Source organism: Scatophagus argus, chromosome 1, assembly GCF_020382885.2.
Source record: "Scatophagus argus isolate fScaArg1 chromosome 1, fScaArg1.pri, whole genome shotgun sequence".
Taxonomy (NCBI): Eukaryota; Metazoa; Chordata; class Actinopteri; family Scatophagidae; genus Scatophagus; species Scatophagus argus.
This window is the reverse complement of record NC_058493.1, coordinates 25,421,613-25,565,791: the sequence shown is the minus strand read 5'-3', so window position 1 is coordinate 25,565,791 and position 144,179 is coordinate 25,421,613. Positions and strand designations below refer to the sequence as shown.

Here is a 144,179-nt window from a genome sequence, read left to right as displayed (position 1 = left end):
AATCTTGGCAAACTAGAAAGTAAGCTGAATGTCAAGTGGCGAGCAAGTAATTTAATGACATACAAATCACAAATAATAGCAAACAAGACAAAACAATACTGACCTATTGGCTCTGGGAAACACAGCAACATTAATGTTGCCCACCTGTCAAAAACTGAGCAACCCCCTCATCCATCTTCATGCTTCCAACTCCCTAAGGCCTCTTAACTACCGAAAAGCCTCATCCATGTTAATGCAGCTCTTTGCTCCTGCCTGATCTGAAAACTTCTTTTTCGATTTTTGCTCTTCTGACCTTCTCCTCTTCAGCTGTTTCTCAATCATCATTTCTGGACGATGTAGTTAAACATGGCCCAGAGTCACCACTCCTCTCACTTCCACTTCCCCCATTCCCCCCCGACTCTCCTCCCTCACCTTTCCCCAACCTGTGCAGAAGCGTAAATGCTGCCTGTTGCTCATTGGCTGGAATAGTGTTGTGTGGCTAGACCCCTGCCACTTTGTTTGTTTCTCACTGACAGAGCCTGGGCCGTTATTTGGCACACACGGAACGACAGCTAATGGACCATGAGGAGGTATTCACTGAATGTGACAAAAAGAATCCTGGATTAGAATCATCAAGCCCACCTTTAGGGTTTGTCCTACCAACACACCACAGTTGTCCCACCATCCACAATAGCGAGAGGACAATCATTTCAATATTTGTGTTTTCAACACATAGAGAATCTTTAATATGACTTCCCTTCAGGGATAAAAAAAAGGCTGCTGCCTTTTGCTTTGCTCTATCCAAGTAAAACAATTATGGCACTGTCATTTACAGATGATATAAAGGCTTCCATTTATCTGCAGTGAGACTCTCCTCATCTCTTTGTCAGTCAAAGTCAGTATTTTCATGTCTTTCATGTACAACAGGGACACATACTGACACCATATTGGAACAGCTTATTACTGAATTTATAAGAGCTGAGGGAACAAAGGGCTGACAGGACAAATTGAGAAAAAAGCATTTCTTATAACTTTGCAAAATAAAATAAAATAAGATAAAATAAACTTTTTGCAGATAGAGGATGTTTTAGCTCTGCGAATGAGGAGTTTACAGCCGACTGCAAGTCTCCATGGCCTGAAACAGCCAGCCTGAGCTTCTCCTGGTGGGCTTCACTAACTAAGATAAGGATATAATGTTGAAAATGGCTGACTTCCAAGAGATGAGTGGAGTAAGCTCCAAGCCAGAAGATGTGATTTAACGGGTAAGTGTGAAACTCGGGGAGTCACTCACTCTCAAGGCTGCCTCATACTGTTGCACTCAGAGGACAGCAAGGGAAGCTGGAAATAATGCTTTTTGTCATGCGAAGGGGCGCAGACACATTCTGACAATTTGCATGGCATTAAAATTCTTGGGGAAAAACAGATTTGATTTTGGCAAAGCAGATGCATGTTGTGGTACAAAGCTGTTCATGTATCATGTTCCATTTCATCTCTTTCCTGAGAAACCTGGAGCATTTTCATCATTAGATATTTACCCTTGAGCAGTGGTTTTCCCCTGGGGCCCAAAGGCATACTGCAGAAAGATTAAAAAGGACTCTGGAGAGAGGAAACCTCTCTCTAGACTTGTAGGTACACTGCCTCAAAACACAGTAAATCGGACAAACCTGCTGTGTCTGTACTAGAGTTGGACAATAATTATTTTATCATTACCAGAGATGAACAATAGAGAACCAGGTTTGTTTCAGGGGCAGCTCTTACTGTTGATTGCCCATTGTTCCGACAGGCCATTACTCCAAAACCCCAAAGGTCTGAGAAATGTTCAACTTAGGTGTGGCCAAAAAAACTACTATCACGACCTATTTAATTGAAATCACGATGCGTGATTAAGATAGCTTGCTGATTCCATTTTCACAACAGCAGGTGAGTTGCATGTGGAGGAGGCAATCATGGCACAAACCAGGTGCACTTACATGCTTTACAAAACAATGGCAAAAGTAGGCCATTAAGAAAAGTGCATTGACCTGGGTCTATTGTTACGCAAATATTTTTTCTTTTCTCTCTTCGCCTTAGTTGTCATGGTAACAAGAATAGGTTAAGAGGTTAATGTTGTGAAAGGGTGAAAGTTTTGTTAAGTTTAGATTAGGTTTAAGAAAAGACCAGGGATTGGCTTAAAATAAGCACATTAGTTGTGTCAGTTAACTTACATACACAAGTTTATGATATGAGAGAAAGTGAGTTTTTGAGCTTAGCTCAAGTTTCACACTCCTCTCAACCTCTGATGAAAAACTAGTTTTGCTGTATATGTGTTAAGCAAAGTAAGCAACAGATGGAATGCATAATAAGAAATAATTTCAAGTCAACTGTGAATAATTAAAGGTGTTTATGTGAACTTCACACGCAAGCCTCTCTGGTAAAAATAAACCTGGCACATAAAGATGGCGGAGCAGGTGAAAGAGCCGGGGTCACACTCGACTCGCTCGGAGCCCGAACGTGGCGCAGCAGGACGCTATGGGCACTGGTGCACAAAGAACAAAGAGGCAGGCGTTTGTCAGACTGCACGGGGCACTTGTCACGACTGGTGGATGGAAAGGAGATTGCAAACGGGTTCGCTTTAAATTAAGGAGCAGACACTTGGGCTGATTAACAGCGATCATCATCAGGACGCACAGACACGCCACTCCAGCGGAAACATGTCCCGTGAATGCACAATAGGAAGCAGATTTTAGATTTTATTTTCTACAACAATTCAGTTCTGTAAGATGGGAAACAACAATGTGAGATTGTCTCTTCAATCATCTACACAGACGATCTGATCACCCATTGGCACAAGTCTAGTGTGTTCCGTGACTGTCTCTGTTGAACACTGTGTGCATTAAAACTGTTTTCTGCACTGTAAAAAAACAAGATAAATATTTTCTATTGTTTTAGCACCTCAGACTGAGCCTTTGTAAAGCGGCTGCTCTGAGGTCAAAGGGTTTGCTTGTTTTTTGCATTGCGGATGGTTTCTCGCCACTATGGGTCAAATTTCTGTTATCTACAAATCAAAATGGTTGTTTATTTTACGGTTCATGCTTGCTTTGTTTGCAACAAATGCTTCAGTTTTCCAGCCCAGTGCTCACCAAGGAATGAAAAACATGATCACAACATTAAAGACTGAAGGGTCTCCAGGCTCAGTGAGGTAGAGAGACTTTGCGCGAGGGGAGAACCTTGTCTTGTCAGCACTAGTAAAAGTCTGCAGCTTTCTAAGAGTGCAGCGTCAATCATCGTGAGGCACAGCTGACAGGGTCAACTGATCTGTTATGCAGTATGTGCACTTTTCAGGCAGACCCGTGGGATGTGCCAAGGGTAGTTTAAGAAATGCCTTGCTCTTCGCAGGACTACCCATGACCTTCAGATCTCATTGGTGTTTCTATAGGACTCCATATACACACAGCTGGATGGGTGTTTACTTTGTACCTGAAGTAAGGAAAAACAAGTGAGTTGTTTTTGGAAGAGTAACAGTAATTTCATAGTCTTGAATCAAGCAGCAGATCACTGCCAATGAATTTTCTGAGGCAATACACACTGTCATCCTAATACTCATTTCATTTAGTATTCATTAGATGGGCCTTATTGGAAATTCAGTCTTCAAACTGCATGGAAAATAGCACTCATTACGAGTAGTATGTGTGGTCAACTTTCTCAGTTAAACCCAATTAAAACTACTTTGTTTACTGACCGAAAATTCATTCAGATATTTTCCTCTCTACTGTACAACCCAGTTTGTGGGTTTACAGTTACATTTAAGTGGGTCAACAAAAAAAAAAAAAAAAAAAAAAAGAAAAGTTTGAGAACTCAAGTTACCAAAGGCTTAAAGCGACACACAGGCAGAGGAGGAAGGCAAACAGCTTACTCCCCTATCTTTCTCCACTCTCTCCCACACTGGATTAAAGGAAGATAGGGAAGTTGGGCATGGAAATGGAATGATTTATTTAAGACAGGTCGCTCCTCCGGGAGTAAGCACTGTCCCTGGGGATACCCTATTTTCTCTACACTGCTCTCTCTCTCTCTATCTCTTTTCCTCTCACTCATTGCACATGCATCAACATTTTACATATGCATTCCAATAGGAAAGAAGTAATAAAGATGCAATACACTGTACGATGTGGCATGTCATGATGAATGTGTCTGCAGTGTTATTAGTCATTCAGTCTGACTTATTTGCTGTCATCATGATTCATTCCATACAGTCATCCACTGTTCAGGTTTCAGCTCTTTGAGCTTTAGTAGTTTAATGTGCTTCTAATCAACATGAACTTTACATATACACACACATATATACAGATGCTTAATTTGGGCAGATGATTTGGTGACATTCTGTGCAGTCTCTGGGTGTGGCATCATGGAGCCAGAGGGAAGCATTTTTACCCCAGCATGTTTATTTTCTTAGACGCAGATGTTTCTTCTGGATCAGAAAGGGCCACATACCCAGCAACCAGTTATGCAAAGTGTAGCTACGCAATTGTTAACTGGCTCAAATTGGCAGTATCATTTGCATACACACATTTAGCAAATGGCAATATGACATTTTAGTTTGTTTCACTGGGTGTCCAGCAGTTAACCAAATTTCAGGCTTGGACTTTAGGGACAACAGTTATTTTGGTGTTAGACTCATAGTATTGTATCATAAAGCTATGAATCATTTCCATAAAACTGCCATCATCACAATTTCCAGCAGAGAAAAACTACAATTACTGACTCTCCCAACCAGAGTCATAGTTTATGTCCATATCTTTCCAGACTCACAGGTAAGAGAAATTTGATAAAACATATTTTCTGATTCTGGTGAATAATTTTAGAAACTTATATACAGTAATGTTGGACTGTTTTGTGCACAGTATCTGTTACACGTCTGTTGGTCCTGTGAGAGCGACCCCTCCTCTGTTGCTCTTCCAGAGGATTCTTTCTTTTTGCCCATTAAAAGGAATTGTTCCTTATCTGAATCGAGGGTCCAATGATGGAGATTGTTGTTTGCAGTACAGAGTAGAAGTTGACTGATAGTGGATTTTTAAAAGTTGATTTAACAACAAGTTTGGAGCAGGAAAAAGCCAAAAGCTGATTAATCAGGCAACGATTACCTTATGGCCTATATATACATTTAAGTTACCTAGGTCTGATTTTCTCACTAAATCTGAGGGAAAAAATAGGATCTACACAATATGGCGCATTTTGTCTGTAATGTGAGATATCTAATCAGTTCATCCGTGAATCCAGTGGGACATTAGTGCCAGATTTGAAGAAATCCAGTCAATTCTGAGTTCCAGTTCCAGGTGTTCACATAAATGAGACGGATGTACAGAAAACTCAAAAACATAATGCTTCCTGTCACAGCTGTCACCTGCTTGGAGGCCTAACAATTAAAAAGCAGGTTTCAAAAGCTACAGTGGACTTGGACAGTGAAGGAACAGATTTATGAATAGGAAGTCTCTTCTAATGCAGGAAGCAAACCTGCCAAGACAGCCTCTGATACTTAAGTGCTCACATTACAAGAAGAAACACGATATGATATATGAAGAAATGACTGTACACCACACTTCTACAACTATCAGTGTCAATCTCATTCGGTGCCAGACACTCGTACTTCATCACAAACCTCAAACTTTCGGCAACTCAAGTATTCAATACTTGATTTGCCTCACAGTTCCTGCTTCTGAATACTGTACTTCTAGACACTCTGGAGACTTACATTCTTATTTTTATTTAGACACAAATGACCTTTTAGCAGAAGATTCTGGTGAATATGTTACAGTCCCACCAGAAGTGCTGCCTTTGGGATTGTTATCGCTAATTCTTAATTGTATTAGAGATTTTGTGAAAATTGCAGACACAGCTGTTAATTGGTTTATGTCTCATATCTCAGAGATAGGTTGTCCTCAGTCCTCAGCAGTTCTATAAACTCCTTAGCACTATTTATAACTGCAGAGGTCTCATTCCCTCTTCTAGATTATTCTCCGAATACTCACTTGTACTCATTTCGCACTGAATCGTACTCAATAGAAAAACTTGAGAGATTATATCCAACTGTATCCTTTTTTGAAATGTCTCAAATTGACATGCATCAATATGAGTCAACTCCTTCGGCATTTATGTGATCAGTCTCACAGCGGCTGTATTTTGTCCAGCGGTGTCCTATGTTTGGAAAAGTTCTCTCTAAACCTGCATTAACTGATATTTTGGCAACTTTAATGCCACAAGCGTATTATCTATCACCTTACAAGGTTGGTATGACAAACTTTTTAGCAAACGGGGATTTATTTGCACATCCAGAGGATACAGAGCAACGTTAGTATTCATTTAGAGTTTATATTCCTGGACAGTGGTTGAATTTGAGTTATTTTAGCTCTGTTTTGCTCTCCACCGAGTCCTGAGGGAAATGTATGGATCCTCAGCTGCCAAATACTCGTCTGCTAATAGCTAGCTTTGTCTGCTTGCCGTTTTGTGGTGGGCTGATAGAGCTTTTTACACTGAAATCAGCTGCCTGCTGCTGCCTCAGAAGATGCTGATGAGAGCAGTGAGAGTGAACTAAGACAGTAAAGTTGTGAGCCGTAAAACTGAGCTGAAGACAGCCAAACACCGTAGAGCTGAGGGGAACTGTGCAGGCACGGGATAATTATCTGTGGGTTTCTCAGTCTGAGTGACCACCCCTCACTTTATAGATAGATAGATAGATACTATATACTATACTAGTATATAGTATAGTATATATATATATATATATAGTAATTGGATCAAATGTTAATATAAAAATATTGCTTATGGTAGCTTTAAAGATTACAGTGCATTGCAGAAGCCGACTGTGGCCACAGTAAAACTATACTGTAATGGTAAAAAAGATCACCATTATCACTTGAGTGACAGGAGAGGATTTCCCAGGAAACTACTGAACAGTTACATGCCAGAGCCACTGGAGCTGCCAAACTGCAAGACTCAACACGGTAGGATTTAACTGCCAGCAACCTCAGCACTCTCCCATGCACAACATTTCCTTGATTACAATGTTAAACCCAAAGCTTTGCAATAAACAATTACCAAAGCACACAGCGTGCAGACTGCTGGTAGCGTTTTACATGTTGGTTATGTCCTTTTGAAAGATGTCAAGGACAGCCCAGAGGTAAGAAAAACAACACACTCACAAATACAGTAGACCATAAAAAACACAGTCGGGATGCAATGAGAAATGTCTTTTGAACCCTTTCAGATCACTTTCCTGGTTACAATGTGCACATACTGAACAATATCCAGGATACACACCCATCAGCCACAACATTAAAACCACTTACAGGTGAAGTGAATAGCATTAATCATCTGTTTACGATGCAATGTTCTGCTGGGAAACCTTGGGTTCTAGCAGTCAACACACTCCACCCACTGCACAGCAAATACCAAATTCTCCCCACCGTTTTGTACTTCCTGCCCATCCTGTTTTACTCAGCAACATGTCACGATAGAGAGGCTACTCTCAAAACGCTTTTAAAAACAGTGACAGAAAAATGTTGCTTTGTCTCTGCACTTGAAACCTCAGTGTATATTCACCATGTGCAAAAAAAAAAACTTTATTTGAAGCATTTAAATGCAAGGATGACATGTTCTCCCAGCTTCCCAGCACAGCCGCAGCCTTCCATCCTCTAAGCCAGTGAGCAGCTTCGCTGTAGCAGTTGTGCTCAAAGCCTTTTTGTGGCATTTTTTATTGATTCACTTGAAGATTGTTGAGCCTTTCTACTTCACAAGCCTATTTTATACCCTTGCAGAGCATTTGATTCTCACCCTGATTGCAGCCAGACATGGCCCTGCAGGTTCATGCCAGGTCAGACTCTCTGACCTTTCTCAGGAGAACAAATTATATAGACTGTGTTTTATTTTGTTTTCTCTTGAAACAATGTGATGTGCACATCTGTCCCCTAACTCCAACCCTACCGGCACATTCTGTGACATTCAAGGTCTTGTCAGCTACTTCATTATGCATGTCAACACTGCAAAATAGACAGAGACAAAATGAAGATGAAATTAGCACCAGAAGAATTTGCTTTGTCCTTAAAGACAAGGAGATCTGACATATGATGATAATGTTATTATTATGAGTGAGCCCGACAGAGCAAAAATCTGTTACTGCTATAAAATGATTAAAGACTCTGCACGTGACTCACATATGCAGAAGTAGAAATTCTGTTTCAAGCAAATCACATAATAAATTGGCTCAGGCTTGAATTGGGTTTAAACAGAATCCACAAGAGTTCATGCTGATTCAGGTTAGGTTTTTTGGAACAAATCAGAACTCTAACCATCTATGTCCAATTACACCCCCCAAAAGTATGAGTCAACCACAGTGCCCAAAACACAGCTGCTCTCCTAAATCTGCATTAAGCGCAAACCACATCACCATGCAACTGCCTGGCGACCCATTCGAGCTTGCTGACTCATAGCTGCAGAGTCAGTGGGGCTGAAGCAATGAGGAGCACAAACTGTATCACAATGCCAGCTCACACGTGACAGATGACAGCTCATTAGTAGGACTGGGTATGAAATGATTTGATGATACTAGTGCCAGTGTGACATTTGAGCTGCACTACCTATACCATATCTTTTCATATATAACAAAAGAAGTCAAAGCTCTGCAATGTTAAATGTCTTAAAAATAACAGGCAGATCAAATTGCAATTGTGTTTGAATTCATTTAAATATTTTTCATTTTAAATTTGCATTACTGTCATAATTCCAATGTAATCAAGAAACTTTCTGGTTTAAGAACAAGTAAACAAGATGAGGGATTTGACCACAGAATGAAGATTTGGGGGATGGCTGAAGCTTGGCCACCTACAGGCCAACTATTGGCCAACCTGGCTGGTTGTGAAAGCTTTTGTTTGTCTTTTGGACTGTGATGCAGTTTATTTCTGGTGTGAAATCAAATGGAACAAGGAACCAATCAACCAAAAAGATTTTTGATAATTAATTAGTGACTTTAGCATTATTTTTGAATTACTGTTAAATCATCTACTGATCAGGAACGGTTCAGGAAGCGATCATATCGATCTGTAGCCTACAGCTGTTTCTAGGCATTAATAATTATGTAATAATTACATTGATTAAGCATGGCAACACATACACATGTTAGTGTGGGTGTTCTCCCTGAGTAATATTAAAACTGCTGTGCTTGTATCCTCTTTGTGTCCTCCGTGAGCTCATATCCATTAAACAGTGGGTGACTGTGATGTGTGACACAGAGATAAGCCCTGAATCATTACTGTACAACACGTTTTACTCATAACATGCATTCAATTTGCAGTCTTTTTGTTTGTTAAAGAATTTCCCCTCGGGGATAAATAAAAGAATTCTGAATCTGATTCTGAGTCTAATAATACTAATAATGTATATTATTATTTTTTTTAGTGATCTTTTTCACACATCAGAAGCATTAAAGTGCTGCATAAAACCTCTGGATCTGCACACTACGATAACTTGATTAGATTAGCCACATCGAAAAAAATCATAATAAGCTCATTTTTACCAAGACATGGTAAGGTGATATTTTCTGTATTTTGTGTTATACTTGGATTTGACTAATTCCATTTAATTGCCAGTGTAGCAGGTCAGCTGAGCATGCAAAAGTGTATAAATTACCCACTCACAGAAAAACAGCTCCTTAGAAGGTTAACAACACTGCAAGGAAGCGTTAATTAGCTGACCAGATGAAAAATATCATCCTGCTGCAGACCTCACATGGTCAACTTAAGTGACAAAGACACAAGCCAGGAATGTTTGTCAGAGTAGCAGTAAGGGTCAGTGATGATACACACCATCATGCGTGAAGCAGACCTTAACTGATCCTATTGAATTGTGATACACTAACGAAGCATTTATCAAAAACTAGTTACAATTAGGTTTTTGAATTATGAGGGTAATAATTTTGAAAATCATCATTAAGATTTATTAAATCTGTGGGCTCACAAATTGAAATATCATCACCCAAAAAAAAATGGTCATTTCTTCTGTGGTGTTCTCAACTCAGCATATTTTGGAAGATTCTGAACTCCATCTACTGCTGACACATTCTTTACTATCACTGCTCATCCCTCTCCTCATACCTTTTCTGGCCACAGCAGGCAGCAGTTTTCAGTGAAAAACCTGCTCGGCACCTAAAACAGGAGACAGGCTGAGATAGTAACTAGATGGTGTACACAGTGGACCTTTTAGCAGCTAAAGGGCCAGACATTTCCTTCAGAAGCTGGGGGAGACATACATGGACTTACATTCAGCAAGTGGTCAGAAGCATGACTACAAATGTATGCTAATTATGATAACTGTGGATTGTTTAAATGAACAACTGCTAACAAGTCTCAGTGTTTCTGTTAAGAGCAATTGCAATTATTGTAACTAGAAATCATTTTAACAAAACCCTGGTATTGGAGGTTTAAAAATGTCATTAAACATTAATAGTCATTCAGTTGTTCGCTGAGGAAGGTCTGTCAGTAAGACAGAATTTTCTTTCCGCCAACATGATGATGCTGATGTGATGTTTACTGAAAGGAATACAATAGCATTTAATTGTGGGTTTGATACTTCTTATTTGGGCTGTTTTTTCATCCTATCTCATGTAACTAACAGTCCAAGCAGTGAGTAATTAATGCATATGTTTATGCCAGCAGGATCAAGAGTAGATTCTGGTGACTGTTCAACTGCAGGAACAACATCATTCCCCTGCATAAAGAAGAGAAAGAAAGGAACTTTAAGTACGGGCGACAACTGAAAATACAATAAAAAGTCTGAACAATGGCTGGCTGTGCAACTTCAGATTTAGCATGTGTTGTATCCAGTACATGGTAGGTCCAGTGGAAACTGAGAAGGTCAAGCACATCCAGCCGTCTTCACACAACAACACAGCCCCGAAATACACACTCATGGGTAAATACTGTGTGAGAACCATCTGGTCCAAAATAAAATCTAATTTGATGCAATCTCTCGAGTGCCAACCAGTCTTTACAGCAAAGTGCCTGTACAGTGCACACTGAGATTTCTGTTAACATCAAACGTCGTCTTATTCCGTACCACGAGTTCCCTACCACTCGCTGAGTTTCCAATCTTTGCACTCTTACTGCTACGCTAAGTGAGTGCTCCCTCTCCAGGAAAAAAAAAGCCTGTAGGGGGTGTGTGTGAATGTGTGTGTGTGTGTGTGCATTGAGGGTGCATTTGTTTGTGTTGCACATGGGGGAGCATGCTCGCTTTCTAAAAAGACCTCACAGTTGGAATTGTGTGAGGTGAATGTGAGACAAGACCAAGAAATGAACCATAAGCAACCCCAGGGGTATCACTTTTCTTTTCACTGAGCTGTGTGTGGAAAGGAGACAAAATATGAACACCAAATACTGCTTTTGTGAAATGGCAGTGAAGCAGGAGCCCGCTTATATATAATTTATCAAAGCAAAAGAAAAAAAATTCTATAGCATATGTGCAGAATAAATGGGATATCACTATTATGATGCTCAAAGACAACATAGTGTCATGTGCACTGTCGAACCTCATGTCTAGGTAATACAAAAAGCACCACTTTTCCTTTATACATAATGTACAATAATGGAAAAATCCATCCTGAAGCCCATGCAGTTAAAAATAACTATTTTAGTTCTATCTGAACAGGTTGATGTTGGTATGTGGCCTCAAGATGAAATCACAGCAAAATATAATAAAACTAGAATTCCAACGCACTTGAATGTATGCCTCCGTGCACCAGTCAAGTTGCAGTTTACATCCGTGTCAATCCAGATAAAATAAATGCAGTGAAGCAGAAGCAAATAAAATGGCAACTCTCACTCTACTGACATGAACAGTTTTGCACTGAGGAATATGCTGCCTTCATTTAGAGACTGTTTTTACAGAGGAATGATAGAAGAGCTTTATCACATGGTGCAGTGACAATCGCCTGAAGCTAAATTTCAGCAAAACCACTGAGCTTTCGGTGGACGATACTATTAGTGTCTATTAGTGTAAGTTTGATGACTTCCTTGTTCACATGCTTGGCCGGCAATAGGACACAAAGGACACACTAATCTTCAACGCAGCAGCACAGAAGATCTTTATAATCACCACAGTTTCAAGGTGGGCACCCAAGATTAGTGTCACTAGTTCAGTCTCCTATGGTCACAATCTCCCCTTCTGTTCATACATTATGGTGTTAAATTGAGGGCCAGAAAGAGTGTTTTTCCATAACTTTGACATTTTGGATATCAAAGGTCATCACTTTATCATTTTATCCTATTAGAAATTTGTGTGAAAATTTCACAGTTAACTTATGAACTGGCCACAAAACATGTTTTGTGAAGTCACAGTGACGTTTGACCACCAAAGGCCAATTGTTTCTCTCTCCAGGCGTTCCTGAGATATCCTGTTCACAAGAACAGATGTACAGACAACCGAAAACATAATGCCTCCTGCCACGTCTGTCACCTGTATGGAGGCATAGCTTACAACCCAGATATCACATTCACGTTCACTTCATGCCTCTGGCTGAGGCTATCACCAGCACAGCAATATAAAACAGTCATATGGTAAGTTTTGGGATCACACACAAAAAAAATGAGGTGCTTTTTGCACAGCTGCCATTTTTTGCGCAAACACTGAAACAAAATGCAAGGAGAAAATTCACAGAAAAAGAGGCAGAGAGATCATTTATCCACTGACAGTAGCTTCAATAGATCACAATGGAATGCAGCCACTAGACATTTCAGTAAGGGGCCCGACTCTAATCACAGGTTTGCCCCAGCGTTCAAGAACTCACTGGTGAGACATTTATGCTCCTCTACGCCCACCTTTGAATCAAAGTAATAAGTTCATGCCCCCTTCTCCCCAAGTTGTTTAGTCATTTTGGGTGACAAAGGAAATCACAAACTGAAGTTGAAGCATATCTGCCAGGTCGAGGGCAAGCGGGTGTACAACAAAATTAAATCACAATTTTGCATCAAAGCCTTCATCACAAAATAACTCTTGAGCTACATCGAATATCTCCAAGTGATGGTGTCTGTCACAGTTTGTGAGGGCAAATAACAGGCAAATAACTGCAGGGACAATAGTAATTGCAGCTTTGCTAATGGATTAATCAACACTCCTTTTGGGAAGCATTATTGTGAGAAAAGTGATGACAGTCTTGTGAAATAACAACAATAGATTTTATCTGTGTAAATCCTCTAGGAAGCTACAGGAGTCTGAATTACAACAATTAGCACATCGGATCATTACATCAGATCCTACGTGCAAAACTCAATAATGTAGAGGGAAAGAGGAAAAAAGCAAAAACATTTCAAGTAAACCTCAAAAACACCTTGAAAACAACACAGTATTGTTAGAGACAACAATGGTTTCCAGCAAGTACAGTGCATCCGGAAAGTATTCACACCACTTCGCTTTTTCCACATTTTATTATCTTACGGTCTCTCTGACAGAGTGGGAGAAACTTCCCAAAAATAAGTGTGCCAAGCTATAGGCTCATACTCGAAAAGACTTGAGGCTGTAATTGCTGCCAAAGAATTGATCGCAGGGTGTGAATACTTATGTACATGTTATATTTTTGTTTTTTTTATTTTAAATAAATTCGCAAAAAAAATTCAAGCAAACTTATTTCACTTTGTCATTATAAGGTATTTTGTGTAGAATTTTGAGGGAAAAAATGTATTTAATCTATCTATAATAAAAAGTGCAAAAAGCGAAGCGGTGTGAATACTTTCCGAATGCACTGTATCAGCAAATATTGAAAGCCAGCATCTCAGTGCATTCATTTCATGAATGCATGAAAGTCCATGAAAAAACTACAGTTGAAATAAGAATGGACAGAGCACAAAATGATCCTTTATGTACCATAAAGTGAATCCTGAACCGTACAAAACAACAGGTTAGCCCTCACAGTCCACAAAATAAAATTGAATCAAAAATCAGACAAACATGCAGACAGCCTAAATTATTTCTAAACTAGAAGTGTTCTTGAAGGTGAAATGGAAAAAAAAAAAAATAAAAAAAAATCAGCAATAGACTTTTTTCTCATCCCAAGAAATATTTTGAGAAGTCTGCTAAAAGACATTTAAATAATGCCTGACAATCATTAAGATTGAGTATTTCAGTTTGTCATTTTTCCAATCTGGCAAATTCACAAATTGGGAGTAAATAAACATTTGCATATAATTCTTCTCAGGTGGAAAGTTTACAGTTAGTCCAGTGGCGATCTCTTCAAACAGTGCAGAACTTACAACGTCATATTCTTTCAGATCTTTGTTAAAATCATACCACGATTTAATTTTCCTCACAATTTAAAAATTCAAATGATAAACCTCCAGGAACAGTTTGTTTTACACAACCACACAGAGCAAATTAATTAAAACAAAATGAATTACAAAAGTGAATTAGCTTTTTTTCTTATTTTTTCTTATTTAAAGATTAAAGTGACATATTTTGTCATTGGAGGGAACTCACTCCAACGAGGGTTAGGGTTTTGTTCTCTGCATTTAACCCACCCAAGTGACGTGCACACACACACAGCAAACCCGGGGCAGTGGGCGACCGCGTGCAGCGCCCGGGGAGCAGTGGGGGTTAGGTACCTTGCTCAAGGGTACCTCAGCCATGGACACCGGGACGGGGAATCGAACCAGCGATCCACCGGTTACGGGTCCGACACCCTAACCGCTGATCCACGACTGCCCATTATTTGTTAACAGGAAAGGTAACACAACGTCAGTTATATGGAAGGGGTTTGCATATCTCAAAAGCAACAAAGTGCAGATTGAGAGGTTCTGCAGGGGGTTACACTAAGATGACATTCAAAATACTATCTTATCACAAAATACATTCTAAACTAAGCCATGTTTTCACAGTTATGTTATTCTATTTTCAGGCTTCAGTCTTCTTCAGCTTACACTTCAAACTGGCAGAATTATCAGATTATATAGTGTAAAAATTTATATTAATCAATATGGGAAAAAACCTATCACGATCATGTTTTTTTGCCATATTGCCAAGCCCTTTTGGAAAGTAACATTTATTCATATCTCTTTGTCTGGTAAACATTCTTGCAAAACCTGGATGATGCATGAGAGCAGTGTGGCAGCACACAAAGATTGTACACACTTGAACAGAATCTTATGAAAAGCTTGTGAAACATCCTTCCTCACTAAAGTATCTTGCTTTCTTATACAGGCTTTTATTATGCATTTAATCATCTCTTGTATGAGAATGTGTATGCAGTAATGTGCACAAATACAAGGCAGTTTTGTTCTTGTGGATAAGAAACTTGTGATGCTGTTTGCTGTTGCTTCAACAGAGGAAATTAAAGTATACAATCTAATAAAGAATCTACTCAAATGAAGAGAGTGTGCCACCCAGTGCATCTAGTTCATCCTGACACTGTGCTGTCTAGTAAAGACAAGGAGTACTGGCTGGGGAGAACAATTAATTACACCAGGATATTTTTCCAGAGGGAAAAGCTGAAAATAAAGTTTGCTGTGTGAATGACAGCATCTCTAATTTGTTATGACCTATAGGCACAGAACATTTGTAAATTTAGGCTGCATGGACTCTGAGCATTATTATGAATCAGCCTGACTGATCTATTAAACTCTTGATAGCTTTATATACTTTCACCTTTTATTATACATTCATGAGACAAATTTCAAACTGTGTAATGAGGATGAGCAAAATTATGGTATTTCAAGTTGTATCTGGCATTTCTCTCACATGCCCTGAGCATTTTCCACTTAATTAATTACCAATGTATCAAAAATGGCTCCTGCGTGCATTCAAGACAACTGGTAATTGGTCAACTTCAGGCCATAAAAAAAGCAACCATTTACAGTTTTAACTAGCAGAGTGTAAAAAAGCAGTACAACACATTTCATAAATATCCAGGAGAGCTTCATGGGACCACAGTGAGGATCCAGCCTCGCCTAGTAACAAGCTGATGGCCCTCCTTGGCAGTTAAGCTTTAAAGCAAGAAGGTGTAACTTCTTGTTAGTAAACAGTGGCCAGATAATGTGGAGAATAATAGCACTAAGGCTGCAACTAATGATCATTTTCATTATCGATTAATCTGCTGATTCCTCTTACATTAACAACAGCCATGGGTGGCACTGTTTTCAGGCTGAACACCTGCAAAATCTTTACAGACTCCTAGTTATACCAAATTGAACAAAGTTGTTGAGTTCTGAGTTTAACAAGACAAAATTGTGCTATTTTGTTGTTATTTTGTATTTTAAAAGGTTGCAGTCTTGCCTTGTATTAAAAAGGTGATATACATTAAGTCATGCTTCAGCTGAGGAGTTTGTTGTGATTAATACTGTACAGATTTAGCACCATAATTACCATGATATTTTAAATAAAAGGCATTGTTAATGAGGTGGTGAATACAACCACTGCATGCACTGATTAGCTAATATTTCTATGTCAACACATGTAATTTTTCTATAAAGGCTGCATAAATAAGCTTTACAGCGACCAATGGCTGAGATGCAGGTATTTCCGCACTACACTTCATTAAGTGAATGTATGGAAGCATGCTACTTTAGGTGTCAGTGCTATCTCTTCTGGACTTATAATTCACCAAAATGGCATACAGCAAGCACCGTGACAGGGCCATTAAAACTAAATAACATGTAAATGGATTTTACGTGAGTATCAGTGTACAGTGCTGCCAACACGTGCCACTTTAGCTGACTGTGTTCAGTGTGCTGGAACTACACATGCAGGAATGTCTTTCAAATGTAATAGCTGCAGTAGCTCCACACCTCCCTCTAGGGGGCGTGTCACCCAGTTTGGGAATCATTGCCTTAGACCATTGCTAGATTATGATCCATAATTTTATTCTGTCTAGATGACTTGTACATTCCTGCAAACAAATTATAGCCACTGCCGTGCTTCCATAAGAGGAGAAAAAACACACAGTGATACTGACCTAAAGCGCCTATAATTAATCTCAGAAACACTTTGTGCATTTTAACATTTAATCGTTTGTCTTTGTTTTTTCTGTGTTTTTATTTCCCGTAGCTGAAGCACTTGGTAACTTTGTTCAGTGCTTGATGAGGTTAAAGTTTGTGAATGTCATCATTATGTAAGAGATCATTCTGACAACAGTGGTCATAAAGCAAGTTCAGAACTCACTCAATAACATGTATTTACAAAGAAACAACTCATGGAGCACCGAGCAAAACGTGCAGCAGTATGTCACTTGTCACTGCCATTTGAGCAGAGTAATCTGCCATCCATCACTCTGCTGTATTGGTTCATACGTAGCCATTTTAAGTGTCATGCAGCCATTAAAGTTTGCTGGCGCTTATGGACAGTAGGTCACACTAGTTCTAGGGTGTCTGAAAATATTTTTTACCAGAATTATCGATCAGGCGTGGCTCTGATTTCAAAACACATTGTGATGTTGTGGTGTGAACATGAGAGGCGAGAGGGGCGTGCGTGTTATCAGTGGGCAAATATACTCCAAAAGATGTGATAAAAATGAGTTCTGTTGTGAGTCAAGGCTTTGAAAGCAAAATATAGATTTTTGGCACAGAGAAAACAGCCACCTTTGTTGCACTTACTGGCAGTGAGGAAAGTCAAGGGGTCTTCGAAGTCATCAAGTGAGGCTGGTTAAACCTGCACGTTAATGAATTACAGTCACAGGAAATAAACAGCGTGCAAATGGCATGCTTTTCACCTTCATAGCAGTTCCAGGTATATTAATTTGACATATTTTTTTTTGTATGTTAGCATAATGACACTGAAATGAAGGCCACCAGAGAAAAACAAGTGGAGGAATGGAAAGATTATTCAAACTATGATGTTCTCCCATTATGAAATTGTTAGCAAAACAATTTCTATGAGCCTAAAAATATTGTATTCTGAATCATCTGAGTTTGGCCTATAAAGAAATTTGAAGCAATGGCTTCACGAGAAAATTGTTTTTCTGTTTTCAAATTATAATACACTAATTCATGAACTGCACATTGGCATTGCAGATGAGATAATTACCAACATTATTTTCCCACTTGGACCAATAACTACAAAATGGAACTTTGTGTGTGTGTGTGAAAGACAGAGCAGCTTAGCCTATCAGTGTTTGCAGCATCAAGTGAAAAGTTTTCTGCCTAACAAATGATGGCTCTGATGACTTTTCACTAATTGCACAGAGGCTACTCCGGATCTCCACTCGACTACTTGTACAGGCTTTCAGTATCACACTTTATATGCAAGGCCACAGACACAGAGCATCATTAGGACTCATTTGGAGTCAAGGGTCTGACCACCTGACAAATGCAAGTACAGCATCCACTCTTTTTTTTGATCCCGGTTTGGCCTTCACTAACTCCTGAGGAACATATTCAGCTCAAAAGCTGCTAAATGCTTTGTCTGTCTGGCATTCGGTGCCAGGCAGGTCGTATGCAGTGGACTTTATCAAACCTTTACACTGAAAACAGCTGCCCGCTGTTGCTGCTTTTATCACTATGTATTAATTTAAGCATTTTGTCATAACATAGTTCCAGCTGATAATATAATCTTATCCCACAGCCTTATAAATCCCCTGTTAATAAAATAAGTTAAAGCGGAGCTCTGCTGCTGCTCCTGCTGTGCTGGAGGGGTAAACTACCCACTTAATGGCCACTGTAGAATCCTACAGCAGGTATGTTTTACTCAAGACATTAGAATAATCAAGATCTGTATTTAAAAATTAAAAAAAAAAAGAAGAGTCAGGGCAAAACTAATTAATTTTTCTCCCACCACCACAAAATTAAATGAACGCAGCGGGTCAAAAACATTGAGCTAATGATCTTATTATTGCAATTTTCTATTCTCAGGCTTGAAGCACTGAAGCATCTCTGTATTCATGCCCTCGACATGTGGGTCATGCCAATTGTAAATCCACCTATGTCTTCAAATGCAAATTAGTTTGGGTATGTACTTTTCAAAATGATCGTGATACAGTTAATTTGCAGAAATGTGTCGTATTCTGGATCATGGATTTGGCTCAAAGTGATACTAGCTGTCAGAATGATACTTGACTGGTCAGACAAGAGGAGATGATCAAAGTACCAAGCCTTAACACCTTTGGCATCTCTGGTATTGAAATAAGTCTTTAAGACTGAAAGAAATATTTTGATATGTTACTGTATCAATAGAAAGATGTGATTGTTACAGTAGACAGTAGAGGAGTATACTCTCCTACATATGCAATATTACTCACATGCATAGTTTACTTGTCAGGTTTGATTCAATTTATGAACTTAAAGTTAAAGTTATTCCCATTTCTCCTGGCCAAATTACAGCTCTAAATCACACTTCTCTTTTCTGGCAGTCTTGAACCACAGCGATTTCTTTGAATCTGTTTTTAGCAGACTGCATCTATTTCTGTTGGTGAACGTTCTGGCCTTTAGGTGCTTATGCGTAAAATTATCACTGCTGAACCCGCTCTTTGTGGTTATCATCAGACCAACCCAAATTCCCTTAGATATTATTCACACTAAATTCCTCAAAGAGGTTGTAGGGGCTCTGGGCTGCTGCTTGCTCTCTATTGTGCATGGCTTCCTCTCCACTGCTGGCATCCCTGATTATTTGAAAAAGGCAAGTGTTCAGCTTTCTTGCAAAATAAAAAAATAAAATAAAAAAAACAGCTTTGCTTGATCCATGACTCCTTGTCACACATTTTTCAAAGTTACACCTTTTACCTTAAAAGCTTTGGAGAATTTATTACGAAGCAGTATCAGGGGCTGATGGAATGAAATAAGAATTGAAGAGTGACTATTTCACTGGTTTTCCTTTTTCCCTGTCAAGAAGATAAAACAACCGGGTCTGCATTGTAAAATCTGTTTTTCTTTTGTGTTTCAATATGTGTGCCGTCTCCAAGAAATAGCTGATCGTGTCCGTTTCAAAGGGCACGTCACCTTTTGACCACAGAATTCATTGGTTCCTCTGGATCGATTTAAAACCACTAACACCATAGTTACTGGCCTTAAACACAACAAACAAACTAAAAGCTTTTCCTTCAGATTTTGACCCAACAAGGATGTCAAGGATGGAAAAAGATGTTTTTCTGGCTAAACCAGCATATAAAGTTTGTTCAAAATACAATGATAATTCTGCTCTCAATTTGTGTGTACACAAAGTACTCAGTTAATAAGCGTAAACACACTCTTCCCAATAGTAGCACATCAACAACGCTGCTCCCAGTGACTGCATAGTCAAGGACGAATCTTGCTCGCCAAGTCCTGCCTAACCGTTGCTGGGTTCATTGGATTGTCAAAGATCCCCGATCCTCAGATTACTGCGTATCTGCTGATGCCACTACAGATTACAATCTGACAGTTATATTTACCAAAATTAAGGATCTCTCAGCTGGATAAATTACATCGACCAACTTACTGAGTACATTATGTATTAAACCAGGGAATAACAACAACTTGCATGAAATGACATGGGTGTGGTTAAAGTGGTTAGGTAGATTTAAAGACCCCGTGATGTAGAAAATGAAATTATAGGTTATGTGAAAATTAGTGTATCTCTGAGAGAGTGAATGTGCGAACGGTATCTGAGTGAGTTCTTTATAATTTAATCGTCTTTAATCTTGTGTTTCTCTGGAAGTGTTTCATTTGTTTCAACATGATATTTGTTTATAAGCCCTTTAGAATTTCACGTAGCTCAGCAGTAAGTCAGTGAAAAAAATCAGTCCTTTTGTTTTCACACTGATGTGAGAACATAAAAAGCTGAATGAAACAGCAACAGATGGGTGCAAATGGACTTAACAAAAAGACATTATTGTGAGCGTATGGCTATGAGCAACACAGAGTCACTGGTTTTTGAAGTCCGCACTCTCAAAGGTGTTCAATCAAGGGGCCAGAACAAAACAGGACATCTCATCAAAATACGCATTGTGTGGGAGGTGGTCCTTGCTACATGCATGTGGAAGATGTCATATTGTTGTCAGGTTGCAACAAGTAAGTGCCATTCATCTACAAAGTCAGATGAGAAGGTAGAGTGCAAACTAGATAGAAATGACTGGGAGCCATTCAGCGTGACTTAAGCAGCATTTCATTAAACTAGGAAGATCCCCAAGGCTGATTATTGTGTTTTTAGTAGGTTCTACAGACAATTCACAAAATAATGAGGGAATAACACACAGTCATCGTGCCTTCTTAGAAATGTAATTTCCTGAATAATTACTATTATTGTTATTAATTAATTTGCTGATTATATTCTTGATTAATTGTCTAACTGTATTTTCTATAAAATGTCAGCAAACAGTGAATTGGGATTGAGATTTCCAGTACCTCTAGTTGATGTCCTCACACTGCTTGCTGAATGCAACCTGCAGTCCAAAACCCAAATATTTACAATCATATACAACAAAGAAAAGCAGCCAACATCACAATTAACAAGCTGGAACCGGTATATGTTGGGAAAAATAACTGAAACAATTAGTCTATTATCAATTTTCATTCAAAAGTACAATTTATTCATCCATAAAAACATGGAAATTAGCACTCTCACTGTAATCACTGTTTACCAAAATGCAGGAGAGTGTGTTCTGCCCCTTGAGCAGCCACTGGTGCTCCAGATGCCCACTGATGTCAGAAGCCCACCAAAACAGCATCAACAGAACTGAACTGATTAAAAAAATGAATAATCCACTAATTATTTCAGTGATTAGCTGATTAATCGTCTGTTCTACACACACAGCATCTTTTGTCCTGTTTATTCTGACATATTTCATTTGTACAAATCAAATATGTATATATAAAAAGTTGTAATTGTAAATAATATCTAGTGTTATCTTTAATCAAAAATTTAGTGCCTTAAATCCAGCAAATATAATCTAATCCCTGTGGGAAAATGCTGAATAGGGCCAGAGTTAACTGAGGAGGCAGTACCATAGTCATCTGTCTCCCACATGTTGGTGGATTTAAACTCAAATAACATTCACTGCCATTCTCTCCATCCCTACTCAGTGCATCACCATTAGGGTAATGGTGTTCAGCTCATATGCACGCTAAAAAATGGATTTAGGATCCATTAGCTTATTAGGCGCAAAATGACATTATCTCCCCTCAATGTGAACTCCGTAGCAGACATTCAGAGATAAATTATGCCATAGCAAGACCCCCTGATCTGTCAATCAATCCTCTTATCAGTTTGTCTCCCCCAGGGATTGCAATCAGTGCATGCTTTAAACGGGCAAGTGCACTGGCTGATCCATGCAGTGTGTTTGTAGAAGGATTAATCAAAATGAGAGAGATATTTGGAGCATTGGACATGCTCGAACAGAGCTAAAAGCTTTGCAGAGGGCGCATAGACTAAAGATTTTATTTTCTGTCAAGTGCTTGAAAAGTTGAATCTAAACTTGCCAGACGCCAAATCACCAGGTACTGAAGTCTGAAATTACAAAGAATATAAAGAATCTCATGAACCTTGAGTGTAAAAATTATTCAATTACCAATTATCATTAATTATTATTATCAAATATCATTATCAATTAATCTGTTGCATATTTTATTGACTTTATTTTAGTTTTTTTCATCTGTTGACAAAAAATTGAATTTCATTTCATCGGAGTTCATGTATTCAAAGGGTTTAGTTCAGTTCAGTTTCAGTTTAGTTTCCTTCCTGAAATTAAAAAAAGAAAACTGTTAAAATTACACACTGAAACAGAGAAAAGAGAAGCTGGATGCAGTGAACATTTGAGATGTTTGTTTGATAAGTTTTTTGATTGTTCTTGATTACATTTATGTTGATTAACTGATCAATTGATCAACTAATAGTTCCTGCTTTATGTACCCCAGAAAAAACACTGTATATGAATGACTTCCAATTTTTACACCCCATTTAATAAGTTTTATAAGTTTGTTTCTTTCTTCCTTTGTTTTTAATGGCTGCGAACACACTATTTAAATCTTTACATTCTGAATATAGCTAAACTGAAACTTCCAGTGTGGCCTTGGGAGGATGAATTAGTAATGAAATAGTAAGTCTCTCAAGGGTTAGCTGTACTCCAAATTAGAATCTCTTTCCTCCTTGCTTCATTATCGCAACTTTCTCTTTGTGTCTGCTTGGAAGCTAATTAAGGGGCGACAGAGAGAGTGAGAGAACAAGACCCCACTGATGGGGATCAAATGAGAAGGACAGGAATGAGAGAATAGCGGAATAACCAGTCTTCTGATGAACACTGACCGTGCCCTTGATGAATAGCGCCAACGCTTTCCTCAAATGGATGAGAGGCGAGAGAGAGAGACAAGTGCCAGAGACAATCTAGACTTTGTTCTTGCAAAGAAGAGGAGTAAGATGGGCATAGGAAGAACCAAGGGAGAGCAGAATCAGCCGATTTCTCTGGCCTGAGCCTGAATACATGTGCTCCTACCCCTCAACACACACCCAGCACACAACACAAATTAGCTTGCCAGAATTCATTCTTTTTACTCTCTTTAATTCACACTGCTACAATAGGAAGACCTAAACTGCTGCTGTTTCCCAATGTGTACAAGTAATTTAACTTAAATAAGGCCTGTCCAAACTCTTCACGTTAAAGGGTTGTCTGGCTGCAGATTTTTGTTGCTACCAATCAAGAGCAGACATGATTCAACTAACCAACTGCTTTAAGACTGTGATCAGATTAGTCAAGACTGATGTGCTCCTGCTTGTTTGGAATGGAAACATGCAGCAACTTGGCTCTTTATGGAAACGTTTTGGACATGTTTGCTCTAACTAAAAGAATTTGAAGAAATTGTCCTGCGTGCTCTCCTGAGATCTCACATGAACAAAAACTGGACCAATGGATGGATGGATGGACGACTCCAAAACATAATGACTCTGGCCATCCCTGTCAACTGCACAACAACCTCTAAATTCCAAGGTGACGTCTCCAGACGTTTTCTTTTGTCCAATTTACAATTTCTAACAGAACAGAACAGAAGCTAATTCTGCAAGCTGGAATCATGCAGAGAATAAATGTTACATTTAACAAATCAACACGAATAATTAATTGCCAGAAAAGTTTCAATTTTATGTTGACTGATTAATCACTGAATTATCCAACTAAAATTATAAATCAGACAAAAGATACAAATCCTCACATATGCAAAACTGAAAAAAAGCATCTTCGCTTGATAAATATGATGAATAATTATTGTAAAAAATATCAGTGAATCATTTTTGTCTAAAATTTCAGAAAAATCAAATCAATCAGTAAGTATGAAAAATATGATCTCAGTTTTCTAAACCCAAAACTCAACTTTGGCCAGTAGTCATTTATTATCACCTGTCATACTTAAAGACTAGAATAAGGAAAATTTTTATACTTTTAATTGGAAAATCACTTAAATCAGTAATCAGTGAAGTAGCTGATGATTTACTTTGTGTCAACTTACAAATAACTAATAATTTACCAGCTAAACATTCCCATTCTGCATGTTTTGACAGTCAGTTTAACAGCAGAAAACACTGCATGTCCCTTTTTCTCTCTCTACCTACTGGGAGGTCAGTCAATCACTTTGAGTTTTCCTTTAAATCCCTTTTGACAAGTGACCTTGCAAAATGGCTTTTGTCAACATCTCATGCATTGTAATTCATGCTAAATGACACGGCTATGACTGTGCCAGTGCAGCATCATTCAAATTGGTCATCTAATCTAATGCAAAAGTCCACTTTATTAAATAAACCATGTCTCATGCCATGTCTGAATGGAATAAATCCTCTAAAGCAAAAAGAACGTCAGATCATAAGTAGGAAAAGTCTGTTTGAGGACAGAGCTTTAAAAGCACAGGTCTTTAGTCTCCAGTCAGGCCTGTGGGGTGAGGCCACTGAGCATTTACCTTCCACCGGCATGCTGTAAATTTCACGGCATGCTGCTATTTGATTAACATGTAGATGAATGTGCTTGTTGTGTCTACTCATCTAACCATTCTCAGACATTATAAAAACTCAGTCATGCCAAAAGCCCACCAAGTCCATTTTAAAGTCTCCATTCACTCAAGCTTTGGTTTGATAATTGCGGGTGAAGCACATGACAGCACAGAGGTAAAAGGATGCCTGTGCTCCTGGGCTCGCTGTGGCTGACAAGACACAAAGACCGCATACTATTTTCAGGGGAGGGGGGTTAATGGTCACATTTCCATTTCCTCGGTGTAATGTGGAAAGTAGAAAGGATTATTTGTCACCAAGACAGAAAGAGGAAGAGAGACAGGAACAAGAAACAAAGCAGTGGCTTTTGTCCGCCATCACAAATATTCCCTCTTCAGAGACGAACCTGGCAAGCCACACACAGAGTGCTATTTGAATGGCATTACAGTTTGTTTACAGCACTTGTACAATCACACTTTCAATAGATGTTCTTTGGAGGAATTATTCGCATCTCCTTGAAACCAAATTCAACACAAACACACAATCTCTGAAGAATGGACTTCTGTCATGTAGACACAAACAAAGTGGGGTTTTTATGAAGGCAAGACAAGCTACATTCACATGATGCATAAAGCACCATAATGACTGGTAGGAAAACGTGTAAAGTGACGCTTAACACAGACAGACGGACAGACAGACAGACACACAAACAAACACACACACTATTTAAAGAGCTTATGTAATGACACAGCTAATAAAAATAGCAGCTCAGATTTGGGATCACTCTTTCTAGACACATTTCAAACAAAGTTGCAAGACTATTTGGGATCAACAGAATATGTAGCGCACTTTAAAACTGAAATCTAATTACCCCACAGGGAATGTTTTTGTTGAGAGGAAACAAGATGACAAGACAGAATACATGAAGAAACGTAGGGGGCACTCAGAGAGCGCATGTCTCCTCCAAGACCAGTCATCCACTCTGCTATGATATGCAAATGTGCAACCACAACCAATATGTCTGAATATAGTTCCAAACATAATAATTATGTCAAAATATGGTTGTGTGTAGTGTGTAAAGTGTCATCATTCATGACATATGACCCATTGGAAGTCTGTGCAGAAAACCAGTGTGTGCCTGTATTTTTTTTCTTATTAATACTGTAATTATTTTGGCTGTGATGCTGACGTGTTCAGGTGTCAGAGTGTGAATAGTGGACTTGTGGCCCCCGCCAATAACAGCGTGCAGAGTGTGAAGTCAGACTACAGGCTAAAAACAGTGACTGTGATTTGTCTGAATCTCTGAATCTGAACCTTCCTGCAAAGGAGTGCAGAGGTGGTGCTGTGTTTCTTTGTGCTTTAGACACACATAACTGCCATGAAACAATGAGAAAATACATCATTTAGCATCAATAATTATTGAATGACTTTGTTTAACTAATTCACTGCTTTGCTGCCACTGAATTTGTTCCCTCTCTTCACTCACTGTCAAGCTCGCTCTACCACCACTGCTGTCTCAGGCCAACCTGCAATCGAATCCTAGGTAAGGTAAAATAAACATAAACAATAAAACAAGGTAATTGTTTTATTCGCCAATTGATTTTGATCCACTCCAAAACTGAATGGGTTCTTCTTTGGCCCATCCGACGCCCTTCCACCAAGATAGATGAAAATCAGGCCAGATGTTTTTTGTTTTTGTTTTCTGTAATCCTGATGACAAACAGACAAACAAACAAATATAATGTCCTTGGCTGTGGTAAAAATATTGAATAGCATTATCTAAAAAGAATGGTATATTCAAAGTACTGAGAAATTATAAGCGTCAGTGTTAGCACCTGAACTAGTTATCTGACTGACACTATTTGATCGATTTCAAACTCAGTGATATGTTTAAATTATGCAATTTATCTTTGTTACCAAATAGGAGAAAGAAAATAAAAAAGCTGTTGTGCACTTTCTTGCCAAGCAGAGAGCTTGGAAATGTTGTGTGATTCATAGCAGTTTGGCAGGTGGACAACCATCTACTCTGCAGCATATCTTTATGTAACCACTACAGTCACGGAGAGGAGTGTTTGTATTAATGTATATCTGACTGCATCACAGAAAACCCTCTTGGAAAAGACAGCCCTTTTAGGAAAAACAACAGCATTTGTTGTTTGGAAAAGTCCATGACGTCCAGACGTTTGTGCATGTAGCTGTGAGGGGTCAACAAAATGTATTAGCTAACATCTACAGTCAGCATTCTTCCCTTTTCATCTCCACCCCAATCTTCCCCTAGCCGTCCCCAAATACTTATTTTACCCAAAACCAATAATTATCCAATCTTAATCATGTAGTTTTTATGCCTGAACCTTATCTAACCTTAATCAGGGCATTTGGCAGATCACAAAAAGGGTCATATGAATCATTTTGTTCCGATTGTTTGCATCGGCACTGACAAAACACTGATGTCCTGCTGCAAGCGGCATCAGCTCAGAAAACGCTCATATGGGCTGTTTTGCAAGGCAATGACAACAAAGTATTTTCTCATTTTATTTGCAGGACAAATAGACCACAGACTGAGGCCCAAGCGTCCCATTTCCAAATGTTTAAAACTAATCAAAGGGCACTTTGTGAATTGTCGTTTGTCCAGCCAACAAGCTGAGACCACTTTGCTTTGGGTTGCCTGATCAGGTGGTTGCGTTCACAACAACAATCCTCTTAGTGTCGCTGAGGCACACAAACGCCTCTCCCAGACAGCAGTTTGTATCAATGCTACTTTGATTGGAAGAAAAAGCTACTTGGATGACGCAGAGATCAAAATAAAACACTTTGATGGGGAGCATCTGAAGTTGTGTAACAGGATAACCAGGGGGTCTTTTAAACATTAAATCAAATTTCATCAAACAAGTGACAGCTGACATCGACCGAGATGCAGGCATAAACAGGATCTAACACAGGCTTATTTCAAACTGCAAAACAGTGATAACCAAGATTTTTACTATTGAATGTATAATGACCATAATTTATCTGAGAGGGTATGACAGCATCAGTGACTCAACGACTATTTTGCCAGAAGCTTGTGATTTCTGGCTTTTTAAGCTCTATTTTCAACCTGTTATATATACTGAAAATAAAATTACTGATATCAGAGGACGACAAAGATTGTTAAAGTTGCAAAACTAGTGTGAATTTTGTGGAGAAGGAAATAGAGTCGGTAAGCTGCTAGTGGTACATAAAACAAAACACTATAGTGAGGTTAAGAAAGAAATGCAGCTCAGCACTTCAACATGTTCAGGACACTACAATGAGAAAACAGACATTAACATATACTGCTGCTCTCCCAAGACAAAGACAGTAAGAAAAACAAATACATACAATCAAGTCAAGGACAAAGCCAGTGAGTAGCACTCTTGATGCTACTAAGGCAATCAAAGATTGCTGGAGTTGAACTGCAGAAAGTGCATAATGCATAAATAAATAGTCTTATAACTGCGCTGTCATTAAGGCATACGGGGTAAAGTATTTTACTGATACAGCACTGTGTCATCACGTTGAAGCTGTAAAGATTTTCTATTTACAAAGTTGACTGTGCTGAGGTAATGGGAATGTTTGCAATCTATTGCTTCAATTTCTCCTGGGAATCCAAAGACCGAATCTCAGCACACTTAGTATGCACCAGTCACTTTGAGTTGTTGTTGGTAACTATAGCAAACTAATATAAGTTGCCTGCTATTTGCTATAAGATCTATAAGATTATAGCCAAAATGTGGGAAGCAGCCTGGCAGTGCATTAAAGATGTATTTGCTCTCTAATGTAAGAAATATATCACTAGAGAAAGCAGAGTGACTCTTCTGCTCTCTAAACACTGCTGCACTTCTGTTCATTTCTATACATTCTATTAAACAGCGACTGGCTGTACACTCTGCAGGCTGCACAGATTTCTTTTTTTGCTCATACGTGACTCTGATCTGTTTTTTAAATGACAGTGCAAACAGCACAAATCACATGGAATCATCACATTTCAGTTCAGATTTGGTCCTGAATCAGATCTGATTCTGACTCCTGCTGATGTGACGGCTGTAACAGCTACATCAGAACTTTATGCATTGCTTTTCTGAGCACACTCACTTCACTGTTACATCACCATTTGTCCGAGCGCTGGACAAAGCCAAATAGGGAAGATCAGACCACAGACAACTGGGAGAAAGGAAGTTGTAAATTTAATAGGTATACAGCAAGATGCTTCAATTAAATCCCCTTTTTGCCTTCAATCCTCAGCCTGAAAAGCTGATGGACTGTCACCACACTACTGTTACCACAGCAAACAACTCAAGGGACGAATGTCTGCGCTTTCAGCCGCAGTGTGAACGGAGCCTTAGTCTCAGCAGCCACTGACAAATGAGGCTCTTCAGAATGGGGTGTTTCCAGTGGGCTGGACTCAAGGTGATGAAAACATTTGTGAGCTCTTGAATGTTAATTATCAGCAGGTGTCTGTCTGACTGCTCTTTCTGCTGATGTTTTTCTGCGTGTGATCTGTGATCAATCCAGCATATAAAGGTTCTGTACAAGGATACAATGCCTGAAAATGAGCCAGATAACACTGTCAAGTATTTTAAGGCTGACTTTAATTATAATCTGGATATTATGAAACTGTTTTATATTGAATTTAGTGCTCACTGAGCTCTTTCTTGTGTTTTCTTTTATTTACAGTTCACATCATGCAAACAGTGGGAGATTAGTGTGTTTTGAATCTCAGCCTTCACTAAATGAATCCCTGTAACATTAAACACAGTTATTGATGCAGAGCTACTGACACAAGCCCAGCTGTGAAATTTAACCTTTAACTAACACCTCAGCACAGACTCTCCTGTCAGACTTCAGCCTGATGTCTGAGTGGCAGCTCAGCAGTGACTTTTTCCTCTCACATCTCTGCCTGACTGCGACTGACTGACTTTTGTCTGTACTTTCCCACCAGTTAAAAACCCTAGAAGTTTTTTTTTTTCTTCAATCACTGTCACATGCTGATCTGAATCAGAAAGCTACCGAAGCATCTCATCATCAATTTATTCACTAAATGATGCTCTAAACAGTCTGTTCAGTCCTGAGATATGGCACTTCTCTGCCTGTTTTCAGTCAAACCAAATATATTTAATGCATTTTTCAGGACTGGTGGAGTAAAATACTGCTAGAAATGTTGTTTTTAAAATGGAAACACGGCGTTCGGTGTGACAGACGTGACAGACATTTAGAACGTGTCAAACACTACTGCTGTGGATTGCCTTTTCAAAATCGAATTAACTCACTAACATGATTCAGCATCCAGAAACTGTCGCAAAACACATATTTTCTGTGATTTCATCGTGGATGACTACGCATTGTCTTACTGTTTTTGAAATTACTGATATGCTGTTTGTCATACTTATTCAAGCACAAGCCAGCTTTACTTACAACATTTCATTTTTCAGTGAGCCGTGAGGTCATTTGTATCGATGATATTAAAAAAACTACAACTATTAGATGTGGGAAGAGAATGAAAAGACAGCATTTTATCTGACTTCAAATCAATATTTTTTGGAACTCTAAAACATTGTTAAACCTTCTGTTCCTTTAAAAGTAAATTCTTTTTCAGTTTTTTTTTTCTCCACTTGCAAGCCATAGTCCTCGATTGCTCGCCTCTCTCGTCTCATCCAACAAAAAAGAAACTGGCTGATTGCTTTGGGGCGGACAGAGTCCCACAGAGTAGCTCAATTATTGACTTTGCTAAGTCAACCTTTAACGTACAAATCCTGCTCAGACTCTTGTCCTTGCGGTGGCCGAGGGCCCACTGAAGGCACGCATTCAGCTCACAGTCCAGCAGACATTAATTCCTCTCAATCTTCACACTCAATTTAGTCTTGAATGTCCCTGCCAATATGGCTGAGCCTTGGAATTAGAAGTGGTAAATTATACAAATAACCCCTTAATAGCATGCCGTGCCTGAATGAAGTGAACCCGCCAACGTGGCAAGTGAAATGGAAGGGCAAGTCCAATCATGTACGTACATGTGCTCAGTGAGCAGACTGTTGTGGGATAATGAAGACTGGTTCCCATAATAGCCAAGCATCCACACTGTCTATTTGTATGTCATTATTTTACGCTCTTCATCCTCACAAAGCAGAATCAAATGTGTCTGTGGTGATGAAAATCAATTCGGCACTTCTGTTTGACCCCATGACTGTGTCAAGATGCACACAAGTGACGGGAGAAATGTAAAGCATGAGAAAACAGACTTAAGGGAAATATAATGTGGGTCAGGGATACAACATGCAGTCAGTCAGTGCAGACCCTGAGGGGGTTTGAGGGGGTCCCCAGCAAAGCAGAGAATAATTTACCTACAACAAAATTTTAGCACACGGGGGTCTGGAGAGTAATTTGTGTCAGTTTAGGGCTCCTTAATTTAAGAAAAAAAAAGAAGTTTGGGAACCACTGCCATAAGTTTGTGTGATTTTAAGCAACTGTTGCTTCAGCTCACTGTCTTTCAGTTTTGCTAAAGAAGTGTAAAAGATCACATTCATTCATTCTTCGATTTGTATCATTTTTGTCAGGCAGCCAACTCTCATGGATGGGATTTATTTCACAAATAAATTTCTCTCACAAGCTTTGTTTTGTTTAACATCTCTGCACACACTCTTGTTGTTTACTCCCAATTGTTGATACTGTGACTTTTTCCCACTGACTAATTTGTACAGCACTTTGATAAACTCTGGTTGTTGTGCTTTAAAATGTGTTATGTAAAGAAACTTGATTAATCCGATGTGAACAAAGCGTATCGGCTACAGGTGGACGCTGACGTGAAGCTAGAGTTTATGAAATGCTACAAAAGAGCAAAGCAAAGTTGATTTCTGCTTGAATGGGCATAATAAACATGTTTGCATTTCAAAAAACACAAAGACAATAAAAAAATGAAACAAACTATTTGTTCAGCACACAGAGCTGTGTCTCACTGAACCAGATCACAGAGTTAATTCAGTTTTAAAGGGCAATCCACACTGGTAGTGTTTTGTGATGGCTGTCTCACTGACGGGATGGGTACTAAAGAGACCAGACAAGACTCCTTCGTAGCATGTGGACAACACAGACTTGGGAACATGCTAGCGAGTGTGCATCACTGAAAAGGTCCTACCTCCAATGCATATTTCGCCATCTGTGATGCCGTCCTTTTGCTCTTGTTTTCCATTTTCAGAAAGATCAGCAAAGCATCGTGCTCATCGAGGACAGCTGGTGGCGATAATGTTCCACCTGGTTACAATTTACCAATGAAGAGAAGAAGAAGGAGGGAAGAAACACGCTCATAGGACTGTGGGTACACGCAACCGTCCTTGAAAAATCTGCTTCTGGACCGGAACGGACCAGAGTCCTTTGCACAGAGGCCAGTTGATCTGGCCTTGTCCCATCTTCTTCTCCTGTTCAATTTTGTGATTTTAAGTGTTGCATTCTGGCAGCTGCTAGATTTTCAAATGCCCCATTCAAATGTCTATTCTGGCATTGCCATGGCATGTGTGAAAATCTGCCAAAGGGAAATTTACCCCGAAGTAGCTGCATGTGTGAACGGTGAGAATCACTAGTGGTGACTGGACGGTTATCCTGGTAATTTACCGGGAACCATGTGTGAAAGAGGCTTTAGACACACCAGTTACATGCAGAAGATAATTAGAGCCTCTGAACTTATACATATTAAAATCATTCAAATCGAGCTCAGGCTTGTAGCAGGCAATTTCCTCATATTACAGCGATAACGAGCAGATGACCATCAGCGGTCCCAGATGGATATAAGGTTGACAATGAGTGGGGCTGAATAAAGTATGACTCAGCAGTTTAAATGTAATTATGATATGAAGACAGTACTCGCATCTGTTATATAAACCCTTTTTTGAGTTTACATAATTCTATACTGGTTGCTGAATATGAAGTGTGTGAATAAATTATTAATATGACTACATAATAGTTTGTGATAAAAAGCCATTCTGTTTCCCATGAAGTAAACATTAATTATGATAATTGGCTGGAGCCAAGACAACATTTACGGTTACATCCTTGAAGCCAGTGTACAATATTTCTCTCTGTACTCTTCACCCTTTCAAAACAACAGTAGCAACCAGTTTGGAGAAAAATATGCATCAATTGAAATTTTAATTGTCCACATTTCATAACGATATGAATCAACATTTTGTGAGTATTGTAATGCACATGCCAAACAACGAAACAAAACAAAAATAAGTTCTACAACAAGAAATTCCGTAATTAAAACCAGAGCAAATGAAGCAGGTAACTGTGGGCGAGCATTGCAGCTTCATTAACTAACTGACTGATTACACAAACGTATTCATTCGCATTCAACAATAGCACAGAAAAAAAACCTAAAAAAAAAACAACTTACCTTTGTGAAGTGATAAGTAAATCATTGTTGCATGGCACATAATATCCGTGTTTCTAAACGAAAGAAAGAAAATAAAGTTAAATGTGAATCTGATAATGCAAAAGTGCCCATCTTCTCATGACGTCTAACAAATGTATTAAAATGCTGTTACATCCTCTCAAATCAGCACCCAAAGGACAGTATAAAGCAAAATACATTGAATTTTCTGCTCACATAACCTTATTTTCAAGTGAATTAAAATACTAGAAGGGGAACTACTTTTGTTAACAAATCCTCAGGCCTTGAGGCAAAGGTCCCACGTGTTAACATGTACTACGTTGCTTTAGTTTATGCTTTCTTAATGGCCAATCATGTCTGCAAATGCAAATTTAGTATTTTTATGTTTACACAGTGACCTATTGAAGCAGGTTATCCCACAGAACCTCACAGTAAGATAGGCATTCTTAATGAGAAAGGAGATTTTAGCAGTTTTCCTACACTACACTACACTACATTCATCTTGTCAGGATGTGGTGAACTGTAGGTTAGTGTGCTTTCAGCTGTAGTGTGTGTGCTTCCTGTGTCATTTTAGGACACTCAGCAAAATCAACCTTGGAGAAATGGCTTTGATAAAATCAGTATTACTTTTGGCACTTCCCAGCAAGGATGCCCTGACTGCCTCTCTGTGCAGAGTTTGCATGTTCTCCAAGTATTTGCGTGGGTTTCCTTTTCCCACGGGCCAAACACATGCAGGTCAGCAGCTCTAAATTGCCTATAGATGCCAGAGCGGTTGTCTGTCTGTGTTATCCCTGTAACAGACTGCTGACCTGCCCTGGGATAAACTCCAGCAACCTCATGCAGGCAGAAATATATGAGTACACAAATGGATGTTTAGAACTGCTAAAAAATACCATGACAAGTTTACAACCAAACTCAGTGAGTCAGCGGCGGACAGAGGGTGACTTGGGAGGATTGCTTCGGCTAAATTGTGCTTGTGCTTCAGTGCTTAACATCTAGAGGCAGTAATGGTGGTGGAAGAGTCCGGAATTGGACTTTCCATCAGCTCTTTGGACTAATTAGTTAAAAACAAATAAATAAATAAATTATGCAATGTTGTTGAGAAAATAGGATTTGTTGGAAAAGTAGGCTCATTCATCACTTAATCAAATTTTAATTGAGTGTTTATAAATGATTAAACAAATAGTGGACTCAAATCTGTTGGACTACACAAAGTTTTAGCAGTAGGAAAACAGCCTTTAACTTCAACACCACCACAGTGATCACCGAATTAACTGACAAAGAAATCAGAAATGAGTTCTTTTGGTGAGATTTACATAAAAACTAAAAATTAGGCTGCAGCTGGCATGCACTATCTGTAATCGAATTCGTTTAAGGAGCACACATCTGGAGAGCAGCTTTCTAAATTATTTTTCTTTTTTTGTTTGCTATTTTTTGAAAATCACCAAAAAATGGAGAAAGAACAATCTGTGATTCAAACAACTGCTCATTCATCCTGTAAGAGTTCCTTCCTAATTGATTGTTTTGCCTTTGACTGCGCAAAGATGATGCAGACGCAGAGATCGATCAGGCAAACTTTGTCTCGATGATAGTAAGCATGGTAGGAATGAATGTGTCAAAAGAGGATTGATTTAGTGGGAAAAAAAGTAAACAAACTAGGAGGCAGAAAAGAATCCAGTTAAGGGGTGAAATTTTGCTTTTGCTGCAAGGCCCAAGAAGGACACGGCATGATAGCTGGGGGATTAATGTGTTCTACTTGTCTGGTGTGACCTCGTGAGTCGTGAGTGCGCCTTTTGTTTGTTTCTTGGAAATAACCAAAGGTAAAATAAATTCACAGCTCAATTATGTTCAAAATATCATAGGTAATTTACAGACTGCAGGTGTGAATATGCAGTTAGACTGTGCTGAGAGGAGGGATTGCTGTGTAGTGCAGTATAGTTTGTGCTGTGTAGGTCAAAAAAGTGTATCAATAGTGCCACCACATGGAAAGGCCTGAAAGATTCTCCAGGAGCTACATTTCCCCTGAAAAGCATGCATCTACTGTTAGATTTCTAGCCTCAATAAATTGAAACTTGATGTTTAAAGTGTGTTTAAGCTGTTAAGCTGAACAGATTTCTACCTTAACGATAGAGAAAACAGACCACCAAATAAATATTAGAACATCAGCTTTATGTGTTCAAAGTTCAAAATCTTGGCAGGAGGCAAAATGGACATAAAGAGAAAGCAACCATTTCAAAGATATAATAACAACTTGACAAGGTGAAAGTAATGCTTTGCAGAAAATCATTACACAACAAAGAATATTTAAAAAAAAATGAAAATATAGTTGAAAATAGAGATAAAATATGCAGAACACTGGTTTGCTGCCAGCTCTCAAAAGGACTCCATCACAGTCCTTTAGTGTCTTGACTCTGTTCAGACTCATCCATTGCCATATATGGTGTCCATCAGAGGTATCAGCAATCACCACCGACAAAGGCTGTAAGTCAGCATAGTCTGAATCCATAATACCACTGACATCTGTTGGTCTCCAGACTGTTTGCAGGGAAGCCAAATAGGTCAAACACGTCACAGTCACACTCGAGCTTCCTCTGGAGGAGCTCATCTGGTGCTCCTCCTCAGGCTCTCCAATGTCTGCAGGAAGGACCGCTGGGCTTGGTCCTCCTCCAGGGTGGAGCAGTCCTCCTCCTCCTCCTCGATGATGCCGCACTGTACGCAGCGGAGGCGGGGCTCGCGTTGTCCAGCCCTGCAGACACAAGCCGTGGCCAGAGACTGGGGGAACTCCTCCATCACCATAGGCAGCAGATGGGCAGGGAGCGTGTCCATACTGGTCGCCATGGTGAACGGTGGCCCAAATGTGAGGATGACAAGCTGTAGAGACTGAAGCTCAAGAGTAGAAGTGGTGTAGGATGTAGGATACAAAGCCTTTAGGGTGAAATTCTGGTGTGTCTGATCTGCTGTCTCCACACGTTTTGGTACAGATGATGCAAAAAACTGACAACAATTGGTAAAAATATGAAATACAATAATCAATCAGTGAGAGCTGTTTAATATTCAGTCCTGAGGGTTTTGCTTGATGAAAGGTGATTTGAGAGATCCTGTTTTTCCCAATCTGCTCGTTGCTCTGAAACTCTGCTGTGAAATCACAGAGTCTGTGTGAGAGTCTGAGCGAGTCGTGGACTCTGAGCACCAGTGAGCTCCTTTATATGCATCTCTGCAACCCACTTGTTTCTTCCTTTGGGCATCCCTCCACACACAGCGCTCCTATCCCCTCCTACATTCTCGGTGATGACACACTTCCGCAACTTCCATACCAGTGCACCGGAATAATCTCCCAGAAACTGTTGGCATGGGAACCGGACGGTGATGTTTAGGAGGGAAGAGGCAGAATGTGAAAAAGCAACACATTTGTATGGACTGTGAAACTGATGAATAATGGTAAAATAAATCCAGGAAGTCATGAGTTGACGAAGGAAGGATGTAACATAAAGTATGGATATATAGGGCATTCTTCTCTCACAGTTTGTGGCCTTTTTCCAGTGAATATTTGGGAGTGATTGTACCTGACAGAGACGCCACTCGGCACATAAGGAGGTTGACGGAGATTATACTCTGGGTATTGGACTCCGGTCTCACTCGTATTTGATCAACCTAAAAAAACCCAACAAGGAACAAAAAGTAGAATTTTCTCTTCTTGGGTCTTTCTATGAATTTAGCATGAAAAAGCTGGAGTGTGTGACCTCCATGCTCTAAATCTTACATCCATGTAATTCAAAACACACGTGACTAGAAAGGTAAAACCAAGCATACGAAGTCAGACAGAGACAGACGGCTGGATGGACTTATTTGAATTGATATTTATTGATGTCTGAAAGGACAAATGCAGTGCAGTTTTCTAGAGTCAGTACATCCTGATGGTACACAAGTACTCTGGACCAAAGCTCAAACAACATGCAACCGACGTATGAGGAACATTTCTCATACCTGAGGTCATTACCATTTACAAAAGCATTAGCCTTCAGGCCGAATTTGGTTCCTGGCTGCTGCACTAAGTAGCATGAGTTGGTGACTACTGCCATACTCTGAGAGCACATTAACTCAATGTAAAGGTAGTTTTTTTTAAAAAAAAAAAGAAGTCAAAGAATTGTTTGTTTCATTTGTGTTTGATTTGGTTTTAACATTTTAGTAAATCCAACAACACAGGTGAAAACACTGAGATCAATGTAGATGTGATTCACTCTCTATTGCGCAAACAAACCACCCATTCATTAAACCAGAATTAGATTTATCTTGAGAGAATTTTTCTTGAATTTTAAGAACTATGGAGTACACGCCATAATGCCAGTTGTAAGAATGAATTTAAAAGAATGTAAACAAAACATATTTAATAATTTTCTCCCTCTGAAATGTAGTTTGGTTAAATTATACATGTGGTCCCATATTAATACTGCAGAGAAAACATTAAGATGAAACAAGAAAACAAGTAACCTTTCACCATTTTGAGTTGGTCATCAATCAGAAAGGTAAATCCGGGAGCTTTTAAACTTTAAAACTAATATGAATCCAAAAGATGAAGAATCAAGAAAGCCATCATCGCAAAAAGATTATTTCAGCCTTTTAAATCTCGACACCTTGTTTAAGTGCTCTAGAAAGTGTTAGGTAAGTCCCACCTCCAGGGTCCTACTAGACAGCTTAAAGGCAGCTGGTCCAAGTACTCACTGGGGGCTCAAACCTCAGACATATCCAAATTATCTATAAGTTTCCCTTGCAGTGTTTTGCAGACGGATGGATAGTTCTAGGATAGTTCCATGTTAAAGTGTTCCATTCATTGAAGCTGATCACTCAAAGAGGAGCACAACTTTGTTCGGTATTTTTCACACAACTGTTTGGATTGATTACATGTAATGGCAAGTGTGGCCAGATACTACCTCACATCCTCTATGACTGGGAGTATCAGAGGGAGGGGAACTGAGACGCTGCCCAGAAACAGTCACATTTTCTCTTCTTGGTCCATGATGATGATGGTAGTCGGACAAGTCGTTAACACAGCTGGGCCCCTCTGCCCGACGCCGCCGATCCATCTATCCCTGCTTCTGCTTCTTGAGGTAACGAGCGCGCTGGGACAAACCCATCCCCATCACATAGCTGTTGAGGATCTTGGCAGGGAGCAGAGCTGTAGTCACCCAGCCCTACAGAGGGAAATTACATGGTCAGCTGGTGGCATTTACAAATAACAGATTAGCATTCATTATTAATTTCCAACCCACAGGAGCAACTGTGTCGAGCGAGTTTGTCCAAACAAACATTCGGGCAATTGTGCTGATTTACCCTGTGCTCAAATAATGTCAGTAGTTGCACATCTGCATACAGGACTATCTTAAATGTCCATTACCTGATGTTATTGAAAGCTACAAAGACAATAGCTTAGTTACTTTTTTAGAACAACTTAGTTGTAAAGTATGTTATCTCACTGGACAAATTCGCCTAATTTCCATCTTATTTTCAGATTGTATGCATTATTATTATTATTATTACTAGGCAGTTTAAATTACAGTGTAAAGTCTTGCTTTACCCACAATGCCAGGAAACTCATGGCAGCTGAAAGAGTCGAAGAACCCCCTACTGTTTGTAATCCTTTTTAAGTGATTAGAAGTTCTGTGAAGCATCATAAATGGTTCTTTCAGTAACTAAATATTACACCACAGTCAATTAGTTACCCTTAGATTTCCTCTTAATTGTATTCTTTTCAGGTCTCACATTCATTTACTTTAAATCTGAATTTTGTAATTGACTGATGAGTCATTAAAAACAAGGTGGATCTAATAGCAGATAGACTGAGAATTACAGACATGATGGAGTATAGTGAAACACTGCAACACTGAAAGGGACACATTTACTGTGGTTTGAGACAAACTCTGCTGCTGAGAAATCTAGATCGAGGTTCGCTGGGTCACACCTGTCCTTTTGACGATGATGACAAAGACGTTCAGCTTCATCACCTTGTATAACGTTTACGATACCCGACTGGCCAGTGACATTTTCACAGCAGACCAACAACAGGATGAAATTTCAAATGAACTTTGAACTAAAGTTAAAACTTGATTTCTGTGGGCTCTTTACAGTGGAATCTTAATTGTGCGACTAAAATACACTACGGCAAAGACCTACAGGTAGAAGGTTGCAACAGCAGTCTATCAGATAATCAGAATACACACATGCACACACACATGCTACCTGTCTCCAAGCTTGTTATTTACTGAAACATAGGAGCAGCAGACAGGAAAGAGCTGCACTGTGTTTACGTTATCTGCACCGAAACTGCTGACTGCATCAACAAAGGCTTGTCTATGCTTGGTATGATTTACTGAACACCTGTATGCTGTAATGGATGCCATTGTTATTTGTGAGTGTATCACTACACAGGATTATTGATACTGACATCACATAGTTCAACGGTATCCCACACAACATGCAGGAACTAGGAGGAGACAATGAATGTTGCCCTTTGGTAACTTCTGCTAAAAATGAAGACGTCGCCTGAATAATCAGAACAAAATTTGTGTTTTGTGTCTGATGCTTGTGTCCCCACAGAGCAATTACAGTGTTATGATGCAGACAATGCAGAAAGGTAGTGGAGCATCCCACTCCATTATTTCAGAGGATGTTTATCTTTTGACAGATGCTTTACCAACTGCTGACACAGCATTAATTCATTCAATGGAGATGAGCGGGTCGAAAGATCTTTTGTATGACGTGAAATCGCAGCCTGATGAGGTTTCGGCCCTGTTGGCTACGAGAGACCTTGACTACCTTAACATGATTTTTCCAGTGAAAGTTACCAGATTTATCACCTCTACAGAGAACTCAAGGTACGTGTCAATTGCTCAGACTTATTATATAAATATCCTACAATATGCGGAGGAAGACTTCATCTGAGTGTGACTTTAAGTTCCAGCTGGCTCAAGCTCATTTAGCAGATCTTGAGTCATTCTGAGTGGTCAGTTCAGTGAACAAGCAGATGACAAAGCAGGTGACGCTGAGTGAGATTCTCTCTCTAATGTCAGTCTACGTAACAGGCAGACATTGTAAGTTTCTGCCAGACATTAAATAAAAAGTCAGAACAGGTGGACACATAAAACATATATTTTTATCAAACAGTATATAACATATAATGATGTTTTTTTTACTGTATGATGAAACTGTAACTTTGTAACATAAATCCTGGCTCTTCAGCAGCCTCAGATGTGTGTCACCTCATTTTACAGGTAGACTTTGTGACAACCGATGTAGAAGAGATTGTGGTTCCTTTCAAACTCATTTTAGCTTTAGAGTTTGGTTGATGGGTGAACATTAGGCAATCAGAGAAAGTTATTTTAGGAGAAATCAACAACTGCTTTCTGTAGAGGTCAAAAGGAAGCACTGAATGAGTGAAGATACGTGACAAGTAATAACATTAGACTGCTCTTTACTACCAAAATCACATACCCAGACTTACCATAATGGCATGAGGCAGGTAGCCATTGGTCTGGGTCTGTAGCCCCACAGTACTGAGCTCAGCTGAAACGTAACGCTCCGGACTGGGCTTGTCCAGAGTTGCCCGTCGGATTTTACTCAGCTTGGTTGCAACAAAAAATGGCAGAACACTCTGACAAAAAGAACGAGGGAAGACACTGGTTACAAAAACAAACATGGTGTCTGGTGGCATCACTTAGTAAAGAATCAACAGTGTTGAGACACACTTATATTTATTAAGCCTACAAAATGATTTCATTTCAAACTGCATTTTTAACTACAGTTATAAAACACCAGGCTGAGGTTGGATCATAGTTTTACCTGGATGATGATGCCTTTGCTCTTGTATTCGGCTTGGAGTCCTCGTGAAAAGAAGTCCACAAATGCCTGTATAAGATAAAAGCATGTCACTGAGGCCAAAGCTGCAATTCTAGCAAAACAAACACAAATGGCACCAAGAAGCCAAGTTCAAAACAAAATCCGCTGTACAAAAATTAGCAAAGAAGAAATATGTGAGAGAGAGTTCACGTACAATGTATTTTCATAATGTTAATGGGAGTGGGAATGAACTGAGATGATCATTAAATTGAGCAATAAATTAAATAAATAAAAGTTTCACCCTAGATGGGTTTTAGATACACTTTTAAACTTGCACAGCAGAAACCAGGATTTAATAGATAAATATGACCCAGTATTAAACACCAGCAAATTAATCAGCTGAAACAGTGAACAGCAGGGTGTTTTTAAGCTAACAAACACACTAGACGGTTATAAAACATTATGACGCCACATGCTCCTATAAACATTTTTAATTGGTACACTACCTCGGGACCTGAGTTAGTCAGCGACTTATTTATATTCAACAATTAAAGCAGCGAATATGAAAACAGAGAATCCCTCCCTTTATGCCTGTGTACAAATAAAGGCTAAACCAACATCCAGCTTCATCAGCAGATATGGTTTGCCTCAATGTACGCTGCTGGATTAGACGGAATAATTCACAACATGAGCACAAAACTGGATTTGCATTCATGGGCCGCTGTAGATGACAAGATGTAAAGTGTTTATGATGCTGGAAAGAGTCTACAGACAACACTTCAGTTAACAACTGAAGAAAAGGTCATAAACCATGTACTGCGATTACTTTGGAGGCAGAGTAGACAGAAAGGAGAGGAACAGGATACATCCCACTGGCAGATGAGATGTTGAGGATGGCCCCCTTCTTCCTAGAAACACAGAAACATAAGAAAATGTTTTGTACTGGGGTGAAAAACAGAATGTATGAAAGAAAGGAAAGGCAAGACACCAACAAACACTTCAGCCTGAGATCAATCCCAGAATCATAAGAGAACATGGTGCTATGTCTGCCTGCAAGCTGAACCAAAACCGATTCTGTTGTACATCAAAGACAAGCTGGTAGATATTCCTGAGATCAAAGATACAGTAACATCAACACCTAAATATTTACAATCTGAGGATGTTTTTCCTTGTAGTGCTTTCATACAATATTTCATTTTGACTTGCATAAATGGTGCAGTATTTGTCATGAAAGAGATTGTATTTCCCCAAAAGTAATAATCCTGTTCATTAAATGTATTTGCTATTGCATAAACTACCTGAGTGTCAAATATCAAATAAAAAATTTAATGGACACATATTTTAGTGTAGATTTGTTAGGTGCAATTTGTGACTGAAATAAGATGCTGTCCGCCGATAAACTTTGCTTATATTTATGTTTATCCAATAAGCTGGTCAGTTCCCGTGTCATGAAACGATTCTTTACATGCTGCTCTGAGTGCAGGGAGGTTTTATTAGTTATTCAGGGAATTTTCACTTGCAAGCACGCACTGATCAAATTCAAACAATTACACACACATTTACGCCTGGGAGAATGACAACAGTCTGATCTGCTGGCCGATGAGTGGCTCCACTGGAGCAGCTGGTGTTGAGGGCATTGCTCAAGAGGTGGTAATGAAGAAGGGGCAAGTGATGCTTTTTCGCTTCCCCCCACCCAGATCTATCCTGCCAGTAAAAAACCACAGCGTGTTGTTTCTACACTTCTGTTTATATATGGATAAAAGAAACAAGACATAACGTGTCGATTGGTAAGTTTTAGAGATGCTGGTAGGCAGATTTTCTTGCTAACTTTGGACTGAGCTAGGCAAGCGGTTTCTCCCCTGTTTCAGTGTTTGTAAGCTAAGCACATCCCAGCTCCAGCTTCATTTTTAACAGAAGGAAACGAAGAAGTGAAGAAAAATTGAAGCAAGATGTCAAATTAAGAAAAAAATGAGCCTATTTTTCAAAATGCCAAACTATTCCTTTAACTACCTACAACAATTATTTAGACAAACCAATTTTACACAAAAGAATTTATAGAAACGATGTGATGAAATGAGATACAATTTGAGTTATTATCCTGGATCCATGACCGAGCCTTGTGCCAGACAACAAAGGAGAAAGAGACTACAAGGAGAAAAGAAGGAGCTGAGAACACACACACACAGATCTGATCAGCCTGTGGTTGGCCTGCCTCAGCAGAGGGTGTGTTGTGAGTAAAAAGGCACCTGATGAGGCTGAGGTACACAAGTGATGATGTGTTCCTAACATCTGCTGGTGGTTGGCATCTCATCAACCTAATGTGGTGGGCCTTCCAAAAGGTATTAAGGATTACTACCATCTCCTCCTGTGTTTGAAATTATGAGCTGGTGTTACTTTAGATTCACAGACACTTGCTACAAAAGTCAGACAAACTCACCTCTCCACCATTCCAGGTAAAACAAGACGTGTCATCTGTGGAAGAGGGAAGGAGGGGGGAGTGAGGGGGAAAGAAAGAGAGAGAGAAAGGGTGGGGGGGTAGAGAGGGAGGGAGGGAGGGAGGGAGACGGAGGGAGGGAGGGAGAGAGAGAGAGACAGACAGACAGACAGAGAGGGATAGAGAGAGAGAGAAATGTGACTTGTGAAACACAGTAATTGCATTAGACGAACAAAAAACAAAACCTATCAATGTGTGTGGGCTGTGGACAAGTGGGTGGATGTGTGCATCCACATCCACATTGTGTGTGCGTGGGTTGTGCGTGGAGTGGTGAACGTGGAGGGAAGACAAAGAGAGGAAGGGAATGATAATGATAGCACAGGGAGCACTTTAAAGAAATACTGAATGACATAAATTAAGTGCTAAGAGAGTGGGTGGACTTCAGCTGTTGCTCTGGGAACTGATGAACATGGAGAAGACGGAAGTGACTTACTTTGCTTTATGTCACTGTGCTTTGTGTATGTGTATGTGTATGTGTATGTGTGTGTGTGTGTGTGTGTGTGTGTGTGTGTGTGCGCGCACGTGTGTGTGGGACAACCTACAGAGGACGGCAAACCATACCAGCCATCAGTTTCTACTTGAACAAACTTATTAAATCAAAGGCAACTGGGACACCATACGACATATGAGATGTGACAAACATCTGCATGGTCATGTCTACAGACTGAAACACTTTTACTTCTGATAATCTCTGCAAAGGGGTCTCATAACAGACTGTTTAAGAGTATTTTAGTACACTTTCACACCTCTTAAACATAATGTAATTTTCAATACTTTTGAAGCAGTTCATCAAATACCAATTGAAAAAAACCTGAAGTGCCCGCAAATGCTGATCTATCTGAATACATATGCAATTATTAAGACTGACTTCTCTGTCACATTTAAAGGAAAACATCCTTCTCTTGATAATCAGATCAAAAAGCCTCAATTACTTTACTGCTTTCAGATAATGACACTCACCTGGCACACAGATGTTATGTTAATGTTGACCATGGTGTCGATGAACTGAAACGACAAGGACAGGAACCTTACTATGACTTGCATAGTGTGTTTGTGGATTTACTTACACATAGTGTTCAGAAAAGGCTGTGTTAACTTCAGAAAGGTGAAATAGGACATATATTTAATAAGAAAAGAAAAGTTCACTCTTAAGCTATAAAGGTCACCATTAGCTAACAATTAAGTTTTGCTGCTACAAACTTACTTGGTCTGGTATGATGACCAGTAGCTCATGGTGGCTAATGTTAAGTAGATAGCTTTATTTTTCAGCTAAAGTGAAAATACAATATTTGACGTGGTCTTACTCAGTCAAAGCCACAAAGACATTTAACTGGAGAAGGATCCAGTTAATAATAATAATATAATGGAGCTACAAATAAGATGTGTATAAAAAACAAATACACAAACTACATGTTAGAAGATGTGCTATTATGACCACTTCTATTCCTCACAATCTTGTAAAATTTTTTACAAACATTGATATAAATATAAATACATTCAGGGCAATTAGAATGAGAATAAACTTTTAACTTACACTGTCGAGATTGGGCACATTGAGGAAGAATTCAGGGTAGGAATAGGATATTCCAACATTGTTCACTGGTAAGAGAAAAATAACAGCACTGTGACTTTCAAAATGTTGACAAACTGATGGAGGAAAAGATGATTTCTGTGTAATATGAATCTCAGAGTGTAATTCCTCTTTCCAGTCTTAGGAGGGCAGCAAAGGGCTAAAGAAGCCTGGATAAATTAACCTTTATGATTATAAGAAAGACTTACATTTATCACAGCACATTATAAAGCATTCCCGATTCCTGCAGACCACGCTTCAGACTGAATTCACCATCTCATCTGACCAACTAATTAAATGTCGTGAAAATTGAGGTGGCCTGAGCACCTGCTGCAGTCTTACCCAAAACTCCAATCTCCAGTCCTGCAAGTCCATCTTCAATCTTGGGGTAGATATCTACAGCACTAAAGTCTGCTGCAATGGTTTTGGTCTCCACACCACATTTACTCGCTGAGGGCACAAATACGCATAAACTTTGTTATTTTGCATACATTTATGGGAAACAAAGACAGATAGCAGAACTCACTTGAGCAAAACATATTGCTGAACCACTGGTAAAGAGATGAGCAGAGGGGAGGGGGAAAAAAGATAAAGCCTGAAGTTATCCTTCATCATCAATGAGGATATCCTTCCCTAAAGAGAAAGCTTTCATTTAATTGGACAGATTCACTTTCAGCTCCAGCAGGAGGCTTTACTGCCTCATAACCAAAAGCATAAGTGTCCTGCTGAATCTCCACTCAATAAAGGACTACTTGTGAAAAACACCCAATTCAATGCAATACAATTTAGCTGTTAGTCATTTAGCCCTGTTGGGCTATCACACAGTGCAATATGAACGCAACATTTCTGGTTTGGGACAAAATGAGGCCATATAACTGCATGGATCATTAAGACTGAACTCCAGTCTGCAGCTGTCATACTTAACACTATATTAGTCTTGTGCCTTTGGACCACAGGTGCTGTTAATTTCCCTTGACTCTAAAATGAGGGATTAGTTCAACTGATGTTTATTGAGCTACATGCTGCATTTCAACCACATTTACATGAAGCTTATCCACAAAAATCTTCACTCTTCATCAAATAAGAATGTCTGGAAATATTTTTGTCTGCACTTACCATGCAGGTTTCAAAAATAAATAAAATTAACATGCATACGACTTACAGATCGCCTTGGATACGTCATCCAGCTTCTCCTGAGAGCGGCTGATCAGCACGATGGCAAAGCCTCTGCGGGCAAGCTGCAAACACAAAAACATGTCAACAAAGCAGACACGTGTACAACAACTTTTATATTCAGAAAGTCAGTTGAAAGTAGGTGTACTATTTTCGTCAGGTCTTTCTGTGTGCAAGTTTACAATTGATTTACACCTGAAATTTCTGTTTCAAATATTACTTACTGTAAACTTGGTTTTACATGATGCATTCAGATCATGTGATCAAGCTTAATTTCAAAGCTATGAGGCAAAATTGTTCATAAGCACCTGTCCGTGCAAGGCTTACATTTGTTTGCGTGACAATGTGTGAAACAAAAAGGATGTAAGAGACTGTGGGATTTCACCCTCTGGCCAACCAGTGTCTGAGGAATGACTACAAACAGCACAACTGGCTTGGAAATCCCGTCAGTCGCTAACAGGTCAGTTTGCGCTCAGGAAGGCAAACTGAATAATCGTGGATTCTTTCAGGCTCCACCTCCACTATCCACGTGTAAGTCAATAAGTTCCATAAACTGGGTCATTCCTGTGTGCTGTGTAATATTAACTTTTTTTTTTCTTTTCAAAGTAATAGTTTAGAAAAAGTTTTTGATATGGGGCTTTAAGAGTTAGGCAAAGTTGGGCGGCTAATTTCTGATGAAAAAAAATAAAGCTTGAAGGCTTGGATATGAATGCACAAATAGTTTACTTACGCCAGACCCAAGAAAATAAACCTGCAAGTAAAGACCTGAATATACAAACAGTGTAAAGCAGAAATTACAAAAACAAATGTTTAAGCTGACAAAACTAACAGGCAGTCAGGTGTCCAAAAACGTCCAGTCAGGGGAATCTTACCTCCTCTGCGTAAGCTTTCCCAATCCCATCTGTGGCTCCTGTCACAACTTGAAAGGAAAAAAGATGAGACACAGACTTAATTGGCAGCACAAAATTATAAACTGCTCCAAATCAAATATGAAAACACAGAATGACATAAAGGTAAGATACTCTTCTGCATAATCATTGTTCCCATAGCTTCTTTACGCGAATATAAAACTGCTGGGAGCCTTTCTGAAACCATAGATGAAAATTAGACAAAAGTATGTGGAAAGGAGTGTCCACCATGTGATGAAGGAGTAGTTAAATGTTTAATGTTTATCTTTGTTTAGCCTCAATCTGAGCCTTCCTGTGACTTTCGTGCTGAGCTTTAGCTTAGTGTCAGACCGCGCCTTCAAAATCTGAGCGAACTGTTGTCTTAAATGTGCCTGTTAGCCTGAGCTGAGAAATATTGTAAAAGCCGGGGCCAGACATGTACTATCTCTGCAGCCGCACACTCGTAAGTAAAGATTTGTTTTCTTTCTCTTCTTTGGTGTAAAACAAAGATGATGACAGAAGACCAAGGGAAGCAGAACCAGCAACCATGGATGAACAGATAAAGAGTGCCCCCCCCCCCCCCAGGAACTTCATCAATACAGAAATCAGAAGAAGTCAGCTGCAGTGTTTGAATGACAAGTGATGGGGCTGAAAAGTGCAGCGCAACATCAACGCTAATGGCCGAGTACAAAAAGCTTTAGAAAAATAAAATTGTCCTTCAAGGGTAAAGGGCTAATTTAAGTGGAGAAAGACGTACTGCGGGATGGGATATATGGAGAGCATCTGAGGTGAATAAGGAGGACAAAGAGAGAGAGAGGAAGAGGGAGAGTTAGGTCCTCTCTGTCATCAGTGGCAGTCAAGCGAACGGATGCCCTGAAACTGCCTGGCACAAACAGCAGCAGCAGCAGGAGTCTATTTTTAGCGATTTCCATTTTTCAGAAGGAACTATTCATCATACCTCTGGCTAAATATAACAAAAAGTGGATGGGGAGTGGGATGGAGAGTTGGGGCATTACAATGTGTCCCCGAGTAACCTGACACTCATCTCATTTTGTTTTCCATTTGAGTGTTAGCTGATTGTAATGATTGTTCTGTCCTTATTTTATGATATTCTTTGCATTGTGGCGTAGAACAAACCTATGAGAGGGGAGTGCACTTAAGATGGGAATATTGGTGGTTTGGTTAGGCCAAAACACATCACTCTGGCTGGGTGCACTGAGCAGCACAGCCTCTGGGGTCCACTAGCAGGGCTTTTACGCTCGGTCATTAAATACTACATGCAAAGTGCACCAGCATAAGTGCAATCTCTATTCGAAACAAGTGTTCAACCTGAGACCAGCCTCCGTCACCTTAAGATTAGAAAACTATTGACAAAATAAATGGCATCCCCGAAACAGAAGGCAGAAAAAAATTCTCATTTGGGAATGACATAGAGTTAAACAATTAATTGAAATTTTATCAAAATGGCAATATGTATTTCTGCAACTGTCACAGGAATCAATCACAATCACAGGAGGTGCAAGATGTGTGTGTTTCAATACCATTTTAAATTCAATAGTGTTATGCTACAGAGATGTTCTGGCCTTCACATCAAGTTCTACAGGCAGAAGAAGCCCACTTTGTTTGTTAGAGATCACAGCAAAATCACACATTGTTTTACGTTTTTCAGTGAACATAAGAATGATGAGGGTAAAAAATCTCCTAATATCACAAATCATATTGCAACTACATTATCAGTCCAAATAACTGGATAGATTTTTTTTAAATGTTTCCGCTCCACAGTGTTGAACCTGGCTCACCTTTTGTGTTACTTCTTCTCTTTTTAATTGTTTTCATCCCACTACCTGAAACAACACGCAACTGTAAGACTGCATAAGGGCTCTTACAAATTTACTTTGTAGGAAGCCCTCTGCAACAACACCCCCGATTCAGCGGTCTAATCGAAACGAATGAGAGGACTGTGTGTGTGTGTTTCACAACGGTGTGAATCTGGACTTAGAAGACCGAGAACTACCTGGTGTTTTTAGTCTTTCTTGTTTTATTATTTAATGCCCTTTACTTGGGGTATCTGCTCAACACAGAGCACCAATCCAATACTAGTCCCCTTGTTTTCTTTAAAACTACTGTTAGATTATTTGTATGTAAGGTTAGATGAGGCCAAGGATTGCTGTGGAACTATAAACTGAGTTGGCAGCCCATCATGACAGACTTATTAAGGTCAGTATCAGCAGATTCCAATCGGGCATGTCGGCTTAGCATATCCCTAATCAAATCAAATTGTTTTATTACAAAGCATGTTCTGTTTTGTTTTGTTTTTTTTATTATTTGAGAAGCATTATATAGATATCTTCTATATCATGACTGATTTTGTTCATATATGGGAATTTTTTATCTGCCATATTGTTAAGCACACACCCGATCGTTGCCATTTTCATGAAATGTTGTTTGTGCTGCTGCAATGTCTTATACAAATATCTCCACAGAGGCGACAAAGTTTAATTTAAGCAAACACTTTCGTTATTTTCACAACGCTATTCATTCCCTCTCTTTCTCATCGGTCTATCTGCCCTTTGCTGTATCCATCGCCCTCTTTGTGTGATCTTCCTGAGTACAGATGATGCTGAGGTGCCAAGCGTCCTCTAGGGCTGCAGCACAGCCAAACAGAAGGGAATGGGGGAGGAAAGAGGAGAGAAAATGACAAACACGAACATGGGGGATCCTGGGGGCAACTAAAAATAGCACAGAGAAGAGGAGGGGAGAGGGATGGAGAGTCTGCAGGCTCAATGATGAGGGAAACATGGGCTGGGTTATTTTTAGTTGTTTTAAGAATGAAATGTTTTGCAGTTGGAACAGGAAAAAAAGCTTTTACAGCTGAGTGCATGTTCCCCTCAGTCAAATAAAGCAATGGCTATTTTAGGAACTGCTGTCTTCTACAAAAGTAGGTTAGACTGGCTGATGATAGCGCTACTATGTGCTCCCCTTTCGGGTGTTGAGTTTGATAGCCAACATCATTTTATTGCTGAACATAATTGAGGGAATAAATCACCTTTTCAAATCTTCTGCACTTAAAAGAAGACATAATGAGGATTTGCCCAACATAATCAATATCTGTGACAAGCGTAAGTCTTGCCCTACTTCCAGATTGCCTTTCTTTCCACTGTGGGAGTAACAGCACATGCATTTGTAAAGAGCAAATTCACGCCAATATTATCAGCAGAGGACAGGTTTCATTCATTCTACCAGTAACTGCAATCTATGTGTGGATATCCATCCATCTATTTTCCACACCACTTATCCATCAGGGTCGCGGGGGGGCGGGGGGCCTATCCCAGCTAACTACGGACAAGAGGTGGGGTTCACCCTGGACTGGTCACGAGTCAATCGCAGGGCTGACACACAAAGACAGACAACCACACACGCACACATTCACACTGAGGGACAATGTAGAGTAGTCAATTAATCTAATGTGCACGTTTTTAGGATTGTGGGAGGAAGCCGGAGTACCCGGAGAAAACCCACGCAGGCACAGGGACCTGGAACCCTCTTGCTGTGAGGTGACACTGCTAACCATTGCACCACCGTGTCCACCATGTGTGAAACAAAATGTCTAAAATTTTGGTCTGGTAGCAGAGACTGATCAAGCTATTGTAATTAGCTGACCAGTCAATTGCTGAAAATTTAATCAGCAATTACTCTGATAATGGATTATTCCCATAAAAGAACAGTTTTTTTTTGTTTGTTTGTTTTTTTTTTTGTCCTGCATTCTGTTCTGCTGTTTACACAAAACCAAACATTTAAAAAGGTGTCACCCTCAGTTCTGGGAAACCATGCTGTGCATGTTGGATTATTTTCTGCAATTTTATACTACAAAACAATTAATCACAGATTAACCCATTATGAAAATAATTAGTATAATTACTTGCAGCCCCAATGTAATTGTATGGTGCACCACTAGAACAGTCAAAATAATACATTTATTTACTAAAATTCTAAAACGACAACAAGGACGATTATTATAACAAAGAAAACCGCTGAAATGTCCACATATTTTGGAGCTACAGCAGTGCCCCATGCCTTACGAGCTAAACAGATGCTATGTCATATCACAAATAGGCTTGACCGAACTAATTGTGATTATGATTCTTGATAATCGAGCAGCCCAAATATAAACTATAATTTAAATGAAGAAATTTCATGCCAAAGCCTTTCAAATATCACAATTGCATGTCATATGTGTACAGTGTAGGTATTTTATTGGATTGTCATCTTGGTGAAAAATACACTGTAACTAAAGAAAAATCAGCGTGGCGTTAATATATATTTACACTGTATATATTTTAGGTTTCAAATGAATTATAAATTTACATGAGATGGTATGTGGACAAATGATGTTATTATACAAGCACTGACAAGACTGTGAGGAATTCACATTTAGCCGTAACTTTCTTTTTCTGTGCATATTAAGGTCTGAAGAACTTAATTTACAAACCAGCTGCCTTATCATTGTAATATAAGGAGTCAGCTGTATTATTCAGAACTGAAGCACTGTCTCAGACAAACCTCTACAATAGATTCTGTAATACCACCACAGACTCTGTCTTTGTCCTTTTCTCACCCTCTCTCTGTCTCTCTCTCTCTCTCTCACACACACACACACACACACACACACACACACACACACACACACACACACAGAGTGAGATGCTGGTACCAGTGAACCAGAAACCAGGATCACACATCCCATTTATGAATGGCTCGAGTCCTGTTACGTAATCAGGCTGTCTTCGCAATCGAGTCCACTTCACCGAGACAAAGTTTGTGAATGAAAGCAGGAACCAAGGCCAACGGGTTCCTTTGCCCCATTGGATATTCTGAATCATTTTGAACGTGCGATCCAAAAATAAAACAAACATCTGACACATTTCCATTTTTAGCTGCACACAAAAAGATCAAAGGCATCTCCAGCTTGCAACCCTCAGAACATTTGTGTTGCTCAAGCAGACCGATGTGACTGTGACTGCAAAGGCTGAGAAAGACCGACAAAAATTATAGAACACTGAGGAGCCAACAGACAGAAAACACGAAAAATAATTTAAGTGGGAAATACACACTGCATGAAATGCAGGATGCAATGTAATTTAACTGTATCTAAAAATACTCTAAACACTTCCATATCTTTCCAAACTGCTATGTTCTTACATTGCTCTTAACTCAGAAAACTTCGTCTGGCAGCCTTTTTTTCCTATTATGCTGTGAACCTTGTACACCAGACTTGCAAACATTAAAGCAATCCCAGCTGTCTGTTCAAAGGTTCAGTCAGTCAGCAAGCTGGACAGATGGGCAGTATTCAGTCTGATTTGATAATCCCCTCGAGCAATAATCCAATCACAAGACTTACTACAGTTTGCAGCCGATTACAAAAGGCTGATCATTCCCTGCCCGTTCCTTATTATTTCATGTGGAAAGTAACTAAAAGTAACTAAAGCTGCGGTCTGCTGTTGCTGAGACAAAGAAGCCATACTGTACCACCCTGACGCCATATCAGAAGACTGGAGACTTCCCAATCTCTGCTCTCATTATGCAAGACAGGTGTGACATGGTGCAACAGCATAGTACTGTATGTTCAGATCAAGAGGCAAAAATGACTTCAGTAAAGAAAATGTGTCTGCTTGTACTCAATGGCCACTTCATTAGCCACACCTTTACAATCTCATGCGATCTAAAACAACTGCTCTACCATAAGGCCCACGTTTACAATGTCTCTAATGTCCAGCTTTTCTTTGACATTGTCGGAAATGTGTAAATTCAACTACGTGTTTATTTCTGAGGTGCAGTTCTGCAAAACATTAAATTATCCTCCCTTGACATTATTTCACTATTACAGAACCATTGTGAGAAGTCCATTAGTCCAAAGCCTTCATTGCTCAATGCCTTGTTATCTATAGCTGACATATATCTAAGACCAAAAACTAAATTTAAGTTTTATTTCCACATTCAGTAAGAGGCTGGTAAAAGCTGAGCTGCTGATTATATCAGCTGTATAATATTGGATGTGTTCAGACTATAATATTCAGCCAGAAGAGGTCAGTGAACAGAGCTTTTAATGCTGGATGTCAGTTGCTCTTTCACAGTAACACAAATGTTTGAGATTTAGAGTTTTAAAAGTGCCACTCTGAATACCTTTAAGGCTAAAAGAAGTGAGACGTCATGAAATACATTAAAAAAACAGTAGCAAAGAAGTTGGAAAAATTTTTTGGTTACTGAATGTACCCAGTGAAAGCTATGGTGGCAAATTCTTGTAAATCCTGTGGATTAGAGAAAGAAACCTTTTTGTTATTTTTTTCTTATATCTGGTCACTTTGAATTCATATTCTGAAGAGCTAATTAGAACAACCTCAAAGCAGGAATATTTTCCTTAGTTTTACAAGTATGGCTTTCCTGTACTAAGTGCTATTAAGTATTTAGATAGCTAAGAGAAAACAAATCGGTCACAGTAATACGCTGGACCTTTTTGTTTGATAGTTTGTCTTGAATTGTATATGCCTAAAAATGCTCTTTCTTTGCAAATGTTGCTTGCCGTTGTATGGTTTAAATAGAAAACAAAACCGAATGGAAATAAACCATCTTAACCGACGACAGTAAAGTTATTCTCCTTCGTCTCACCTGCCCATTTGCCCAGTTTGGCGGGTGATACGAGCCGTCCATTGCCCAGCACCCACACTTTGACCCCGGACAGCAGCCGGTACACGGAGCACACAGACAGCCAGGCCGCGGTCAGAGCACCAAGCCAGAACAACGGCGTCTCTACGGCCCGTAAAATTACTTCTCCGCTGGACGACATACCTGCACCACGCAAACCTCCGTCTGATTTATCTACTAGAGCTAACGCCTGGACTTATAATCTCTGTATTAATGTGATAAGAGGGTCTGAAAGTACAGATGAATGCGTCAAAAGGGACTCTGCATGCTACTTCCGTGTTGGATGATTACGCGTCATCGTTTGACTGTCTCTCATTGGCCCGTTCTCTTCTTCTTGCTTCTAAACTTTGAGAGCAAATTGCAACAAATCAGAACATTACTGCCACCTATTGTTACACCACGGTCCTCCCTGTCACCAATGCCGTAATTTGCAAAATATAAGATATTTAAAATAATATGGCATTTACTTAGCTGTTCTGTTCTTTTTCAGTTCATGCTTTTATTACCACTTTCAACTCCAAGCTAATTTAATCGGCCTAGCGGTGTTTTACTTAGCAATAATATTATGTTTCACACTCATCCAGTTTTCTTTTGCAACTCCTTTTCAAAATGTATTCATTTTTGTATACCCAGTATAATCATACAAAACACACATTTTCTTTTATATACACCTTGTTGCTTCTTAATCTTAAATATGTGACTCTTCATCCCACAGCATTTTTAAACATTTTAAATATATCTCTCTTTCTCCTTTGCCTTCATCAGTTAAAATATCTTGAATACATATTTTAATAAAAGCTTATTTTTTTTTACACCTACAACACTACAATCTCCATATTTCCCGAGAACTGGAATTTTACATTCTCATCTTATTTTCTTTATTTTGTAGCAGTTGCACATAATTCACACATAAGTGTGAAATAATTTCATTTTGATTGTAAACTCTTCTTTTAGGTCGTGGTTATGTATATACTGTGTTGATTTATGTAATGGGTGCTTCTTCTATATTTATTTCAGTATTTTATAATCATTTTTGACAAGCTCTGGGCACTGATCATACCACCATGAAACTGCATCATGACTCTGACGATCTGCTGCCTCTTTAACAGTGGGTATGTCTGCCACTGTACATGCATCATGATTTGTTTCTATTTGTTTCATGATTTGTTTCTATAAGTGATGATTTGCAAACCTGCAGGCTGTGCTTTTAACCTTCTATGGAAAATGACTGACATTTTAAATTACAGTATATATGATGTTAATGTTTTACATGTTCCAGTAACTTTTTTTGCAGCTCAAATCTAAATATAATATATGTGTCTTACACCTGCTGGCTGTGCAATGTAATACCTTACACACATCAGTGGTGCATCGATTGCTGCAAAGTAATCAGTGATCCAAGTTTTCAGTTGTCAGTTTTATTTAAAAAAAAAAGATTCTTTTTCTGAAATATTTTGCTTGAAAATGCAACAAAAAGGTTTAATACAAAATCAGTTTATGATTATGGATATTATATTATCGGACTGTGTTACTGCAGGCTACAGACTGTTTTCTCCGTGGATGGTCTCGGTGATTGTGTTTTAGTGGATTTTGTATTTGTTCAGTTAAAATCTGACAGACTGAATTGCACCTTTTAACATGTTTCATTGGTGTTATGGATATATGGATGTGTGAACTGTAGACAGGGCTCAGTAGCAGTGTTGTATGAAATCCATTAACACAACAAACTCTCATCATGTAACCCATATTAGAAGAAAAGAAGAAAAAATTGTCAGAATTATTTTGAGGGTAAATTGTGAAATTGTCTACAAAACAGCCCCATGCAGGATTTTTTCTTGAATTAGATATTGTGAGTTTGTTGCAAAATGTTTGATTTCAAAACTTTTCCAACTACATACAAGGTAGATGCTTAGTCTGAAATACATTTTTTTCTTTAATTTAGATTTCTTTGTACTTCATGGAGGTCAGAAGACATAAGCGAATCTACCTTACACACACGCGCGTAGGGAGTACGCAATTCAGCCAAGTGGAGCAGACAGCAGTGGTCCATAATGTGAGAGTGAGCGTTACATAAGAGCATTGCATCTAAAAATAGAAATGTAGCAATGGTAAACAGGAGTCTAAAACGTTGCCTCTAAGCTTTCAAAGGAACCTGAATGAAATTTAGATTAAAGGGCCACCTCGGACATAAATGGACCAGCTGCTGATCAGGACCACGAGAGCCTGCAGCCAAGTAACGGTCAGCCTGATGTCCACGTGTGAATGAGGAGGGAGAAGAGAGCCAGTTAAAACTGTTGCACTGAAAACACTGAGGGAGAGACGGACTTGCTGGTTAATATACGTGCATTAAAAATATATGGATGTATTATATTGACATGGCACAGTGCACTGCAGCCAGTGAATTCAGAACCACGGGCTGATGGACAGCTCCTTATCATGATGTCCACGTTTTTGTTGGTTGGTTTTTGTTGAGAAAGAAATTTAAAATTGGAGAGATTTACAACAAACTCACAAGCATAAGAAGGACAACACATTCAGAGAGCTATTCCTACAAATAGCACACTTATTAAACTCTCTGCGGATTTCACAGGACAGCACACACTTAATTCTGTGTTTTCTTTACATCACAACACAGTACATCATCCTCACAGGTTTTTATTACTGTCATCATCACAAGAGTACACAATGACTACAAGCTTTTTTCTTTATTAATAATAATAATAATAATAATACTATGACACTGCTGATACCGTGGTGTGATTCCATAAACTCCATGCAAAATCAATAAGGACACAAGATGTAAGATTCCAGTACTTTTATTGTGAAGCTGTTGTGTAAATAGTTAAAAGCATCATGTATATTGAAACAGATCCTGAAACAAAGCACACACAGTTAACAGCTTGTAAATCCACTCATATTAACAGCAGATGAGGTGACTTCACCATTAACACATGCACACACACACAGATTTTATTTTTAAATCGATTCACCTTTTTTTTTTCATATGGTCCACAGACATTGTGATACATTTGAATGAAAAAAGAAAAAACACAACAAACTAAGACTAAACAAGATCAAATGTAAAATTGTATTAATTTACTCTACAAACAAACAGGAAGGGAGGAAAGCACACATGAAGGTAAAATAAATAAATAGTGTAAAAGTGTAAAGTGAAAGGTAACACACACAAATTGCTCTCTGTGTCTTGTCTCTCTTTGTCATCTTAAACTGAGAAAAAGAGCACAAATCAATTATTCAGTGGGAGACGGGGAGCTGAGCATAATGGCATGTTCAAAGACGTTCCACGTTGTGAGTAAATTTACTTTTGGAGCCTTAACACTCACTGTGTATCTGATTGCTTTCCAGCTCAGGATAGTTGCATATTTCCTCGACCAACAGAGTGTGTGTGTTGCAGATTTTGCGTAAATTGCTTTTCAGAGTACGTCTCAAACCCGCACACAGTAGGATCAGCTGATTGTGTCATGATGAAGATGCAGGAGCAGAACATATGGTTTACAGGTGATGCTGTTTGGCTCACCTGTCTTTCTCTGTAAGCTTCTCTGTGAGGACTCATTTATACTGTAGCTTCATGTGAGTACATTTGAACATGAATACATTTCACACTGTCTTTTACTAAGAACTGCAAAGACTCTGTAAACACACACACACACACTGGAAAAAATATAATTTGGATAAAAAATAAATGCCTGTGTCTTTCAAATAAAGATGGAAATTCACTGATTGTCATAACTAAATGTTGATCTCACTGAGACAGCAGAAAAATAAAGAAATAAAGGAGAGACAAAACCAGGAGATGGCCTGCCCTAATACATTTAAAAACACTACACTAAGTGTTTATCCCCAACTGCAAATCACCTTGTCAGCGCGAGCACAAATGTGTCTGCAATGACACGTAAAATGCGACACACACTCTCACACACTCCTTTACTCCCTGTGCATGTATATAAAACAAGGTTTCCTCTGACTACTCTAAAATATGAATTGTCTTTTTAAGGTTGTCTTTCACTGTAGACATCACATTTTCTTTTGATTGCTTTTGTTTTTTTGACGTGTCGCTGACCTCACACCTCACGAACCACTGAACTAAAGAAACAGATTGTCCTCCGACCTCCATGCGTCTTCCTGACTCTCATGTAACTGTCATTACTTCTCCTTTAAGCAGGCGAGCTGATTAACAAAACATGACCTGCGAGGAGAAACTGCAGGGAGAGGGAGGCTTAAACACCTTCCCAATCTCCCAAAGCAGGAGCTCCGTGCTTGGTGAGCTGCAGCAGGACTGCTCCACTGGAGCTGAGGGGCACTTCACTGCCTGAGTGAGACCTCAGGACCCGGACAGGTCGGGGAGGGGGGGGGGGGTCCCCGAGCCAGAGCTCCTGTATGAAGCAACTCTCATTAAAGCATTTCACATTTTAAGGGCTTTCAGTCGCTCAGGTCACTTTACTGAAAAACAGGTAAAGCTAAAACACTGACTTTGAAGATGTTACAAGAAAGGACCAATTATCAAATCAGATTTCTGGAGGGAATAATATTAATAATAATGATAATAATAATAATAATAATACTAGACTGCTTCGTCCTTTGTCATAGTAAGCATATTGCAGATGATAAGCAAATGTGCTATAGCATAATTGCTTTCAAAAGAAGAAAAGGTGTAGACAAAATTCATTTCTATGAATGTAATATGTATATCAATTATAATGTAAATAATAATAAGGATTACAAGAAGAAACTTTTAGACACAACAACATCTTTAGATGTCTCAGGAGATGGAAAATAGATGCAAGGTGTGTGTGTGTGCGTGTGTGTGTGTGTGTGTGTGTGTGTGTGTGTGAATGTGCTAAAAAAAAACAACAACAATTGTTTACTTCTCTTCTACAGTGTTTCTCACTCCCACTGTGGTTTCCAGCTGCCGAGCTCGCTGTGGGTTGGTCACTGCTGCTGCCTCCCAGCGCAGAGTGTGTGATGTCGAGAACCTGTGAGTTCAGAAGACATAAACAAAAACAGAAAAGTGACATGACGTAGCAGTTTCAAAGGCAAATGGTTTCATCGGAAGATGCTGCCAAATGCAAATGCAGCAAGCACTCAAAACATTAAGAACGTCTGTATGTTTTAGGCTGTGAATTGGAATTCTTGCACTTTTCAACCTGTTGATCAGGTTCGCAAACGCATCAAGAAATGGAGAAAATGTGTAGTAATCGAACTGACGCAACAACCGGTCTGGTTTCCTCAGTAAGCCGATGATTTCCACTACATCACCTTTAATTTTACATCAGGCTCGAAACCCAAGAATCTGTATTAGATTGAAAAAGCTTGACAAGTAATTTAAACTGAGCCTGTGACATTGTGGAGGAAATGCTATTAAAAAAGCCTTAACGGTAATTTCTATAAACATCACTTTGAGCAAAGCCCCACAGCTGATTCGTCGTCTTCTCTCTGACAGCTGTCTGTCCAACATTCAGTCTACGTCCCACATGTTTAGTCAGCAGAAATTCAGGAATCAAAACAACACGTTGCTAAAAATAAAAGTTGAAACTAAAGAGCGCGTCTGCATTTTCATCTGCTTGAAAAATCAACAAAACTGCTGCATTTTGAAGAGCTGATAAAAGACACAGATCAGAAAGGAGGGCTTGAAGTGTCCAGAGAATACATTTTGATGTCATTCTGACGCAGAAGAATGAATCAATAAAAACTGCTTTTGTTGATAATAATGAACACATTTATGAAAAATCCACCACGTCTGTTCCTGTTTCAATCATGTTTATTTATACCCCAACAAAAACAGAGATTGTGCATAATTAGGCACATCACAGCACACCAAACAATCCCAGGGCTGCTACATAAGTGTACACTGCTGTGTGAGGCTGGAGATGGTGCGTTCAGAGGTGCGAGACAACACTCTTCCTGATGTGTCACAGCTGGAGAGGCGAGTGGATACTATTTAAATCCATTTAGACGTGTAACATCGTGCCATTACAAAAGAGCACTCTGTCGTGTGTGTGTGTGTGTGTGTGTGTGTGTGTTGAAAGCGTGGGTCACTCTGTGAGTCCAGACCTCGGTGTTACAACACACCACTGAGCCTGTCTTGGCTGCAGCACTGTGACAGTCCCAACACGAACGACGTTCATATCCTCCACAAATGCTTTTTGGGGTAAGGGCTTCCCAGATTCATGTACGCACAGCAAGCCCAGACCGCAAAAAGATTCGTGACGGACAACATCTCCAGCTCCCAAAATCCACATCCACTCCAGTCAGAGACACCTCGGGGTCTTCATCCTCAAAGTGTTTTCAGACAAAACGTGCTGTGCATGAGGGTGTTTGTGCACAAACGGCTCGGTCATTTATTTAATCGCACAGCGAAGATGCAGCTACCAAAGCTGAAAGGCACCGGATTGGCATCGCTTTGCAGCAACACGCAGCCTTGTTATTAAAAAGAGCGGCGATGAGGAGAGGCGGCATCTCATTGCCGTTACAGACTTTAACACGCAGCAGAGGGATGGCCGCGATTTCATTGGACAGGACGACTCCTCATCTACCAATGGCGCTGCCAAGGAAAAGAGCACCTAAGCAGGAGGCCAAAGCACCTGACAGTTTCATTGCTCCCCACAGCATTCGCCGTGGACACTCGCGCGACAATAAAACAAGCAGAAACCAACCAACTTCGCAGATGAAAACACAGGAGACAACATCACCTGATGTGTGTGTTTTCCTATTTGTGGATGTTTATTATTATTATTATTATGTTTTGCTGGAAAGAAAAAAAACAAGGATTAAGAACGATTAGTGCCTCCAGTTTCATTAATAGTAAAGTTTCTTCTATTTGCAAAGGGTTAATTTGTCTCCAAACCTCCAGCTGCCGAAGCAGGGGCCCCACCCTCGCTCCGTTTTCATTGGGCCATCCAGCCTTTCATTTGTGGACGCGTCTCCCATCCGGTCACGATTCCCCCCATCTGTCTCGAGCGCACCGGAGCCAGACGCCACTGACGCAGCACGCGCCTTACTCACTTTTAGCAGTCACGACTCGAGACTCGCCGCGCACAAAAGGGGAAAAAAAGAAATCTGCAAACAAGGATCAAATTGTAAAGGCAGCGCTGAGGCGGCAGGCTGCTCGGGCTTCAGCTTCTGATGTGAGGCGACGACTGAGCTTTGAGCCTTAAAACGGTGCTAAAAACGGAGAGATCAAGCATCGAGAACAACACACTGAAGCCTTAAATGTGTGAAATGTGATGCATGAAACTAATCAGAAAAGCCCACAGTGGCGTGTGAAAGAGCAAAGCCAGCTCTGGAAGACTTCAGCACCGCAGCCAGGGGACAGCTCCCCTCCTCACACAGACATCATCCTCAACTCCCAAAGAATCCACAAAGCTCAGCCTGTTATTGAACGCATCAGCAACTAAGAAACAATAGGCTAACAGTGAGGAGCAAACCGACAGAACACACAGCATAGCTGAGGGTGATTCCCGTGCAGCCTCGGATCCAGACCGGCTTGATATGCCCCCCATGCAGGCTGCAGCAACAGCAGAAACCCACACCAAACACTCATGACATCGCGTTTCTTAATCCCACCACATAGTCAAGCACCCACGTTTGCTGCTGACCTTCGGTTTGCAGCGCTATGGATGTATTTTATAAAGAGCATACGGCCAAGGCTTGAGAAAAGAAGAGAAACAGGTTGACAACACTCACCGCTGTGGCGGCGGAGCCTCCTTTCAAAACACGGAAAGCGGACCAAAAGCCCCGTTTCTCCACCAAATATGCTCAAGCCTGTGTCTTCTTCAAACTGTGCACACACTGTACTCTTGAATGGTGTGCCTTTTATAGGAGTGATGCCCCCTATCTATTTCTGGATCACGATCCAACCCCGTTTCTATTTTTAGCTCGCGCGTGATGAAAAAAGAAAAGCTCGCAGAGGTTCCTTGGAGGAATTTCGAGCGTGCAACGTTTGAGAACTGGCGCGAGCGCCCGCTTCTCGCGCCCTCCCTCCTCCTGCACGATGCGCGCGCGTGCGTGTGTGTGTGTGTGTGTGCGTGTGCACGGCAGCATCTCCCTAATAACGACGCCGTGGAAAACTGCACGCCCGTATTTAAACGGAGCCGTGAAAGTGTGCAGAATTAGCCTTTTATTAATTCATGATTCTGCTGCTGAGAGCACGTTGGCTGCCTCACGCACGCGCACCCAGACGCCCCCACCGTGTCACACGAGAAACTTGAGACTACAATGCTCACGCGAGCCCGTAATTCAATAACATGATAATATATAATTGTTTATGTTTGTTTATTCAAGCGGTCTGCTTTTGTATTCAACCCAACCCCCCCACACACACACAAAGAAATGGAAGAATAAAATAGACTTCCTGCTCGCGGTGGCTGCGTCAGTCACTATTGACGTCAGGTGGAGAATCTCCCACTTTGATGGTGGAAGCAGGAGCCTCCGTTGCCTAAACTGTGGCTAAAAGCAGCGGAGGTCCAATGAAACATCCGCTGAAAATGTGCAATGGCTGAGGATAGGCTAAAGAAGGAAGCAGCCCCCCCCCCCAGCCCCCGACCCCCCCGCTCCTCCTCCTCCTCCTCCTCCTCCAAACTGGAAAGGCCATTGTTTGCCAGTCAAATCTCTCTTTCATGTCATTAGGAGCAAAGGAGGAGCCTGCCACACACAAATAAAACGGTGAGTAAACTATGAGCTCCACTTGGTCATTTTAAGAAACACCAAACGTCCGATAAAGGCGTTTATTTTTACGCCTTTCCTCATAAATCGGCTCTTATTTCAATCCACGAGGCCTGTAAAGGTGGCCAAAATGAGTCCAGGTTGGGTTTACCCTCCAGCAGACCCTGAAGTGCTCCTCAGTGTAATGATGCAGAGCTACACAGAAAGGAGGAAGGCTCATTACAAGCTGCTGCGGTCTCAGTCCTGCAGACTCCCCCTGCACAGGGCAGAATGCTGAAACGCGTAGTAACGGAGCGGCGCTTGGCCGACCGATGATGCTATTTTTAACTCCCATACTCAACATGCCCGGCGCTGCGGGTTTCTCTGTGCTCAGGGTAGCCTACTACTGTACGAGAGGCACAACATAAGCACAGGACAGCTTCCAGGCGGAAAAGCGGGGTGGATGTGCTTTCCCGAAACCAAACTATAACCAGCCCATAGAGAAAATAATAAAGAGAAAATAATCCTCGGCAGGTTGTCAGATGTTGTTTTTATTTTCTTTATCAGTGTGCTCTGCAGAAAGGAGACACTTAAAGCTGCAACCTGTAGGATTTTAATGGTGTTACACATACAGAGGATTCAACTTTTGTACACTTTTCTGTCTTACGTGTACTTGTACGTGCATATCGTTCGATTTTATAGAATACATGCAAACCTGATTCATCTTGAGAGTAAAGAATCGGGCCTGTTTATAGGCTGCTTTAAGCGCACTTCACACACGTCACGCACAGGTGTGTAATCACTGGTGTGCTGTGCATAAACACACACACTAGCAAGTCATCCTGTCCTGTTGTCCTCTCGGAAATCATGCAAGTCATTCATAGATTCAATGGACTGTGGCAAAGATACTGACTCCAACCAACTTCTAACAGCTAGGCTTTGTTTTTAGTGTGTTCTCGTGTTGTCGGGGAAAAGCATTCAAAGGTAAGTACACCTTAAAACCCTTTCACGTGTCCAAGGGCCCATTGTTGACGATGTGGTTCATGTTGCACGTAAGGTCTGTGCCTGGTCCTGCTGTACTGTGCTGACAAACCACAGCACAATGAGGAGATGCTCTGTGATCACAGAGGGGAGCCATTTAATCTGAAAAACCAAAATATGTAGTCTGAATGACTCTTGTAAGCTGCTCTGAGACGGAGAGGAGAAGACTCAAGTGCTGGACTCGAGGTGTGGACTTAATTCACATGACCTGATGTAGATTCAAAACACGAGTCAAAACACGAGTCGTCCTGACAAAACAGAGCAGAGACTTCACTTTAACACCAAAAACCGCTGGCTTCACTGAGACCCGAGCCTTTTGAAATGAAACACTCAATGCCCTGCATGAGTTCATTTAGCGTGTAGCAGGTCTGTGTTGCAGGCTTCACTGCTTTCTCTGTGGACTGATATGTCACCATCAGGGTTAAGCAGGTCAGTTCTGATCTGGGTCTTTGTGTTGAAGGTTGACGAAATGCACCTGTTGATTGAGACTTGGACCCAGGATACATTTGCAGTAAAATCTATCCATGTACTGCACATTTTTTGATAACTTTACTTATGAGTTGCTTCGCAGATTCAGATTATTAAATGACGCTGTTGCTCAGTATGTGTAACGAATGAGACACTGCTGTGGGCGTGGCATCGAGTGGGACCGCAGGGTGAGCGAGGGGATGCTGCTTCAGAGCCAAAGGAGCACATGTTAATTTATTTCATCTTCAATTGAAAAAAAAAAATATTCCAAAAATCTGTAAAAACGATGTATATAGAAATCTGCTAATCGTCCAGGCCCATAACTGGTAAATAATCTTTACTATATTTTTTATTTTAGTTGTGTAAACAGAATAGGCTTTGTTTACATGCCAAAGAACAGTTTTAATGCTGACTTGCAAAAACATAAACTTTGTTCAGCGTTGGGGTCAGTTTTATGAGTATAAAAGTCATGTGAGTCATGTGAGCTCAGCCTCTCAGTGACCAGACCTGAACTCAGCTCAACACCTGTGACAGATTTCTGATTTTTACACCACGACCATCCTCTAAACACTGAATGAATGGATATCTTTTGGAGGATGGTATTCAGTAGTTTTTGCCTTTTGTTACGCATCTGCGTGAGCAGGTCTGAGATTCCAGTGGCAAAGCAGCAGGCCGAGGACAGAATGCGACGGCCTTACTCAGGAGCTGTCCGTGGTACCGAAGCAACAGTGAAGAACATCCAGGAGTAAAGTCACATTAAAAGGACACAACCGTTCAGGCTGCAGAGGCTTACCGTGATGCATTCGCTACCCAGGCTGAAACACGTACGCAGTAATCACGTACAGAACCAAACTGATTCAGGATGCAGGAAAAGTAAGACTGAAGAGGATGGGGACACAAGAAGAAAGGACTTTGGTGTTAATGGCAGCAGAAACTATTGTCCCCAAAGGGCCAATGCATTTTTATTACACCGAAGTAGAAAGAAATGTCCAGAAAATCCCTTGTGCATACAGCCAAGCAAAACATAACACATTCTCTATGAAGATCTACTGAACTACTGCGGTATTTTGATGAATTCTAGCCAAATCACGAAGGGGAAATGGCAGGGAAAATAGACCTTTGCTGCCACACTGGTATCCTACTTCATGGTAAGGACTCTGCACTTCTTCAGCCCGAAACACAAAGTATTGGGACCCCGGACCATCACACCAACAGGGCCTTTAATGACATTGCATTCTAAATGCTTAGATATCACTATAGAGCTGTGTCTTTGCAGTGATAACAGCTTCCACTCTTCTGTGAAGGCTTTCCACAACATGTTGGAGTGTTTCTGTGGGAATTTGTGCCCATTCATGCAGTAGAGCATTTGTGAGGTCACACACTGATGTTGGACCAAAAGGCCTGGCTCACAATCTCCATTCCAGTTCATCTCAAAGGTGTTGGATGGGGTTGTTATATTGGCTTTCTTGTTTCATTATTGGTTACGCTCTTTTTATTTGCTGAACCAGTAAATTATGATTTTCTTCTGATATCTAGTCAATTCACAAGTCGCAGCCTACCACGATGAAAATAAAACAATACATGCAAATCTTCCTCAGTGTGCACCACAAAAGAGAGGCGGCCTCGTCCTGATAAACTGACATTCTTTTCTTGTGTGTTGAAATCCCGATCCACTCCTTTCACGTCCATGTAGGAAATTCACTATTATTATGTAATGTCTTGCAGCAACATCCATTCAGTGTTACTATATTCAGCCGTGGTGAGCTAAATATATCCACACATGGTGAGGTGCGACAACGAATTCCAACATGGAAATGCGCTTCAGAAGTTTAGTGTTGCAACAGATGAGAACCTTCAAGAACCTTCCAGTGCTCCTCTACCCGTAATGTCTTTCACAGTGTTTAATTCACAATAAGTGGAACAGAAATGAATAGTTGCAAAAAGGAAACAGTGACACTGATGTTGTCCAGGGTCATGCAAAGAACAAACAAAAAAACAAAGAAAATAATACAGAATAAGACAGCATCACCAACTGATACTTGCACGATTGCCAGATTAGTGCTGCACACTACTGAACAATATAAACATGTACGTTACCAGAATATCTGTAAAGGACGTTTTCTTTTGCAGGGTGTGGGTTTATTCTGAAATGTCTTCAGCTCTTCCTGCTGCTTGAGAAATTTGTGTGCATTCTGTTGTATTGTTAGGTTTATGAGAATGGGCTTCATGGAAGGGTGTAGGGAGCACTGGTTCACGTATCCATGTGGCAGATTGATCTCAAACATTAAGCTGTGGATTGAAACTCCGACTGGCACCCAAAAGGCACACAAGCAAACCCACCAAATCATATAGTACAAGCTGAACAGTAAAGGCACATGGTAAGTTTAAATGAAAGCGGATACAGCTCATGTGTCAAGATAAAATTGTTATTAAACATGAGCATACTCTCGCTATTAAAACATTTGCGTAAAAATCAAATCCATTATTTAAACGTATAAATGCTCTAAGTTCATGTTTAGCTGTTGCAATAATAAAATTGGCTGCCTCAGCTACAGCAGACTTAACAAAGGACTCTGAGTGAGTATACTATCACTCTGAAAATACTCAATGGGTATAGAGCATCACACACACACCCATTCAATGCAGTGTCTCTGTGGTGTGCCAACTCACATGCCTATTACATAACAGGGTTCCTACTCCCAGGCCTAACGCCCCTGACGAATCCATGCACGCTTTGCTGCACATGAGCTATTTATATACTGCACCCAAGACAGAACTGGTCAAAAATACCACTCCAGTCAATTATTCATTGAGAAACATTCCAAAACAGAAAGGGGAGTGGGTTCAGCTGCACAGGAATAGACCAGGGGGCTAACAATAAATAATGTCTATTAGCAATGCAGCAGCCCGTCAGTCCTCAGCAGAGGTACCGAACCTGGAGGAGAAGGGCGGGAGATGTGCAGCTGCAAATCTGCCCTCTCATATGCTCGTATTTGTAGGAGCCTACACTTCAGCTCCTCTGCAACCATTTTGTTCCTTTACAGGATTCTAAAAATAGCAGGCTGCTGTGTGGCTTGTGCCATTTTTAGTACTTGCAATTTAATGGGGGGGGGGGGGGGGGGGGGGGGGGGGGGCAGCAGGGGAAAAAAGTGCAGCTTCATAAGGATACTATGTGAACGTGCTTTTTTTTCCCCTCTGAATGGACACACACTGTTCCATCTTTGCTCCAAGATGCTCCACGCTGCATCAGCTACATCGCATTCAAAAAGTCGGCTTTGAACTTAAATTCAGATCTGCTTTAGTTACTTCTTTACTCACACATCGTCTGGAAGACTTTTGTTTTGCAAAGCGCTTTTCTGTAAACTAAAAAACTGGAGGCTGAATAAAGCAGATACATACGTACCAACGTACGTTTTGAGCGTGTAAATCGTTCACTCGTGTCTCTGACACTTCACAGAATTAAAAGTACGTTGGCTCATCTGTTGAACACTTTGTTCCAAAAGGGCATTTCACACCTTTAAGTCAGTCAACAATAAATTAAGCTATGGAGTAGATCTGAGAAGTTTCAATCACTGCTTTAAAGTTTCTCTTCTGTATTATGGTGTAATAATTCAGATATTATTTTAAAAGATGTCATCATAATTGCTTTACTAATGGGCACTTATTGCATCAACCAAGTGTTTAAAAAACTGTTGTACTCTTTTTTTTTTATTTTATCAAATTGCTGATGTCATTTCCCTTAATACAATTACATCCCACAGTGCAGTGTACAGAAGACAAAGCCTCTGCTAACTGTCTGCATATACTAGTGCAGTAAATTGGTGACAAAATATACACATTTGTGAGAATTATTTTGATTTCTGTATCCTCACAAATAGCAATATTAAGGCTGAGTGCAAACAATGCTTGAATAAAGATGAACATAAATCTTTAAATTTACCCATTAAGTCCACTGGAAGAGCACAAATATAAAAGACAGCAATAATTAAAGCTGCCTCTTTCAGGACTTCCATGCATGAAGCTGATTAAATTTGATATATGTAGAATTTCAATTCACAAGCCTGATCCCATGTTACTTTCCAATGACATGAAAGTGTACTACATGTGAAACAAGAGTGCATATGATTAAAGCAGAAATACAGATTGAAAAATAAATTCCTCATTGAATGCTCAGTGTATTCTGACAGCATTTAATAAAGAATATAAATAGCACACTGGAATAGTGTGAAGTTTTTATGTTAAGCCATAAGACAGTCATCACTTTATTCTCGGTAGAAGAGGCTGAAATTAAAGAGCCTTATAATTAAGTTTCCATGTCAGATATGCACTTTCAGTGTATATCCAGTCTTTCAAATGATCTGATTTAAATAATAAGATTACAATAATAAAAGACTGTAACTGATAAAAAGGTGGACAGTGCCACCATGAAGCTGGCTTTCAAATGTTTACCAGAAAAAGGATCTACAATTTAATTTAAGCTTCAATAAGTCACACACTTTTCTTTTGTTTGACAAAGAATTGATGCAGAGAAATGAACAAATGAAATCTACACACTGCCTTTAATACTGTACATTTAATACAGATTCCACTTTTGAGTTTTTTTTTTATTTTAATAGATGGTCAATAGCAAATCTGTTTTGTCTTGTGATTTCCACAAGTTAAGAAGCAAATGTAAAAGCATAATTCAGTTTCTCTCTTTTGCATTTAAATTACCTTGGAGCAAAATCAGTTTGTAGGTCCCATATAAATAGGAATGATACAGAAAGAAGTGCGGAGAGAAGAGTGCTGAGGATTCCCATCTATTTTATAAAGCAGAAATAATGAGGGCACATATTGTTCAATTCAAACTCCTTTAGCCTCTGAGTTGAGAGGCACATTTGTTTCCACTTTTCAATGAAGTTACATTAAGGTATGGCGCCATCTCCAGGCCGTAGTCTGTTATTATCCTTGAGAACCTCCTAGATGCCACCTCCTCATACCATAATGCTTAACATCTTCAAAATGACAATGAGAGCTATTCTTCCAATTAACATGGATTGAATTCAGTCAGCATACTGCAGAGGAATTAAATGGAACTTGAACAGCCTTACTCTATTTTATCCCTCCCATTATTGCAAGTCAAGCAAACCTAGAAAAAACTGTTTCATAACTTCATGGCTGCTAGATAACGAGAGGTCCTGCATTTGACAGATTAGGCAAATTATCTACAGTTGTACTCTGTGATATTTATTATCTCATTCTGTGGGAAGTTCAATCTCAAAGAGAAAAAGAACTCTACTGGATTTGATTTCTGATTCTTCATCTTTAACCACATTCAGGTTCTCTGGCATTAGATGAGTGTCCGAGTATTCTTTGTCTGGTGTGTGCATGACTGCGTGGTACTCCTGGGATCCAGCAGGATGGTTTAGTGTTTAGGGCTGACGGCGGTCCCTCTTGGTGAGCAGGTAACACTGAATGGTTCTCAGTCGATCTTTAGCAGGGGCGAACTCTGGCTGCAGCTTCAAAGTGGACTCGTACCAGTGCATAGCTTTCTCAAACTCCTCCTGTTGTCAACAAACACAACAACCACAACACCATAAGGAAATGAGTTGCACCACTGATCAAGGTCTCAATGTCCATGTAGTGCCAGGGGACTAACTCCAGTTCTAATACAGTGGCTCTGTGAAGGGCACTGACAGGAGAATTAACCAAAGACCGGTGTTTCTGATGGTGGTGGTGGGGAAACCCATGTCAACATGGGGTGATGGGGTTATGGTGACGCAAACATGCAAACCCCACACAGAAATGGAAATCGAAAGCAGCACCTTCTGCTGTGAGGGGACAGAGCAAACCAGCTGTACGTCAAGTCACTTGACACAAATAAAACAAAAGCAGTAAAATAAACAAAAGCAGTAAAATAAAACGCAATTGTAGTCATTACCATTGTTATATAGACGTTGGCTAGGGTAAAGTGGTTCACGACAAAGTGTGGGGCAATTTCTACTGCCATGCGGGCGACCGTAAGAGCGTCCTCCCAAAGCCGAGCATTCTGGAAGATGTTGGCCAGGCTGATGAGGGGCACATCCTGGTTCACAGTTCATGAAGGAAAAAAGGAATATGTATATATTTATTAATTCGCATATTTAAGACATATATTTAAGACTTATTAAACAGAAGTACTGTGTGGGTAAATTGTTGGGAACAGCTGATGTCCAGCAACTTGCCTTCATGTGATGAGGGGCGTAGTTGAGGGCCTGTCGCAGGCAGTCAATGGCTCTCTTGCCTTGACCTTTTACCCTCCAGTACAGTGCAGCCATGCTGGATAACACCCATGATGTCTGATTCTGCAGTTTCACACATCAGTGTGAACAATTGAAGTCTAACTGGTTAATTTGTTTTCTTCCGAAGACCTGCAACAAGCTGATGTGCTAAAATAACATGAGGCTTCGTCTTTATAGTTCAGATAATCCACTCAAAAGCTATTCCGAAAAACGAGTAAGACAACAAACACAAATTTTCAGTACATTCAGTTGACATTCAAGCCTGACCAAACATCCAACAAGTTTCTCTTTAACTAGGAGGATGTGAGAGCTCTTACCTTCTCCAGTACTTTGGCAATGCGTGTGCCCACCTGCTCGAAGGACTGAGGAGAGAACTTATCTTTGCCGAGGTTCTGCAGGACCTGCGGGTTAGGACAAGAGGAGACATGTGTGAGACCACAAGCTAAGAAGTGGGACTGTGCTGATTACTGAATAATAGTCTGGGCAATTCTATACATTTTTTAATAAACAGTGTAATAATGACCTGTATTTGAGATTTTCCATACATTAGGACTGATCTAGAGCATATATTAACCAGGCTTACTGCATGTTCTTTCTATCAGCCTATGACTTTCTTGGTTGTTGAAGGTGCACCAGCGTGACAGATACACAATAACCTACTATACCTGGCTGTGATTGTGTCGGTTCACATTTTTAAGGCCGATAACGTTTAGGTATTAAAAAAAAAAAACAAAAAAAACACTAAAACAAAAACATGTTAATTCTGTGGCAGAATTCTATAGTAATCTACAGCTTCTGCCTCAGCCTACCTCACGCAGTTGACTCTCTCCGGTGTAGTGGATGGCAGCACGATTGGCCACTCCTGCCAGGTGGTCGAGCGTGTGCATGCTGGCAGCCAAGTTGGCGTTGCATAAAGGTTCAGCAGCTGGCTCCTGAAGTGGAGTGGCAAAGTCTATGTGCTCTGTGATACTGGAAAGAGACAGTGAAAGAACATACTTCAACATAATAGACCACAACTTTTGATTTACTGAATTTTGACTGATTGATATGCAGTAACACAACAACGTCAATAAGGCATGTTTTCTTTTTTTTAATTTAGTTTTATTGTTCTAGTTTTCTATTTTTAACACTCAACAGGTATTTGTTTAAAGCCCTGCAGTGAGAACAGGACAGTGAGAGTCTTACTCAATGTTCTTAGCAGAAACAGCCAGCCAGGTGCTAGCTACAGTGGTGAGGTCTACCCTTCGTGTTCGCTGGCACTCCTCTGGCCCTGGCCAGCCAAGACTCGTGTAGTCCCTCCAGCGACCTGCACAAATACCAAAAAAAAATCTCTCAATTTGGTGAAATCCAGCACCTCAGGGCTTTCTGTGGTCATGTGGTGTAAATAAATAAAATACAGGTGTACATGGTACCTGAAGGGCCAGGTGATGGAATAGTTGGTCCACTTATCTCCAAGACAGAATGTCCTCCAGGCAGCGACTCCCCATTCTGGCTTTCATCAGAGCTTGCAACACTGTCTATCCCATCCACTTTAGCCTTTCTGACCCGTTTTACCTGGAAGGTGATCTGACGAACAACAAAAGGCACTCACACATTCTGTTCAGCTACACATATGAAGTCACACCCAAATCGTACACAGTTTGGTGATTATAAAGCAAACGTATATTTATGGAGTGTAACAAACAGGCAAGTTCACTTACCCACTCAGCTCCATCGTCATCCTCACAGTTTCCAAAGCAGGGCCCACCACCAGCACGAGCACCCATGACACGGTCATTCTTCAGCACCCGGATACCTCGTAGGTCCCCTCGTTTGCCTCCGACATCCAGTGCTCCTTCAAATGCACCCATCAGGTCCTCCTTCAGCTGCCACTCCTCCTCTCCTTCCATCCCTCCACCTACAAATGGGGTGGTCAGTTTAGCCGTTCCTGAGGAAGAGGGAGAAGCCCTCTGCTGTCCGGCTGCCTCACCTGACCCATTACTGTCCAAGATGACCTCTGAGGATGGGTGGGTAACAGATGCGAACACCAGAGAAATGAAAGAAGTAAATTAGAATGATGTGGAGCTACAGGAGCACTTAGCAAACTCATCAGTTCAATAATATTAGGCCAACTGATATGTGAGGCTGATGGGGTCTGATTTTAAATTACATTTTGTCAGTCAAGTCAAGAAGATACTGATACAGCAAAGTTTTCCATCAGTGCTGGCTGCTGGCCAAACAGTCACCTACTCGCTGAAGTCCTGTCGGCTATTTTATTAAACTGATTAATTCTAATAAAACAGTTTTGATTAACAATATGCGATTCACCATGTGTACATTACACGACCACCAGCCTTGGCTTCCGTGTGATGACCAAGAAATGTGCGCTGAACTGAGAGCGTCTTAAAGTTTCACAAATACGTATTAGCGAAATACCCGCTGACAACACGTGTTAGGCAACTGCACTGATTCCGCAGACTCTTTAAACAGGCTAGTTTACTACATTGCAAAAACATTTTTGAGTGCTTCATGTTACAGCTGAAAGTATCACATAATCACAGTCTTACTCTCAAACAGTAAGGAGTCCTCAATGGCAGAACTGGCTGGAGCATCCTGCTTTTCTTCACTGCTCTCCCATTCCTCCAGCTGTATACTAAGGTCTTCCTCAACCATGCAAGCAGCTCCCTCTGGATCAATACAAGTTAAGTTTAGGTACACTTATTAGTCAAACTTAACCATGACAATTGACCTGCAGCAGAAATGTGTGAGCTGGCACTCAAACAAATGCAACCATAAACAAAATGATTGACAAAGATTACTTAAAGAAAACAAAACAAAACCAAAAACCAAAAAAAACAGAGCAACATACAACATGTGACAAAGACAAAGGGAAAAGCAAGATGAGCCGTGTGAAGAAGTAGTTTGCAAGTAAACAAAAAAAGGTGAGCAATTTAATGGAATTCAAATGTTAAACTATGAAATAACCTACAGAAATAAGTTAATGAATGTATGCTTTCAAATACTGTGAATCAACAAATATAACCAGTCCCCAGCCCCCTTCCAGTATCTCAATCTGTGGGAAACCCTGAAACAGATTCTCGAACATGGTTTCTGTATATGCGCAGGTATTCTACTCATGCACAATACTTACACTTGGAACAGTTTTCCCACCCTTATGTGGGGAATTATATCATTATAATGTTGTACAGTTTGTTTTTTGAAACAAATAAATCAGCCTTTGAGCTTCTCTATCTCTCTACACTTTCCCTTCATGGTCTCAGTTTACCCTGGCAAAGCTCTGATTTTTAACTTGGAAAATCCTGCTGTTGACTAAAAGACATTAGTACACCACATTGTTGACTGCTACAATCCTGTAAGCGCCACAACAGATCCATGAAAACAGCTGAGCAGATGTTAGGGACATAATGGATGGCTACTTCAAAAAAATTTTTTTTTCTTATGCTGCAACATGTAACTCAGTGGAGTTTTGTTTCTGGCTGGACATAGCAAGCAAGCAAATGCTGACTTGACAAGATAATAAGCACACGAAGCCATTAAGACAGTAATGAAAAGAACATATTCTGCTATGCCTTACACCTCCTAAGCTGCAGTATTGCAAGAATGCTGCAAATGTTGCAGCCCTGTATGGCTCTCTTTGTTGCACTGGTACAATATGTTTTTCTGTTGTTTATAAGCTAGTCTACAGATACTTCCATTGTCACTGAGCTGGGTTGTACTTTTGCGGTCCCAAATTATTAGCATTTGTTTGACTGTAGCAATACCACTAACAGGTTTCGAACATGTAGGAGGAACCGCAGAAAGCATATAGTTTAACATGCGAAAAGTCGTGTATTTCAGTCTGTATATTTTAACCTTGTCGACCCAACTTAAGGTGGGTGTATATTTTATGAGTGCTACTGTGACCCCATGTACTCAGTGTGCTTTATGGGAGCAATATTTAGCTTTGGTGGGTAAAATATAGACTGTTCTAAATTTGGCATCAGCTATTTTCTGCTGCCTAAATTATTGAGTGGCAAAATTTCTCCACTTCAAAGCACTTTTCTCTTTGCTCCCACTGATATGAATAAAGAAGAAGGTGCAGTCTTCATCTGCATCTCAGACGTAACATACTACTTCGTCCTCACCGCTTCTCTTGCAGGTTCAAGAGACTTCACCAAATTCAGTTGTCACAACAATCAGATCATGTCGTATGCCATCTGTAAACTATTGGCAGCATATGAATCTGTTGACTTCCATGATGAAGTTACGGAAAGAATTTCTGGTGCTACAACAGCTACCTTCATGCAACAGTTCACATTTTGAAAAAGAAAAAAAAAATTCTGAAACGATGCTCACTGCTGTCCTTGCATGTCTGTTTAATACAACAAGACAAATCAGCAAAAAGGTTTGTGTTGAGAAACTTGCAATTCTTCAGCTTCTTGTTGGGCTTAAACATAATTTAATCCATTATATTTCAGAAAGAGAGCCAAATAAGGCTATACGGATGTTTGATTCACTTACCTGAGCAAGGTTGTCGCTGTGAAAGGTTGTACAGGAAGGGGTAGAACTGCAGACACCGCAGCAGAGGTAGGCTGGTGCGACACTGTTCACAGCCAGCAAGGGATGAGAAGGAAGAGGAGGAGGAAAGGGCCGTCGTCAGGATATGGCGGAACAAGGCCAGAGCACCTGTCACATTGCCCTGGGCCAAGTGCACGCTCACCAGGCTGAACAGGGTGTGGGCCTGAGGGAAGAAAACAAAATAAAACAGGGGGATATTAAATCATGGGTAACAAAGGTGAGAACTGATACTCAGCTTAGGCAGAAATGTTTCAGTTATATTTAGAATTTATCTATAATTTTGTGATAGTGATTGTGAATACTACAATTTTATTATGTTTGTCTCTTCTACACAGACGCCATATTAGGGATCTAGTGGGGTGGAGGGTGTTAGATACTGTATGGATTGTAATTTGTGATCTGTCACATTAGGCTATATAAATAAAACTGACTTAAATGTGTACACTATACACTTTTGCAGATTGTAGCAATGGGATGAGGTGAGTCACATATGAATATGCTGCCACTCATCACTACACCAGCTCAGTTCCACATATATTTTGCCTGTACTTTCATATTTGGTCTGTTGTTGGCATGCATTATTGCATACACCACACATCCTTTTATTGGGTGCAACCCTTTGTACCTCTACGCATTTTTTTCCCCAAGGCTTAATTAAACAAGATGGTGGAACTGTTCCCCATATATTTTTACCCATACCTAGCACACACTCATGCTTCTAATCATGCCAAGGTACTCTTTTGGGCTTACATGTGGGGAATCTGCATGTCACAGAGGACTAAATTCATATCGATCACCTTGAACTGAATTGAGTGCTTTGTGACATGATATAATATACTGCTAGAGTGGCCTTCAAATGATGCATTAGTCAGCCATGTTTGAGCACTGCATGGCATTCAAACGTTACTCACCTTGTATTATGGGCAGGGCATCTTTTATGTCAACTAGTATGCCTGATAATGACTTTGGACAAAGTACACTTTGTTCTGGATACATCATATAAAGGCAAAGTGAAATTCACACAACCTTGTACCACCTTGTGCCATGGGAGAGATCCTGTGAGGGACTAATACAGTGGTCAAAACTGTATTGTTTAGGTCATTCAGTTCATGTGTGCAACTCTTAGATGGCAAAAACCTTGTTATGTATCAATGTGCCTTTACCTCTGTCGCATTGAGAGCCAACGCTTGCTCCAGCAGTGTTTGTGCGTGGGTGGTCAAGCCGTGGTGTAGCAGCAGGTTAGCAGCGTTGGTGAGGGACAAGTGGCGGTGAGAAGGCGGGGCTGAGCTCAACACTTGGCGCAGACACTGCAGAGCATGACTGCCATTGCCTTTGGCACGCCAGAATAGAGCTGCCTCATTTTGGACCTGCCAGCGAGGTAAAGTGGCCTATATACATATATACAAATACATTTCTGTTAGCTCAGGAAATCAGTGACATAAGATGTGTTCAGACTGCAGCAGCTTGAAGCAATTTTGAGCAGTTACAGTGACTCATGACAAAATTTTCAAATCTGAGATGGAACACTGTTCCTAAATACAACAAGTTTGAATGTGTGAACACTGACTCACTTAAGGGTAAAATGTCTTGAGCCAATCCAAAGTATCAATATCACAGGAGATCCTGACATATGTCAAAGAACTGTGATCTGGCAAAGTAATTTTCTTAAATGAGCTCTAAATGGTTGCGTTCAGCTCACCCTGCTAGTGTTGCACTGTGACTCTTCTTCAACTGTGCAAGCATTTTATCCACTTGCAAGTAAAAAGTAGCGTATATGAATGAGAAATATTATCTGATAGCACCAGCAATTGACTCTGTTCTGATACCTGGGTTGGAAAAATTCAGTAAGCTGAGATGGTAATAAATCTGTTATTGCTTCTCTCTCTTTTTTATTAGCAAAGAGCAGAGTACAAAACAGTCAAGATGCAGCTTCTCATTTTTAGCACACATTGACGGCTACATCAGCCCGTTAAAATGACAAATGTTGCCAGAGACAGGTCATATCAGCTGTCGCTAATTAATGTTCATTCCATGTGTAAATTGATGGCAGGCCAAAATAAAACCTGGACGCTTTCAGGTTTGTGTGATTTCTGCAAGATGGTGTCTGCACTCTGCCAAAGACCGTTTATGAGGTAACATGAAAAGCAGCATCACGCTGTAACAGCAGTTGTTTTCATTTCCATTTCCATGTCCCAACAATTCCAGCAGTGTGATTTTCTCGATCTCATTGCTTCCTGTCAAATACAGGAGACTGATTCTCCCAGTTAAACTTTTCTTAGTATTATATCAATGATGTACGTTTGTCAGCTTAACAATTTTGAGTATTTGGATGAAGTAGGTGATAAAAGACAAGGTGTGTCAGATTTACTTGCTACAGCTGTTATTTCAGTGTGTCAGATACATATTTAATCAACAATTGGGCAAATGTTAGAATCACATTGACTCTGTATTAGAGATCTGCTCTCTGCACATGTAGATTTTAAATTCACTACACTAGCTGGGAAGATGCATTATTGGAAAGAGGTCATCTTACTTGTTTCATAGCTTGAGCTATTCTAGACCCAATCTGCTCTAGTGTCCATCCTCCACTGCGTGACTGTAATATCTGTAATCACACAAAGACATATTAATGATGACATGTTCTCACAGTTTCACATACAACATTTTACACAAGTACTAGAGTAAGAGTAAAGCAATTCTGTAATACACTGCATATGGTATCTATCACCATTATTCTCCTATCTGAAGCACACACACACACACGTATTAATTAATAAGCAGACACTTACCTGGGATGCGGAGTGATCTGGCAGCTCCTTTTCTTCAAGAGGCCAGTCTAGTGAAGCAGGCAGCAGGGCTGGATAGGGTTGGGGGACAGGACCACAATGTGGCAGAGCAATCGTCTGAGGGGGACTGCTGCTCCCATAGAGGAGAACTGCCACTGGGCTAAATTATACACAATTAGACATATTTCAGTCCAGTAATTGGTGTGTGGCAAGTTGCTGCTCATTCTGAGGAACTTCAAAGTGGAACAAAGCTTTGCTGCTTCTACCCACAAAATACGCCCATCCAGGAATATGTACTGACCTGAGGCCCTGTGTTTCAGGTGGAAGATAGTAGGTTGGCAGTTTCTGAGCAGGGGGAACGTTTGGGTACTCATGGGCACAGTCGCTCCTCTGAGGCCACAACATCCTCTGTATGTCCTAAAGCCAAAGCACACTTTGCCCTCATTCTCCAACAATAATTGAAAATTCACATTAGCAAACTCAAACATATTTTAGTCTGTAAACAACAACACAAGTCATTACTGCAAACAAAACAGTACAGTACAGAGTTTCCTACACATTCATTTATTTGTGGCAGGCTACCATAACATCAACATTGCCTGTCACATATTGATCTTTATTTCTTTAACATTTATTTATTTTTTTGTGGTGCAACATCTTCTGCTAATGGTTGCACTTGGTTGGTGCAATGTAATTTGTCATCATGTTGGTTTTGATCATTTCAACACATTGTTATTAAGAATAAACCACCTTCACCTATGGATCACGTAATGTTGTGAAAACAGAACTGCAGGTGAAAAAAACCCCTAAAACTCAAGTTGGATTTTTTGTGCAACTTAACAACACATGTTGTTGAACTCAACAGTGCAGACGCAAGGAGAGAGAAACAGAAAGAGGCGGGGCAGGGAAAGCCAGTGTGTGCAGTTAGAAGACAGAAGTGTATAAATGTATGTTGGGAGAAGAAAACTGAAAAGTAAAGCAAGGTGAGCAGTTCAAAATACTTTGTAAGGAAACACTAAAACTAAAACTGAAATACTTAAATAAGATACACACACACACACACACATATATATAATTTCTCACATTTTCTGCAGTGGAGCAGAATTTTGTTGAGTATGCATAAACACTGCAGAGGTATCATCTGTGTTTTTGGTTTTAATTTTACAATTCAAACATTAACAAAAACAAACTGTTTTTTTTTTCTGTCTTGCCTGTGTGAAATCTTGATGGCTGCCCCAGAGAGCAGCAGCAGGGTCTTGGTCTCCAGACACAGTGGGATGAAGCTCGGGGCTGGCGGCCGTCTGGTTTGAATTGCGCTCTGACACAAGTGCCACACTGGATGCCACTGACACCTCCTCCCCAAACTATGAATGAAGATAAAACACAAAGAAATGAGGATCAGAAATTCTCATTGGTATTTTTCCCCCCATTTGTTTGCTTCCAGTGATGAATATTCACTAAAACCTGGACAATAAAAGAGAGATCCTATTCAGCTTGAAATGGAGTTTGTGCAGCTTCCCCTTAAATTCTTTATTCGAGGGAAAAAAACTGAGCTAATGATCACAATTCTTTCTCATCCGTTGAGGAATATCTCAAAAGACTCACTTGGACATAGTGGACATGTTCAAAAAGATCTCCGCGGTGATAGCGCACAGGCAGGTCGAAGGGGCAGTAGAGACTGCGCTGCTGCTGTCCCAGCCGACACATCTGATGGTTTCCTACAGCATGTACGACAACACATGACATATACACTCAAGAGTTCTATCCAATCACATTTATTTCCGCAAACTTGCTACTTCTGTTCCATTCAGCAAACCCCAAGACTTAACTTAAAGTCTCCCAAAAGCAATATATGCCTTGCACATTAAAAGACCATTGGTGTGTTCTCAACAGTACGTGCACAGCATCTTACCAAGCTGTGCTTCCTTGGCCATCTGGGTCTCATGGATAATGTTGCGCAGGATCTGCTCTTCCTGTAGCAGCTTGTATTTATCCAGTGTCTCCTGCTGTTGAAGGTAGTGATCATGCTGCTTCTGGTACTCTTTCAGCTCATTCAGTGTCCGCTGCAGGGATCTACAAATATAGCAAAATGAAGGGAAGGGAAATAGGACATAGTTGGCTGAAATGCTCAGCAGGAAAATACAGCGTATTACATGATTGTCCCACAACTGCACGAACCATGTTAAAGACTAAACAAATGTACTCAACATTCACGAGTAAAACGCTGACTCTCTGCCGGCTTCAGGTACTTCTTTTTTTCTTCCATACTCATACTCATCATACCTCTCTATATACAACCAAAATACCTAGACTGGATGCTACCTGTGCTGGGCTTCTAGGCGCTGCTCCAGCTTTTGCTGACAGAGCACAGCATGCTTCCTCCTCAGGGCCTGCTCAAAGCCTGGCTGGGCCTGAAGTGCCTGCTCGTAACATAGCACTGAGTGGTTGTATTCCCCAAGCATCTGGTCAGACAGCGATAGAAAGGAGACAAACAGGCAACAGATATAACAAAGGTCAATTGTTTCATGTAGAAATTAGGAATCAGGGATTTACAACAGAATAAATAAAGTATTCAATACCTAAAAACTGTACTTAAGTACAGTCAATGGGTAGATTGCACTTGGTCACATTCCATTACTGGTTCTTCTACATTTTGACACTAAGATTTTAATTTTTACTGCAAAAGTTATCTATCTCCTTGGTTACTAATCATAATAGGAACAGTAACAAAATAAAAAAAGAAGAAAAAGAACTGAACAATACCATAATCAATGGTTAACCAGTGGGTGAGTCTGTGGTTTAAATAAACAAATCTCTACTGGAGTCAAATGGTTTCTTTTTGACTTACGGCATAAATATTGCCTAAGGTGTAGTGACTGGTGAACAGATCCGAGGTAAGGTCCAGGGCAGCGTGGGCAAGAATAGCAGCATCTGCTGAGAAATGGGCACGGTGCAGGATGTTGGCCATGTTGACCAGAGCTACATCCTTCTGCTGCCTACAAGTACACATGCACATGTGCGCGCACACACACACACACACACAGCGTAAGAATGTGACAAGCTGGTAGCAGTCTCATACAATAAACAGTATACTATTGCAGTGGCCTTCCAACTAGCCTGACAATACCTTGGGGAGAAATGCAGGGCACGCACCACACAGTCCACTGCCTTCTGAGGCTCATTCTTCATACGCCAGTAAAATGACGCCATGTTGTACAGCACCCAGGAAGATGAGTTCTGGAACAAACAATTTTAATTTAATGTTCAAGTGTACAGGAATATGCACACTTTTTTCAACTTCTTCAAAAAGGACTAACTGCAAGCAGATAATAATGAATGTGCCAGCTCAGTCACTGTCACTGTACTGACAGTGACTACTGTTCTGATATCCTGTGCCAACCACTGTTCAAACTGCAAAACTACTTCAAACTACTTCTGATGTTGACTTAAAAGATGGGAAACAAATACATGTGTACAAGAATGACAATCTGCTCCAACTTTGCAAATATTAATCGTTTTAACTGTTTTTACAGATTGGTGAAGTAAATTGTACAGGCAGATCTTACCCTCAGTAACCCCTGATGGATGCGATGGCCCACTTCATCAATACTGCGGCCCAGCTTATGGGACAAAGAACTAAAAATGGGATCCTCCTTAGAAAGCAGCGGAGAGGTCAAGTTTGCCCTCTCCTGCACACCCTTGAGCAGACAGAGGGGAAGATTCAATTACTTGGAATTTAGCATGTGAGCACTCATACACAAAGGCTCCATAAACTGTGTAAATAATAAGTCATGCACAAATGAAATTCTCAAGTGTTTCACAACCAGACAAACAGCATTGAAACTTCCAAAGCATACAGCTTAAAATATCTCTGCAACTATATACAAAAGAATAAAATGTCTCCACAGGCCCAAGTTCTATTGTTTAAAGGATCATAGACTATAAATGTCTTGATAGCTCGACCAATGAAATATTGGTGTTAAAATATTGTATCAACAACCTTGGTGGTAAACAGCAAGAAAGTCACCGTCCTTTTACACTGTAAAAGGAGAATTACTGAAGCTGTGTACTCATTAGTTCTGGATTATTGGGATGTAATTTATCAACATGCAGCTGCCTCCACTCTAGGCCTTTAGACTGCATTTATTTAATAAGGCTGGCTGGGCTTCCCTGTTTGTATTTATTTATCTGTAAAGTCTTTGTCAGAAAATAGTCAACATCTGTCTCTTGAAATCAGGTCCAAGCCTAACTTGCTCAGCTGATCAGGTCATGTCTTAGTAACCCTGTACCGGAACGGACTGATAGAAAATTCATTTTGCTGTGAGCACACTAATTATTATGAAACACCCGCAAAGCCATAAACAAATCTAAACACTTCAATGCACACTTTAAAATTAATCTTGATAATCATCTCACATCTGCCTATGACTACTTTATCTGTGAACCCATAGCGTAATTATATATATTCTCTTCTGCAAGTGTCCGTTCTTACATTGTTGCAATGCACGTCAACTCCATCAAACTTAAGATTACACATATTCTTAAAAGGTAGTGATTATAATAAGTCATTCTTATCTTGTTCCATTTTGAACAAACTACTGACACGTTTGGCCTCTACTCACCCTGAGATGCTGGAAAGCATGGACGCTATATGGTAGTTCAAACACTTTTGCACAGTCAGGCTTTTCTAGATCTGGGGGCGTGGCTGACCGAGAATCCACATACTCTTCAGGACTACAGAGAAAAGAAGAAAAATCCTGAGAAATCCATAGGCAATTTCAACATAATAATAATGAGATACCAGATGCACCTGTTAAAGGGTGATACATCTTGTCAAAAAACACCTACATAACCTGGCTATGCAAGATTTAAATGGTAAAAAAAGACACTGAGATAACAGGAACACTGGCAATGGCATGTTTTACTGAGGAAGGTTTACCTGATGTCTTTGCTTTCCAAGGAGATATACGTGCCATCATACAGGTCCAGGTCTCCAAGGGGTACCTTGGCCATGACACAGTCTGGGTCCTCTTTGTAGTGTCTCTGTTCCAGCCCTGTGTCTCGGTCCTCATTCTCCTCGATGTGAATCTTCTGTGCCACAAGCTGCTTCTACTCAATAATAACCAAGGACAAACCATCAAGGACTAGTAAGCACAAAAAATGAACAGCTGTGAGAACAAATACCTCTATGAAAAGAAGAGACAGAAAATACTTTTTCAATCATAAATCTGAATATCCTTTTATCTCACAGAACTCAGACACAAGTATCCGTTTTCTGCTCAGATTAAACACTCTGATCCTGCAAAGTGAAACCCACACACCTCCAGTTTCTTGAGGTAGTTAACACGAGCATCCTGCCTCATAAAGATCACAACGTCGTGTGGATGCTTCAGATTTAAAGGTGAGTGAACCTGAAACAAAAACAGTGCTGTTATGTCCCTCACTGAATAAGCAAATTCATGTCAGTCCTAGAGAATGCCAACCAGACAATATATTCAACCACATTGGCTCAGCTTTGTGGAGCCCCAAAGCCCGACACACAAACATGGTCTTCTCTCTCCAAATGAAGGGAGCAGTTTGTTGGCTGTCGGCACCAACAACGTTAACGTTTCGTTCAGGATAATAACAGGCGCGGCTTCCAGCGCGGACGTTGACATGGGCCTGAAATACTTTGGTCATCTTGACCTCGAACATCTAACGATAACGTCAATTTTAACGAAGGGTTGGCTAGCGTAAGCTAACCAACTTAGCGAAACAAAACGATTTTTTGCTTTACTTTCTCGTTGTTTGTAATGTTACCGAAGCTGCCAAACGAGTTTTCCCGAATTCAAGTAAAACTGCCAAAATTACGTTAACAAACCACATTCCGAAACGTTACCGTTAATGCTAGCAAAAATAGCCTTACAAGCTAACCACCTAATGTAAGCGTTAGCAGGTCAATGAGCTAACAAATGTGAACTGACATACTTGTTGTTGAATTTTGCCATCCTCCGTGACAACCCAATGGGTTGTAGCTCCTCCGGAGTCCACTATAAGTATGCAAAGAAGAATGAAAAGCTTCCCCTGAAATGACGGTTTTCGTGAATAGTTGACACGGCAAGGCAAAGACTCAGGGCAGACTTTCCTGAGGTCCGCCATTTTTTCTGTCTGAATTTATTTTTGCTCTGTGGCAACTGTGAGCAGCCTCCGTCCAGGAGGCGGCGCTCGCGTCCGCACCAGACAGAAACTCGCCACTTCGTGTTGATGACGTTTGGACTGAAAAACAGGAAATTCTGTAGAAACGAAAAGTTTGTGACGTTTGGACTCCAAAGGTGAGTATAAGAACAATATCTGCTTTCACAAACTCTCTAACAATTTTATTGCCGCTGTTGCTGATGATGACGTGTGTTTGGTGCCTGCTGTTTTGGTCAGTATCTCCAGTCTCTTCAGTATCTTCTTTCAGTCGTTTTTTAGCACAGTCAGGTTGCAAATGTGAAGTTCCGCATCTAGCAGCATGATGGTGGGTCAAGTGATAACATTGCCAGCGGTATTTATTCAATACGGGGGGATTAGGATAGATATAAATGATCAGCTGTGAAATAATTTACGACTTTGTTTCTCTCTTAGCTGAGGTAACGTTGCCACTTTGTTGAGTCATGCTGGATAGCACGTCTAAGGTCTGCTAATGACTTTAATGGTACTTTCCAATGAGGTGTAGCATCAGTTTACGGTTTCGACACCTCCACTATGTATTTTACAGCCTAAAGTCACTGTATAACAATATGGGGTATAGATGTGACATCTATGCACACGGATGCAGCCATACGATTAACTAACATAATGAATAGCTTCACTATAATTGTGTTGCCATTATTTTGTTTGTGTGCTAAGCTACAGATCCACAACCCATTCATGTAAGGAGGTTCCATGAATCTGAGTTATTATTTAAGTTTTTATTTATTCATATTATTCTTCTCAAATTCAAGGTTTGATACTCGGGGCTGTGTTGCTGTTCAGTTGACAGGAATTATTTTTGGTGACCTCACGTAGAACAGAAACCAGAAACTAAAAGATGTCTTATAACCTCACACAGACGTGAAATAAGTGTGAAAACCCTAAAAATGACTATTAAGTCAAATTATAAAACCATTACATATAAGTACCAACAATCTAAGAAAAATCAGAAAAGTCAGAAAATTCAGCAGCAACTATTTTGTCATTTTTCAAACAAAAAGGTCACATTTTCTCTAAATGTCTTAAAGTGCAGCCATTTGAAAACATCATCTGAGGTGGGGGACATGTAGGGACATGTCTGAGACTTTTTAAAAATATATTTTTACAATTTAAAGACTTACGGACTGATTATTCAGTATTTAAGATAACTGGGGGAATTCTTTCAGTACCATAAGTTACTTAAATACTATTGTGTGCATACCATTGTACCAATAGTGAATATTTACTTACAGTATAATTCTTTTTTTTATCTTTCAATCCTTGATTGCCCACTTTCTCCTGCTCCCCACAGATGTCTTGCTTTGACAGCAATAAGGGGAGTTTGGAGGAGGACAGCTATGAAGGAGCTGTTGGTGGAGAGCTGTCGAGCTGTGCCTTGGCAATGCTGGAAAAGGAGCGGGAGTCCCTTCTCAGCCCTTCAGAGAGCCCTGGCACATTCGTGAGCAGCGCCTCCACAAGTTTTCAAGCTACTGCCCCCCTACAGGGCTATGATGTGGAATTTGTCCCACCCCTGGAGAGTAAATATGAGTGCCCTATCTGTCTCATGGCTTTGAGGAATGCCATTCAAACACCCTGTGGCCACCGTTTCTGCAAGAATTGCATTGAGAAGTCCATTCGGTATGCTGTTGTGCAACTCTAGATAACACCAATTACTAACAAAACATGTTGACAAAATATGAATCTGTTAAAACTAGCTTTATGACACATCCTTGCAGAGCTATTAATTCTTTTTTTCATAACAAAGCAATCTGTATTATTACAGAGTAGTAATCAAAAATAAATGTGGTCTGTGTACAGTATGTCCCTAAATGATGCCGTAGTTCCACTAACACTGAGTCTTGTAGAACCTGAAAATCTTAATGGTCAGCCAAAATGATTGCTCCTTTTCCTCTTGCACATCAGTGACACAGGACAGAAGTGCCCTGTGGACAATGAAACTCTGTCAGAAGACCAGCTTTTTCCTGATAACTTTGCCAAACGCGAGATTCTGTCACTAACTGTTCGCTGTCCAAACTCTGGCTGTGCTGACAAAATGGAGCTCCGACATTTAGAGGTGAGAATTTTAAGACAGGACATTTAAGTTAAAAATCCATAATCAAAAATGACCGTCAGTAATACCATTTCAGTGTATATTAGATTATTGTGATTCTTTTATAAACTGTAAGTTATACAAAACATGTAATTGTGATCATTTATGGCCGATCCATGAGTGTACATTTTTTGTCCTAGTTCTTGTTTGGCTTGTGTCATCGTTTCAGGGTCCACTATAAAAGAAACTGCCTCAGTAAAATGACTGTAGAAGAACATTGTCAGTTGTCACACTGATGGCTCCTAAACAGGTTAAGGTTTAGTTATGAGGGACAAATGTGCTCATGTTTGAATGCTGATAACTTGAATCTACCTAAAGAGTTTGTTTGTCAAGGATCCTTGCAGTTGAAATTGTGCCATGAACTCATTATTGTCCTCTATGGAATAATGAGGGATTAGGAGGGTTATAACACAATATGCACTTGTCTCAGAGTATAAAGAAATGTGTTAGGTGTCAAGTGACAAACAGCATCTTACTCTGGTGTATGTGATCAAATTGTTAAATGCGAACCACTGCTGTCCTGCTACAGGACGAGATTAACTGCATTGTTTCAATGTATTGTTTTCCTCCCAGAACCATTTGGCATGTTGTCTGTTTGCCACTGTGCCTTGCCCACAATGCCAACAGTCTGTGAGAAAGAGCCACCTAGAGGAGCACACAACTGTTGAGTGCCAAAGGAGACCACTGTCGTGTCCAGATTGCGTGGCAATGTTTGTTTATGAGGAGAGAGAGGTAATGAGTCATTTTTGCTTTTTCCACAATAGTTCTCATAGGACGAACTCACAGATGCACACAATGCAGCTGTGAGGATTTAGTCTGCTTACAGTCTGGTTTTGGTTGCACCTTCAGCTCCATGAAAAGCAGTGTCCCTTTGCCAATGTGAAGTGCGAGTACTGTGAGATGGATCTCATCAGAGACCAGGTGAGTGATGTGCCTGCCATGAAAAAGGCCTTGAGTAAATCAAAATGTTTTTGTAGTTTTGAATTGTGATTTATTTTAGAAGATGGGACACGAGTTATTTTCTTCATTAAGTCTGCGCACATTTATACAGTAATCAGTGACTTTTTCAAATGCTTGTTAAAGTCTTAATTTTAACAAGTAGCTTTGAATGAAGCTAAATTGGTGATGTTTTTGTTTCAGATTGAGACTCATTGTGATACAGATTGCCCAAAAGCACCGATCGCTTGTAACTTTAGCATCTTCGGATGTAAGGAGAGGGTAGGTGATCAAATTCAGCTTGTTTCAAATCTTCTGCACACATTTGCCAGAATAATCCTCGAGAGCTTGTGCAAAACTGTCCTATCAGCCTTGCAGATCAGATGTCACAAAGAAAATGCTGTTTCCCTCTGCAGATGCAGCGCCACAACTTGGCTCAGCACATGCAGGAGTTCACACAGATGCATATGCGCTACATGGCTGAGTTCCTGCGTGGCCTTTGCGTCAATGGCACCACACCCAAATCCCTGTGGACGATAGGACCTTCTGTTTCCTCTGAGGATCAAGGAGCTGCAGCAGCAGCATCTGCCTGCAGTGGACCCAGAGGAACTGTGAGCTGCAGCAGCAACTGTCCCCCGTGTCAGCCTAGAGAGGAGATGCAGAGGCTCAGGGAGATGGATGGACGACTGGTAAAGCAGGATCACCAGCTGCGTGAGCTCATCATCATAAAAGAAAATCAAGTAAGGGTGTCCTTGAGCTTTAAAGTACTGATAGGATAATGTAAGGTTTGTCTGTATCATCCGTCCTTGATCACAGTCGTGGTCTTTGTAATGTCATATATGCAGTGCTATTTTTATTTTTCCGAAAAGCACAACGTGTGTCTCTATTTCTCCAGTTAGTTTTGGCAGCAGATTGTCAGTTTCAGTCATCTGTCTCGCACATATATGACATAACAGATCCACTCCTAATTAATACAGTGTAACTGCAGTGATTGCGTATCAGGCTCTGAGCAATACTTAAGTGCAGTTGACTCAGTGCTGTGTCTGAACGCAGCCTGTGTTGACAGATGGTGCGCTGAAGCTGTTTCTGCTCTGCTAACTTGCTGCTCACGCTTCACCTTCTGTGTAAACACGTTGTGAGCCTTTGTCATCTGAAACTGTTGTCCCATCTCTTCTACAGGCTGGCCAGCTCGCAGAGCTCAGGCGTAGAGTGTCAATGCTGGAGGAGACAGTGAAGGAGCTTGAGTCCCAGCAGTGTCATGGTATCTTCATTTGGCGCCTCAAAGGTTTCTCTGTCCACCTGCGGAACCAAGAAGAAGGCCTGCCAGTAGTTGAGCACAGCCCCGGGTTCTACACAGGGCGTCCAGGCTACAAGCTTTGCCTGCGCTTACACCTGCAGGCCCCCAGCGCCCCGCGCTGCTCCAATTATATTTCCCTCTTTGTTCACACCATGCAAGGAGCTTTTGATGGGCAGCTCACCTGGCCTTTCCAGGGAACCATCCGCCTTGCCATCCTAGACCAGGGCCCTGAGGGTCAGCACCATGTGGAGGTGATGGAGACTAAACCAGACCTGCAAGCCTTCCAGAAGCCCACCATTCAGCGCAACCCCAAAGGATTTGGCTATGTGACCTTTCTGCACCTGCATCAGCTGAGTCAGAGAGCCTTTGTTAAAGATGATACCCTACTTATCCGCTGTGAGGTGACCCCACGTTTTGACAATGTGCTTCACCGGGAGGGACCAGCAGTGCAGCCTAGAGGACCCGAGGCTTCATTTTCAAGGGACTAAAGTTAAAGTCGAATCTATTGGATCACTGTAGTGTCGCCATCAGCATAGTACATCTCCCCAAAATACTTTGCTCGGTTCATTTTAATTGATAGACTTCAGGAAGAGGAATTTTTTTTGTTGTAATAACTATTTACAGTACAATCTTTTTTGATTCAGTAGAAGAGGTATGTACTTCTCCACAGAGTACCAGCATTCAACAATTTCAAGATGTGTAAATAGTCAGTAATATATAATCTTCTCATCATCACCAGTTGAAGATGACCACTTGCTGTCTGCAGACTAACTACAGGATTTTACTTTCTTGGTCTGATTGTTGTAAACAGCACTGAATATCAAAGATACCCTGTGGAGTTTTTGGCCACAAGTAAACCAATGTTTTTGATAAGCAAATCCCTGTTGTAGCGTTTGCCGTATCCTCTCCTGGCACACGCACAAGGATCTACACGTATGCGTCGGGGAATGTGGATCACATTGTCAACAACTGTGTAGGACCCGACTATTATTGGAATTGCGAGTCTGGTGATGCGCTTGGTGCCAAAAAGAGATGTTGAAATGGCTATGTAATGAACAATGACAAAGTGCCTCCGAAATTATACTTCTCCTAATCACAGTTTGATATCTTGATCCAACAAAAATAAATCTCTGGAAGAGCTCTAGCGGTTTATTGTTTTTCTCCAGAGAAGGATTCCAACATGCAAGTGGAATGAAACCTGAACAGCTTTTTTTCTGTGTATGCATCAGGTGAACAGCTGTGATTGGAGTGAAAGGAACTTGGTATCCATTTGTTTTTATATGCTACGTCAATGGAAGATGCAAGAGTATCTTATCAACTGGAGAAGGTGAAGCAGCTGTCAGCGCAAAGAAATAACATTAATCCTCTGTAATCCTTTACAATTCAATGTTCTGCTGGGAAACCTCGGATTCTGGCAATCATATGGATGTTCTTTGACGCGCACCACCCATCTAAACATTACTGATGAAATACTCCAGGTGGGAGTCCCCACCCTCAAGGTGCAGCACCCGAAGGATCCGACGTCCCAATGCCAATGACTCCAAAATCCCCCCAGAGGTCATGTGACCCTTCCCCTGACAGGTCAGACCTGTTTTGGCAGCATAGTGTTGACCTACAAAATATCAAGCAGGTGGTTTTAATGTCATGGCTGATCAGTGTATATTTCTATAGGAGACATAAATCCATCATCATGGGTCACAGTCTTTTCTTCAAAACCATATAGTGCCTGTTACTTGATGTACTTAATATATTGCATTTTTTTGTTTTCATCTTGTTCTCTTGTTTCTCCATCTGTAACATTAAATTGTGATATCATTCAAAGTGAGTTGATTGTATAAACAGTGATTGATGTTTGCTGTGAATTACAGTATATGACCCAGCACTGATGAAAATATCCTTAAATTAAAGTAGAGCTTACATAAACTCAGCCACTGTATTGTCTAACATTTAATGTCTTAAACCAACTACAAAACATCAACTTATTTTTTTGGTTGTTGTTTTTCTTCTTTTATTTTATTTTTTTATAAACAGAAAGCTACAGTATAAATACTGTGTCCCAAAATGCCGAAGCTGTTTTTGATGATCATTGTTGGGTAAATCTTTTTAAAACTCTGAAGTTTCATTGGCAGAAAGACTAAAAACAAATTAGTGAATTTGTTTCTTCAGACAACAAACTTTCCCACTCAAGCTTTCATAAACCAGGGAGACATTAGTGAATACTTTCAACGTCTTTTTATTAATTCAAATTAAGATTCAAACCAAAAGATGTTCCCTTTATCATAAAATATTCTAGAAATGTATTATCATATAGTATCATAATCAGTGACATCAGTTACCGTTGTCACTTTTATTCATCAATGTAAGGAAATGTTTTGTTGGCTCCATATCCTGGGTGAGATGGTCTGGCTCCCCCCTCTTCTTGTTTGGCTTCTTTCTTCGGTTGAGTTTGAGGAGCATCCTTGCTGCTTATTGGCTTAGAGCCCATTAGAGAGCCTGAAATGCAGTATTGGAAGAAGTATTCAGATTTTGTACCGAAGGAAACATATTAAAACCACACTGTGCAAATACTGTGCTGGACAATATATTGTCCAGCTTATACAAGAGGACTTAAAATAGTTTATTTAGCTTAGGAAGTACATGAATTTGAATGAATCAAGGAGGGGACACAAACGCTTAGTACAAGGCACTACTGTGTTAGAATAACCTAATATTGTCACATAATTATCACTCATGAGTCATTTTTTTATGTTTTTGATGTTTCGCTCACTTGGAGCTCTGGGAGCTTCTTTGCCGCACTTAAGGGTGCTTTGAGCGAAGCACTCTGCCATCCAGGACAGCACTTCTCCACAATATCTGACCTAGAAACAGAGCCAGAAGTGACTGAGGGTTATGGAAACTAGAATACCTGCTAGAGTTTTAAGTGAAACAGGCTTAGCAACCTTATTATCTGTCAAAATGGTGCTGTTGAGGTCACTTGCCCAGGTTTACCTGAGCTTCCATGGAGGTCAGTCGCCTCTCTTGGTCCTTGAACCCACTAACAATCCTCAGCAAGCTCTGAACCCTTGGTCACAAGCAACAATTAGTTAACACCATATTCAGTGCTGCAATAATCCATTTTTTTTTTTTTTTTACTCGTAGCGGACTGAAGAGCTTTAAAACTCTGCACACTATCTGCCCGGCAACTTTTATAGAATTATAAAATAACACTTACTTGGAGGAGGTACTTTTGAGTCTCTCTTCACTGCTCTCCCCATGCTGGCGCTCCAGTTTGGCCAAGTAGTTCTCTTTCTGTACTGTCTCCCATGTTATCAGCCTCTGGTCCAGCCCTGCCGGCAGCTCTCTCTCTGGCAAAACACACACACACACACACACACAAGGAGGCAGTCCAATAACCAATTAACTGTCATGCAATTTCTACGGATAGAGCAGGTGAAGGACAAAGATAAGCACACAGTGTGTTTTCCAGTATTTCATTAAATATCAATTTAGCCTGATAATCCACAAGAAACTATTCCTGTATCTGCTTCAAGTAAAGCAGAATGGCTTATTAGGTCCTAATGGAAATGTGCCAAAATATGTGCATATAACCTTCATACCAAGATGTTCCTGCTTGGACTCAGGCCGTTTGACCAGGCTGAGGAGAAGCTGAGACAAATGGCTGATGATGATGAAGGGTGGGGCCAGTGCTGGACGGCTGTGGTACTCCACAATCAGGTTGTATCTCTGGAACTTCCAGAAGATGTCTGTGTTGCCTTGTACTACCTGGAATGTGTAACTGGAGAGAACAACAAGACAACAAAATCAGTTTTTCTTTTGTTTTTTTGAAATGTAAAAGGGAGCCACTAGCTTATCTCATTTCAACCCCTAACCTGAACATGGCAATGAGCAGGTTTAGCAGCAGGACATTGGTGACAAGAAGAAAGATAACCAGCAGCAGGATGACCAGCCAGTTGGCATAGATGTTGGGACATGGTGGCAGTACGCCCATGATAATCTCCTCTGAGTCATTGGTGCACTTAATTTCAGGCATGCGAGCAGCTGTTTAATGAAGGAAGAAGAAAACATAGATCAGAAGATCTAACATCCAGCTCAACAGAAATAAACAATCTAAATATAACACTTTTTATGGACAAACACACATTTAAAAATCTTCCTTACACTGAATACATATAGAAATTTGCATCTACGGTTATTTACCATCTATTTCCTCCAAGGGGATCTGGCCAAAGATGTGCAGGTAGGGGCGGTACAAGGCTCGGCGAAACACCCAGTCAATCCTTGGGTCATTGGGGTGGAGAAGAGCCTGAGTGGCAACACCGTACGCAATGAGCCACACACTCAGGAAAAAGAGGAAGAAGAAAACGTCCTTCATCTGTAGTGGAGAAACAGACACGTTTTCATCGTCTCCATGAACTGCATTGTCTTCTTCATCTATAGCCTTCAACATCATTCACAAGTTTTAGTAACAATTAAAATATTTAGATAGCAGTATTTTGTTGTAGTCACCATTCTTTCCACAATGATAATCTTGGGGCCCAGCTGTTTGTGAATGGCAAAGATGTGGATGAGACGTAGAGTGAATACCATGAAGTCTATCGCCAGAACTGTCCTTCCTGCCTCATACGTGTTGTTCGACATTCTGCAAAATTGGTGAAAGCAGACACTACTTACTGGGCAGTTTACTCCATTCTACCCCTTCTTCAATTTCGGTATTTAATTCACTGACTCACAGCTTCATTTTAATGTTGTGTAAAATGATACGATTAATGTGTCCTACATACATTGTGTTATGTTGTGAAGTATGTATCAGTGGCGTTTGATGTTAATTACCTGCATGAAACCCCAACAACAAAGAGCGAGATGGCAACCATGTCACACTTGTTCCAGTTGTCCTCAACATAGAGTTTGAACTTCTTCAAGATGCTCATCTCTTCATCGGTGAAGAAGCTCTGTGTCATAAAAGAGAGTTTAGGCATATAAGACATATTTATTCAAACATTTCTTTTTAAAAATCCCCCCAAAAAGTAGATCATTTGAGAATCACCTGTTCTGAATATATTTGGGTCCTTGGCACAACTGGCACAATGAAGAAATAACATTATGAACATATTACATTAGTTTTGATTATGTACTACTGTAAACTTGGCATTTAACATGCAAATGCATTCACACTCTGAACAGGTCCAGGTGTTTATATGAAATGAGGCTTTAATAAACTGTTTTCAACCTTTTAAATCCATCCACTATTTCTCAGATGAGCTGCTTTCTCTGTGCTAGAGCTGAGTAATACGTGCCCTCTGCCAGGTCGGACACTGGAGCCCTTTCCAGACACACCTGCAGGGCCAAAAGGGAGTTCACAGGTACACAGTGCTGCTGCATTAGAAGCACCTGCAAGTGCCCCGAATTCTCACTCCTGCAAAATGTCTCTGACACTTAAAGTGCAAGGTTGAAATGTCTCCTGCGATTTAAACACAGCAACTTAAGTGCCTCAAGAAACAGTGTTTGAGTCCTCAGTGGCATGACCGGTTTGAAAACAAGCTCAGGTACAGTATGTATGTTGTTACAGCTAAAGCATCAACCTGAGAAGGAACCAAAACACATACGCAACCCATGCAGCTTTCATTGGGTGAGATCACGTCTCAATAATCAGAAATTTCACTGACTGCTAAATTTACTTCTTCTTTTCAGTTCGGTTTTGTCCAGTTTCAGTGTATTTAAGGATTCCCTTAACAAAGTGTTCTGACAAAAGCAGGCTGGGAGTCTGTGTTCCTTGGTCATTTATTTGCAATACTGCTAACTGTGTGTGATTTTTTCAGGGTAGAAATGATTTCTGTAAACTAGGCATGTGATGTAGAGTTAACTGATGCTGTATACTGTATTTTGACAATTAAACATAATCTACTAACAGTGGTTTTCACACCTTTGTGAAAGCCTCGAACCATCTATCATTTTTAAAAGCTGATGAACCTACAGTCTCTAACCTTGTTCTGTGACAAGTATGGTAAGAACAGTGTCCCTGTGGCGCTGTCTTCCCTCAGGGAGAGGCATTCACCCTTGGGCTTGGTAGCATGCCAGAGCTGCCTGTAGCAGAATAGTTATTTTGGAAACCTGTGTTGTGGTTCTGTTCAGCTCAGGGACTTTGAAAAAGCGAGCAGAGGAAAGAGTGTTGAAGGCCTGTCTCATCTGGAGCTTTTGTGCCCTAAGGGAGGAGGGCTCAATGGGATCAGTGCAATAAGGGATCATGCTTGTCTGACCTGGTTCATTGGGAGGGAGTCAAGCAGAGAGGTGAACCCCAGAGAGATTGAGGTCACACATCACCTCCAACTCGGATATGTCTGACTTGTCAGGCCTGAACGCTGTTTTACTCAAACTAGCAATCTAATAGCAAATACGGTTACACTGCAATGACAGAACACCAACAAAAATAAACACTGAATAATGGTCTAAAACGTAACACATGTTCAATAACATGAAATGGGATTACGAAGGAACAAGTAAGTTTCAGCGGTCACCTGTCTAAGCTCTTCCAGCACCAAGGTGAAGACCCAGAAGTACAGCATTATCTCTGGGGCTCCGGGGCCTAAGGGCGGCGGTGGGCGGAAGTCTAGCAGGAGCACGTAGGTGAAGAGGAAGAGGAAGGCAAAGTACATGATGACATTACCAAGGAACACAGTGACAGGAGCGCTCCAGAAGCGACGCCAGCGGCGGAGTAAGAAACGCCACCAGATAGAGGGGCAGCTCTGAGCTGCTGGAACTCCAGCTGAAGGGTCCCTGGAAAAGAAAGAGTAGAAAAGAAGTGCTTCCTGCTGTCCGTAGTCCCCTAAAAAGTCATATCCTGGCTCTTTTCATTGAAACATGAGAAGATTTTTGATGTTGATGACACTGATGATTGGGTTTGTTGATGCAGGATGGATTTACTTTCTTACTTTCTACTTTCCACTGCTGTTACTGCATCTGACTTTTATACCTTATCTGAATTTAGTCAAGTACAGCATCATCAATATGCAGTGCAGGGTAATGGCACACTGCATGTTTTAGAAAGACTAAGTGACAATAAGAAAAATTTAATAAGGCAATTGTCTGATTATTTAATAGCAATCTGACTATTATTTGATATCAAACTCACAAGGGGTCATCGTCGTCAGTTAACAGTAAAGCCTTTTCTGTATCCAGGCTGTCCAGCTCCACAAACTGTTCACGACCATTTCGATTATCAAGTTCTTCATCACTGAGAAACACACATGAAAGTGTCAGTGCACACAGCAAAAAGTAATACAGTAAATCCACTTGCCAAAGACAAATGCTGCAGTAGTATAAGACTGATCACCTGAACTTTATGAGGTTGGTCCAGATGAGTGGTGGACAGAAGAAAGACACCACAAGTTTGGAGATGGCTGTGTCTGTTGTCATTGCACCCCACCAAATCTTTGTGAGGAGAGCCTGCAGTCAAAGTTTAGTTATGTTAAAATCAGCCAGAGGTTCAGAATAGGGACAAAGTAACATCTGAATGAAGCTCAACACAAGAGGGCAGCACAGGCCTTACAATATTTCTGCCTTTCAGCCCTGTGACTATATTCATGGGTGTATCATAGGGGAGAGTTAGCCCAGCTGGTTAACATGTAAAAATATTTTATCTGACATGTGAGTCATTACTTTCTCCAGAGCTGTCTGGCTGCAGTTTGGACTGAGAGTACTTTCATGAAAGGATACCTGCTGCTTAGTCATGGGCTTTATAACAAACTGGTAAAATCCACATTCCCTGAAAACATTATGCATGTACAGGATTACAATTAACAGCTTCTCATTTGAAAATTCTATATTACTCCAAATGTGTGCTTTAAATAAAGTATTACTTCACTGTCAAAAGTTTTCTGCATAACTTTCCCTGCTGACATTGAATACCAATTAACTCTCAATGATGACTCTGTAATGACAAGGTCAATGTCTGTTGCAGAAATATTTCAGCAAAAAATGAGCACTGAATGGAGTTCAGCGAGCAGCAAAATATATGACTTTGCAATAAGTATCTAATGGTATGCATTGCTCTGGAAGGTTTTTGAATAACTGCAGGGCAAAACGGTATTTCAATACGGAAGGCAGCAAGAGAAGCTAAATGAAATGCACAATACTGTGAAACAGTTGAATGATAAATTATGAAAGTTAAATGTTTTATAACAGCTAAGAGAATCAGTTAAAGTGGAGGCAAGTAAGCATGTGGGTGTGTCTGCTTGTTACCTGAACCCCATCATGGGCAAAGAAGGACTTGGCATCAGCCTCAGTTGCCAAGTTAAGGACTGTAGATTTGCTCCAGCAGTTTGTTCTTCTCACTAACAAAGCATAAGCCCGGTCTTCACTGTTGGAGTAACACTCTCCAAAGACGTCTGCCACAATGTGAATAATACACAGGGTAAGCCGCTCAGATACATCTAAAGATCTCACACATTCAGGTACATATTTTATTACCATCCAGTGGGAGCCATTGGGAGTTTGTGTTTGTTTTGTTGTGTTGTTGAGGTCAGTGAAAGTACTTCTTGCTATGTTTGACCTTTACTTTTTCTGATCAAACTGTCAGCTGTTATCTTGGACGGTTTATGTACTCACCAAGGGCAAACTGCTCATACTTGGCCTCCTTCATACTCCGCGCAGACTCAGCCTCAGATTCCAGCCTTGCCATCTCTTTCAGAATCTTACAACCCGCCAGCGCTGCCGCAACTGCCTCAGGGCCCTGAAGGATTAAAAGAAAGCTGGATCCAAGAAATGGGTCTGAGGAGAAGGATCTGAGAACTCTAGTTTAGAATTTTAGAGCTGTCTCTTTTTGCATCTAAATGGCTTGTAATGTGTGCATCAGGCTGCAATAGACACACTTCTACAAGTTCATCTGCTGTTTATAAAGGCTCCCAGGCTTGTTATTTTTTGACATTATAACTTACATTCATACTCACATACATGTAATACATACAGTGTAATGTAACGGCAACGTTGTTTTTAAAGACCTGAGGCACTTAAACAGTGTTTTTTCCTGCCTTTGCCTATTTACTGTAATTTTGTATAGACACAAAGCATGTGAGTCTATAAAAAATCCTTCCTTCCTATCTACCTGTATTCCTTTCAGTTCACTCTGGCAATCCATTCTTTTCAAACTTGGTTGATCATGGTGAACATCAAGTCTTCGTTACTTTAGTTTGACTTATGCAAAGCGCAGAGTGAAAATAATTGTGGATCACCATCTCTGCTTGTCTATGTTGTGAAACCAACGACTCTAGACCTTTTGAAAATTATTCGTGTAAACATTTAAAGATATAAAAAACCATTTACATGGTCTTTTTTAAGTTTGAGGTACTTTAACTATATTGTCTTTTTAAATACGCTAAACAGGGGTCACTCTTATGTCTAACCATGCAATATGAAACATTCAGGAACACAGAAGTCTTTAGCTGATCTTTTCTGGTTAGTGATTGGAGTACCTTCTCTGGAGTTACAGTTCAGTGTGTTTATTGTATAACATTGTCTCATTTTCTGTAATCCACAGGGATCCACCTTTCCTGGCCCTACTCTTTGTAGAAGAAACATGAAGAGGACTAACACGACAAATATGTAAATTAAGAGCAACATACTAAACCAGGCAGCTCAGTGAGGGTCACATTAAGTGCTGCAGACCTCATAGCTCATTATTTAAATGATCAATGATTGTTATACATCATGCCGTTTATTAGTCCAGCATTGATATATATGTACATATTTTGCCAGCCTTAGCCAGCCTGCTTCAAACAATCTAATTATGAGCGCAGATACCCAAGCCAAAGTCAGAGTAGTAAAATGATTTGCAGGGGTGGGGGAGGGGGGTGTACACACACTGAATGCAATTACCATAATTTCAGATAATATTTGAAATAAGACACAGGAAAGGAGCACATCTGGGTGACTGCTTGCGAGATTACAATAATTGGTTCCCTTAGTGCAGGGAAGGGCAATAAAGAAACGAGAGATGCCTTAAAAAGATGTTGAAAACAAAGAGTAATTACCATTGATTGGTGTCAATTAAACTATTCATAGGGCATCAATCCTATGTCAGGGTATATTTCTCATTAACTTCATCATGTCTTTACGTACTCCTACACTTGCTCACCGCTTGTTGAAAATATTGCCCCATGAAACAGCATGACCTTCATTTGAATAATGTTCCTGGAGATAAGACAGGTTTTTAGTTCACCTCACCTTGATAAATATGCCGTTTGCTGGGCCCTTTTATCTAGCGTGACATTTTCATATGGCAGGACTGACCTGCACCTGCACTGAGTTGGCCCACATCACTCTTGTTCACACTGAATCCAGAATACAAAATCAGTCTCACATGGTGTAATTCAGCTCACTTCAGTTGGGTCTGAGTAGGCTTTGCCAGTGCCAGGCACATTTTAGATGTTAACTGACTGAACCACACAACCCTGGAGCTGAGCTGACTAAAGAAGCTGACAAGACTGACCATGGCCCAAAAGTAGTTAGCCATCTGTTGACGGTTCTGAAGGACAGCCCAGAGGAACAGATCTCTCCAAGGATGTTCACAGCACTCCTCTAACTCAGCCAGGTTCTTCTGGCTGTGGAACAGTCGACCCTTCGGTGGCTTCTCCTGGAGCACACAGACAGTACACAACATGTATTAAATATGTATCATTAACCGGGCAGCTGCCCGCAAGTTCATAGAATCCCAAAACATGCGATTATTACTTGGGTCGTGCAATCTATGGCAAAATATTATCATTATTGCAGAACCAATTTATTCCAGTGCTAAGGAGCCAGTCTGGTAGCAGTAGTAGTCTGTCAAAGGGTATTCTAAAAATGTATGAAGTGATTTCTAAACACACTGACCCTCAGCCAAGAAACAATTTGATCTTGGTCATTATCAGAGCTATAATTTCCTCCCTGAGACCTCTTTTAGCTGTGCAGCATGATACAAACAACACGATCCATCGCTTCCTCTCTGCAGTTATGATGAAATTGAAGGCATCTCCCCAATGGTTCCCATCTAAGGGGTCATAACCTTTCCGGTGGGTGGCAAGAAACAGGAAATAGGAAAACTGTATAATTTGATTTTATTTATGTTGTTATTTTCTATTATATTTTGTGCTGCTGAACAAGTACATAGTTGTAAAGGCATCACAAAATGATATTTTATTTAGATCTTGACATCCTTCCTAAGCGTAAATAAATAGAAAATCAGTTTAGAAGAGAGAAGAGAAAGGCTGACTTGATAGAAAGGACGGGATTGTGATGTCTTTATTAGTTGGAGTTTATTTAGATTCTATGTTTTATTGCTACTTGTACAAGATGAGGTCTCTCCATAAAAGAGTCAATGAGTGAGTTTAGCCTGAAATCTGTCAAATGCATTGCATTTGACCTTTAACAGTTTCAAATGTGGGAGGTTTAGAGGGAAAAAAATCAGTCTCTACATGCAGCTCATAGACAAGTGCAAATTGTGAAAAGCGGGCACAACACAGACTCATTTTAAAATGTCATAAGCCAAAAAGAATGAAAACGGCTGCAAGAAGTGATACAAGGTGGAATTCCATTCATCAGCTGAAAGCACATCTTATTCAGTGCAGGATATATGATTTTCTGGTACTTTTGTGACACAATGTATCACTCACTGTGGGAATCTTTTGGTAAAAGCCCTTGCAGGAGTCATGGAGAAAGTCTTTCAGCACTTTGGCGACCTCATACAGGGTGAAGCGAGGTTTCCGATCCCCTTGCTCCGGCGGATGATGCCCAGGTGGACCTGGTGTCCTGGCGGCTCCAAGCAGCAGCTGCTTCTCCTCATACTTTTTGAGGAGCAAGTTGTGAAGGAGGCTCTTCTCCGACACAGACCAGTAAAGCTCCTGCAGACGGCCGTAAGTAAGGAACTCGCCCAGGTTCACACCGTTGTCCACAAAGAGGCGCACAAAGTCAGGTTTGTCATTAATCAGAGCATCCATCATCACCTCTTCAAGGTCGCACGCCTACAAAGATCATGTGTTTGTTACAACTGCTCATAAATCTGCTTTCTTCTTCTTGTGAACACTTGTCTGCATAATGGAGTGAGTGGAATAAACTGTACAAAAGACTGAAAAAGATTAAAATGCCCCCTTGGGGATTAATAAAGTATTTCTTCATCTTAATTTCCTTTGTCACATATGCTAAACTGACTTGATTGTAGGCTGAACTTAGCAGTTTTAACCACACGCTGACAAGTTTAATTACCAGAGTGTGGCAAACCTCTAATCAAATTATTAGGTACTTCTCTCACCTTCCACTCCACGTCTCCATTAAAGATGTCACTCTTGGCAATATCCACCCTGTTCCAAGCCACAGCGAGCTTCAGCTCATCCAGGAAGTCTTGAGCTTCCTGACTTTGGCTTTTACAAGCTGACACACACACACACACACAAAACGTACATAAAGTCAAGGTTCACAACCTATGAAAAGCACAAAATGTCAGGGCTGTCTCTCCAGGCAACTGTCAAGTCTCAATACCCGTAATTGTATAGCATTTAAAAATTGCAAGTTTCTTAATAATATATCTCTCACAATGTCCTTTACCCTTGACTAGAGCTTTGAGGATGACCGTATCCAGCTCAGAGCTCTCCTGTTCCGGGTCATGGACTGTAAGGAGATGTCCATGATCAAGTATCTTCTGGATCTGATTGACAGGTTGACAGTCAGTTGCTACAAATACATTTTTGAGTGAAAAATGTGCAACTGTGTGTCACTAATGCATTATTTTTTTTATTACAGTCCCTTCACTGTGTACATCAGCTTGCAAAAAAAAAAAAAAAAAAAAAAAAAAAAAAAAATCATTACAAAAAAACATTATTGCTGTCTTTCCCTCCTCCTCCATATCCTTAATTAGGTCATCACATACAAATTTTGATGATAAGGATGAAAATCCCACATTAGCTTCCCTCACAATTTTTCCCAGCGTGCCCCATTTTTCTGGCAACGTTCAAGTCTTGTGATCTGCATATCTGTGTATGTGCCTGCCTCCATGCTGTGCACAGCACTCTCACCAGCTTGACCCAGTTACTGATGTCTGTACTGTGGTGGGCATTTGGAAAGGTGTCCAGCAGCAGCTCATGAACACTGTCCGTATCCCAGCAGCCCCTATTCATCAGCGTGACGAGGATGTCAGCCACGCCTCCTGAGCCTGCCAGGATGAGCCATGGTGTCGAATTGCCAATGCCTTTGTGCATCCTCTGCAGAGGGGGACATGGCGTTCTGGCTTCAGCATGCAGGCAAACTCACAAACATCTTCATTTTCACTATGTAACAGAGAACTATAAGGACCGGAGTTAGCTGTATTCCATAATCAGAGTTATGATTCTGCTTATGTAAATCAACTGGTGGCTTTGACGGGCATTCTAGTCAAAGAGATTAGTTTTTGAAAACAAAAACAATTTATTTCTCAGGCTGGCGTCGGCCCACTACTTCAGGATGTGGCCCAAACAAAATTTGACTGAGAGCCTAATTCTCAAGCCTAAGCTACTGTTCAGTGGGATTGGACACAATCATATGATAAGGCAGACATCCAGCCATGAAAAGGTCTCTTTACAGTCACATCTTTCAAACTGTTGAGAAACTAACAGACGTGAAACTTACCTTCAGAATCCTGGGTTCCCCATGTACCAAGAGACACAGAACGGGGATCTCAAAACTGCCTGCACCTGCAAGTGCCAAAAGTACATTCATAAATATATCTTTTGCATCTCAGAGTGTCTCTAATTTTGCCACTCTGGTATTAACTTCCACTATTTAGTAGATGGTGATTAAAGCTTATTCTGTCAGTTTCTAAAGAGCCATTATTTGAGCTGTGTTTGTCACATTCAGAGCAAATATCTTCTCACAGATTCCCTTTAGTTCAGTGTGGAGAGCAGTTAGACACCCTATGGAATCATTAAATTTGAACAGTTTTGGAGATAAAAGTTAAACAATTAAACAGCACCTGTACTACACACAGTGGCAGGGTGAAATAATGCTTCATGCATCTTAATTCATAATTTAATACAATGAAATGGACCAATTGTTGCCAAGAGTACTGCAACACATAATATTTAATATTAAGTATTACAAAGTATATGAAGGACTTTAGAATTTAATGAAGTAATTTTAAATTGTGGTACTGTTAATGCAGTTCAGGGACAGGATTCTCATTCCATGAGTGGGAACCTGAAGGGTTTTACCTCCATAACCAGTGCGCTGAAGAGAGATGTGTTTGAGCAGCTTCACCCTCATTTCGCTGGTGCCTCCTGGTCTGCTGGGATCCTCCTCCACCAGCACAAAGTGAGAGTGGTGGCTGTCCAGGGAATACACTGAGCCATGAGGCAAGTCCTGGGGCTTGTACACTGCAGGTTCATCCACCTTGGGAGCATGAATATGCAGAAAGACAGGGACAGGATGAACATGTTCATGTGAAAGGTGTAAATATTTGCTGTTTTTATCAGCTCTGTGCTGAGACCTTGGCAGTGAGTAACGCCTCTCTGTTGTGGATCATGTTCCAGGGTGCGATGCCAATGGCCACTACACGAACTTTTGAAGAAGTGCTAGCCAAGGAGTGATCTCTCACTGCCTGGCCTAAGTGTTTAGTGATGCCAAAGCGAAGGCCATTAGTCAAAATCCATGCCCCTAGAGAAGAGAGACGCAGCTGCATATCAGAATCAGAATCACAAACAGGAGTGCTGTTTTTGCATACATGGAATTTGCCTTGGTACATTGGTGCATAACAACAAGCATCATATGAGAAAATATAAAAAAAAAGGCGACATTAAGCACTGCAAGTCTGAAAGCATAATTAGAAATAGAAAACTGACAACAGCATGGTGGTACATCTTGGTGATGTAGTAATCTAGTGATCCAGAAATTCCACTAGAAGCCAACAGAGGGCAGAAACTGAGAACCCAATTATTTGTCACTGACTGTCGACCTCAAAGCCAAGGTCACTTTTAGCCCTTTGATTATAACCTGTGCTCTGTGCAGCCTTCACAAGTCCTTTTCTCAGAGTGTCCCTGAGCCAGGGTTTCATCTGAGCCAGCTCGTCCCCTCCCACCAGGGCCACCACCAGGTGTGGAGGAGCAAGGCCCCACTCCTCTGTCAGCATCTGGTAGATCAGCACCGGGTCTGTGTTGCTGCGCACTCTCATGAACTGGATGTTAAACAGAAGAGTTGATGTCAGTATTCTGTTCCAAATATTTCTGTGAACTCTTTGTATGCTGTTGCGTAACCTTCAGTATTTGTCATCTAGTTTCACCTTTCCTCTCGTCTTAGTAGAGCCGATGAAGTCGATGTCACCCACTCTCCCGGCTGCCCAGTGACTCTTCTCCCTCTTCATTTTGCTGGCTATGCCTCTGGCTACCTTCTCCAGTGTCTCATCCACCGTAGAGCAGCAGGAACAGCCCAGCAGGGCACTGAGTGAAGCACACATTAAATGCATGACACTGTGATTCATCAAATACAAATACAAATCCACCGTAATTCGTAATGAATATGTCTGACTGATCCCAAAGCACTGTTGTCTTTTGTTTTTTTAATACTTATTTCCAGACAGGGTCGAAGCCTTCAGCAGTCTCACGACACATATTAAGTGAAAGCAGGTCCAGATTCAGAGGTGGTTATCATTCAAAGTAACTCATTGACTGTTGGAGGTATTCTGAGTTTTTTGTCCATGATCTGTTGTATTCAGAATATAACCCTGTCCTTTTGCTCTTAGCATTTAACACTGGAGAAACATTCTGTTCAGCAGCTAGGAAATTATGACCAGCTCTTCTGAATGATTTAACAAGAAAACTATAGTTGGAATTAGTTAGTGCTTTTTCATCCAGTACAAATGTTTGCCTCCTGAAGAACGTTGTCCACTTATGGCCTAAGAATCACTGGGCTTATTTGATTGCTTGCAAATATTTTCAGGTGATCCAATGGTGATTCAGTAATTACGATTAGTAAACAGCATGTGTGTACTATATGTATCCTATATATCACTTTGTGGTAATAGGCTCATCTGTGCCTACTGTCTTTCACTTCTGCACACACCCACACCCACACCCACACACACCTGTGCTCTTCTGACCACACCAGTACATCCCCACAATGCAGACACTGCGTCTGTGGCTGCAGTGTTCCCTGTAAACAAATGAATACAAAGATATTATGTCTAATTTCCGCTAAATCCATTATGACTCACTCACCACACTTTTCACAGTGGGGAAGGTTCTTAGAAGACTTGAGGTCAATGCAAAGTTGGAAGAATTTTCATCCTCGCTTCACATGCAAAGTGCTTACTGCATGATGTTTGAACTAGAATTACACAAAACACTGTCACTCCAGGAGAAGTGGGCTGCAGGACTACAGGCTCCCACTCCACCCTGATGCTATGTCTAATGTGAACAGGTTTTCTTCAGTCTGGAATGCGCTTTTGACATAATGACTTGGTTTGTATGCGATTACTGTTTAACATTGAAAACAGACAGTTTATTTTGTTTTTATCTTGAATGATTTTTTTCTCAGAAATAAATGACATTGAGTTCAGACAGGAAACTCATTTATTATTGATAAGATTATCCATTTGCCTGAGTAAACACAGACTTTTATCAGCCAGTCTTATTTGCTTGGGCACTTAAGCTGCTCATGAAACGTGATTGTAACAGAAATACAGCACAAGTGCGTACTTCCTTGACAAAAAGCATCTTCCTGCTCAGGTACTGGGTGTTTAATAGAATTGCGGTGTGATGCTTAACACACATAGACTGAGAGTCAATTTGTGTTAAGCCATCTGTTTTAATGTAAGTGAGCAGCTTGTTGTGGGAGCCTTTATTTGACTACAGGTTGGGTCTGAGAGGGAGAAGCCTATTGGAAATGCAAACAGGATTATTTGCATGCAAAGGCAGAGCAAAAGATACCCAGCTGTGCGTGTGTGTGTGTGTGTGTTGTGTGCATGGGGAGACACACACACACACACACACACACACACACACACCCTTACACACATGCATACTTTTTATCTTGCTTGAAGTCTGGCATAATGACCTTCCTGTTTCACAAGCTGAGGAGATCATGATGATCCAGGATGCCTTTAAAAACTGAGCATAGCATCGATGCTATACATGTACTACAAAACATTCAGAAAGTTTTTTACACTGGTTGGTTTTACATAAATATATGCTCATAGATATGCGCACATATATATAATGCATGATGGTGACTTTAAACTGCACCAGAAAGAAAAGGTACATGCTCCTAAATCATATGATGTGTAACAGTTGATAATGACTGACAAGCGGTATAGAAAATGGATGGATGGATGGATGAAAGAAGTTTTAACAGGCCTCATACACCAGCGTCGGTACATGATGTGAAAAACTGCAGGACCCAGCAACCCTCTTTAGACACAATGTAAAAATCTCCTCTAAATTGAAAAAATGCATTCATGGGTGAAAAAATTATTATAATGTTGTAAAATCAATTTTGTATCTGGTTTTCAAATATTCTAATGGTCTAAAACGTACTTTAAAAGCAACATAACCAAATGTAGTGATGTATAAGGCCTCCTGTGAAATGAATATTGTAGAGGTTTAAAGTTTAAAACTCCAGTAAAATTGCCTCTGGGCAATTTTGGTTATGAATATACAGTAAGTGTGCAGCTGGGCAATGTAAGGCTTGCATAACTGCGCTAAGGGACAAATGTATAAAATATGTGCCTACAGCTCTAATACTTGTGAAGAAATACTGTAGGTGTATAAGTACATATCTTTAGGTTAAGAAGGGTGAGAAAATGACGAAACAAAACAAAACTCGACAAAGTCATCCTCCAGATATGAAATCTATAATTTTCCATTTCACAACATTTAAATCGTAGGATCGTTTCCCCATATTGCTTCATCACCTTTGACCTACATTGTCAACATGAACCTGTGTGAAATCAGCAGACAGACCGCTTTATGGTAATCATGTACAATACATATTTTAACTTAGCAGAAAGTATCTTTCCAGCCGGCCTAATTTAGCTGTTTGTACAGGGACAAAGAGACAAAAAGACAGCTGCTACACTGTACACACTCACCTGAGGTGTGTCTTTTCTCTCCTGCATGGCTGAAATGGCTGCTCCTCTCCTGCTCCTGCTGAACCACACCTGTTAGGGCTGAAGGGTTTTCCTTCACAGCCCACAGGTGAACCACCTGGGCCATCAATCAGGAAGTAGCAAAAAGGTGGGGCTCTCCCTCTGGCCAATCCCAGACTACTTTACTTTGCATGCTGGTCAGGTGCTGCACATTGCTCTCATCAGGACCACATACTCGTGCTGCCTCATGAAACTCATTTCACACACGTCACTGCTGAAGTGGACAACTTTGTGTTTATTCTCTGCATCTTTTTGGCACGTTCACGGACGGCTTATAGAAAGTTTGCATTTCAGAACAGCGGAGTGGAAAACAGATTCAGGCGTGGTTTCTCTTATTAGCTTCAACATCAATCAGTGAAGTTCAGTGAAGACAAAAATACACCAAATTGAATGATGAATTTCTGGTTATTATTCAGATTAGTGCTTTTCTTAAGTGTGTTTGCTCTTTACTCAGCCATCATTAAGCAATGGGTCAATATGGAAACCTTGTATTCACACTATCAGCATTTCCAGCATACCACATTGATCAGTAAAACTTACGTGGGGACGGTGAACATCTCCCTCCATCATTACCACTGCAAAAGTGCCTTCATGTAAGGCTCATAACCCCCAACTCCTCTGATGGACCTGCTCAGTCGTCAGCAAATCAGACTGGTTTTACTGGCAGCCAGACGCCTGTTTGACTGAGCCTTCTTCAAGTTTCTCAGCAAAAGTCTAAAAAATCTGTTTAATCAAGTAGGAATTGTAATTAACACATAGTAACTTAACTGATCTGGGTTATTAAAACAAATGCAAAAATGAGAAACTTTCTACAACTCCAACCTGTGGACAAAACTCATGTTTAAATAATAAAAAAAAGCAATTAAAGTAATGAGTGTTTAATCACTGTAGCCCTGACCTACATGTAACTCAAACTAAATCTCATCTCCAGATTTGGACTACTTTTCGTTTTGGATCATAAACTCACTTTCAGTCTTATCTTGGCAAGAAGACTTTGGCCTCTGTGGCCTGTGGGCAGAAATGTCTGTAGTGGCCACTAATCACTGTTCCTTGAAGGCTCAAGAACTGAAGAAGTGCACTGCTGCGATTTGGTGCAGCAGTATATGAAGTAACACTGCTTTTTAGGATTATTTTAATGTTTCTTTCATTTGCAATCTTGTGAATGAAACATAGTACGATCTGTACAGGACACAGAATGTCAGAGAGAGGAAATTCTAAGCGATAAAAATGGATCATTAGCCTACTTTGCGACAACATTACACCAAATGTCCCAAATGGAAACAGAGGCTCTTATTGATAATCTCAGTTGACTTCAGCACGCAGTGAATGAATTTCGCCCCCTCCTCCTCTCCGTCAATTCAGAGAGCTGCAGCCAATCAGCGGCCTCTGCTCATTGTGTACAAACAGAACATCGTGCGCCCTGCAGCCTTTAAATGCCCCGCAGCTTTGTGCTGACCACAGCGTTCAGAGAGCACCAGCAAAGACCGCATCCACTTAAACCAAAACCCGGAACATTTTGAAGGATGAATCCCATCAGGCGCAGAGAGTCGATCTGCAGGAGTTTGTTTGGCCCGGTGGACCACGATCAGCTGCGCCGGGAACTGAAGCAGAAGCTGAAGGAGATCACCGAGCAGGACAGTCGTCGTTGGAACTTTAATTTCCAGACAGAAACGCCGCTGGCCGGCAGGTTTCAGTGGGAGGAAATACCCGCAGACTGCGCCGCTGCGCTCTATCAGGAATCCGCACAGCTGAAGGACGCAGTCTGCCCCTCTCAAACGGAGGATGATGACAGGCTGAGCGACAGTGAGGAAAGCATGGGGACCGACCAGGAGAACTGCTCCAGCATCTCCAACACACCCAAGTGTCCCGCTGAAGGGACGCCCGTCCAGAGGAAGAGGACGTTCTCAAAAGCTGCAGCCAAGCCCGGAAAGAACGCACGAATAACAGGTGAGATGAAGTCTCAACAGCTCGGTAATGAGCTCATTGTGTAACTAACCTTTAATCTGTGGTAATGTCAGAACAGTAAAGGAGTTAACACATTCTTTCCTCTATATCCTGACAGATTTTTTCGCAAAGAGACGGAGGACGACAGAAACAAAGAAAGCCCTGAATCCTCTTCACACAAGTTCCAGTGAAGCAGCCCTGTGCAAAACAATAAGATGAAACTGCTGCTGAAAATGAACTATTTGTAATTCTACACGTTTGTATGGACTGGACCAGGCCTATTCACTGCACCAAAGGATTTTATTTTATTTTATCTTATTTTATTTTATCTTATTTTATCAATTTTACTATTTGTGAACTGGGGTAAAATGTAACACTTTGTGTTATTTATTCTATTTATGGCCTTTTATTTAATGTGTTTTCATTTTTCTTTGGTAATCTCAGAAATTTGTGTGTCCCCCGCTCCTCTTTTCATCAGTGTTGTTGTTATAAGAGCAAGAGCTGAAAATGAAATGAATTTTTGTTTCTGTGTGTTTCACCATTTTGTCGGTCTAACGTGAGGTGGTTCTGTTAAACAGAAAAGCACTATTTTGTCCTTGTTGCTCAAATTAAGTGAGCTCTAAATGCCTGTAAATGCCTACAAATATTGCAATTTCAATAAACTGTTTGATCAGTAACACTAATTGTCCTTTCGACTGAGTGAATGTTATATTTTCTGCTGTCTGCTTGGGGAATCTTTCCCTCCTGATAGACGTATACAAACAGAAGCCCAATAATCCATAGTGAAATTAATTTGTTGAAAGACGCTAATTAAATGATTTTGCTTCCATGACATCAGACTAGTTTATTTAGCCATTTAGACATTACACATTACAGCATCTTTATTTTGTTTCCTTTCTTGAGTAAAATGTGGGTGGAAAAAATAGCTCAGAAAACCACATCAGTTTTCCAGCCAGTGACTCAGTGCAGGACTTAACTCATTTGAAAGCCCTGCAGCGCATTCAGGAAGCCACAACACTGATTGTTATATGTGAAATAATGTGTGCTAATGTGCAACAAAATGGCTCTTTTGCAGTTTGCTCGAAGGAAAAATCTTTGGAAGAAGCCTCTGCAATGAAAAACAGTTTAAGCTTTTTAATGAAACTCCATCAAACATTTCGTCAGCTGCACACTGTAGAGATTTTCCTCCTAAAATGGTTAACCGCCTGTTCTGTCCTTGTCACGAGAGTGACTAACACCTTAAAGTTCTCCATATTCCACAGCTAAAAGCTACTGTGATAACTTAATGACATAAAAAATGGCCATGAAGTCCTATAATTACAGCCATTTGTGAAAAGAATATCAAATTATTCGATTCTCAGTATAACTGCAGCCTTATGAGAAAGTACGTCTCTGGTTTTGTGTTGATTGCGTGGCAGCCACAGATGAGTAAACTAATAATAAGTGTTGCTCCAAAGTCGCAGAAAAATCAATTCAAGTTGCAGGATCAGCAGTTAAAAGAAGAGAAAGATTTTAGAGTAATTGCTTTGACTTGGTTGCAAAGTTAGGTTTCTCATAATCACAATGATATGCACTGTTCTGCCTGGTTTAAAATGACATCTGTTAATATCAGCTGGAATTGTCAAATTAGCCCATTAGAGAGGCCAAATCCCTCAGAAAGTGTATTCACTCCCACAGTGTCAGCATTGCAGCTCTATAGAAACTCAAGAGGCCATCTGCAGGCCGAGCGGGACAATGGCCACAAAGCAGAGTGTGCCATCTATTTCACCTGCAAATCAGCCTTTGGAGCTCCTCCACCCCCTCCAAGTCTTTCCTAAACCTTTCTCTTTTCACTATGTCCCTTTTCATAGTCAAAGCAGCTATTATCATTGACATGTGCCCAACCCAGTCTACTAATGTTGATTCTCCATGTTTACTTGTATGCCACAGGAGCAAAGGGACTCTGTTCCAGCATAAAAGAAAGAGCAAACATCCCACTTCCATTTCTAAATTTGCCAGTCCCAAGGACAATCAATTTAAAGTGTGTTATTTCTGCATTAGGAGCACATGACCATACATTCTGCCCCAACTGGATATATCTTGCAAGAAATCAATAAACAAACCATCTCATGGGCCCTAAAGGGTCCCATGGGCTCCCAATTTCCCCTCCCACTACCTTAATTAAATTCCCTTAAAGATGTGCACTACAAACTGCTCAGTACATCATCAGTGAATGAAGCTTTCACAAACAGCAGTGTGGTGGTTGTGTCAGCTGATGTTTTACAAATGTACCTTTTAGCTTCTTCTGATCAGGCTTTGATCAAACTGTCCAAATTAGAAGGAGCAAAATGAAAAAACTGCAGGGAAGGCAGACATTAAGAAGTCCAAATGTTTCGCTAATTTGATACATGAACCATCTTTGAGTGTAAACTCAAAACATGGGTTTAAAATAAAAAGGCAAGTTATTTATTTATTTGCTGTGTTTCGGATAAACTTATCATATTACTTGAGTGTCTATGACTGGTTTCCTCTTTGTTTCCCCTCTTTGCTCTCATAACACCCCCAAATAACATTAATTGGGGTGGGGGACTTCTTAAAACTCTCCCTCACCCACGTCCTGGTCAGCACAAAGGCCAGCTGCCCTCAGCACACTTTAGGAGGGTGGGGCCCATTGTTGTGGACACAAGTGGCAGATGGTCATTCGGGCCTTTTCTCCACATGGCCACTTGTGTGAAGGAATGCCTGGACACCCCATGGATGGCCAGCGGGGAAAAGGTCACCATCTGCCACTCAAAGGTCAGCTGTGTAAAGAGCACGGTTTCAGCTATTTCCATAAGTCAGTAAGGACACGACACTGCCACCCCCACTTGACAACAACGAAGGAAATTCTGCTGTCAACAAACATACATGATTATTAAGGAAACAGTGGCCTGAATGAATCTTTTATATTCCAGAGTGAAGCATCCATTGATTGATGGCTGAGGAGAAAAACTATAAAAACATCCACTTTTTAATGTAAAACATAACTATTTCTTTCCATCAAGCCACCCCTGGCAAAAGAATAATAAAAAAAATTGAAACTGAGGTTTGCAGCTCATTTGTTTTAGTCAGAGATTGTCCGTAAGGCACCAGACACAACATGTAGATACTACGCAATAATTACCACAATCTTTTATTGCTACTGAAGAATATTTCTAAACATTTACAAAAAAAAGCAAAATAGGATTAGTGAAAACAGTATTGAATTATATTGTATTATATATATGTATTATAGTATTGTATTGAAATGTAAGGCCCGTAAGTTGAATGCAATTAAATTTGTTATTCACATGAACAATGGATGTTGAATGACAAGACAGGATGCTGTGACAGCTGGCATAAGCCAGAATAAATGTCAAGTGCAGTACAAGACAAAAGTATAAGGTATAAGGCAAACAATGAATCTCACTGGGAAATAATGCACTTGAAATGTCAATAATGATGTTTTCTTCCTTTGACACAGAGCATATCCCACATTGTCTGATGAGATTTTTCACATAAATATCATGCTGCCAACATTCAGAAAAGCAGTAGCTGATAGTTAGTCACAGAGTAATCTACTGTGGAAACTGTGGAACAAACAGAAAAGTTGCATTTTATGTCTTTTTAGGCTGATTATTAAAGAGCCACCCTGAGTTTTCCATTTTAACTAATTCACTTAAAAAAGATCAACTTTATTTTGATTAGGACAACTTCAGTTTTATCTTATGTGTCTGTTCACTGATCACCTGAATTCCACCAGCGTCAAAAGCTGAGATGACTGTTGATGAGATCTACTAATCTGGTGGAATGAGCTTCAGTTCAAATTCAGCTAGCTAGGGAGTTAATCATGATTGGATTCAGCTACTGCCTGTTTATCTCTATGTAGAATAATAAACTGAATAGCCAAGATGTCAGGTTTTGAAGGTTACATAAGTTTCACAACCTTAAGAAGCTGGTAGTTACTAAGATCTGCTAAGCTAATAACGTTAGCTTTAGAAATTGGTGTTTTCTTCCATCATGACTGCAGTTAGTAAGTGCTGCATTTTGTAGAATTACTAACAGCATTAAGACATCTCATAAAGACTTGATTGTAATTAACACATTTTGTTTGCCATAGAAAAATATTTTAGAATATTCATGCAAAAGTGAAACAAAATTAAAACACTAAAAACAGCAATTTATTTGTTGATTGATTTTGAATTGATTTCAAGTGAAATTCTGGATGTGTGACTTTAAACCTCAAGGTTATGAAACTAATGTTGATAGCTGAAATACCAGTGTTGAAATGTCCATACTGATGTCGTCTCCCTTTGACACAGTCTATGTCCCATACAACCCACATCCTCCAGTCAGATACGTCACAATGCAAACATTTAGCAAAGCAGTGAAGTTGTTTGGCAAACTGTGTGCAATCGAAAAGTTATAAGGCCTTCATGTTTATCTTTTTAGGCGGATTATTCTTCCCGCGCAACTTTTAATGTGTACAGTACATATACAGACTGATTGCAGACCTGTTTTGCTATGTCTGTATGTCCATATTTACCTTCGCCTCTCTGCTTGAGCCCTTTCAGATAAGGTTCCTGGTTGACTTTTGACTTTTGCCTGAATTATGACTGAGTAAATACCCTTATTTTGCCAAACCCATCTCTGAGTTGCGCATCTGGTTTTGTTTACTTTTCATTTACAGAAAACACCCAGGGAAGTAAATTTTGTTTCAGCTTTAGCTTTTACATGATATGGCTCTGTTGCATTAACATTCTTGTTGTCTGTTTTCTCTGTGGCAGAGAAGTGCAGCAAGTGTTACAGCTAAGAGACCACCAGACCAGAGTGTAGTTGATGATGCTTGCTTTGTAGCTCTATTCTGTTACTGCAATGGTTTTCACAGAAATTATTTATTTCTATGGAATGGTATATTTCAATTTATTAAAATACATGTTGAAAAAGGTCTGAATTATATCTTACATGGCAACTATTGCCAAATTTTTAACTAAGTTTTGACCAAATGTGGAAAGATAGACAGATTTTATGAATTATGCTAATAAAAAAAGAAAAAATTTGTTTACTTCAGGAGCTCTCATCCTAACTGGCGGTGTTGCTGAGGAGGGATTTGGGGCAGGCTGCGGTGTTGGCTGCGCTGGACGAGAAGGACGAAGGTGATGAAGATAGCTGATCATAGCTTGGCAGGCTGTCATGGCTGGGGACAACAGAGAAGGTCCCTCCACCCTGTGGCTTCGGCCTGCCTCCACCTTCGCCCTCATCAACGTCCCTGTGGTCCAGCAGAAAGGAGAGGGATTCTGCTATGCGGTTTAGGGTCTGGTCCATGTGGGTTATCTATGACAGATGGATCAAAAATTTATATAAGGAAAGCAAAATAACATACAGACTTGGATCTGGATTCATTACTCCTACTACATTACTGTTTTTTTCACTGATTCAGATCAAATTAAGAACACCTACTTGAGTGTAATTTGAGAGTTCAAACGGAGGATAATATTGGAATTACATCCTTCGTGAAATTTAATTACATTGTGTGTGACAAAAGCATAATGGTACTAACCTGTACCAAATTACTTTACTGCTGAAATGTGCAAGGTCTTTAATGGTCCATCAAACAAAATTACAGTTCAGGAATTGAAACTGGTAAATATTCATTACAAGTTAAATAGATACAGCAGTGAAAATGAAGAGCCCTGTGAGCCATACCTTCATAAACATTTAGTTTTTCTCCATTTGGGAACAAATAAAACTGAAAATCATATTGTTATTCACAGATTTAATTTCTCGGTGAGAAATGAAATTTGTTTGGTTGGTTGTGAGGCAGGAATGTAAATCACAGTTGGAGAGGACCTAGGGGAGGTAACGTTTTCTTTTTCTGTGTCTTGACACATCTTAAAAAGAAACAAAAGAAACAATCTCGTGGTTTCTCTTTTTGTGCTGAAGAACGGGCACAAGCTGTTAAAGATTTATGTTTGAATCAACAATAACAGGGCCACATGTCTCTGCCCAGATATTTCTTATCACAGGAGAAAAAGCCTGTTAAAACTTTGTTGCATTATCCAAAACTATTCCCAGCTTGAGCGACAACTGAAACTGCATTGGTATTGTTAATAACCTCTGGATGGAAACATTAAAAAGATGAATATAAGACAGACACTCCAAGAAATCTTTGACTTTCAAAAAACAAAAACTATCTTAAACAGTAACCGGAGAGGGAATATTATTGCAGCTTTCCACTGGAAGTTGAACAAATCGCACCTTGTCCTCCATCCTGTTGAGTCTGGATCCAATGGAGTTGTTGCCTTTGTCTTTGGCTCGGTCTTCAGAGGGAGACAATAAGTCAAACAAATAATAAGACTGGAGGATTAGGACTTTGGTTTGTTCCATAGTTACTGTACCATATTTTGAGAGAGCAGTGGAGTGATTAATTACCTGAACCAGTCTGGAACAAAGTTATCTTCCCTAAAGACTGGTCCAGTCTGAGAGAAACAATGGGATGCTCAAGTCAGAAAAATGTCCAAACTGTCTCTGTATTTCCTCTGTCATCCCCCCACTCTCTTGCTTTCATATATATATATATATATATATATTTATCATGCTTGCAAAAAATCATCATTTACACTTTGTTCATGCATTACTCAGGTGATTTAATTAATATAAGACTGTTCTTAGTAAAACTGTTTACCTTCTCTGCAGCTCCTTGATTCTCACCATGAGGTTGAGGTGACCCTGAGAGTATTGCTCAATCACGTCTCGCACATCATATGGCTTACGAGCTTGCTACAAAAAAAAGAAATAAAAAAAAATCTTCTCTGTCTTACATTTTTCAGCTTTGTTTTGTCTTGTCTCGGAAAATAATTTTGTTTGCTCATTTGAAAACTCTGTTGTAACACTAATTCAAACACCTGCTGTTTCTGTTATTCCTAATTCTACCATCCACCTGTAGGTGTCAGTCTTCATTGCCCTGGGGTAAAATTTATTATATCATTTATATTATATAATTACATACATATAAAATTAGATATATTTATTGTCACTCCCTGATCTTTGCAGCTGAGCTTGGTGTTTGCTTGTAGGGAGTTGAAAGTCAGAGCAGATGACAAATAACAACCACACATATTACGCATTTAATAATAAATCAATTTTAGGTTTCTAATGTTAAAATTGAAAAACTGCTCAAGAGTGAAACCAAAGTGTCGTCAGTCAACTCAAAGTACAGGTGGGTTTTAAAGGCAGTTTTCATTTATGAAGATGTTTAAAAATCAATAATTTTACAATGTATCAGTAGAGGAGGTTATTAGCTATAAAACTGTGTCATACTTACCTGAAAATTTCTCTTGGCCACAAAATAACGCATTCTCTGGATCACTCGGATGGCTTTTCGGTGTGACTCTGTCAATCTGCGTAAAAGAGGTTCATATGAATGTGTTCCTGTTACTCTGAAATTTCTCCTGAGGAATTCTAATGAAACTGATAGTGTGGAGGACATTACTGTTGAAATTGCTTTCTTAAAAATTAAAAAATAAATAAATAAATAAAAGAGAGAGCATCAGAAAGAGTGTAACTGAGTGTGAAAACTGAGTGTGCATAGATTTGCTTCAGACTGGTATCGCTGTGTGTGAAAAGATGGTTGACCATGGCCTTTATATCCAAATTTCTATTAATTAATGGGAAAATATTCTGTGCAGCACAGTTCCATAATTGCTGTTCAGTCTGTATCGAAAGCCTCTCGTTTCCTTTGAATGTCATCAAGGTGAGCTACGGTAAGAACAAAGGATGGATGATTTTTAGGGTACGTGTTTCTCTGAAAATCATTTATGAAGAGCTCAGAGGGACTGCAGTCCATTTAGCCTCCGTTATTATGTTGTAGGAATTATTGAGAAGCTATTACTCAACCAGGGTTCATTACCCTGGAAAAACACTGAATGGGTCTGTGAGGGGGAGAGTACTAAGCTTTTGTGGAGTCCAATGCGGTGAAAGATGAGAGGAAGGTTGGCGTGTGTCTCGTAATGGACTTTTCACAGGCAATGCAATGGACTGATTTTCAAATAAAGCTTTCATAACATTTTGACAAATTAGTGCCATATCATGAAATGTAAATACTGTGCGCTGTGACCAATTACAGAAATCCATTTGCCAACACAAATGGAGTTGATATACCAAGAAAACAGACAGTGAGGCTGAGGACTGGACTCAGTTTGTTTCAACTCTAATCACAGATTCTGAACTCAACTGAAAGTGAAGGCTGAAAAGTGACAACGAGTCTTATCTTTACCTGTGTATCAAATCTTAAATTAACTTGAAGGTTTTAGATTCTTCTCATCTTCTCAGTGTATACCAAAATGCTTCATGGTCTTTTTTTATTATTTGGTGCATGTACTAACATCCAATCATGAGATTAGTATTACTGTATAAAGAACAAGAACTGGGGAAATTTTTGCCAAACAATCTGGACTGAAACTTATAATGTTAGTGCAAAGCCATGTTTAAGTCTGTAAGCAATAGAATGAGTGGTATATTGCATCTGCTTTATATGTTTCAGTACTGTTTATGGTATAAATACATTTCAGAGAGGGTAACGTAAAGGCTTTTTCTTTAACTGTGACTCAACTTGGTGGTATCTCTTTTTGTAGAGCAAATAATCCATTTTTATTATCGTAGCCATTTAAAGCTGTTCTATCTTAGCTCAGTTCAGTATTTCCAGCCATACGTTGACAGTTCAGAGAGTTGCTGTATTTATGACTAGGGTAGCTCTGCAACATCACCTTTTTCCCAGAAGCAAAGCTCTGACTTTTTCCATGAGTTACTGACAAGCAGTTGCTGGCCTGATGAAAACAGTGCATGGATCTAAGAGCTTTTGAATCTTTTGTTTGCATCATGAGACAGAAACAAGCAACACAATGTGACAAAACTCAAAAGCTGTTTCAAGGAGGAGCCCCCCCACCCAACGCTAACACCACAGCTCTTTTAGTGTCACTTTAAAAGCCCTGTCTGCTGTGTTACTAGAGCTGTAATTTTTGCTTGTTTGTGACAAATGTGAGGTAGTTTTGTTAACACTCTCAATCCCTCAATCATCTTCAATTTACCAAAACATACTGCATTGCGATGTCAATACTGAGGTAGCTGCAGCTGAAATATGACTTCTGTGAACTGTTACACATCAAAGAATGCTTCATCTTAGATTTACTGTAAAACAATGACTCAAATGGGCTTTCTCCCCCTGCTGTAAATATACAGACAAATTGCAATTCAATCTGTAATCAAGCTTAAAAAACATCACAAACCGGATAAAAGAAGCACATTTATCAGGTTTTATTAACCAGGTTTTCTCTTGTCTGTCGCTTGTTTTCTCTTATCTCATATTGACTCAATTCGTAATATGATTTGTTGTGTCATTGCTCTGTGACTGGTTACTGGTTACGTATTTTTGAGTCAGCAGTTCACAGGGTGATCTCTGTCAACAGTGCTGCTGCATGCAATTCCCACTCTGCACCATTGCTCCGCCACTCCCAGAGGTCAAAACTGTCGCTCCACTTGTTTCACGTACTGTGTACTTACATTATACTGCAGTTACTTAACACTGATTTCCTTATTTCAGTCTCAGACTCTCACTGTGCAAGTGCCTCTAGCAAGCACAAGTGCTTTTCCCTGATATGGGATCATTACACGACAGAGACGGGAGCACTCTGGGATTCGGCATCTGACAAAGGTTATTTACAAATAGGAAAAGAAAATACATGCAAATGCACTCTGACGTGCTTATTAAAATGCAGTCACACATAAACGCAGCATCAGTGCAATGGTGGTGTACTCACTGTGACACTGAGGTGGCAGGAGACAGGCTACTGTGTCGCTCTGACTCCAGCTCCAGGTCGTCTGCAAAGCTGCAGTTCCTCTGAAGGGGGCCTGGGGAGGGGATGTCCAAAAGGCCGGCATTTCTTTTCACTGCATGTTCACACACAGACGCACGTGCTTTGTTAGCAGCATCTATATGTAGAAGTATACATACTGATAGGTATATCAGTATGTATATATATATATCTCAGCATCTCTGTCAGGTCTCAGGTCAGGTTCAGGTTTGATGATTTACGTTGTAATTTATTTAATTGCTCTCTTTTGATCCTTACTGCACCAACGGTTTCTCCTGCAATGCTTAATAAGAAAAGGAAAAGAAATGAACCGATGTGTTGCATTAGCTTGCTAAGATACAAGTCAGTGTCTCAGTGACTTGATGAAATAAAGAAAAATCAGGCCCTTGTGTGACTAATGACCCTGGATGTAGATGATTTTTTTTGTGTATTATGACAGAGTTGTCATTTTCACATGGGAAAAAAATCTTGAGTTTACAGTCACATTCATCTGGCTAAGACTGGGACAAGGTGAGCTTTATTTGGACAAAGAGGTAAGACCGATGCTTCACATTATATGATATAATCACTGTCTCGTTCTGTGGAGAGCGATGCATAACATGGCAGTCCCAGAATTATTCAGTAGCCATGAAACAGTGCGTGCAAAGTACATCTCTTTCTCTTTGAACCAACATATGAGGTTGGTTTGCTGTTAGATCTTTGACAGTCAGTTTCATATCAAAAAACACTAGATAAATAAATTTATGAGTAAAAATATGTAGTAAAAATCATTTAGGCAGAGAACAGGGAAGTCTCCATTTTTTATCATAGTTTTTAATCTGAACTTTATAATATGGTATTCATCTCCAGTGATGGGTCTACAGCAAAGATGGTAAAGTTGCTGTGGCAGACTGTGTGGAAACTCACTACAGTAATCTGAATCTGCAGATGCAGTGTTTTGAAACAGCAGCACTTACAGAAGTGTGAAATGCTTGATTTTTGACATGTCAACATGTGAACACTGACAGATGCGACATGACAAGCTGACAGATATTTCTTAATAACCAAACTGCTTTAACTACTTGGTGGATTTGTGTGATACTCCACCACTTTATGATCTGATCTGTAATCCCTTGTTTAAAAAACAAAACAAAAGAAAAACAGGTTTAAACTCAAGTGAAAAATGGCTCTTTGACTTCACAGATAATTTAACACGCCAACCCTTTAGTCCTCCTAGTCCCAGCACTTCAGGTAAGCTATCAATACTTCAACGATTCACCTCTGGAGAGACAAAGCAACATCATCAGCACATGGTGTTACCTGGAGACGGTGAGCTGAAGTGAAGGGAAGACAAAGACGTCCAAGACTGCTGGAGCTCTGAAGCACACATGAAGACATATCAACATCATCAGTGTTTAGAAAAAGGGAAAAAAGGGAAACATTGATGTTTGGTCGAAATCTATGATGCTCAGAAAGCAACTCACTCGCACAATGAAGCAAACAACTGATCACAGCACAACAGGATCATGCAATGAATAAAAAAAATGCTGTTAGGGGACAAAAAGAAGAAATAAGAAGATAAAAAAGGAGGCTGTGCAGGCTAAAATGGATAGTGAGTGTACTGAGGACATGTGCACCAGGTGGACACTAACAGCAGCTCACCGCATCCTCCCAAAGGGTGGGATCCTGCTTACCCAGGTACAGGACCAAACATCAAGAGAGGGGAAAACACACAAGCCAGGAAATAAACAGTTAAACAGGAGCACATTGAATGACAAAGATCTTCAAGTTTCTGTCATTTATCCTGCTTTTAATGCCCACAATTCAACAGCAACACAAACTACAGCCTCCAAAAATAACACAACTGAGCCCACACCTCTCCAGCAGTTTCAACAAAATGATAATGTTGGTGAATGTAATGTGAAATCCTGTAACAGACTGCATGATTTTCAGCCAGGTGTACCTGAGTACATGTGATTTACTATCAAAGACTGCAACCATATTATGTAGTTGAAGTGTATGGATTAACTTTTACAATACAAGACAGATGAAGAGCAGTAGATAAAAAATAAATAAAATACTATAAAACATCAGCACATGAAATTATTAAATTAAGAAATGCTGCAGGGAAAAAACATGATAAAAACATGCTAACTTTTATCTATGAATTCCTAAATGCCTCCCTATAAAAGCAAGTTTTCGGGGAGGATTTAAAACGTGAATGTGAGGGACTGAGGGCTCTGACTGCAGAGGCCTCATCACCTTCAGTCACAAGCCAGCATCTTGGAACAACTTACAGAGCCGCATGCACCCATGTTAGGTTACACGCAGGCACTAAATCCTCTATGTAACTTTGGGTGAAGGCAGTTAAAGCTTTAATTGTGAAGAGTAAAATTTAAAAAAATCAATTCAAAGTAAAACAGGTAGCCAGTGTAAGTTGGCTACAACAGGAATAATGTGATCTTATTTCTTGGTGCCTTGGTGGTACTCTGGAACTGAAAAAATAAAAGCATGGGTAACTTCGTGCAAATCTGAGCTTCCATTGGTGCGTGTATCCAGTCAACACACTCGCACATCAGATGGCAGTGTGGCATTTAAGTTATGTGATTCATAGTTAATAGCAGCATGTTCTAGATGTTAGATGTGTAGCCGGTGAAGTCAAATCAGACACTGATTTTCATTAGTTATGTAAAAGCACACAGATCTTTACAATTGAGGAAATTAATATCTGCTATTGGACTAAAGTGCTTAGATTTTGGTGGCAGCGCTGCAGTTACATATCATGTTGGGCCAACATGAACGCACGATCCAAGTAGACATGCTAAAAGTGTCCATATTTATCTCCTGCAGAGGACAGTTAACAGACTGTCCATTATCCCTTGGTTCATCCTCCATGCACCGCTGATAAATAATAATGACAATGATTCATTTTAATCATAGAAATGCTTTCAAAGGGTAGGTTGTACAAACATAATACTCGACTGACGCAATCAAGTACAAAATGAACAAACAAGAAAAAATAAAATGTCTTTATTTGATATTTCTAAAAATCGTTGCTCTTGCATACTGAGTGAATGATGGATGTGAGTGACTCAGAGCAGGCAGGAATAGAGGGAAGTGCATTCATAAAGTGAAATAAAAGTGTGCTGATGTTACATAAGGGATAGAAGGTGTACAAGGAACAAATATAATCCATTATCCATCCAGTAGATGTTGCTGTTTGCACTAAATAACAAGTCAGTATAATTCACAGCAGGATTCACCCTCTGGGGACAGTGGATATCTCGACAGAATTTCGACTTTCAGGATTGACTGACATTTGAATCTTTCCCACCACGCTGCAAAGAGGATAAAAACTAGATGTTGTCTAGATTATTAAGGCCCAAATAAGTTTGCTTTGGTCGCTATCACCACCAAACTCTACAGCTTCCCATGGCTACTGTGGAAGCAGGCATGGTGTGGCTGGCAGCTGCATTCAGAGAGCGGTGGGGATCAGAGGAGCAGCGCCAGGTGAGTTAATGAGCGCAGCTGTTTCCTGTTGTCTAATCACTGTCTTCTTTTACATGCAGTAGTAAGCCGGACACACACACACATCCAAACACACAATTCAAGACGGTCAGGATTGCTTGGAGTGACTGACTTTGAACAGCTGTTTTGTGGACTGTTTTCCAAAGCAGAAATGTCAGAGCTGCTGGGAACTGAAGAAGCACAGACAGTTTGTGTATTTTTAGCTATATGTGCATTGTGCAGCTGGAGAAAGGAATCACTTTGTGCACTGCAGTCTGCTTCTGGGTATCTGTGCAGAGAGAACTCTGTTGCAACAGGCTCACCAAGTCATGGTTGTTCCAATATACCAGTATAGGAAACCAACACAGACTCTTTTTTTTTCTTTTGTATTGATATTGGACCAGTATTCATTACCAGCCAATACTGTCACTGTCCTCAGTGTGTCCCCACCGTTCCCAGTCACCTGACCCCATCACCCACCAGCACACCTATTCCCCAACCCCTCATTATCTCCCGTCTATATATAACCACAGAGCTTCCCCAGTCATTTGCCAGATTGATCTAATGTACCATCCTGTCTAAGCTTTCCAGCCTTTATATATTTTTCTTGCCCGTCTGTTCCACCTCCCTGATCTTTGGCTGCTTTGTTCAATGACTAATTACCTGTTGCTGAACTCTGCCTTGAACTTCTAACCAAGTGAACGATTGATTGCTTTCAAATGCTCAGCCCCGTGTCCTGCTTTAGAATCCACGTCTCAGTGTGCAGAACCGTTAAGCCACCGAAGGCGAAGTCATTTGTAAAATGAAAGTCAGTCAGGAGTTTTTCTTTTTGTTTCCTTCCACCAATACCAAATCAGTAATTCAGCTTTTCTAAAAACTGCAACAAATTTAAAATTGAGAGAGGTATGAGATCACACCTTACAGGCTCCCTGAAATTACACTGAAAGGATAGGAAGGTATTTGATTTGATTTGCTTCTTCGTATCACTCACAGCCCTCCACTATTGATCCAGCAGCGCTGTATGTTGTGTGATGTTTTGCAGGTTCAGCAGTGCACTATTTGGACTTTGTTCTTTCCCCTTCCTGTAGCTTCAGCTGAAGTTCAAATCTAATATTTTCTTTTTACTGTGTTATTGAATGTATGATTTGTAGCCAGTGAAGCATTGGTCATTTCATTTCTATGTTTATGTGCATCCTGATATTGTTCTGATTTGAATGAAACTACGTAAACGACTTCAGAAACTCATACACGGATTTGTGTGTGTGTTCTGAAATATGCAGTAAAGAATGACTTTCAGACTGATGAAACACAGGTGATCAGAGGTGATCACCGTACGGTACCTGGGCCCACGGTGCTGTAAACATCTGAGCTCAGCTCCCTCCCACCATCAAACACAGAGTCGTACGTGATGCTGGGAACTGTGGGAGAGGTTGGACCGTTGTCTTTGTCACTGCTCTTCAGCTTCCTCCTTATCTTCACCTGCCCATGAAATGCAAACATCTGTGATCAACAAAGTGTTCCTGTGGAGGAACGTAAGTTTTTGCTTGATGCCCATGCGTTCCAACATGGTGGTGGAACAAAGCACAAAAACATAAACATACTCGTATATGGGGCTTTGTAAACATGGTCAAAATAATAAAAAAGTTTACAAAAAAATAACATAATAACATAATACAGTTGACTTAATACAACACAAGCAGTTGACTGATGTAGTTTTAGGCATCAAATAGTCAATATTAATATTACATTTCTGCTGCCTGTTTTCTTGGTTATATACTTTTTGTTTTTACCTTCTTTTTCAGACAGATTTCCCAGTTATCGGAGTAACAGCAATGGTCTGTTTTTATGACTTTAATTCAAAGTCTCAGTCAGTTTGGTTTTTAATATCAACAGTCTTGAATGTAGGGTTTATGGTGTTGCAGGGCTGTTACTTCACGCTTCACTGGATGTGCCTTTGTGTACAAAATAAACTGGAAATTGAGAGAAGCAGCTACAGTGAAACGTATAAAATGATCACTTACCGATTTTTTGGGCTTGGGAGTGGACAGAGACGAGGCCGGGATGTTGGATCTCTTCCTCAAAAACATTTTGAATGTGGCAGAGTCAAAGTTCTCCACTGCAAAACATCTCCATGATGTCTGTTGGGCCGTGGAAAGAGCAATATATTGGTTGGACAGGACTCATTTCATGCCAGCATGATTACATGAAAGGATGGCCTCAATAATAAAGACCAGTTCAGTCCTCCAGCTGTAATATGGTTCTGTTTCAGTTATTTTTCCGGTCAAATATAAAATACCTGGATGAGACAGGCAGCTGCGGGGATCTGTCTATTGAAGTGTTTCTGTCGTTGCTTCTGCTGCACCTTCAGGGCGAAGCCTGAGCCTAAGATTCCCTGTGAAAAACAGTACACTTACCGCTCATTAAATCAGTTTTAACGATGCACTTGCGGGCAGCAGCAAGATCCGAAAGACGAGAAGAAACAGAAAGTTAAGGACAAACAAAACAAAATTAAGGAATAGTGCATTTAAAGCCACTATTCAGTTTGTTCATTAACAAATATCAATACATTGAATCTTAATCAGTATTTTCTCAGTGGTTACAGTTTAAACGTGAGGGATTCTGGCTTTTCTCAATTTCATATGACTTCAAATTGAAATCTGTTTGAGTTCTAACAATTTAAGAAAACTTACGCATTATGGAATCAAAGATTAATCCAGTAACTGGTAGTTGGGACAAACTTAACTTGCCTAAACCCAAATCCAAAACAATCATTCTTATAGTTAATCACGACTGTATGTCTCAACTTTGAGGTCCTAGAAATGTCTTGTGCAGTCCGGACCTGAGATGTCACTGAGCATCAACAGAAAAAAGTTTAAAAACAAGTTTAAACTACCAAACATTCAGCAACAAAAAGAATAAAATCTAATGTAATTCTGCAAGCTGCATTCTTTATCCAATAATCACATGGCAGGAGAGTTGTAGTGAAATGTACAGTCCTTGTATGACTAACATGTGCAGTTGCTGGTAAAACATCTCAGAGCCAGTTTTATTATAAGATAAATAAATCCTTGAATAGACACTTCATTTTATCACCACCGTTCTGTCAGGGATTGTTTCTTGATTGCCAACATTTGTATGCGATTGTAGTCACTCGAGACGACCTGATGACGATGAGAATTTTAACACAACACACGTGATTGCGAGCACAGACACCTCAGCATGACAGATGGTTCAGCGATTTGCTTACGGCAGGCAGAGCAAAGAAGGAAATGGCAAAGACTGAGAAACAGGATGCAATGGTCTTTCCAATCCAGGTTTGTGGCACTTTGTCTCCGTATCCAATAGTGGTCACAGTCACCTATGAAAGAACAGAAGAAGAAGAAGAAGAAGAAGAAGGGAATTAATCAGAGATAATTGTACAACTAGAGGCTCTGTGAGGCACACTGGTGTTTTGAGGGGAATGCTAACTTCCGTAGGCTAACACACTCACAATGATAATGCTAACATGCCAATGTTTTTTATTTAACATTTAACAAATTGAAAATTTGCCAGATTGAGGTTATGAAATCGCCAAAGTTGTGAAAATTCATCCTGAGTGAATCATGTCTATGTGACAAATTTCATCATAAATCATCCGATATCATCCAAATATCGTTGCTGAAACATTTAACTCCAAACCAAAAAAGTGGACGTCATGGTGCCACCACAGGCAAAATCACAGGGTCACCAAAGTCACTACGCTTCATCCTCGGGGGACCAAAGTGATGGAGTAACTGGCTAACCACCATTTTCAAAATGACATGTTGTTAGCGTGACTAATAAGAAAGCCTGAGACATTATTAACACAGCTTCAGTTGTCCACATGCTGTGACCTTTCACTGCTCACAATGCCAGACATGTAAAGGACAAATGATCTGTGATGTGGACCTGACATGATAGCTGTGGTTGGTTGTGATCAATCTTCTCTGAATCTTCACCGCAGTGCATGAGACCTTTTCTCTGACTCGCATCTTCCTGCATTCAGAATATTGTGAGTATGTGAAAACGGACCCAAACCTGATAAAACTCATGGCAAATACTCTAAGTAAACCTTACAGAAAATGTGTGTGTGTGTATTTTTTAATATCAGAGTCCCTGAAGTTTCAGAAGCAGAGTGGGTGGTGACTTATTGTCTGAAAATAAAATTTCATCTTGCATTCTGTGCACCACTTATTTTTTTATTATTATTTTTTTGTATTGGTTGTATTAACGGCCCACTGGATGTGCCCAAGGGTTTTAACACAACTCCTACTGCAACAACAATAGTCCAGATAAAACACAGTCTATATCTGACCTTTCACTTGCCAAATAATGTTTAGCAGTCAGTGTTTTCTGCAAAATCTCGGCAAGACGAGGAGACAATATTTGGAAAATGAATAAAGTGAACTTTCTCTGAAACGCGCATTTAGTTTACAGTAATATAGTTGAGCATAGTTCTGTGTAGTCTAATGAAAATGTGACATCACAGTTAGGGTTGAGATCTAATCTGTTATATTTTGTTTAATCAGGAAGTCACATTGAGATTGAGATGTCATCTAAATTTAGTTACAGGATTTTAACAAATAGGCGACATAAGAAACATGTATTTGATAATTAATTTAAATTAAAGACTTGGCAATTAAAGAAATAGTTTCACATTTTAGGAAATATTTAAATGTTAATATTATAGTTTTAGTGTTAATATTGGGTCCCTGGTGTGACAGCAGTGAACAACACGTGTCCAGTAAACACACAGAAAGGTCTTACCACTCCCCACCACAGGGCATCAGCGTAGTTTTCAAACTCTGTGGAGCCGCCGCTGTCGACTGCATCTTTCTCTGCCAGGTAGACAAAGTACGAGGAGAAGATCAGGCTCAGAAAGCCAATGTACAAGGTAGTGATCAGCTCCTGAAATAAATACGCACACACGCATGACATATTTTAAACTCCACAAACAACACCACAAGATTATTTGAAATGATAAGAGTGAATCTATAGATGCTGCCTTAAGCAATTCCTGTGGATCGCCATGATGTAAGTTTGCCAGTTAATGTCTGGAGCCTTGTGTGACTTGTGTTTGCCAATAATATGACTTATGGATGTGAATATTCATGTAAATGTGTTGTGTTGTGAATGTGAGAACAGATTAAAATCTTTTTCTGAAGATTCTGCTGTCTCTGCTGGACTGTCGTTCATGAAATAAAGGTACATTCACGCTCACTTCAAGCTCAGGCAAGTAGTACATTTACTCAAGCAGAGTATTTAAGTCACAAAATCGAGGTACTTACTTTACATTTTGTGGCTAACCTTCACTCTCTGCTTTGAAAGCGGTTTGGATTGAAATGCTCAGTCTCAGTCATTACATTTTAGCAAACAAAGCAGATGAAAAACAGCTGGTGAAATCACCACTAAACAGTATTCAGTATTTCTATATGTATTCTTAGCAAATGTTCCAAACATCTATACCGTTATCTTGATACAGCTGCAAAGGACAGCCGAGTTTAAACTAAAAGTATGTTCAGTGATAACCACTAATCACTGGAGTGTTTCTGATTGGCGAAATCATTACACATTAGTTTGAGACCCAGACAGCCACTGTCTCCTGGTGTATTTTAAAAGAACTATGAAGCGTCTTGTTGAAGATTCAACCAGAAACTCTCTGTGATTTGCTCAGGAGGTCTAATTGGGCTTGGCTCTTACACTGTCTGACTGTAATTGGACTACTGCTTTGTGAATGTTCTCTTTGCACTCAGCTGCTACGTGATTTAAACTATGTTTAACCACTCAGAGTGTCGGAGCACTCGCTGCACTAAATCGGGCTGAATTCCTGATGAGTGAAATTCTTATTCTCGTCTCGGCCCAAAACTGTCACTTCTAGATTTTTCAGGGCTCCACAGAGAAGCAGCTGCAGATTATTGCAAAACCGAACCTGGAAGTGGCTGCATTTGTTTGCCTCCCTTATAACAGCACACACCCATGCCTGCAATATCCCACACAAATAGCACTTATGGGTCATTAGTGCTCAGAATGTTCCTTTGTCTTTCTTCATATAACTGCACCTTTTTCCTGAATGTTTGAGACATTTCTGGTCATCAAAGTTTTGGCAGTGAATATGATAGTCTGTAACACCCTCAGCTAATATCACTACTTGTGACTTATAAGTGCATAATCCTTGGAAATAGCAGCTTTTAATGTATTCAGGGACATCTTCCTTGAGTCAGTCTCAGAGATTCAGTTGATGTGTTGCGGCTGTTGTGACCTGAAAAACACATTCAGGAGATATTCTGCCAGCATGGAACAACTGTGCAAATTGTGTTTACAAGCCACAAGCACGAAAAAGCTACACGGTTTGTATTTAAATGCTGTTGTAGCCTGAAGACTGGATACTGATTGGAATGAATGAAACTCCGTTGACTCCAGCTGTTATTACTGAAGAGACTGCAGTTTCATGTGTTTATTTAAGAGAGAAAAAAATATTCATGTCTTGTATTGACTTAAACACATTTAAAAATTCCCCAAGGAACAATTTTTGGAGGTACTGCACAATAGCATCCAGCTGGTTGATGGCAATTTGACCTCTAATGTACTGCCTGTTGTATGGCAGCACGCTTTGTTTTCCTCTTGCAGGTCAATTAGGGGTGTGTGGGGAGTATCATTACTAAAATAAGTAGTGAAAAAAGATACAAAGATAAAAAAAGAACATGAAAACACTGAGCTCTCACAAAATGCTTGCTTTATCTAGCACATATCAGCTTCCAGTCAGACCATAACCACCTATCTTAATCTCCTTCTGGTCTCTAACATACTTACCATCTCCCTTCTGCTTTCATTTGTGCATTAGGGTGAAGGATGTGCCATATTAAGGCCTATCCTATACCAGCTAGTGTGGAGTAGAACTAGCCACTTAGACACTGAGTCTACACCAGTGCTGACAGATTCAGCCATGGTCCAGTGGATTATATATTAATTTTAAATTCTATTCTTTTTTGTCTTTGTAAAGGATCATATTGGTGTTGTAAGTAGCCTAAAATGCATCTTTTCACCCTTGGCAAGTTCTTCAGGATAAGAAAGAAAAATATATTTCTGTTTTGTGAATGTTTTCTGACTTTTCTCTCATTTTGCTTGTTTTTCCTGAAAAACTGGATAATGGCACCTGTCTAACTACTTCAGATGAAGCAATCTGAAAGAAAATATCAAGAAGGAAGGAACCCCTCACAGCTCATGCACAAAAACAAGGAGAACCTGTGAAGGGGGTCATAAACACACACCGCTTTGCATTCACTGGCCTAAACCTTTACTGCACCTTCCCCACACTGCCTGTTTTTATGGTGGGTTTAATGTTACAGAATGTGCAGTTAGAATACTGCAACGGGAAAGTAACCATGAGTTTTCCCTATCAACGTTTGTCTTTCACCCATATGTACCTTTTAATAAAGAATACACCATCTATTTTTTTTTTTACAAATGATGATGACTTGTGAGATGTTACCGTACTACAGGGACACACAACATAATAGCATAACTTCTTGAGCATGATAGAACAGCATCCATGTTGACGGACATTTACAGGATAGAGAAAAAAAGCCATTGCATCCCATATGTGCTCTTTGACATCCTCAGTTCTCTACAGGATTATTTCATGCAGAGTGACACTCTGTAGCTAGCTGGTAGGAACTGGCTTAGGAAAGGGCCTGAGTATCTTTCTGCATCGATCACAGTCAATGGCTGTTGATGGCAAGCCTCAGTCAGGAGCAATATGTTCATCAGCCGAGGCCAATGCAAGGAAGCACAGCAGGTGGCACTGAAAGAGCAACATCCCTAACGCTCTGCTCACCTTCATCACTCTCTGTTTTAACACAGACATCGAAGAAACTACTGTGGCTACTGGAAGTAATCACGGCCACCTTGTGTCTCAGCTGAATGATACTCTGGAGGGACTACAGTCCTTAACATACTGCACTCCAGCTCTATTTATCTGGCTCCATAACATTCCTTTTGCTAGAATATGTCTTCCCATGTGGAGAATCTGCATCACGTAGAAGAGAATAATAATACATGAAGAGGCTCTAAATCCCCTAATGAAAGCCTCCAGCTTACTTATAATGATCAGACTTGCTTGAAATGCGCTTTTCAAAAGCAGTGATTGTGTACCTGCCGATGGATGAAGACAACAGAGCCAAGGAGACGCCAGGTTCCTCCCTGCCGGTCCACATGCAGCATTCGCAGGATCTGCAGGAAACGAATCCCTCTGAAAAATAACAAAGGCACTTAATTGCTGGCATTGTACTGAGACCAAATGCTTGTAGGTATTCATGCACACACCCAAACACACTGTCGGGCCAAAAGTATGTGGATAACCAAACACTACACCTATTATGTGATTGTTTTACATCAAATTTCCAAACCATAGGCAATAATCTGCTGCTGTCCCTGACAGCAGCCCTGACTCATCTGGGAAGGCTTTTCACAGACTTTTGGAATCTGGCTGCAGGATTTTTTTCCATTCAACCACAAGAGCATTAATGAGGTTGGCCACTGATGTTGGACCTGAGTTCACTCACAGTTGGCACATTCATCCCACTGGTGTTGGATAGGGTGGAGGTCAGGACTCTGTGCAGGTCAGGCAAACTCTTCCACAAGTTTGCCTGGCACAAATTGTGGCCAGAAAGTTAGAACACTTTCTAAAAATAACATTATATGCTCTAGCATTAAGATTTCTCTTATTTGGAACTGGGATGCCAAAAACCAAGAAATGAAAAACAACCCTTGACTAGAGATATACAAAGTGTCCACATACTTTTGCTCCTATGGTTTCCACTTGCACACAAACCATTTCTTACCTTATAGCAGAGGTGGCAAAGACCTGGCCTTTGGAGCCCACTGACAGCACAATTACTGAGGCAACAACTACAATCAGATCTGCATTGATAAAGAATGAGGAGATTTAAGCATAAATATGGCAGAGGCATGCACATGTTCAGTATCCAGAGGTGCAACACAACACAGTGTTGTCCTCCACCTGAGATTTGGACAAGCGAAAGAGAAAAGTGCATATAGCTGGAAAGTGATCTATTAAGATATTATAATTGGTTTTCATTCCAAAATTATTCTATAAATCAATTGAGGTGAGAGAGGTTACAAATAATACTAATGCTAATATTCATTGCTCCATAGTTTAAAAAAATAGACCTGGAGGTTCCAATTTTACGAATAAGAAGGAAGGCGGAAGAAATATTGCAGTGACTGTTTTAATTTCATGCTGAATTTGTCTGAGATATTTCATTTTTGGATGAGGTTCAGGCTATATTACAAATATTGTTTAAATACTGTGTATAGGGAGTGAGATGTCTGTTGTGTGTGTGAGTGTGTGTGTGTGTGTGCGCTCCCACCTATAATAGATATTGGCTTCCTGGCAAAGCGCAGCCGCCCCCAGATGCCAACGTATTTACTGCGGCAGCCTGCTGACCAGAGGCGGACAAAATACTCCACACCAAAGAACACGACAAGGACGATCTCCTGCCGGAGAAAAGAAGGGAAGCAGAGCAGATAAATGAGAGAGAAGGACATGTGGAAAAAAAAATCAGCTGTCAGATGTTGGTACAGGTCATTCAGTGCAACAACACCTGAACAGCTGCTCAATCTCTACAAAGTTGATTGGACCTGAGAGATAAAAAAGTGAAAATTATCCTGACAAATATTTTGATAATATGCATCTGTAATTTGTTAATTTCATTAATGAGTTTACCTAAAAGAATTCTTTGAAAAATTTGGGAAATGCACTTATTTGTGTTTTTCATTTGAGTTAGATGACAAGATGCATACCACTCTCATATTTATAAAGTGAATACGAAGCTACTATCAGCAGCTGTTCAGCTTAGTTTAGTACAGACGCTGAACAGCTAGCCAGGCTCTATACAAAATCCTCCTACCAGCACCAAATCTCAGTAATTTAAGTCGTATCTCATTTGTTTAAGCCATACAGTGTAATGTAAAATGTAATGTACTTTGTGCTGGACTGTTTTTGGCAGTAACTTCCTGTAGTCTCTGATGATTGACTGGCAGTGTCAAAAAGATTCCAGGAAATACACGAGCCATCCGACGAGCTATCTCTGCTGGTGGTAACCTCATATTTACGTTACCACATCTAGATTACTCAACATTTTCTCGTGGTTAATCTCATTATTCTTAAATCATATGACAATAACTGAAGCAAGCAACAACAGCATGTGTGTAATGCTAAACACGAAGCTCATACAGCTAAAGCTACTCCATTTCAATTCCATGCAAGTTTCCTTGAGAACAAATGGATTGTTCAAAAATCAATTACTGCACACAATTACACTAACGTGGAAATTAATGAACTGGTGTGGATGCAATCTCTATGTGTCTCTTAATCATTGACACACATTTGGAAATAAAGCTGTCTGGAAGTAAATCAATAGCATTTCATTCCATTTTAATGGTGACACAATCATTTTGCAGTGAACGATGGGAGGGACTGACTGGAGGATTCGGCAGAAGATGTGTTCCATGTTGTACAGCAGGAGACGTTTTCAGCCTGGAATTATTGAAAGTGTTTTTCTTCATCAGAGCCAAAGATTAAAACGCCAGTGCAAACCAGAAATTGGATTAATCGAATGTTGTGTTCTTGGAAGCAAATATGAAAAATCTTGTATTTATTAATTTATTCAGTGAGGATTTGTACTTCGAGGTTGAAAAACAAACGGTCCATTCAGGAGAGCAGCACATGAACAAACAGAATCAGTATCAGGGTAAGTGGAAGAAAATGGATGGATGGATGGATGGATCAAAAACAGGCATAAAAAAGATTTAGCTGAGGTTGAAAGTCTAATCTGACGGGTTGGGTAGGGTTTTATTTAGCTTGTGGCAAGCACAGTGAGCAGATCCAAGTGGGTTTGAGCATATCAGTATCAGATCTGATCACGTTTCATCAAAATCACTGCAGGAGAAAGTATTGTAGAAAATTTCTGATATGAAATGACAATTAGTTTTTGGAACTTGATTCACGGATATTAAATTGGTTACAAGATAACGGCCTGTTTAGATCAAACACATTTTGGATCACGTCTTGTTACCCTCAGGCCTATTTTGCATCAGCTTTTTCCCTCTTTATAGGCAGCAGGTCTTCGATATCTTTCGGTTCTGACATCCCTTATCCTTTCAATGTGCCCTTATCTGCTTCCTCATCTCATTCTCTCTCATTACAAGAGCCACAAGGGGGACGATAAAACTAGAATACCTCATCTAGTCATTGCCCCCACACTGACCCTCAGCTCCTGAGTTCCCGTCCACAGCATCTTCTGACCTAAACCCATCATCGATCCCCATTCGACCTATGGTTCATTCACTTATGCTCAATCCTCATTTCATTCTGCCACTCAGTCGCAACTCCTGTCATCCCACTGGCTGCAACAATCACTCAGGCCCCCTTTCCAATAAAGTAATTTACATACAGAAAGGACTTGATGGTCTTCGTTAGTGAAATCACAAGTAAAACATGTTGTCTTGCCAGGACCTTTCTGTAGATAAAATGTAGAAATACCTTTTAATAGTTCACAACCATTTTGGATCCAAAAAATAAACAAGTTCTCTTGAGAATGTTGAAAATCCTTTGGGCAAACTGCCAAACATACTACTACAAACATCATCTGCCAGTGCTGCATCTCCACGTGAAGAAAAGGCTGGTTTCTGTTCACCTCGAAGAGAGAGAAAGAAACATAACAAAGAAGATGTGTCTGTGATAGGAAAGGACACTGTGAAAGGGTAGCAGGGTCAGTACAAATCTGAACTATAAAGCACCAAGTCCAAATCAGCCTCTTTGTGATGCAGAGTGGAAAAGATGAATGTTTTGAGATTTTAGAAGGTTTAGCAGCTGCGAAAGTATTAATTATTCATTATCTGTGCAGAAGAGAAGAATAAGAAGATTAAACATCTCCAGAGGGTGAACTTAAAGCTGAAAAACTATTTGCCGTAAGATGCATATTTCATGATATTGTGGTTATTTATTAACAAAATTCACAATTTTCTTTTTAATTACAGGTCTGTCTCATACACAGGAGCCTCTGCAGCAGCCCAAATCTCTATAAATGCAACACTGAACCTGTAGGATTTGACATTTTGATTTCTCCAGCTCATGAAAAACCATGACCATTTCATCCTATTATCTTCAGGCCAAGGTGAACTTGTCACATGTGGCACGCTCCAGTCCTCCTTTAAAGAAAATCCTCGAGTCCCTTTTATCCTTTCTTGGGCTTTTCTTTTGTCTGAGCTTGAGTGACTCACCCATCACCCAAACAGTTCCTGTGCTCAGCAGCTGGTGTCTCAGGGTTAAGTTTATCCCATTTACTATTGATTCTAGAGGAGGAGCCTTCGTCCTCTTAGGCCTGCGGGACACTCTGAAATTGTAGAAAAAGAAGCCCATGTATTGTCCCTAAATTGTTTTGTTGTGAAGAAGCGATTAGGTCAATCAACCCATGAAATTGCTTTTCAAACAACAGAAACTGAGTTCTTATTTGTCTGTTTTTCAGCAACATCTTCACAGTGATTGTTTTGATTGTTTCAAAGCAAAGTTAACCAACGTATGTCTCATTTCAAAGAACTATAATGTGTATTAACTGCATTGTTTTATGAACATCGGTATCATTTTTAATTTAGGACGTTTAAATGGGTTGTTTGACGTGAAATGGCAACAAAACTCCTTAACTACTCCTTCAGAATCAGGCCTGTTTGCAGATGACAGCCAACAAAAACAGAAGTGCTGAGCAGATGGTGAAAGTCAAAAGAGCGATCAGATCAGGAGACAGCAGTGGGAGAAAATGCTTCAGACTGTATCTACAGACAGTGTAAATAGTGCTGTTATGAGATAAAAGGTGCATCTTGCCCTGGAGGTTTTAGATTCTTTCAAATCCAAATCACCCGACCTTTAGTTTCAGACACACGTAGTGTAAGGAAGTTGAGAGCAGTCGTGCTTGCAATTATTATCATTGTTTTTTAATGCCATTATCAAAATCACAAGTTAATTATTTCATTATCTCAAGAAAATGAGCTTTGTTATCCCAGCATAATGAGATCACCAATCTGTTATCACAAGACAAAAGATCAGTTCCTCTCAGTTCCAAAAATGTCGCGACCACGGGAAGTATTAAGAAAACAAGAAAATCCATTTATATCGATTGTCGTTTTTTCTCCTGTTTTCTCCACTTGTGTGCTGCTACCTTTAATGGAGAAGCATCAACTGTAGAAGCAGATGCATGAGCGAATGACACACCTGAGATCATCACCTTCATTTGGCAGATATGAGCAGATTTGTCTTTTTACGCATCATAACATGAGGCAGTTTAATATGCAGGAACACAAGCTGCTTTGTCTAAGTGCTACACTAATCCATGTGGTCTTTTTCAAGTCTTGGAGCTGGCTTTTTTTTTTACCTTTATTCATCCAGGGAGGGACTAAATTAGTTTCACACACTTGATCACATTCACAAATTTGCAAACATTCACACTTGGAAGCTGCACAACCACAGTCTGATCTGCAGGCTACTGAGCAGCTGCAACGGACCAGTTAGGGTTGTGGGCCTCGCTCAGGGGGTTGTGGTAGTGAGGGCCAACATTGATCCTGCTTCTCTAACCTTTAGGTCAGCTCTCTTTAAAGCGATTCTTCTCTTTTTTAAAACTCTCTCTAAACTTGGCAACTGCCAAAATCACTTTCAGATTTTAGTCTTTCAGTGTTCATTGCTTCAGAGTACGTGAACACAACCAGAGTGAGTGTTGCAAAAGTCACACACGCTGGAAGAAATCATGTTTGGCCCTTCAAACTCGATGGCCTGGTAATACCTGCATTTAAAACAGGTGTGCGTCAAACCAGTTCATTTAAAAAATAAAATCACAGCAATCTGCTGAGACCATCCTCATAAATAATCACTCCATCACCACGCTTTCTTAGCCACTTATATACCACCAAACCTTTCACAAACACACTCTTGTCATACGAGGTTGGAGAGTTAAATCAAAATGATACTTTCTGTGTCTGCAGATACGCAAGGCTCTGCTCTGCTTCACATCAAGTAAATATCATCATGCGTGGGCTCTCTGTGGACATCTGTGTACCTCCAGTTTTTTGTGACCACACAGACACATGGCCTCCATGCTGCAAAAGCCACGAAAACACTTCGGGCAGTGTCCAGAAAATAGTATAAGTAGAAGGTGTCTGTGCTGACCGTGCACATTTCTGAATGTCCAGCTGGGATTCAAATTATCTACCGTGATCTTTAGTTTTTAATCTAAAATCATCTTCATATAAAATTAGATGTAAATGCAATCAGACACTAATGAGGGACAAAACAGTGTTTTTATGGATAATCCCCGGTCCCAGATTTTACTCAACTGAAGCAAACACTCACCACCCAGAAGAGAGTTGTGTGAGCCAGGGCCTGGTACTGGTCGATGGTAGACAGAACACTGAGGATCAGACAGGCCAAAACTATGAGGAACCTGCAGGAAGTAAAACAGATCACACATTAGTTTAAGTGTTTTTTTCAGACTGGTGTTCCCTCTTATTTCCTTTCTATGTCGTTCAGTTGGATAATGATATCCAAGCAGCTGTTGCTTACTTAAAAACTTCATTTTCCTCAAATCAAAGCTTTAAATAACTCTTCATCAGTCAAGTCATGCAAACACAAATCTCCTCAATCCACTTTTCAGCATTCGACCTCATATTTATGCCAAAATGTCAGACTTTGATTTGAAACAGCAAAACCTCACTCAACATCTGTGTCTTATTTGAGTTTGAGCTTCTGAACAACTTTTTTTTAGCATGAAGACGACATAACACTACTTTATATTTTTGTCATGAAACGTAGCTGACTAAATTTGAGCAAACATTCAAGGACAGCCAGGAAATTCTGCAAACTCCACCATATGCATGCAAAGGGCGTGATAAACTTGTCAAATAATGATCACAAACACACACACACATGCACACAGTATAAACAAACACTAAATTGCTTCTTAACATTCTCCTTATTCCCCCTCAAGGTCACAAGTGTTTCACCTGCAGCAACAATAAGATGCCTGTTATTCCTCTGACTGCTTACGAGGAAGATATTTGATTTCTTTGAGATAAGGATTCAAGGTGCTGATGGTACACCAGAAACACTCTCGTGTGACCTTGACTTTTTTAAAATACACACATATACATATATAAAATATATATATATAATCATATATAAACGAGCAGCTTTTATTTATAGCAATGGCCTCCGCATAGCAACGTTTAAACACCAAATAAAAGTTTTTCACAGCTGTTCATGAAAGTAAGAGGGAGAAATCTTGTTTAATTTGATAGCGGTGAAGGAAGATGGGAAACCAGGGCTGACCGCAATATACGTCAGTATGAGCCATTCCCGGACTCATAAACTTGTTCACACTTGTTTCAGCCCATCAAGCCTGGAGCCACCTCACTTCCTGTTTTTATTTTTGTTACTGTGGTATTGCCTCTTCTAGAATTAAAGTCAGGATTGCGTTTCGCCCCATTTCATTATATTTGTCTGGAAGGGGGATATCTTTGAAAAAGAAGAATGAATCAAACTTTGTGAAAAGCCCAGCATTACCACCATTTACTTTTCATTTCCGCTGGCCAAAATGTGGTGGTGAAGGGCAGAACTTCTGAATGGATTCACATGACACCATCTGAGTTCTTTTGGCAGTCAGTTTGTAAATGAACGTAAATACACCTCAGAAGAGTTACGTGAACTCAAAACTGTGCAAAACAAAACAGAAAATTCAAACGCAAGACCTGCTTTGTTTGTGAGTTTTACAGTCTTTTAAAATTAAACTGGAGACAGTAAAGAGCAGACAGCAAATGAGAAAAAAGAGAGATGGACATGACATGAAAAGAGACTCCAAATACCAGACTCACGCCAACAACACTGCAGTCACGCCGGTGAGAGTAACGAGCCCCCTGAACCCTCTGAATATTGCACTCACACATGCTGACAATAGTGCACAAAGTTTATGGAAGTGCTTGCTTTACTATCTGCTGGTTAATACTGTTTTAAACATTTGTTCAGAAAGAAGCCCTACAGAATTTCCTTTTTCCTACATAAGCACAGATGATGGAAACTATGTGAAGAGGGAGTTCTAGTTTCCAGTCAGTGTTTGCACCGTGGAGGCCCTTATCACCACATGCTACAGCCTGAGTTTATGAAGACCAGCCAGGAATCTAAATACCCCCTTCTTGAATGTGCACGCCACACGTCAGCACAGATAAAAAAAACAGAAGAGATAGAACTGCTCACAGAAGATGGACTGGTGTGTCACACAGCAAACAAAGCAGTACATCCTGTCCAAAAAAAAAAAAACAAGAAAAACTAGACAATACAGCACAACAGAATGACTCCGTAGTCTGGCATTTGCTACAAAATGACATCTACTGTCTCCTGCCTGTGAAAATGAAAGCAAACTGGAAGAGAAGGATGCAAGGACATCACACTGCTCAAGAGTAATTTATGAAATCTTCTGTTCAAATGTGCCAAAAAAAGAGGATAAAAAAAAAGAAAAAAATACAAATGAATATCAAACTTTCCAAAAAGCAAACACTTTATGCTAATGGGGGTAATTTATCAGTGAGGCCCTGCATAAATGAGTTCAAAGCAGAAGTGTATGTTCAGTGCACGCTCAGTATGCTGAGCATACACTTCTGCTTCACTTTTAATCCATCTGAGACAATCTGATTTGTCAGTCCCTCTCTACTAACTGCATCTTCATATTTCACTTCCTGTACCTCCGGTGGGCTTGATGCAGCAGCAAGACAAAATAATACTGAACTCAAAGCAAAAGCTAGAAATGTTGCTCCTATCTATTATCGATGGACAGATTCACGTGCCATGTGTTGTGAAGCAAGTGCAGAGACAAAGAAGGGGAACAGGATAAGAGTTAGTGGTGACGCTGCTACAAATGTTACCGGCTGTTAAGATCAAACATCCCGTTTGGAACAACGGTCATACTTATCACCGTTAGGAAGTGCTTTACAGTGATAAAAGACAAAACATAAATCAAGCAAAAGTGACGCAACACAGAGCAGATTGTTAGAGTGAAAGAAAAAAAGATCCTCACCTCTTTATGGAGCTGTTTTTCAGGGGTTGAGCTTGACCCCTGACTTCCAGTGAAGGGAAATCCTAATGCTCCAGCATACCAAGACATTTTGGACAATGCTATGCTGTGTGGCAACAGTTTGTTGAAGGCCCTTTTCTATTCCAGCATGACTGTGCCCCAGTGCACAAAGGAAAGCTCCATAAAGACATGGTTGAATGAGTTTGGGGTGGAAGAACTTGACTGGCCCACACTGAGCCCTGACCTCAACCCCATCCAACACATTTGGGATGAACTGGAACGGAGATTATGAGCCAGGCCTTTCCCACAGAAACACTCTAGAATCTTGTGGAAAGACTTGTGGACAGAGTGGAGGCTGTAAAACTGTCCATGCATTTAGAATGCAATGTCAATAAAGTCCCTGTTGGTGTGAGAGTCACATGTCCCAAGATTGCTTTTTCCCTGATTACTAAAATATAAAACAAATACAAACCACTCAAGTGAAAAATCTTATATAAACTACAAAGAACAACAATGTATGAAATCTTAAAAATCATAAAAAGCATGAGTCTGAATTGACTTCCTCCAACTTGATACTGTTTGACAGAATCTGTGGTTATCAGTTTCTATAAACACTTTGATATGACTTTTCTTTCAACTTTCCTGATGGACTCCTCGATGGATCCAAGGTGCCCCCGACTAAAATACTGCATTTCTTGTTAGACTGTAACACGCTGCAAACAGACATCCAGCAAGAGCAGCAGACATACTTTATTAGTTACAAAAGCTAAATATATACCACGCTGCTTTCCAGAAGTGAGCCACTGCTTTGTTTTTACCCTGCTCCCTGTAAGCAAAGTGTACAATCACACACACACAAAATGACAAACATATGCATGTGCAAACATGCCCACACAAGGGTACCTCTGATAAGGCCTTGGGTCACTCTGACGTTCAGGTTCTGGGTCAGTGATAAGGCCATGCTTGTTCTTAGCTGCTTTTCTCCCACTCAAACACTTGCAAAACAAGGTACTGAACTGACCCCAAAAACCAGCTCACTGGTAAGACATCCTGACAACAAACACCTGGATGTGCTGTGAGACTGGGAGAGTTTTGTCTAAAAGAGACAAACTATCAAACTGAACCTGTTGAGATTTAACTAAACTACAGTGTTTACATTTCATTGTATATGTTGTTGGTTTCTAAATGTATGTTTTATGAGGCCTGGATTGGAGTGTGCAGATTTCTGCCTTCTTTTTTTAGTAAAGGTACAATCATGTTACACTTCTGCCATTCATGTGAACTGAACCCCACACAATGGATGAATTCAGGGATGCGGTTCCTTATTCGGTGCAATCTCCTGGCTATGTGACACACCGCTGGACGTGAAACATCATTATCCTAAACTGAACCATGAGCCCGTTTTGCAACAGACTGCAAACTGCAGCATCACTGCCACAGACTGTTTACACTTTGTTTGTAATTATTATTATGTTATCACAGAGAACCCTCTGACATCACATCCTTTTCAGGGCATGAGTACAGGGAAATTTCATTCAACAGTAGGCTAATGTGACCTTTACTTACCTTTACCTGATGAAAACCAGAAATGCCAAATCTGGACAGGCAAGGGCTGGCATCTGGACGGAGATGAGGTGTAGCAGGTTTTCAAATTATCACCAACACACATATAAAGAAGTGAAATTTCCTACTGACACTGTGGCTTATGAAAAACATATTTTGCCTTTCCAGAAACACTTTGTGATGTTTGCCATCATTTCCTGCGGTCTGAGGATTCTGGGATTCTGCATGTAGCGCCTATTGAGGGGAGATTATGACACCTGTTACAGTTCTGCACCTGATGTACAGTCAAATATATTTGAAGTGTTGATGCTTACACAAAAATGATCCTCTAAGCATAACAGCCACCAGTCTCAGAATTATCCAGCATTGTGCAGTTATTCTTGGTAATGTTCTAACGTGTTTGAGTTGCACCGTGTTGGCTCATGCTCCCTTCGAGTCATTGAGACTCTAACCTGCTCCGACAGGCTGCGTTCCCCTGCGTCCCCTCCGACACCGCGGGGTCACAGGGTGGCAGAGCGAGACGGCCGCCACTACCTCGTCCACAACACACACCCATACACACACACTGCCAAGTTTAGCTGCCTGCTATCAGTGCCAGCAAGTGGGGACAGATAGCACACCAAGGGGGGCTGAGGCGGAGGGTCATATCCCACATTCCTAAAACCTCTGCACGAACACTCCGGTCAGGATCTACTGGACAGTTTAACCCAGACATGAGCTGAACTAAGTTTTACGTTCATTAGTAAAAGTTATTTGGATTATTTTGATAAAACCAGGTACTGTGACGAAAGTGCTCCCTGTCCAGGTGAGCTGGTTTAAAAGATCTGTAGTTTTGGACTCAGTGAATGTGATCCAGAGCCCCTTCTGTGTTGCTGCACTCAAACTGTTCTGGAAAATTAAATGCTCAGTGGTGCCAAGGAAAGTAGTCTCCCACATGAACGATGTGTATAATATTCCTCTAGTACTCCTGTGAGGACATATTTTGTCTGAGATTCTCTTGTCTGTGATAAATTATACGGTATTTTTTAATCTACTATGGCGAGACTAAAATATCCCTTTAATTTTCCTAGAGGGACCTCCAGTTGTGCTGTGATATCTGTGCAGCATCTTCCTAAAATTCACAGGATTAACAGTTCTTTGTTGTGAGGGCTTCCAAGGCTCTACATGCGCAATTAACTCCCTGTTTAATTAGGATCGTAGAGTTGCAATTATACCCTTGAATACCCAGTGGATGCGGATGATTATGAAAATAAAAACACTCACACTGTGAAGTGATACACGAAGCATTTCCAGCCAGACGGCCTTTCCAGAAAGTTATACACGCGTCCTTGGACGTAGGCGCGGGTGAGGACCGGACGGACCCCGGTGCTGTACACCGACATCCGCATAGACATCCGAGGGTGAGATAAGTACGGGTGGATGTGGACAGGGGGTACCTCGGTGGGAATGTTACCCTCTTCTGGCATTTTGTCTCTTTCAGAAAGCGTGTTGTTGCCCACAGGTGTCCCTGATTCAAGCGCGCTAAAAGTAGTTTCCGACAGCTCCAGATCCGGTGGTCTTTTCCCACGTGCCAAACCAGACGACCTCCGCGTGTTGCCCTTAGAGGAGGCGGAATCACCAGACATTGCACCTTGTCGTTATTCTTCTGTCGCTGGCTCAAAGTTTTCTGCTATTTTTTCGTTCACTGACTTAAACAAATGTTCGCCCATGTGCGCCTGCCTTCTGCTGTGCGCCTAATCGCACCAGGCCGCAGATAATGGCAACATAAACTGAGTTATTAATGCTCTAGATCACCAGGATGGTGTTTCTTTAATTTAAGTTTACAGCTCTCTGGGTTGTTGAGGATACGGCGAGTCTCAGCCGTAAATGAATATCCCCTGCTCTCTCAGAGCGCTTATCAGCCTGTAGAGCTGGGGGCGCCAGGCGGTGCGCTTTCAGTCGCCAGCTGTTAAGACAGTTTACTGTTTTGCAAGACTTGAAAACAGTCTGCCGCTGATGAACTCCATTGTCAGATCTGTGTGGGGGAATAAAAAACATTAACATGTAAACAAAGCAAAATGGTAAATCCAATTCAAAATGCAAGATTGGAACCAGTTTTTATTCCTGCATTGATTAACAGCTTGTATTATCGATCGAAAATGACAAAATTAAAGTTTTGTGATGGGGATAATTGTTTGTTTACATCATAAAGAGCATGAAAATATCCCTGTAGTTTCAATTATGACCATTTCTCTGGCCAGTTAGAAACACAAAATGTTGATTTTCCATTCGTAAGTGAAGTGGGGCTGAAACGTGAAATCTGTATTTCAGCATTGAAGTCAACACTCTCAGGTAAAAAAAAAAGAAAAAAAAATGTAAATAGATAGTAGAAAAAAATACATCAACTAAACAGTCATGGGCACCAGTGCAAACATTGTTTGGGATATGAGGAATAACTTGTATACAGACAAGTTGCTCATGTAATATTGTCATGTATTGTATGTGATGAGAAAGACACGTTTTCGGTGACAGACTGAGACCTGACCTCAGCATTATGAGTGTAAAGGCCCTCAACAAGGGCAGCAACCTGTGCTGCTGCCCTTTTATATTGACATGAAAGTGCAATTAGCAATGCATTTGTAACATATCTTAATTAATATGTTCATTCAGTTATGGGTCTCCAGAGAAAATGATTGGCTGATTGGCTCAACTGATTTGTGTAGAAGTCCATGGCCTCATGCATGGGGATGATATACGGACTGCAAGTCATTTTTCCCTCATTGTGCTGTCAGTTGGAGGAAATCAGAAGTAGGAGTGATTATGTGCAAGTCTTAGGCACGTTTGGTGGCTTTACCTGTCACCAGCGGCATTCAGATGTTCAACTGCTGACACTGCAAATATTATTACACGGAGCAATTTGGTCTCTGAGCTGCTCTGCAGTCGTTAATATGAGTTTCAACTTTCCATTCTGTTTTGCACCTATAAACGTGAACTATCTCTCATTTTCCTCCTCTCTAAGCTCAAAATAAGAAAAAAATTTACAAATGACTTCTAGGCTACAAATCAGGTTCATAGAGTTTTGATGACTGAGCGCCAGTTTAGGGAGCTGGTAAATTATTTAGGGCCACACAGGAAAACAGATCAGCTTATGATTTGTGATCTGATGATGTTTAATGTAAAGGGAAAAAAATCCTACATATTGAATTCACCTGCTTCTAAAAAACGCAGGTGACTTTATCCGTCCCCAGAGGCCTGATGGAGTTAGAGTAAAGGTGCCTTTTCCATCTCACTTCCACATTAAACTGCTGGGATGTCCACCAAAACCGCTAACACTGATGACAGAAAGTAATTCCTATGATACCTGGGAGGTGCCACTAGTTGCCATGCAACCAGCAGCTTTCTACAAGTTGTCATTTCTAACCTGACAGAAGCTTATTGGGGGTCTGCAGTGTGATGCAGTAGCCAAGTGTCACATTATGTAGGGCTATTAAAAGAACTGAACTATAATGCATGCATTTCGTGCTGTGTTAGAGGGGCCATAAAACATATTTCTGACAGCAGCCACTGTCCCACAGACAGCACTTTGAGAAACTATGCTATAGATTATATAATACTATTATAACATTATACTTAGTTGGAGTATTACAACATGTTTCCGCTTGAACTGTCGTGAAACTGTGCCCGTTTCCTGATACGTGCGATTTATTACAGTTTGAAAGTCATGTCATCAAACCTGGTGTAGTCTGTGGGCGTGCAGCTTAGTCTGACAAGGTCACCCTGTGGAATTTGTTTTGCAGTGACCTTGGCCAAGCTGGTCCAAGGAGGAGGAAGTAAGTTGGATTTTAATAGG

General features: G+C 40.3%; 6 protein-coding genes across 9 annotated transcripts; 2 read left to right on the top strand and 4 right to left on the bottom strand.

Moving 5' to 3' along the window:
- Positions 1 to 37,087: 37,087 nt before the first annotated feature.
- Positions 37,088 to 54,214, bottom strand: hsd17b12b (hydroxysteroid (17-beta) dehydrogenase 12b). The gene is made up of 11 exons (XM_046394763.1): positions 53,868 to 54,214; positions 47,190 to 47,236; positions 46,307 to 46,382; positions 45,487 to 45,594; positions 45,109 to 45,173; positions 44,535 to 44,579; positions 43,518 to 43,552; positions 41,907 to 41,988; positions 41,084 to 41,149; positions 40,746 to 40,895; positions 37,088 to 38,439 (listed from the first exon to the last, which is right to left on the bottom strand). Exons 1-11 carry the CDS (start codon positions 54,043 to 54,045, stop codon positions 38,332 to 38,334), a joined length of 960 nt encoding a protein of 319 aa, XP_046250719.1. The 5' UTR covers positions 54,046 to 54,214; the 3' UTR covers positions 37,088 to 38,331.
- Positions 54,215 to 68,613: 14,399 nt separating this feature from the next.
- On the bottom strand, positions 68,614 to 83,862 carry ttc17 (tetratricopeptide repeat domain 17). Of its 3 annotated transcripts, XM_046394705.1 has the most exons (26): positions 83,644 to 83,862; positions 82,998 to 83,087; positions 82,616 to 82,785; positions 82,299 to 82,410; positions 81,243 to 81,374; positions 80,804 to 80,913; positions 80,525 to 80,672; positions 79,999 to 80,138; positions 79,589 to 79,749; positions 79,282 to 79,394; positions 78,888 to 79,040; positions 77,978 to 78,093; positions 77,680 to 77,836; positions 77,424 to 77,495; positions 76,054 to 76,278; positions 74,834 to 75,053; positions 72,880 to 72,999; positions 72,303 to 72,329; positions 72,034 to 72,230; positions 71,746 to 71,899; positions 71,519 to 71,639; positions 71,143 to 71,302; positions 70,651 to 70,734; positions 70,277 to 70,396; positions 69,994 to 70,137; positions 68,614 to 69,616 (listed from the first exon to the last, which is right to left on the bottom strand). In XM_046394705.1, the coding sequence occupies exons 1-26, from the start codon at positions 83,812 to 83,814 to the stop codon at positions 69,485 to 69,487; spliced, it is 3,549 nt and encodes a 1,182-aa protein (XP_046250661.1). In that variant the 5' UTR covers positions 83,815 to 83,862; the 3' UTR covers positions 68,614 to 69,484. The 3 variants fall into 3 exon arrangements, with proteins under 3 accessions (XP_046250661.1, XP_046250669.1, XP_046250653.1); XM_046394713.1 differs by lacking the exon at positions 72,303 to 72,329; XM_046394697.1 differs by having other exon boundaries at positions 72,034 to 72,329; positions 83,644 to 83,861.
- Positions 83,849 to 90,138, top strand: traf6 (TNF receptor-associated factor 6). Of its 2 annotated transcripts, none has more exons than XM_046394727.1 (8): positions 83,849 to 83,987; positions 85,181 to 85,506; positions 85,792 to 85,942; positions 86,552 to 86,710; positions 86,828 to 86,899; positions 87,119 to 87,196; positions 87,331 to 87,654; positions 88,094 to 90,138. In XM_046394727.1, the coding sequence occupies exons 2-8, from the start codon at positions 85,181 to 85,183 to the stop codon at positions 88,697 to 88,699; spliced, it is 1,716 nt and encodes a 571-aa protein (XP_046250683.1). In that variant the 5' UTR covers positions 83,849 to 83,987; the 3' UTR covers positions 88,700 to 90,138. The 2 variants fall into 2 exon arrangements, with proteins under 2 accessions (XP_046250683.1, XP_046250691.1); XM_046394735.1 differs by lacking the exon at positions 83,849 to 83,987 and adding an exon at positions 84,004 to 84,082.
- A 290-nt stretch (positions 90,139 to 90,428) lies between these two features.
- trpm5 (transient receptor potential cation channel, subfamily M, member 5) lies at positions 90,429 to 107,001 on the bottom strand. Its single transcript, XM_046394685.1, has 26 exons — positions 106,288 to 107,001; positions 104,284 to 104,351; positions 103,483 to 103,639; positions 103,197 to 103,377; positions 102,694 to 102,860; positions 102,419 to 102,596; positions 101,838 to 101,902; positions 101,249 to 101,434; positions 100,782 to 100,881; positions 100,489 to 100,607; positions 99,854 to 100,201; positions 98,692 to 98,835; positions 96,813 to 96,936; positions 96,447 to 96,592; positions 95,539 to 95,651; positions 95,338 to 95,439; positions 94,724 to 94,982; positions 93,042 to 93,160; positions 92,718 to 92,850; positions 92,409 to 92,583; positions 92,081 to 92,249; positions 91,808 to 91,986; positions 91,423 to 91,555; positions 91,200 to 91,272; positions 90,979 to 91,069; positions 90,429 to 90,704 (listed from the first exon to the last, which is right to left on the bottom strand). Exons 1-26 carry the CDS (start codon positions 106,312 to 106,314, stop codon positions 90,559 to 90,561), a joined length of 3,702 nt encoding a protein of 1,233 aa, XP_046250641.1. The 5' UTR covers positions 106,315 to 107,001; the 3' UTR covers positions 90,429 to 90,558.
- Positions 107,002 to 107,754: 753 nt separating this feature from the next.
- cdkn1ca (cyclin-dependent kinase inhibitor 1Ca) lies at positions 107,755 to 109,092 on the top strand. Its single transcript, XM_046394750.1, has 2 exons — positions 107,755 to 108,291; positions 108,407 to 109,092. The coding sequence occupies exons 1-2, from the start codon at positions 107,868 to 107,870 to the stop codon at positions 108,505 to 108,507; spliced, it is 525 nt and encodes a 174-aa protein (XP_046250706.1). The 5' UTR covers positions 107,755 to 107,867; the 3' UTR covers positions 108,508 to 109,092.
- A 2,204-nt stretch (positions 109,093 to 111,296) lies between these two features.
- On the bottom strand, positions 111,297 to 141,975 carry kcnq1.1 (potassium voltage-gated channel, KQT-like subfamily, member 1.1). Its single transcript, XM_046394672.1, has 17 exons — positions 141,614 to 141,975; positions 136,078 to 136,168; positions 131,048 to 131,174; positions 130,499 to 130,577; positions 129,810 to 129,906; positions 126,426 to 126,566; positions 124,888 to 124,998; positions 123,937 to 124,032; positions 123,662 to 123,778; positions 122,981 to 123,119; positions 119,454 to 119,510; positions 118,101 to 118,230; positions 115,610 to 115,685; positions 114,971 to 115,065; positions 114,718 to 114,764; positions 114,544 to 114,605; positions 111,297 to 113,619 (listed from the first exon to the last, which is right to left on the bottom strand). The coding sequence occupies exons 1-17, from the start codon at positions 141,973 to 141,975 to the stop codon at positions 113,368 to 113,370; spliced, it is 2,079 nt and encodes a 692-aa protein (XP_046250628.1). The 3' UTR covers positions 111,297 to 113,367.
- Positions 141,976 to 144,179: the final 2,204 nt, after the last annotated feature.

What these genes read in the sequence shown, in the direction of transcription:
- cdkn1ca (XM_046394750.1), top strand. Translation starts at nt 107,868, where the DNA reads ATGAATCCCATCAGGCGCAGAGAGTCGATCTGCAGGAGTTTGTTTGGC. An exon ending in AAAGAACGCACGAATAACAG is followed by an intron (nt 108,292 to 108,406) that starts GTGAGATGAAGT and finishes ATATCCTGACAG; the next exon opens with ATTTTTTCGCAAAGAGACGG.
- trpm5 (XM_046394685.1), bottom strand. Translation starts at nt 106,314, where the DNA reads ATGCAGGAGAGAAAAGACACACCTCAG. An exon ending in ATGGAGACGTGGAGTGGAAG is followed by an intron (nt 100,202 to 100,488) that starts GTGAGAGAAGTA and finishes TGATCTTTGTAG; the next exon opens with GCGTGCGACCTTGAAGAGGT. An exon ending in TGCTGGAAGAGCTTAGACAG is followed by an intron (nt 93,161 to 94,723) that starts GTGACCGCTGAA and finishes TTTATGACACAG; the next exon opens with AGCTTCTTCACCGATGAAGA.
- kcnq1.1 (XM_046394672.1), bottom strand. Translation starts at nt 141,975, where the DNA reads ATGTCTGGTGATTCCGCCTCCTCTAAGGGCAACACGCGGAGGTCGTCT. An exon ending in CTTCAGCTCACCGTCTCCAG is followed by an intron (nt 118,231 to 119,453) that starts GTAACACCATGT and finishes GTGAACATGCAG; the next exon opens with TGAAAAGAAATGCCGGCCTT. An exon ending in TGGCCAAGAGAAATTTTCAG is followed by an intron (nt 115,066 to 115,609) that starts GTAAGTATGACA and finishes TTTTTTTTGTAG; the next exon opens with CAAGCTCGTAAGCCATATGA.
- hsd17b12b (XM_046394763.1), bottom strand. Translation starts at nt 54,045, where the DNA reads ATGTCGTCCAGCGGAGAAGTAATTTTACGGGCCGTAGAGACGCCGTTG. An exon ending in TGACGTATCCAAGGCGATCT is followed by an intron (nt 45,595 to 46,306) that starts GTAAGTCGTATG and finishes TTGTGCCCTCAG; the next exon opens with CGAGTAAATGTGGTGTGGAG. An exon ending in TTACCTGGAATGGTGGAGAG is followed by an intron (nt 41,989 to 43,517) that starts GTGAGTTTGTCT and finishes CTGTGTTTCTAG; the next exon opens with GAAGAAGGGGGCCATCCTCA.
- traf6 (XM_046394727.1), top strand. Translation starts at nt 85,181, where the DNA reads ATGTCTTGCTTTGACAGCAATAAGGGGAGTTTGGAGGAGGACAGCTAT. An exon ending in TGCATTGAGAAGTCCATTCG is followed by an intron (nt 85,507 to 85,791) that starts GTATGCTGTTGT and finishes CTTGCACATCAG; the next exon opens with TGACACAGGACAGAAGTGCC. An exon ending in TGGATCTCATCAGAGACCAG is followed by an intron (nt 86,900 to 87,118) that starts GTGAGTGATGTG and finishes TTTTTGTTTCAG; the next exon opens with ATTGAGACTCATTGTGATAC.
- ttc17 (XM_046394697.1), bottom strand. Translation starts at nt 83,814, where the DNA reads ATGGCGGACCTCAGGAAAGTCTGCCCTGAGTCTTTGCCTTGCCGTGTC. An exon ending in TTGGAAAGCAAAGACATCAG is followed by an intron (nt 82,411 to 82,615) that starts GTAAACCTTCCT and finishes TTTTCTCTGTAG; the next exon opens with TCCTGAAGAGTATGTGGATT. An exon ending in CCTGAAACACAGGGCCTCAG is followed by an intron (nt 77,837 to 77,977) that starts GTCAGTACATAT and finishes TGTATAATTTAG; the next exon opens with CCCAGTGGCAGTTCTCCTCT.